This window comes from Raphanus sativus, chromosome 6, assembly GCF_000801105.2.
Source record: "Raphanus sativus cultivar WK10039 chromosome 6, ASM80110v3, whole genome shotgun sequence".
In the NCBI taxonomy this organism is placed as follows: Eukaryota; Viridiplantae; Streptophyta; class Magnoliopsida; order Brassicales; family Brassicaceae; genus Raphanus; species Raphanus sativus.
The window spans coordinates 38,289,652-38,431,547 of record NC_079516.1 but is presented as its reverse complement, the minus strand read 5'-3'; the positions used below and the strand labels follow the sequence as shown (position 1 = coordinate 38,431,547).

The window sequence follows — 141,896 nt, the reverse complement described above, 5'->3', positions numbered from 1 at the left end:
AGTGTTTCTCTTATGTTGTGTGGTTTCCGTTCAATCCGCAAAACATTATTTTCGGTTTAAAACCCTAAAGTTTGACTTCATAATCTGCCTAAGACACTTAATGAAGGTTATATACGTGTTATTCAATCCGCAAAACGTTGTTTTCGGTTTAAAACCCCTTATTCCTCGAAATTCCCTCGGAATATTGTGAGGGAATTTCGAGGAAATACCGAAAATCATTTGTTTCGTCGAAATTTCCTCGAAATATTTCGAGGGTATTTCGACGAACAAGGGGTTTTAAATCAAACCCCTCAACCGTGAAGGGACATTCCGAGGAAATTTCGAGGAAACCCTATTGTCCCTCGGTATTCCCTCGAAAAATATAGAGGAAATGTGTCTTCCTCGCAATTTCCTCGAAATTTTTCGAGGAAATGTGTCTTCCTCGCAATTTCCTCGAAATTTTTCGAGGAAATACCGAGGAAACCACATTTCTTGGTTTCCTCGGTGTTTCCTCGATTTTTCGTCAGAAAATTCCGAGGAACTCATTTTCCCTCGGTATGTCCCTCAGAATACTGATGTTTTCTTGTAGTGATCATGCTACTGATCAGTCAATGCCTGATAAAGTTAGCAAGCTTGGTTGGTCCCTAAAATATCATGCTACTAGATCAGTTTAAAAAAAGAAACAATTACATCGAGAGGCAGTGTCAAAATTTAAGGGTGAATTGGGTCAAAATCCTCTAAGAAATAATAGATTAGGCAAATACTTATGACATAAAAATTATGGGACTTTAAAATGATACAAGATAGAGGAAATGTCTTAACTGTCTTTATACTGTGAAGAAAGAGAAACCTGAAAAAACAGGTGATAACAGGTTAGAAGGTAGATGAAATAAAATATTAAGTTTCTTCCAAACAAAAAAAAATTAGGTAAACTAGGAAGAAAAGTCGTAGTGAATGTTGGCCGCTTCAATACTTCGTGGCGTCGATCTGAACCGTGGCTTCTCAAGCCGTGCTCTTCTCGCGTCGCCTTCAACCTCACCATCTCGGAGCTTCACGGACCAAGCTTCATCGTCGCGTACAGACAAGCTCTAGTCGTCGTCTTCAGCTCACCTCCGCCGGTGTGCTCCACCACGAAGCTTCTCTGCCACTCGCGTCGTCGATTCATCCACCGCGGCTCCAAGTCGACATCTACGTCACCGGAATCGAACCTCACCGGAGCAGGCCTCGCAGTCGTGCTTCAAATCCGGTGAGAGAGCTCGTGTTCTCCATCAATGGAGATCTCTTTGTTTATTGCAGAACAGGTCCCTGAGCTTCTGATACGTCACAAAACCGCCCCAGAGAATGTCATAATTTGTAGCGTTGGTCCCTGCGGTTCTGTATTATTTCGTTGAGGCCCCATATGTTTCTGATTTGCAGAATTAACCTTGCAAATTGACCCAAAACTTCCAATTGTACACTCTAGCCCCTATGATATGTGAATGAGTATGCAAATACAACATAAAGACCTAAATGCAACCTAATTTGATCATAATAAGCTAAAATATGAATCTAAAACTCATCAAAATCAAGAGATATCACATTCATTAAAGAAAAATAAAATAAAATCAGTCTAAAGTGTAACTCGACCCCGGAAAACAAACTCGAGAGTATCAACTTAAACCACCAGACCATTTTAACATATTTGAATATAGCTCGCAAACTTTATAATATGACCCTTTATAGCCGTAAATGGTATTCTAGGAAATTTAGCTTATTTGTTAGATTAACCTTAGAAATAGTTTGTTGGTTTGTATTTAGCTAGGGAACAGAAACATCGGGTTAAAATAAATTTTATGTTGCTAAAAATAGTTATGGAACTTAATTTAGGATTTTAGCATGTTTTATGATGTAAATATATATGCTAAACATATTATTAACCGGGTAACTCTTTGTGTGTAGATTATTAACCGGAGATGACTGCGTGTATAAGGTTTGGTTAAAATAAAATTTATGTTGCTAAAGATAGTTGTAGAAATTAATTTAGGAATTTAGCATATTTTATGATGTAAATATATGCTAAATAGATAATTAACCGAGTAACTTTTTGTGTGTGTAGGGTTAAAACCGGCTGCTAACAGTGTGCATTGGCATATCACACAAGAAGAAGTTCAAAAAGGTTATTAACCGGATAACTATTTTGTCTTGTCACATTTATGATAGAAATGTGAACAGCTAAGATATTTTATATAACCAAATATAATGTTTATAACGCTAAATCAGTTATTTAAAAGCCAAAAGATATATTTGCCTAATCCAAAACATATGTATGTTAAACAGTAAATAGGATAGCAGAAAATGCTGATTATATATATATATATATATGTCTTTCCTCCGGCTGGATCGGATGTTAGAGTCAATTCCATTGTTTATGTTAGCATGTTAAATAATTCAATAAAAAGCTAAACATTTTAGTGACCGTTTAACATTTTTTACTGAGCCGACTAAGACATTTTATACAACAATACACGCAAAACTTTGTAGTTAAAAAAGTTTAGGCCCTTGATAAATATAGTAACATATTATTAACCGCGAAACAAAAGATTTCAAGAATGCAGGGACTAGTGCTGCAAATTCAGAACTTTTGCCTGGGCTAAATTGTCACAATCAGAAGTTAAAGGGATGAATTGAGGACGTGTCTGCAATTTAAAAAGTCGTGGACCAATATAAAAATTACCAAAAGCCCAGGGACCTGTTTTGCAATAATCTGTGAAATCACCATTGGAAGAGATTCGAGCTTGGCTTCAACGCGAACAACGTCGAGTCCGTTACAGTGCGACAGAAATTGGAGCTCGGGACTGGTCTTGCCATAACTGATTCGCGAAGGGAGGATAGCTCGAGAATTGGAGTTCGACGGTGAAGAGGGCCAGTCGCGGCGGAGGTCGTTGTAGTGTCTCGGAGGAGACGACTTGGACCAGAGATCTCCTGGTGGACGCGTCAGAGAAGAGCTTGAGCTCGACAGTTGAAGACACGGCCTGGCTTGAGAATCCATGGTGGAGGACGACGGCTTGAGAGGAGTGCCACCGGTATTTGGGTTGTTCTATCGACATGATTAGCAGGCTGAGGAACGGAGGGTGGAGAATCATTCGAAACGGAAAGGAAAATGATGTGGATGAAAGCTGAATATAAGATGGGGGATTCAGAAGAATTTTGAGATTCACAAATTCTTGAGTTAATGGCGAAGTTTCTAAAATTTAAATCTATCCACTTGAGTTGAGCAAAAAAAGATTATCTACTTGCCTACAAAATTTCCGTGTAAGCTTGGTTTGTCAGAAAAAGAAAATATTAAAGAAATATATGTGCGTAAAGATTCAATCAGGTAACTGATTGCTCTGTTACAAAAAAAGAAGAAGGGTAAGAGGGTAATCCAATAGACTGACACATGCATTGGAAACGTAAGATGTGTATATACCTAATTACCATATAAATCTTGTGTGTAGAATGCAATTACTCAAAATTTAATAACATAACAAAAAAAAATATTCTGCAGACCTTTTTCTCTAACTTCATCGCATCGTTTAGTTTTTTCAAATTAAAATAGAATTATATTATAAGTAATAGGATCCACTTTCATATTTTTCTGGTATTTCTTATCCACTTTCATCTCTTTCTTTTATTTTCTTTTTATCTCTGAAACTTTTTCATCTTTTTCATTTTAAAATCTTTGACTTCCAATCTTTTTTTCAAAAGATTAAAAAAAGATTATCTTTGCAATATTTAGATTGAACCATGAATTCAACTCATAATAATTGATTTAGCGTCACAGACCATAGACATCATGTTTGTTCATAATTGATTAGATATGATATGTATTTTTATAGTATATCTATTATAGTAAGTAAGTTAATTGCAGGAGATATAATAGATATAATAGTTCAACCTAAACTATTTGAACCGTGTGTGATTAGTAATGGCTGTAGGTGCTGTCCAGAGCACCATTTATTTCTAAAGCACTAAATTTATTTCAATCAAGCTTTAACGACTTTTTAAAAATCACAGCTCCGGAAATAATCTACAGCTCTGTTAGTGCTTTCTAAAGCCAAATATTCAAATCATTTTTTTGAGCTTTCAACAAAATTGACAGCAACAAAATCTAAAGCCAAATCAAAAAGTCTACAGTTTTTTTTCTATAGCATCTAATTTATTAAAGGAGAAGTACAAATTGTATTTACCCCTTGAAGTTGCACAAATATTACAAGAGAATGCCACTGGAGTTAAAACACTGTGTTTTGTATTTAAATTGAACCGACGTTGATGCTGAGATCAAACCGGAATGTTGTGCTTAAACCGACGTCGATGTATAACCAAGATTTTTTCCAAAATAACTCCCTATATTATAGCACAAATTAATAACAATAAGATATAAATTAATGATATTCCTATATTCTTGGCAATCAAATATCACAATATTCCTATTTCTCTACACATTTAAGTCGCGATATCAATCAACCCGCGGATCTTATTTAAATTAACATATCAATCAGCTACTAGAATATTCCCTTTAAATGTCAATCTTGCAAATCAAGTTTTAAGTTATTATGTACATAATCCCTAATATATCATCTATATTATTAAAACTAAAATACAAATTAGGTTTGTTTGGAAACATAGATAACAATTTTTAAAATATGTTTGTTTGGAAACTTGTATAGCAATTTTTTTTAAAAATAGATTTGTTTGGAAACATGAATATCAGTTTAAAAAAGAACGAATTATGTTATTAAGAAAAATTGGAAATCTATTATATTATGAAAAACTATCTTTTTGGGTCAACTTTAAAATATACGAAAATGAGCTAATCTAATTATCTAAAAATATCATTTGTCTAAAATAATCATTAAACAATTTTTTTTTAAAATATATATATATATATTTCAAATCAAAATAATAATTTAAAGTTGATTTATATCAAAAAATTGATTCAAAATATACATATATTCAAAATTTTAGTTTTACTAAATATTTTCCAATAACCATTATTAAAAAATGTTTTCAATATATATAAGAAAAATACAATACAATGTCAAATTTCATATACCAACTTAAATTATGATTTTTATATTTAACATTAAATTTTTAAAATATAATATATGTGATTATTTATATGATAGTACGTATAAAATACTATTAATTATATGTTTGATGTGTTTTTAAAGGAAAAATAGATTGTGAATTAGGGGTGGGCGTTCGGGTACTCATTCGGATTTTCTTTGAGTCTGTATGGTTTTCAGGTTTCTGGGATCAATGATTTCAATCTCATTCGGATATTTCTAAATTTTGGTTCAGATATGATTCGGATCTTTGCGGGTTTGTTCGGGTTAGGATAACCCAATTAAATTACTTTTAAAATTCATTATATACTTCTAAAAATATATAAAAATAATATATTACATATAAATTTGAATAACATGTATCAGAATACCTTAACTTAACATATAAATTGGATTGATTTAAATATTTGGATAGATAATCAATAATTATTTTAAGTATTTTCTGGTGATTTGAGTATACTTTAACTTTTAGATATTTACAATTGACTATTTATATATATATATATATATATTCAATTATTTAAACCAACTTATAAGTACCATATATATTCTAGATGTTTTTATATACATTAAATCTAAAAATTTAATATATATTTTTAAGTATATAAATCTATTTTGAATAAATTCGGGTATCTGAAATATTTCGATTCGGATCAGATTCGGTTTCAGTTTTCTAACTACTAAAATTTTGATAGTTAATCAATTTCGATTCGAGTTTGGTATTTCTTTTTGGATCCGGATCAGTTCGATTTTTTGGATTCGGGTTTTTTGCTCAACTCTAATATTAACATAAAAATAATATATTTTATAAAAATATACACCCGCACGGATGTGCGGATCAAATCTAGTAAATTTTAAAACTACAGCCATTACCAATCAGAGCCTAAAATATCTGAAAGTTGATAAAAATTGCATCATGTTTAAATAGTACTAGATCATGACCCGCGCGACCGCGCGGATTTTTTTTTTTTATATTTAACATATAACATATATTCTATAATAGTTGATACAATTTGGAATTTGTCCTTTTCACATAATGTGGTTTTATATAATTTTGAGTTTGTCTAAAACATATTGTTTAAGAACAATGTTAAAACTGTTTTTCCTATTAATAATTTTTCATTGGTGTATTAGAGATATAAAGTGAAACCTCTATAAATTAATAATGTTGGGACTATACCAAACTATAATTTTTATTAATTTATAGAGATTATTAATTTATCGAGATACTAATTGAACCAAAAACTCAATTTGAGACTATGAAATTATACTAATTTATAGAGATATTAATTTATAGATTATTAATTTAAAGATGTTATACTGTAACTGTATAGTGAAAACACTAATATAATATCAACCAATACGATTTGGTTTTGACATTGTGCTTTTTGGGATTTTTTTCTAAAAGTTTTGTGAATGTCCAATGATGAATACTAAGACAAGTACTTGTACACACATTTTAGTGGGAAAAATGAATATTTTCTAACCTATTAAGTCAGATATAATAAATACAAAATCTCTTGACATCGAGATTTTATGTATAGTAGAATAAACTTGGAGAAGAGGGTTTTCCATATTCATGATTTTTCAAATCTGACAATTTGATTGTGAATATTTGATTGTAACCGAGATTTTAGGCATAGTAGACTCAACTTGGTGAAGAGGTTTTCCAATAATCGTTTTTTTAAGTATAAATTGATGTTTCTGTTATTTAAGGAAGAATATACGTTAGTATATTATATTTAGTGTATATTCAAAGCAAACCTCGATTATTTGAACATCTAAGAAAATGTGTTCTGATATCTTTATTATTGAGTTTCAAAAGTTTTGTATCAAGCTATTTAAAATTTTAAGATTCATCAGTATTTGATTCCAAATAATTGTTTTTAATTAAAAGGGGTTTTGTGTTTAAGATAATTATAGTTTAATGATGGGAGGAAACATGTTCTTAAGTTATTTGGTTAATTGAATCAATTGTTTAGGAAATAACCAGACCAAAAAAGTCAAAATTATATAATGACTGGCTAAGGATTCGTGTCAACCTACTGAGTTTAAGTTTGTATAAGTTGATGAAAAAAAAAGATTAGCGTAATATTTGTATTTTTTTGTCAACCTACTCGTGTAATATTTATATTTTTAATAACATGTGTAATATTTATTTTTGTTTCTATCTATTTATTTTTTTATTTTTAAGAACTTAGACTCGTGTTATATTTATATTGGAGACATTTATTGTATTCATTTGACTATAATAAAGGAGAGGGATTATTATCTTTTTACTATGATATAATATAAATATGATAATGTGAATATGCTCTAACGAAAAGAATATATATTTTGTTTAATAGATGCATAGACATAGATCTTATAGTGGAGTTAAATGATAGATAGTTGATATTAAACTTTTTAAGGAAACATTTAAATGAAAGGTTAGACTAAGAATAATAATGTGATGTCCAATTTAAAATCTACTTAGAAGAAGTTATAATGTTTCTGTTTTAATAAGATAGATTGATTTAATATCATCGTTTACTCGTATAAGTAATAACTAGCTGATAGCCTGATACAATAAAAATGAACACGGAAATGACGGCCCGGTTCAAAAATATTGGGACCTTGATCTTTACATAGGCCCAAAGTAAATTAAATTATTTCGGGCCGAACCGACAGGCCTCGCTGTTTATCATTATTATCTTTGTTAATAAAGGCAGATTTAAAAATATTTGTCCCTTCTAAATAAAACTGTATGTTTTTTTTAGCAACAAATAAAACTGTATGTTCGATACGAGATTTTGCTCCATAGTCCGTACGGAGGTAAGAGAAAGAGGGACAGGCAGAGAGTTGGTAGGTCACACTCTGTATGTATAAATGACCGTACAACCTAGCCCAACTGCCACTCTTTAATGGCTTTAATGACACGTCATCTGAAATAAGTATTACTATATTATTTTTTCTTTATTTATTTATATTAATCGCACCTTCGATTGAAACCATCCACTTGAGAAACCGATTTTTTTCTTTTTTTTTTTTTTTTTTTTTGCTAATTTTTTTTTTTCTTTTTGTAACACGAGAAACCGATTATTTTGTACGTGTACATATAAACGATATAGAAATAGTTGAAAATTCGTAAATGACAAATATATATAGCTAATAGAATCAATTAAACATGTCCTTTTAGTTTGTTTTGTTTTTTTCTGTAAACATGATGCCGTTTAGTTAATGTAACATTTAATTAAAGAACAAAACAGGACGCAAAGGGCCAAGAGTGTCGTGGACAACTTGTCTAGTGACTCCGAATTTGGATGTTCTTTTTCATATATAAATGTTTGGTTTACGCCTCGATGTTTTTATTGATTGTAACTATTTGAGTTTTTTTCTTAAGAAGAATGTATGTATACATGCGAATAACGTTTACCAGACAAGAATTGGTATTTTATATCTAGACGAACAATATGCGTATGAAATGTTGAGAACAATGAATTTTGTCGGCCAAGCAAAGTATTAAATAAAAATTCTAAATAAAAGAAAATGTTTTTTTTCTAAAATAAAATAAAAGAAAGTGTTTAACAGGAAAAATTCCTAAAAGTTTAAATAATCCACAAAAACGAAGAGCTACATTTTCTGGATCCAAATTTCAATTATGTACTATTATTCTCTTTGACGTTTTGGTCTATCTGTAATAGTAGTAAATGGAAATTTAAGTGGAATGTTTTTTAGATTTTCGAAGTTAATATTATATATTTCTGATATTTTGTTCAAAATATTAAGAGACTTTTACCTTTCTTTCACTAAGATATTTTTTTTCAAAATATTAGGCATATTAAACAATAACTAAAATATATAAAAACATAAATATATAGTATATTATATTAATTTTGAAAAAAATACTATTAAAGGTTTAAAAATTAAAATAAGTTATATAAAAAATTATAAATAGTTTCAAAGTTTTAAGTATAACTAATTTTATATAAGTATAAGTATTTTATTATTTATATTTTTATAATATAAGTTTATTAAATATATGATAATTAAAAACATGTTAGTATATTTATATAAATCAGAAATAATCATCACCAGAGTTTTAATAGGATACAATGAAGAAGTATAGTAGTATATATAATTTTAAATTTGTAAAACATATTTCAGAAAATTACTTTAATCTAGTGGTTAGTGTGCTTTTTTTAAAGCTATCAAAGCACATGTTTGAGTTTCAGAATGAATATATTTTTATAAAAGAAAATTAAATCAAAACAATATTAATGTTATTACGGTCAATGTAAATTTAGGCATATTTAAAGAAGTTCGGATAGTTTTTCTAAATTATAATTGAATTGAGATCATATCATTGGTATTTGTTTGGAACATATTTAGCACGACTAAAATTGTTGCGGTCAAAATTAGCTATTTTCTAAGAAATAACCATGAAACTACAGCTTCTTTATAAGAAATTGCCACTAAAATATTTAATGTATATTTTATTAAAAAAGTAAAAAATGTTATAAAGATACATAATATGTAAACACAGTATTGTAAATAATATATTGAATTATTTGGTCGTACAAATCAAATATAACCATAGATAACAATCTTGTTTTGTATTAATTGATCAATAAAAAATACATTTGCACGAACACTTGAATCATATTTTAAAAATGTAAGTGATACAATTCACATATCAAAAAAATAAAAATAAATAAATTACTCATTATATACTATAAAGTTATTGTGTTTGTAAATATATTAAACAATTATTTTATAAAGACAACATTTTAAAAAATATACTACTATTTTATGCACGATAATTGTTTTTTAAAAGTAAAAACTGGTCAAGCTCTAGCTAGTAGTATTAATATACACATGGGCGTAGTATTATTAATATGTTCAAAAGTGGTAAGAATTCTTGCCATCATAAATATAACTATTATGTTACAAAAATATTTATGAAAGGAAATATAAATATAATTTTAACAAGTAATTTTAACTATTCCACAAAAAAATCATCAAAACGGTAAAGCTTTGTATATTATTAGTTTATTACATAATGATGAACGAATCAATTTATATCACGTTGGATATATTTATGTATTTTATCGAAATTATATTTTGAAACCGTAATTTTTTTGTAATAGCCTACACTAAGTATTTAGTTAAAGGGGAATTTTCAAAAATACCATTTTGAAGGTACCATTATTCATCTTTACCACCACTAAGTACACATTTTCAAAAATACCTTATTTATTAAAATGTTAAAGACTCTTATATCTTTGTTTTTATATGCTTTTCAAAATTTTAATCCAAAATTCTAAATCCTAAACCTCTAATTCTAAACCCTAAACCCTAAATCTTCAACTCTAAACCCTAAGCCCTAAACTATATACCCTAAATTCAATATCCTAAACCCTAAACCCTGAAACCTCAACTATAAACCCTAAATCCTCAACTCTAAACCCTAAACTTTATACCCTAAACCCTAAAACATCAAATTTAAACCCTAAAACATAAAATCTAAACCCTAAATCCTAAACGTTCAAATCTAAACCCTTCATTAAAAGTAGTGGTAAAAGTGGTTAGTGTAAACATGAAAAGTGGTACTATGAAAATGGTATTTTTGGCAATTTAAATAGTAGCTAAAGAAACTTCACAATAAATATATTAGCAGTTTATATTATACTAGCAACAAACACAGTAAAAAAAATAACATGAATTTTAAGTTTCCATAACAAGTAAAAATGGTTACTGGAAATGTATAAACATATTAAAACAATACAAAATCAAGTGCGTAACCAATCTTTATTTATAAGATTTGATTTCTTAAGCAGTGGTTTCTAAAGGCTCAACCATATAACTATTATCCCCCAAAAAAAAATAACTACCCAGCTTCTTTATTTATAAGATTTGATTTCTTAAGCAGTTGTTCTAAAGGTTCAACCATAAGTATATAACCTATTATCCCCCCAAAAAAAACTACCCGGCTTATTTTTGATTAAGATGTTTTAGACCCTCTGCAGCGTTATCATCCACTTGTTCAATTTTGCTAAATGGATATATGTAAGAGTAATATGTGAAGCTTTAGAATGTAAATAAATTAATAGAAGAGTAATATGTGAAGCTTTAGAATGTAAATAAATTAATAGACGTGTTTACCTTATCAGTAAACAAAACATGATATTAATAGTATTATTTTTCTCGAAGTTAAATTTCCTGGGCTGTACCTGGCAAGTACTGCCTATGTACTCTCTCACCATTATGCTTTCGTCATCATCTTTCCATGTCTTTTCTCTCTATATATAATCCCTCTCTCTCTCTCTCTCTCTCTCTCTCTCTCTCTCTCAAACCGCCGGAGAAAACAATAAAAATGAAAACATCTCATCCGCCGCCTCTCTCGCGTCGCAGACCTAGCCTCCGAATTCTCCATCCGCCGATCTACCTCCTCCTCCTTACGCATCCGCCGCGGTCACCATCGTCCCCACATGCAACCGCCGTGGTCTATTTGTCCGGCGAGACGAGTCAACACCGTCCCGCCGGTCACGTACCCGTCTACGTCGGCGAAGAGATGGAGCGGTTCGCGGTGAGCGCTGAGCTCCTGAACCATCCTGTCTTCGTCGGACTGCTCGACAGATCCGCTCAGGAGTACGGCTATGCTCAGAAAGGAGTCCTCCACATCCCCTGCCACGTCATCGTTTTCGAGCGCGTGGTGGAAACTGTCAGGTTGGGGTTCAACGACTCCGGGGAGATACAGGAACTCGTCGCGTTGTTGCTCTCAGGCGATGAGCTGATAGCTGGAACTACAGAGTAGCTCTCGTGATAAGAATCTAAACGGCGATTCTATGTTTTCTCAGATTATGTAAATATTATACAAATTTTTATTTTTCTTTTATTTCTAAGATATTTTGGGATTATTCTAGTGTTGTCAACATCTGTCTTAGCTGTGAACGAGAAACTGAATTTTCGATAAAAACCGAACCGAGACTGAACCTGAAGAAATAAAAGTAAAACATGAGGAGAAAACCACAGAAACGTGCGTCCCATACGTTTCATGTACCGTTTGGTTTAACAAACTCAATTACCAAAATTGCACGTTTGGGGTTATATATAACTCGTAAGTGTATAACCTTTTACCAAAAAACGTTTAAGAGTTCATACATTTATGAAATTCGACTATAAACTTGGAATCCGAAATCTTTAATTCAACTTTGCATCAAACAAATTAAGTAGGAACATTCAACTTTTTAAAAGGTTTTTGTCTAGTGAGTAAGCTGGCAAATTTCTTTTTGTATTTTCGAAAATCTGTTAATAAAGTATACTAGACGAAAATAATAATGCATGTTGTACCTTCGAGGACACCCGACAAGGAGAAAGAGTAGAAACAACAGGTGTTTCTTTTGTAACTGAAAGTATATAAATGCTTTTTGGATGTTTCATGTAATTCGTAAAATGTTAAACATTGTCGCTGTTGCAAACCAGTTCTCAAAAAAAAAAACATTGTTGCTGTCGGAATTATATTCATGCATGGAAAAATAAATAGAAAAGTCGTTGATATAATATAATTTCAAAAATAAAAAGTCAAACCAAACCTCCACTGAACTAAAAACCCATTTCTAATGGTTACCGTTATTTTTTTATTCTAAAAATGCTATTTAAAAAATAAATAAGAATTTTGCTTTAATAGTTACTTCTATTTTGTAATCTAAAAAGAAAATATTGTAAATATATTATTTTCTATTTATATATTAAATTATTATACAATAATTTTAAATATTAAAATATCACCCATTCCATTTATTTATAACAATATACTACTCCAATTAGACTTTTGTACAATAAATGATTATTTGAAAATTAAAAATTTATTGCAGCACCTAATTATAAACAAATGATGTATTAAACATATTATTTAAATTTGTAAAATTATACTATATAATTTATTTTGTTAAGAAGTGAAAACATTTTCTAATCTAAAGTAAAAATATATACTACTTTATATTTAGTGTATCCATTCTTAAAAAAGGAACATGTCTTCTTGATATATGCTTAGCCCAACTATTTTAATATAATTATTAAAATTTCTTATTAATCATTAACAATTATTAACAATTATTTTACACAAATACAATTACAAAAAATATAAATATAATTAAAAATACAAATATAAAATTAAATATTTTAATAAAATATAAACAGAAAATATATCCGCCTTTCAAATGACCGATCAGAATCTAGTTACCGTTTATTCTTCATTATTTACTGCAATATAAGATATAGCGTATCATTAGAATGATTCATATCTTATATTTAACATTTGGTTAGAATGTTTTTTGGCAATTTTATCGCACCACGTGTTACTCTATTTCGTATGATCATGGAAAAACTTAAGTAAGATCATCTCCAACTCATCTCTATTTTCATCTCTATATTTTTTTAAAAATATAAAAACTCTATTATATAAGTAGATTTGCTCCAATGTATGCCTTTATAATAGAGTTCCTCTATGTATATGAGAAAATATAGAAATATGCTATTTTCTTCTTTAAATATATTGGAGCAAATCCACATTTATAATAGAGTTCTCTATTTTAGAGAAAAATATAAAAGTGTACATTGGAGATGCTCTAAGAGTTAACGAGTTTGCATAAAGTAAAATATATAAACTACAGTTGGCATTCTTATAACTAGTATATCAACTATTCTCTCCGTTTTTAAAAGATGTATGTTTTAAGTTTTCCACACTTATTAAGAAAAACATAAAATTGTAGTTACCAATGCATTGTTTTTCTCATTGAACTATTCTCCATAATTTTTAACCAATAAATTTTTAATAAATATAATTATATTTTTTGAAATATACTATTTGTCATTAATCTATGTATTGAAAACATAAAAATGTATCTTTTAGAAACGGAGGGAGTACTGTATATATACTCACGAAAATACTCAAAAATAATAATTTATATATACGAGCTTATATGTCATTTTTATTACGGGTGCAAGCAGTGGCAGAAATAGTGAAGCTTTAAGAGTATCTCTGACATCCTCTGTATCTCTTTATTTTGAAGGTTTTGCAGTTCGACTGTCTATCATCCCTTTAAATTAAATAGTATAAATTTGAGGATGTATTATTCACCTCATAAAATACTTTTTATTTCACTTTATATTTTCTATTTGTATATGGTTAATGATTGTATACTTTTTATGCTGTATTTTAGTATTATAATTATATTGGCATTTAATTTAAAACAATTATTTTAGTAATATAATTATGATTATATACTTTGTATATGGTTAACGATAATTGTCTTATACAATTATCGTTAAATAATAATTTATTAATCAATATTGTATACCAATATATAATAATATTAATAAAATATAATACAAACATATTATTTCACACAATAGATTTCAAAAGTTTTACGCAAATACAAAATAATAATACAATCATAATATTTTACATCAAAATAAAAGTTGCATAAACTGAAATATTATAATACTAATATTTAGGTAAATTTGGTCTTGAACTCCAAAATCACCAAAATATTCTCGATATAAATTTGGAGGTCTCTTCGGAATTGTTGTTGCTGAATTCTTTTCTATGATTATTACTTGTTCAGATCGGATAAACTGGTGAGTGTTAATATCATTGATGAAGTTTAAATATTGTCAGCAAGATTTTATTTTGTTCCTCTATTTCTTTTAGAGCTATCTTTTTGCTTGATTTTTCATGTATAACTGAACCATCTTATAATTTCTTTTCTCTAGATGATGCAGCTTCTTTCAAGAAAATTGTGATTTGTTCATTTGCTGAAACCAAATTATCCATAGATGAAGTATTACCTTCACCATGTTTTCTTTTGAGTATTGTTTTCTTCGATCCAATAGAACGTTGTGACGAATTTTAACCACCATCATCACTGCTTAAATTGATTGAGAATCTAAGAGATTGTGATGCTGGAGAACTGACGATATCGCTCTCAATATCGGAACACCGATATTGACATTTTTGGAAAACTTTAGAATGTCTTTCATTCAAAAACTTTAGAATATCTTTCATTAGAAATCACACATAATCAAATTTAAAACCCTTTTTTTAGTTTTGGATCTTGCATCAATAATTTTTGCCTTCTTCATCTACAAATATTTTGGAATTCAAGAACTTGATCAGATACATAAACATAATTAAAATAAATAACAAATACAAATAGAATTTTATGATTACAGTGTCTTGATTGGATGAGCCATTTGGATGCATATTACTCAAAAATGCATTGATTGAGCATATATAGGAGCATTTCAGAAATAATGGTATTGATTAGTTTTGTATATATGTATTATAATTTGATTTTTTGTGATTTATTATTATATATAATTTAATGTTTTAAAATTTGTTATAAGTAATTTGGTCATTATTAAATATGTTTACTAATTATGTAAATACTATATATTTATATATGCTTATTGTTTATTTATTAAAGTTTAATGATCACAATTCATTACTAATAAAATTTTGACAACTAAAGTGTAAAATATAAAATTTTAAGTGAAAAGATCTGAAAGCTTTCATTGGAGAACCACCTCTTCTTTTTTTTTTTTAAAGGTGAACTTCATTAGAAATGAGAGGGACTTGTTGGAGATACCGTGAAGAGATCATATGACCCCTATGAAATTATTATTTTTTGTTTTATTGTTAGTGTAATTTTAAATGAATTTAATAAAGTATTCAGTTAAAATTAGTGTCTGACCCTAGTAGATAAATGTTCAATCTTCCAATTGCACCATACTATTTATTTTATCAATGATTATAAATTATATATACTGTAAATATATATCAAAAAATTATTGTGACCTTCATAGAAATTAGGGTTAATTTGCTGAGTGACCAAATTGTAAATGAAAATCAATAAAATATCATTGATTTTGATATTATTAACAAACTAACATTTATGCCACTGTTATATCCTCTTCGCTTGCATGTACCCGGTGTACGAGAAAGAAAATAGTAACATCAGTGAGGAGAGAAATATACAGGAATTCACGAACACGATTATTAATAAAAGCACATGAAGTTATTACGTCACATGCTTAACTACAACATATGTTTTCATTGAGTTATAAAACAAATGGATAAATAATAATATTTAATAAATGATGTATTCTATTTACAACACACTGTAAATTTATAATTTAGCAAAAAAAAAACACACTGTAAATTCATTTATAAAACAACCACATAATGAAGAAGGTGAATGAAAAAATAAGTAAATGTTTTAAAATAAATGGAATGAAATAGATTTTCAATTAAAATAATGTAATCCATATAGGAGAAATATTATAGGATACTAAACCTATCTACTACTCCTAAATATGAAACCCTACATCAACCTGAAATTACTAACCCTAAATTTTAATCATTGAATCCAATCCAAATATAAACTGTAATATATATTTATAATATTTTAAATAAAATTAAAGTCTCAAAATAATATACAATATTTTTAATATTAAATTATAAAATATGAAGACTGTTTAGACTATTATATTTATAATAGTACCAATGACAAATGAGTGCAGTTTCTGTAACGATAGTATACCACACCAACCTCATTCCAACCCCCAAAACTAAACTCTATCCAACTCTACCTCCGACCCCACCCTCAAACCCAACATACTAAATCCTAAACTATAACTATTAAACACTAAACCCAAATATAAATCATAAATCTAGATAGAATGGAATAAAATAAATAACATAGTACATATGAGTGAAATTATGAAATATCTATATTTGCATGGAAGAAATTAATGATGACCCCAAGCTCACCCCCTCCACCTTCTAAATACTAACCCTAAACTCAAATATAAAAATCTGAAAATATAGTATGTAATATTAAACTATACAATATAAATAATTCAATGTAATAATCTATTTTTAACTGTAAAATATGATCATTATCAATAGAACAATAGAAACTTGTGTGAAGTTTACATTTGTATGGGTGTGGTTAGCTAAATGCTAAAATCGATTTTCTAAATGTTTAGCTTCGATCGATATATATAAACCAAGATTCATATGAGTGATACAACAACAAAACATAACTTCTGTTTATTTACTGTAAAATAACATTTATATTCTATGTTTGAAAACTATTCCATAGCTGATAAAAAAATAGAAAGAAAACTATTCCATATGAAAGGAGGAGACACCCACATTACACGTTTAGTGACTGCATTATTCTATTCCATATTGCGAAAGTAGTATAGAACTCAAACTACATTCACAATCTCTAAATATTAAACATTACCAAAATATTTTCTAAAAACTAAACTCAAAATCCTAATCACTAAATCTTAAACCCAAATATAAACTATAATTACGTTACTGAAAGAAACCACATCAACATACTATATAGAATAGTAAACATTTAAATAGTATGGTATACTTCAGTGTACGTTAATAATCCCCTAGACATTATTTGCGAAGTGATTTGGCACATGTCTTCTCCACAATCGTTTTCACAAAAAAAATTGTGACGTGTCTATTAAGATTGATGACATGTCATATGGTTAAATATGACATGGACAATTACATTTAATGCTGATATATATTTTTGGAAATCTTTGTAAAATATAGCAATAACTCATATATTACATTTAATATTGATTTATATTTTTGTCAATTTTGTAGAATATGGTAATAACTCATAAATCATCACTAAAATAAATATATTAAAATATGACATTTAGAATTTCGAAATATTATATAAGTTTACTTTTATAATTATAAAATTTTTATTATCTAAAAGTTTCTAAATTTTCTAAATTAAAAATAAAATAAATCGTAATATCATTAGTTTCTTTTAGATATCTACAAATTATCGTAACTATACAATTTTATATGATTTTTATTAATTTAGTACAAGTTGATTTAATACATTTAACCAAATGAAATAAATAATTTTTTTATCTAAGATTTTAAGTTTATATATATACATATATATTCTTAAATATAATTTAAAAAAAAAAAAATTTCTCTTAATTTTATGCTTAACTAATGAAATTTATATTAATTATTGGTAAAAATAATAAAATATATAATATTAATAAATTACATTTGAAAATATAAAATTTAACTTTCAAAAAATTCACCACTACACATGGTGCAGGAAAACACCTAAATTAATAATTGTGAAATGGCTACTAAAATTGATGACATGTTTTAAAGATTAATATGACATGGAAAATTATATTTAATGTTAATTTATATTTTGGTAAAAATTTTAAAATATGGTAATAACTCATATATTACATTTATTGTCTATTTATATTTTTGGACTTTTTTAAAATATGGTAATAACTCATAAATCATCATTAAATAAATATATTCAATTATGGCATTCGGATTATCATTTAAATTAAAAATATTTCAAAAATATATACATATTTTTAGAAAATTATAAAAAAAAAATCATAAAATCAAATTAAATCGTAAAATCATTAGTTTCTTATATATATCTACAGATTTTATAAATATTTTTTAATTTTAATTTTTGACAATAAAGTAATTTTACATATTGATTTAATATATTTAATTAAAATAAATAGATAGAAAAATCTACCAAAGATTATAATTTTAAATATATACATGCACATTCGTAAATATAATTCAAAATAAACAAAATTGTTTTTATCTTAATTTTAATGTTCAGTTAAATCAAATTTGTACTCCCTCCGTTTCTTAAAGAGTGTCGTTATGACATTTTTCACACAAATTAAGAAAGTTGTTGAAATATATGTAAGTTGTAATTAATTATACCTTTTTAACCAATAGTATTTTAGATAAATAAAATTATTTATAAAATCAATGCAGTTTGCAATTAATTTTCAGCTGAAAGTTAGTATAATTTACATTGGAATTGTAAAGTGACACTCTTTGTGTAACAAGAAAATGAGCTCAGAGTGACACTTATTATAAAACAGAGGGAGTATTAAACTATTTATAAGAAAAAGAAAATTTATAATATATAATAAAATAATTTAGACATTTTTCTATAAGATAATAATATTTCTAGAATATAAAAGATTGATTATACATAAACATATATAAATTATCTATCAAATTTTAAAAATATAGACTTATATATTTTATCAAAACATATATAAATTATACATAATATATTTATGAACCTAAGGTAAACTAAAAATAATGTAATTAGCAAAATCGTTTTATTTTAATCTAAATAATAACCAAAACTTTATGATTAAAAAATGATATAGCCCAAATGCAAGTAATGATATCATTATCAATCAAAATATGAACAACTAAATCAACCAATTATTATGACGTATCTATTTTGCATATATTCATATACGTGAATAAATTTTCAATATTTTACAAGTTATGTTTAATAATGAATATCTGATTTACTTTTTTCTATTTTTCTAAAATAAGATATATCAAATTATACAAAATTTTATGAAATATATTTACAAATATAAGAGGATAAACTGAATTACCTACTATACGATAATTTTAACCTAATGAGAAAAATCATCATTAATTTAACCGTCTATATACAACTCAAAAAAAAGTTGAAATAATACAAAATATCATACTTAAAACATAAAGATATTTAATACAATTTTTTATACATACAAATAAAAGATTACTTAAAACATATAAACAAATAAAGTAAAGTACTTATTTGTAAATATTTATTCCCGTGCATGAACACGGGAAAATCACCTAGTAAACATATTATGTAATCTATAACCCATATGCACACAAATTATATGTTGATGGTACGAAAACCCCAATAAACTTATATTTTGGATGAATGAAAGGGTGCCAATTTCCATTTCTTTCTGATTCATTTACCATGTATATTTTAAATTTGTTATATAGAATAGAACAAGATTTTTTCATCTACTCTGATACAATAACAATATATATCACATGTTAATTTACAGTAAAAAAATATATTTATATTCTACAGTAAAGAATATATTTTCACATAAGCCTTTTTCAAAAAAAAAGAAAAAAAAACGTTCACATGCATATGGTGCGAAAGAAACCTGTTGTAATAATTAAAAAAAAAACTAAGACGAGTGTCCCTGATCTATATAGCAGTGTTTGCGGTTTAAAAGCTGACCCACCAATGACATAGCTGGCTGCCTATGTTTGCTATTGCTAAGTTATTTGAACTTAGACAACGGCCAACGGGCCAATCCGAGTTTGACAAAGGCAGCAGATGAATTATATAGCATCCTTAATCTTTGAATAATTTATTTGACAATCATCCCCTTAAACAAGCATTCCCTTTTTGGAAGTTTGGAACGGTACTAGGTCAAACTAACACATTAGAAGTTTCTGTATGTAATTAAGAATCAGAAACTAACTGATAACTTTATAAAGCGGATATGGTATTAAGATTATGCCTTCAAGTTCAAGTTGAGGGAATTGAGATAGTTAACCAAGTAAAATCATATTCTCTTCAATTCTCCTAAGAGGGAGGCTGCATTTTACTTTTCAGTCGTAATGCAATTGTTTTGTAGAAAATATACTTGGATAAATAACAATGTTGTGGCACTCAAACCAAAAGTTTAATGCCAAGAGTGACCATAAGCTCATCAATATTGAATGTCCATGCACACTTGTTGTGATGAGTGTCGGTTTTTCTCACTTTATGCTGAACTCTTCATTTTTCTTTTAGTTTGGTGTGCGCGGCTTCGAGAATATCCCATGGCGCGAGGTATTGGGATTTGGTGGGATGTGTTTCACGATGAACGGATTTCAAGCGACCTAAAGGACAAGTGGAAGTGGTTACAGGTATGGACACGGATCGGATATCCATGCTTTTGAAGGTATTTATGAATTTTTCGAATATTATGGATATCTTTTTCGATTTGCTTTATTTTGGAAAATTGCGGATATTTGGGAAAAAGATATCCGGAAAATAAATAGATATTTGCGGATATTTACGGATATCTCATTTATTTTGATTTATATAAATAATCTTAAAAGTTCGATACAAATTTTTTTTGTAAATTTTTTTTTGCATGATATAAAAGATAAAAATTAAAAGAAATAGTGAATCTATATTTTTTGTAAATTTTTAAACTTAATTAACAATTATTATAATACAAAACTTAAAAAAAAATCTATAATTGTCATAAATGTTTTCTTTTCCTTTTATATAATACTTTATATAAATAATAATGTGAATTATAATCTGCCAAATCATATGTTAGAGTAATAATTATATAGTTTTATACATTTAAAACTTTAAATATATTAAAAATACTTGTATTTATATATTGACGGATCGGATCTGATATTTGCTTCCCAAATTTTTAATATTTGTGATTTGCTTCGATTTTAATGAATATTGAATTTTAATATTTATTTTGCTTCGAAAGCTTACGGATATCCTGAATTTTCGGATCGAATAGCAACAAATAATGAATCGAATTTAACGGATAAAATGTCCAGTCCTAAGTTACATTTAATCACTATGGCGTCTTAACGAGAAATTCCAGTAGCTTTTAGACCTCAAACGATCAGTAGATAGGAAACAAGTATTTTCGTAAGGATACAACAATAAAATAACTCAAAAAGAAACAATGTTTAAATACGCTAGTTGATAACTTGGTATTTAATTTATGAGAAGTCAGTATCCAACTAAAAGAGAACTGCTTCTTTGGTTTAGATATTGCTGTAATCTTCAAAAAAAATTGCTGGCTCAATAAATACATTGGAGTTTTTAATAATTTGATAAAGACAAATACCAACGTATAAACAAACCAAGTAGTAGTAGTTTAGTGGTCTTTTTTTTTAGGTTTGGTGTGTACCTATATTAGTTTCGGTTTCGATTTTCTCCAAAAACTAAATTATTAATATTTGGTCAGTATGGGCTTGAGTTTCGGTCAAAGTGGTTAATATTGTGGACTGTATAACAAATGATCAGTCTATTTTCTGATATTAGTCTGAAGATATTTTAAATTTACTTCTGACAGTATGGTAACAAGTCCAATCTGTAGTATTAAGCATGTTTTCCGAAAGTGACAAATCAGCTAAAAAGTATATCAGGAAAAAAAGTCTTATGAACACTGTATTCCGTCCGGAATGTATTAAAATAAATTGTTATTATACGAGATATTCAATTACTTTACGTCCCTGCTCAAAGTAATAAAGTAGTCGCTCTATATAATTTCTTACGATCTACTTTATGGATACAGTTATTTTCAGAATATTACTTGATTTCTCATAGACTTCTGCAGTGTGATGAAGATTAGGGGTGAGCGTTCGGGTACTCATTCGGGTTCGATTCGGATCTATTCGGGTTTAGGATTTTCGGGGTCAAAGATTTCAGCTCCATTCGGATATTTCTAAATTTCGGTTCGGATCTTTGTGGGTTCGGTTCGGGTTCGGATAATCTATTTAAGTTATTTTTAAAATTTTAAAATTCATTATATACTTTAAAGTTTTTTAAATCTATAACAAAATTATATATATTACATATAAATTTGAAAAACATATGTCAAAATACCTAAACTTAACATATAAATTGATTTTCTTTTAATATTTAGATAGAAAATCAATAGATATTTAAGTATTTTGGTTTTTTAAAGTATACTTTTGCTATTTTAAACATATTTTTCAAGTATTTTGGAAAACTTAAAAGTATCTTATATATTTTGGATGTTTTTACTATACATTATTTCTAAAAATAATTAATATATTTAGTTATATAAATCTATTTCGGATACATTCGGGTACCTGAAATACTTCGGTTCGGATCGTGTTCGGTTTCGATTTTTTAAATACCAAAATTTTGAACCTGTTCGGATATTTAATTAATTTCGGTTTGAGTTTGGTGCTATTTATTTAGATCGGGTTCAGTTCGGTTCTTTGGATTCAAATTTTTTGGCCAGCTCTAATGAAGATAACTTACATTTTTGAAAACGACTCTCCTCACAAATAAAGACAGAATGAAATAAATGTATTTATATGTAAATGTATGTGTGTGACTGTGCGTGCATGCATGGACATGCTTCGTTTGCCTATGGAATGAAGCAAAATAAGGTCAGCGAAACTTTAATGACTCGTCGTTCCACTTAAATTCGCATTTATTTGTCAGTTACGCCTACAGTAAACGCGTCATACTCCACTTAACTTCTTCACTGGAAACAAAATACACTGATTAAAAAGTGGTTGTAGTACGGAGTATTAATTAATTTCGTATATCATATGGTTTCCTTAATTATTACTCCATCACCAAAAAGTGGACTTAATATTTCAATAGTCGGTTGCGATGAACTAAAAGAAGTAAACGTATACATCTTCAACTAACTTCGAACTAACACATGACTTTGGGCCATTCCTTTGACAAAAATAAACACATTAAGTTAATAACTTTTATGTTTATTAAAGATGCGGAATAAACAGGAGTACAGTTATCCAACAAAAATAACATAATATTGACTGCAGCTAGATTATATATAATAAAACATATTGACCAAACAGATTTAAAATTTTCGTACCTCTTTAGAGCATCTAAGAGTTTGAAAAACTCTATACTTGAAGTTCCAATGTGTTTTTCTACAAAAATAAAGCTTCAAAATTAATTTCAGAATTATTTGTAATTCATTCTATGCTTCTTACTGTATTCTTCATAATTAATGTAGATCCATATTTTTTTTATAAATTACTAGAACATATATAAAACATATTACATCAATATTAATTAATAAAATCTTTCATTACACTACACTATAAATTATAAATATAAATACATAATTAAATATTAAATACAAGAAAAGTACCACATTATTTCCTAAAATTATTTCTGTAATGCTCCATTTTTCGGATACAAAAAATTTGTTTGAATAATATTTTAGAGATTTTGGAGGTTCAAGAGCATATTTAATATTAATGTTGTAATATTTAAATGTGTGTAATAATTTTTGTCTTCATATACCTTTTAAAAAGTTTTTTATTAAGTTCATTTTGTAATATTCTTGTTTTCTAATTCTAGTTTTAAATGATATAAATTTTATTTTATTTTTAATTTAATTTTATCTGGAAAACTTGAATTTAAAAAATCTGAAATAATTATGATATATGAAAAATTTAAAAATTAAAATGACAAACAAAAAATATTTAATAATCATAAATGTGATTTATAATTAATTGTAAGGACGAGAATACAAATAAAAGATGAAACTTCAAATTTGAAGTTTTGATTCGTGAAGTTGCATTTTTCGAAATTCTAAATTTGAATTTTTTAAAAAAAAAATTAGAGCAAAAAACTATGTACTCCCTCTGTTTTTTAAAGATCTATTTTTTAGAAAAAAATTTTGTTTCAAAAAAATGTATTTTTTATATTTTCAAAGCATATTTTGTCAACTAATAATGAAAAATTGTGTGTTTCAAAAACATTAATTGTATTTTTTAAAATTCTATTGGTTTAAAAATATAGGAAATATAAAATTACAAAAAACTATGCATTAATAACTAAGTTTTAATATGTTTTCTTAATAAGTGTGAAAATCCTAAAACATGTATCTTTAAAAAACAGAGGGAGTATTTTAAGTTACAGAGTTTCTTTTAGATATACTCTTAGAGTGACTTTAAACAAGATCAACAGAGCCTTTTTATTAACATCCTTTTTATTATCAATTAAGCCCTTAATTTACCTATGATTTACAGAACTTGAACCTACAATTAAAAATATCAAATAGATATGTTGAGATCAATTTTAGGTTTTTTCATGGCAGGCAAAGGAACAAACGAGTGACACCTCGGGCACTTCGGATTGTTCTTCATCACCAATACATACGATAAACACCCTGGACATCCAACCGCCACCGGACACGACACTGCTGCCGTTAAATCGCAAACGCCGTCTTCTGGCAATTTACGTTTCTTTATCACCCCGGTTGAATCTTTCCCCGCTCTCTCCAGAGCTGACTTCACCTTGTCGAGTGTCCAAACACTCTGGAAACTCGAACTTGACGATGGTAAAGAGAGAGAAGAAGAAAAAGGTGATGATGATGAAGGGACTAGCTTGAGTTCAAGACTTGTGTCGTCGAAGAGGCTTAACAATGGTCTCGCCGGAGATTTATTTGAGACCGGCGGAAAATTTAAATCCTGAAACCTTGGAACTGTTTGGTTGGATTTGTAACATCCCGAGTTGTGATATGTGAAAAGGCTTAAGAGAATTGATTTGGCTACCTATGTCACCAAAGTTGACTTACCTTTTCCGGAACACATTCTGAAAGAACTCCAGAGTTAAGCGTGCTTGAGCTGGAGTAGTGGAAGGATGGGTGACCTATCGGGAAGTGATTCGCGATAGCGTGCGAGTGAGGCCAAAGCACGGGGAAAGGTCGGGTGGTGATTGCAGGGTTAGTAGACAATGATTTCGAGCCTTTGGAAAAATTAACGACCGACCGTCGGATGGGACGGGGCCCACGGGCCGAGAGAGCGGGCGTGGGTGGCCCATTAGCCGTGGGCGGTCGGGGCGTTTACAAGTGGTATCAGAGCTGGTTAGCTGTCTCAGTTCTGACCAGAGAGGCGTCTTGAGACCTGTCGTGGGGCGCAACGAGGACGTTGCGTTCTTTGAGAGGGGGTGAATTGTAACATCCCGAGTTGTGATATGTGAAAAGGCTAAGAGAATTGATTTGGCTACCTATATCACCAAAGTTGACTTACCTTTTCCGGAACACATCCTGAAAGAACTCCAGAGTTAAGCGTGCTTGAGCTGGAGTAGTGGAAGGATGGGTGACCTATCGGGAAGTGATTCGCGATAGCGTGTGAGTGAGGCCAAAGCACGGGGAAAGGTCGGGTGGTGATTGCAGGGTCAGTAAATAATGATTTCGAGCATTGAAAAATTAACGACCGACCGTCGGATGGGATGGGGCCCACGGGCCGAGAGAGCGGGCGTGGGTGGCCCATTAGCCGTGGGCGGGTCGGGGCTTATTGTGACACCCGTCCCGTGGAACCACCTGCCCATAGACCCAAGCTCACAGCGCTGCAGCGCACCGACCCCAACCCCTCCATTATGAGATCTCACTATCTCCATAATTAGGTTGTTGGTGAGGTTCGAACCCCCGACCTCACCCTTTAACAGCATTCCACAAGACAAGCTGTCACCAATTGACCTGCAGATCAATTGGTGACAGCTTGTCTTGTGGAATGCTGTTAAAGGGTTGAGGTCGGGGGTTCGAACCTCACCAACAACCTAATTATGGAGATAGTGAGATCTCATAATGGAGGGGTTGGGGTCGGTGCGCTGCAGCGCTGTGAGCTTGGGTCTATGGGCAGGTGGTTCCACGGGACGGGTTGTCACAATAAAAGTCGACTTTTATTGTGACAACCCGTCCCGTGGAACCACCTGCCCATAGACCCAAGCTCACAGCGCTGCAGCGCACCGACCCCAACCCCTCCATTATGAGTTCTCACTAACTCCATAATTAGGTTGTTGGTGAGGTTCGAACCCCCGACCTCACCCTTTAACAGCATTCCCACAGGACAAGCTGTCACCAATTGACCTGCAGATCAATTGGTGACAGCTTGTCCTGTGGGAATGCTGTTAAAGGGTGAGGTCGGGGGTTCGAACCTCACCAACAACCTAATTATGGAGTTAGTGAGAACTCATAATGGAGGGGTTGGGGTCGGTGCGCTGCAGCGCTGTGAGCTTGGGTCTATGGGCAGGTGGTTCCACGGGACGGGTTGTCACAATAAAAAGTCGACTTTTATTGTGACAACCCGTCCCGTGGAACCACCTGCCCATAGACCCAAGCTCACAGCGCTGCAGCGCACCGACCCAACCCCTCCATTATGAGATCTCACTATCTCCATAATTAGGTTGTTGGTGAGGTTCGAACCCCCGACCTCACCCTTTAACAGCATTCCACAAGACAAGCTGTCACCAATTGATCTGCAGGTCAATTGGTGACAGCTTGTCTTGTGGAATGCTGTTAAAGGGTGAGGTCGGGGGTTCGAACCTCACCAACAACCTAATTATGGAGATAGTGAGATCTCATAATGGAGGGGTTTGGGGTCGGTGCGCTGCAGCGCTGTGAGCTTGGGTCTATGGGCAGGTGGTTCCACGGGACGGGTTGTCACAATAAAGACAAGCTGTCACCAATTGATCCTTTCCGTACATCAATTCTCTTAAGCCTTCACCAATCACAACTCCAGAGTTAAGCGTGCTTGAGCTGGAGTAGTGGAAGGATGGGTGACCTATCGGGAAGTGATTCGCGATAGCGTGTGAGTGAGGCCAAAGCACGGGGAAAGGTCGGGTGGTGATTGCAGGGTCAGTAAATAATGATTTCGAGCATTGAAAAATTAACGACCGACCGTCGGATGGGATGGGGCCCACGGGCCGAGAGAGCGGGCGTGGGTGGCCCATTAGCCGTGGGCGGGTCGGGGCGTTATAAGTGGTATCAGAGCTGGTTAGCCGTCTCAGTTCTGACCTGAGAGGCGTCTTGAGACCTGTCGTGGGGCGCAACGAGGGCGTTGCGTTCTTTGAGAGAGGGTGAATTGTAACATCCCGAGTTGTGATATACGGAAAGGCTTAAGAGAATTGATTTGGCTACCTATGTCACCAAAGTTGACTTACCTTTTCTGGAACACATCCTGAAAGAACTCCAGAGTTAAGCGTGCTTGAGCTGGAGTAGTGGAAGGATGGGTGACCTATCGGGAAGTGATTCGCGATAGCGTGTGAGTGAGGCCAAAGCACGGGGAAAGGTCGGGTGGTGATTGCAGGGTCAGTAAATAATGATTTCGAGCCTTGGAAAATTAACGACCGACCGTCGGATGGGATGGGGCCCACGGGCCGAGAGAGCGGGCGTGGGTGACCCATTAGCCGTGGGCGGGTCGGGGCGTTATAAGTGGTATCAGAGCCTGGTTTAGGGAAAGGATATACGGAAAGGCTTAAGAGAATTGATTTGGCTACCTATGTCACCAAAGTTGACTTACCTTTTCTGGAACACATCCTGAAAGAACTCCAGAGTTAAGCGTGCTTGAGCTGGAGTAGTGGAAGGATGGGTGACCTATCGGGAAGTGATTCGCGATAGCGTGTGAGTGAGGCCAAAGCACGGGGAAAGGTCGGGTGGTGATTGCAGGGTCAGTAAATAATGATTTCGAGCCTTGGAAAATTAACGACCGACCGTCGGATGGGATGGGGCCCACGGGCCGAGAGAGCGGGCGTGGGTGACCCCATTAGCCGTGGGCGGGTCGGGGCGTTATAAGTGGTATCAGAGCTGGTTAGCTGTCTCAGTTCTGACCTGAGAGGCGTCTTGAGACCTGTCGTGGGGCGCAACGAGGGCGTTGCGTTCTTTGAGAGGGGGTGAATTGTAACATCCCGAGTTGTGATATGTGAAAAGGCTTAAGAGAATTGATTTGGCTACCTATGTCACCAAAGTTGACTTACCTTTTCCGGAACACATTCTGAAAGAACTCCAGAGTTAAGCGTGCTTGAGCTGGAGTAGTGGAAGGATGGGTGACCTATCGGGAAGTGATTCGCGATAGCGTGCGAGTGAGGCCAAAGCACGGGGAAAGGTCGGGTGGTGATTGCAGGGTTAGTAGACAATGATTTCGAGCCTTTGGAAAAATTAACGACCGACCGTCGGATGGGACGGGGCCCACGGGCCGAGAGAGCGGGCGTGGGTGGCCCATTAGCCGTGGGCGGTCGGGGCGTTACAGGATTGGTCTGAACAACGGAGATGAGTAGAGGAGCTCGTTGAGTTGCATTGTTGAAGATACACTTTCCCTGACTGACGTCATACAAAAACCAATAGATGTCAGATTGATTATTACAATAACTACAACACAAACATTCAATGTTTTTTTTCCTCTCATCCGTTGCAACTGAAACGTTCAGAGAGCGTTTTACTTTTTCTCAAAATTTTCTCAAAGAAAAAAAATTATAGAGAAAGCGAAGCAACGAACCTTCAGGTCGAGACGCTTTTCCCAGCCGTTGGGGACTTGCAGGTCAAGGTCAAGCTCCAGAGAATGATCATCTCCTCCTCCACAACCGGCGGTTCCGAGGAGAACACGAGTCATGAGCGCCACTGACGATCTCGGTCCGGAGGAATCCTTTACCGTCATCCGATCGTCGTTGTACCTACTTAGTGTCCGTGTGTGAGATAGCTTACGTCAGCAGTCATAGCAGAAAGCAGAGAGAGAGAGTTATGAGGAGTGTTAGGCAGAGAGAGTTATATAGATGGAGACAACATCATCTAAGACCGAGGAAAAAAGAGTCTCAAGTTAACGTGGCCGGTTATAGCAAATTTAAAGCCAATGAATTTGTTTCATTTATCATTATTAAATACTCCATCTGATGTTTCAGAATGATTCATATTTTAGAAAAAAAAAATATTTCTAAAAAATCTATATTTTACATTTTCTATATATGTAATAATAGCAAATTATAAATTTTTTAAAATATTAATTGTGTTTATTGAAATTTGATTGGTTAAAAATCATACTACATCTGTTTCAAAAAGATATATATTCTAGATGTTTCACATATATTAAGAAAATATATTAAATTTTGATAGTAAATGTATTAATGTTTTTGTGAATAACAATTTTCCATAACTTTTGATCAATAAAAATCCAATAAACACCATTAATTATTTTGAAGTTAACAATTTTTCATTAAATAATACACTGAAAAGGTTAAAAATGTATATTTTTGAAACACATTATTTTCTAGAATATTAATCTTTCTAAAACGGAAGAAGTATGAAATAGTTAAACACATAAAACAATGTATTTATTATCAAGATTTTCCGTATTTTCTTAAGAAGTGTGAAAACTCTATAATATATTTATTTTGAAACGGAAATAGTAATACTTTCCATTTACGAATGATTAATTCTTTAATTTTTTAAATCATATACAAAATATTGATATTTTAATTTTAATTAATGGATTTTACTTAATTGAAAACTAAGATATAAACTAAAAACTAAAATATAAGTGGTAGAACTTCATTGGGAATCAAATAAAACTAACAAAAACAAAATAAACAAAATATATTAATTTTCTATTAATATTTGTGTAAATCCTGAAACTTAGATCTTTTAAATCTAGAAGAAGTACTGCTAGTAGTCTAGTACGATAGTATAAGTTATTACTCCCTCCGTTTCTTAAAGAATGTTGTTGTGATATTTTTCATACATATTAAGAAAGTTGTTGAAATATATGTAAGTTGTAACTAATTATACCTCTTTGACCAATAGTATTTTAGATAAATAAAATTATTTATAAAATCAATGCAGTTTGCAATTAATTTTCAGCTGAAAGTTAGTATAATTTATATTGGAATTGTAAAGTGACACTCTTTGTGTAACAAGAAAATGAGTTCAGAGTTACACTTATTATGAAACAGAGGGAGTATAATTTTTATTTGCATGACAATTAATTTAAGTTGTACAAACATTTATTGTTTGTTTTCACCGCGAGAGGTTCAACTTTCTTTATAATTGACAAACTGGAGATGGAACCAATTCATGCATGAGCATGCAAGGCTAGGTATCAACTAACGTTACCAACCCATAATGCTTTTGGACATTTCACGATTTTAATATTTTATGATAGTATACGTTATATTTTATAGGCCTAATATTTTACCTCTTTACAACTAAATCTATACTAGTAAAGTTGAGTTTTTTTATCTCCTTGGAGGGAAAAATGCCATGTGGCATTCTCCTTTTAATAATTAAAATCTTTTCTCAACTTTATTTAATGTGTTTTGGTCTTAATTGTAATCATGTGTTAGTTTATTTTTGTTAATGACAATTTATTACAATGATATTTCAATTTTGGATTGGAAGTTTAGTTTATTATGAATTTTATGTCTTGATTTTCTTTAATTTCATAAACTCTTATGTTACATATTTTTTAAATACTTTAAACTATTTCTTAATATTTTGTATGTCAAATAAAAAATACAAAAATGGAAACTAAAATTGAGTATTTTCAAAAACATTTAAACATAAAATAGATACATATCCAAACTATTATTTTATGTTTGAAAACATTTAAAATATTAACTTTAGTTTTTATATATTTATTTTCATAGCTAATATATTATTATATAATAAAAGTAATTCATTTACTAAACCGCGGTTCACCCACGATTGACCCAATGATCCAGAGACCCGGTAAATCGTCCGCTTCAATGTCCGAATTGGGAGTCAAAACACTGGTTTATAGGGTTTCTTTGTATTTGATGTTAACGATGGAGAATAGAGCCTCTACAATTCTCTTTCTTTAATACAATCGACGTAACCGTCATATAATCAATCTAGAGATTTCACTCATCCCACTCTAATAATGTTTAGTAATTGATGGCGATTCAAGTCCAAAAGACTAACATTTGGTCTATTGGTATTGAAACATAAACTCTATGGTATCTTTCCATGTTACACTGTGCAAGGAAACCAATAACTTCCGTGATGCATGCTATCCATGTTTACATTTTAAAACCCGTGAACATGATTAATATATTCTTAAAATTTAACTAAAAAAAATCATTACTTCCAATCTGAGAAAATTTTAAAAACGTTGTCTGGTTGCTAAAGTTATTTAAAATTGATGTAAACCACACACCACCCTCACCATTAATCCTTTGCACCACACTAACCATTTATTGTCAAAACCAATATTAAATGCAACACGTCAGCAAGCCCGAATATCACAGATAGTTAGAAATTGTCTTTCTCAAAATCATTATAGATGCTAACATCTCATTTACTAATTAATAAATTGACTTTTTACTAGGAAGATTTGGTGAAATTGTTCCATTCCAGTTAAAATAAAAGTTGTCCATTAAATAGAGGAGTTTAGGAAAAATTTATAGTTTTTAGATAAAAAAACATATTTATATTCATATTAAGATTTGTTGATATTTCTAAATAAGGCTGGACAACAAGAATTTTGTTATGAACACACACAAAATCTTACATTATAACAAAACAAATATAGAAGATAATTTTATGTTTATTATTTTAAGATACATCTTTTTGAGAGATCTTGAAACTAAAGTAACACACAAAACTCGCACCTCTATATTTTAAAAGTCAACATGGTAATTTTAAAAATATATATTAGATACTCACCAATTATTTTACCAAAAATTGACACTTCACCCTTATTTTTTATAAAATTTATAAAATTTGAAATGTATTCCATCTTTCTATTATTTGAACTAAATATATTAGTAAAAATTTTATAGTTCATATATAGTTGTTTTAATAATTAATAATATACGTATGTTCTCTATATAAAACATCAACTTTGTTTTATGTTTAAATTCCAACTAAATTAATTTTGTTATGACTATCAGTTTTTTATTCTATTTATTAAATCGATTAGTAACAACCACTTATGCTATTACATTTTGAACTAAACAGCTTCAAACAAAGTAATGCACTACGGTTACTAACCACTATCAAAAAAGATCAGAAAACATTAATTTAATATATTTCTATTTTCATATTTAACATATTTTATTTTTAAAACCATATAATAATTTATAAATTTATGTAAAAATATAACATACGAACCCGGTGCGTAGCGCATAGTGGATAAATAAGGATAGATTATGGAGAGATCGAGGAATTCAAGGAGGATACAAACACAAAGTCTAATAAATGCGATGAAGAACGCATTAAGTGCATGGAAATTCCACGTAGTTTCAGCTTCTCCAATTTACATACTCACCCTTCTTGTTCCTCGTCATTTATCATATTTCCAAGTTCTAAATTTGAAGTTTCACACTTGTAATTAATTAACTATGCATTGATAGAATAGCAGCACAAAATAATATTCCCTCTGTTTTGATATGTAAATAGTTTTAGCAAAAAATGTTTGTTTTACAATGTAAGATGTTTACATAATCCAAAGCACTTTTTACATTTATTACATGCTGTGACCAATCAAATAATTCATACTTATTTATTATTGGCTGAATTTATGTGTTAAATGCTATTTTTTAAAAGTAAAAGTTTTCTTAAAATTCACACTTTTAACTAAAACTACTTACAAATTAAAATAGAAATAGTAGTTCCTAATTTAGTTTAATTTTGTGAGTTTTGTGTCAACATTAATCTGATTTCATAAACTTGAAGAGAGAATTCATAAGATATAATCGTTGGAACAGAAGCTACGTACGACGTGAGTTTTCGTCGGAAGGTGTCGCAACAAACTTTTCCGTTCATCCAACTAATTAAATCATCGACTTAGTTTTCAATTAATTTTAATTCGAACTCAGTATTCTTTATAACCATATATAACCAGTAGTTTCACTTTACAATGGGTGTGATTGATGATTCTAGCTCATCTTAGAATAATTAAAAGGTTAAAACTAGAAGAAGTGAAAGTAAAAGTTGCAAAGTAAAAAACAATAAAAGTTAAAATATAAAGTAGAAACGAGCGCAATATTTTTCCTCCGCCAAAACTAAATAATTTTATCTTTAAATATACAGTACCTAGAGTAAAATAAGTAAAATGTTCTTTCACCTGACTAGTCTTGTTTTAGTTGAAGTGAGAGTAATTACGTTTTCATCTAAATTGTTCTCCTTAAAAGTACCAGACAATCACATTCGATGACATATTCTCCTCGTTTCTATATAAATGTTATTTTGATATTTTCACATAGATTGAGAAAATGATGAAAATATATATAAGTTGTTATTAATTACATCTTTCTGATTAATAGTATTTGAGAGAAATCAAATTATTTATAAAATCAATGTAATTTGCAATTAATTTTCAGCTGAAAATAAATATAATTTGCATTGAAATTGTAAAGTGATATTTTTATGTAATAAAAAAACATAATTAGATACAGTGGCGGAACTATACTGACATCTGATAAAGCTTCCGTGTAATCTTCTTAAAAACTTTTGGGTAAACTTTTGAGGGGTATTACTCCTAACTAGACGGCTAGGGCCTTGAATGCATATAGGGTGAGTGGGTGACCCATATACTATACTGGTATGAACTGGCAGATATTTATTAGTGGTAGCAAAACTAGTCTTGGGATTTGAATGCCTTTAAATACGAGATCGGTAAGGTTTATTAACACGGCTATTTATGGCATTATTTTTTCCGTAATTTTTTGTTTTTGAGAAGAAGTGAACTTTAATTGTTAAAAATGCATCTGGAAACCTTAAACTCCGAGGCCACAAAGAAATTGTAGCAGACTGAGATCAGATTCTCCACCACCAACTAACTTTTTCAATTTTGTTTTGTTCAAACCGTTGCTTCGATTATTTTTCTTCCAAAAACAAACACCTTTTTCATTATGTACTAAACATGGTTAATTTAATTATTTATTTTTGTTTTATTTTCTTTCAATGCACACAATGTTGAATGTATCTTCACCAAATTATTTTGATGAACTTTTAATGTATAGAGTTGAAGTATATTTTAGGTTTGGTTGACTGTATATCGCAGTCACCGTCACCACCACCGGCCCTGCGGCCCACCGCTGGTATCAATTGACATCGACTGAACAAGACACTCACAGGCTCGTAGTTATGGAGGGCTGGGCTTAGGCGAAAAAGGAACATACAGCGCATTACAAGCCCATGAAATGTAAAACCCAGACTAGTCATATGGTCCACATATAGAAGCCACAAATATGTAACGACTGAAAACCAAAATTTCGCAAATGCCAATTTTTCTAACCTCATCGAATGCATTTTGTTCTTTTCCTGTTGCTGAAAAATTATAGAATATAAATTTTACCTCAAATTGTGATACAAAAAAAAAATTACCTCAAATAAAATTTGTTGGATTCAACTTTTTAGTATGACATATTAATAGATATATTGTATACACGTATAAGTTTAGGCAAGATTAAAATAAATAAACAGTAATTATTCTTTGTAAACAAACGCTGCGTCATGCACATGTAATGTGATCGTCTAATCCTTTCTAATCCACCACTTACCTATTTTCTTTACTAATTTGCGCATTTATTTTGGATTATAAATTTATGGATCCTGTGTTTGGATCTTATGAGTGATCAGTTAGGTAGTCATGACTCTCTGAAAAAGCCATCACTATAAAGCAAATCTTCAACCAACCAACTCACATAGTATAATTAAAAAAATTAGTTGTATATTTAATATTTCCAAGAGTAGGTACCCTATAATGGTGGTTACTTTGTAAATTCCATCATTGTTTTTCAATTTATCAAACACATCGTCATGTAACGATTTGGTAACGTTAATCACCAATAATTTTGTTCAATCACATATACATACTAATAAACTAATTAAGATCTGAGTCAGCATATCCAATTCTAAACTAATCACTTGTCATTAGAGTTGGACATTTTATCCGTTAAATTTGATTCAATTTGTTATTCGTTACTATTCGATCCGAAAATTCCGGATATCCGTAAGCTTTCGAAGTAAAGGAAATACTAAAATTCAATATCCACTAAAATTGATGCAAATCACAAATATTAAAACTATGGGAAGCGAATATCCAATCTGATCCGTCAATATATAAATACATGTATATCTTGATTATATTTAAAGTTTTAAATGTATAAAATTATATAGTTATTATTTTAACATATGATTTAACAAATTCTATTCACATTATTACTTATATAAAAGTATTACATAAAAGGAAAAGAAAATAGTGATGACAATCATAATTTTTTTCTTAAGTTTTGTGTTATTATAATTGTTTACTTAGTTTAAAAAATTTACAAAATATGTAAATTCACTACTTCTTTTAATTTTTATTCTTTATATAATGCGAAAATATTTTACAAAACAAATTTGTATCGAATTTTTAAGACTATTTGTATTAATCAAAACAAATGAGATATCCGTTAGTATTCACAAATATCTACACATATCTATTTATTTTTCGGATATCCCTTTTCCTGAATATCCGTATTTTTTCGAAGCAAAGTAGATCGAAAAATTAGATATCTTAACGTTCGAAACAAAACACAAATACCTTAAACACCCGGATATTCGATCCGTGTCCATGCCTACCTGTCATCTTTATTTTTTTTGTAACAATCACCTGTCATCTTTTTTGTTCAATCACCTGTCATCTAAATGATGCATTATCATTACATACTTTTGGTCACGACATAGCGTAGCTCGTCATTTTATATAAACTCAGAAAAAGAAAAAAAAACATGAGCATGCACATCCAAATTAACCAACTATATATTTTTATGAATATATATAATACTCAACATGTGAGTTTTTAAGATTATTTTAAAGTTATAGATATTGAACATGACGTACCAAAGTATAAACAATGCGTGCATGCTTTCTTTGCTTACTGTTTTTTTTTTTTTTTTTGCTAAAATTTGGTGCGTTCTTTGCTTACTGTTACAGTACAAATAGAGACGTCCATATTTTTTGCATCGATTATTTGTGTTAAAGATCTCCTATTAATACACATTCAAATAGTTAATACAAAGTTGGTTTCTGATGTGAACATACACATAACTTGTTCAACTAAACAATTGTTCAAAACAAAAGTTAGTAAGTATGATTTTGACGTTAAATGCTTAGTATCAATTGTATTAGACTAAAAGTGATGCATTTCTGTTTTTTTCTTTGACTGGACACAAGGCAAACCAACTAATATATACATTTCAATTGTATTAGCCTTCCCCTCCTCTCTGCAGTATTAGTTCAGGTATGGGGGTTTAGGAAGTGCTTGTATAAGGAACTCTTGTTGATGCTTGTTGCAATACTAATTAGTTCTAAGTTTTATTTTCCTCTTGGTGATTCGTTGATGCTATGGTTTTTTTTTGCAGTTTTTAGGATCAGACAGCTTTTAAGCAGTTTGGATTTCTTTCTTTATTTTTTATTTTTTGAAAACAAAATGGATAAATCCGGATCAATGATGACACATACCTAATTCCCGGGTGGAGGTACAACCCACAGATAAACTCTCTCCTGGACATTCAAATGAGCAGAAAGTAATGGATTTATATCCGTGTGGCCAGTCGAAATTAAACCCAGAACTGTATCGAAGCCGAAGCTCTCTCAAGTACCATTAGGCAAACCCCGCTGGTTTGAATTTCTTTATTAGTTAATGACATTTACATCTTCAGAAAAACTATATACTATATATTATATCTCTTTTCTGTTTTTTCCCAAACTATTTTGTTTGGCAACCAAAGTCTCGTTTAAACTGCTACTTAAGTGTGAACATTAGTGTCTCACGTTGCCCTTTTTCGGAAAAAAAAAACATTAGTGTCTCACCAAACCTATACATACTATATATAACGTTTCTGTAAAATATAGGGAAAAGGTAAGGTCAGTTCTCATAGATCAAATTATGGACAAGTGGTCTCATTTTTAAAGCAGACTCCATTTCAGATTTTAGTTCTGAGAGTAATTAAATATATTCGCAGGAAAAAAGATGTTGCGTTCAATTTAGAAACATGGCTTGTGCTTTCAATATATTGAAAGCATTCTAGTTACTAAGCCATTGTATAATGGATTGAATTGTTAAATAATTAGCAAATTGATCTAATTTTATACATTTTGACTTCTAAATAGTTTGGCTTGCCACATTTCTGCATTGCTTAATATTTCGGATATAGCTTTAAAACCAAATGCTTGTATTGTACATATACGTTCAAAGTTCCTTGTCAATAGCTTGCCTAGTAGTACACATTCAAAAATCGAAGGTGGATTAGTCAATCGCACCTTAACTTAAAAATGTACTACAATTTCATTGTACCTGTGGTATTCTATTTCTTAAAGAAATGGGCAGCCGAACCAAACTGTAGACTAACAAAAAGGCATGCCAATAGCAACACGTGTGCTTTCGTCATGCAAATTCCAATTTTATTTCTTTTTTTTTTGACAAAAAAAAATGCAACCTATAATTCCAATTTTATTTCAGTTACTTAAGATTTTATTTTCTTCTGTTCGTCATCGATTGTTACGTTTCAACCTTTTTCCATTTTATTCAACTTAGTTTACTAAAACTTCTTTTTCATTGGAACCTAACTGATTCAAATTTAAATAACATTTTCGTAAGTTGTTCACCAAACAAATGCAACCTATAATAACTCTAACTTTATTAGCGATGCATTCTAATGCTATAGCGAGACAACTTAAATATTGTTACATTCACTCCATTAATTTGAATCGCGTTCGGTTAATTTTAAATTTAAATAAATACAGGATCTGTAGACATGACAGATTCAATTTCTTAAGTATATAACCAAGTATATTGTTAACGTAAGCACGCGTTTGGTCATGTCTTGTTTGGTATTGCCTCAAAACCTCAATGTTGATTTGGAATCATAAACTCAAGTCCCTTGCTAGCTTTGGGAGATGAAGACAAACCGTCAGTTAAGTAAGCTATAAGTTTCAGAAAGAAAAAAAGAAAAGGTTAAGTAAGCTATTTTTTTTTCCTGTTTACAAGGAGAAAGTCGATCTCCTATGCCCCCAGAGCCAATCTTTATTGATACCACTTACTAGTTTATAGCATAAAACATTTTTTTCCACCGGATTTCTGAATATTTATTGATACCATTTATAAGTTTATAACATAAAACATTTTTTCCACTAGATTTATGAACAAGAAGCGTAAAAGCACTGTGTTTAAACCAACTGGTCTACTATACTATGTCTGATGGTTAAGTCAGCTATTATTTCAAATATGTCTATATTGATTTTACAGGCTAACCAATATTTATGGTGATTTAGTGTTGAAATTTGAAAGGTTCATTTTAGAATTGAAAAGTAATGCCTAACTTTTTTTACTGTGCAGGTTTCTGTCGTATGGTTGGTGAGTAAAAAAATTTAGACAACAATATCTAACTATATACATGCTTCCTAAATTTTAGTTTGAGATTTGATCTACGACACCTCTACCACATACGATATAAATAAATAATTAAAGTATCGAAGTGAATGTATTGATTGTAATTTAATTTGTTTTTAGGTTAACATAATCTTAGTTAGTTATAGCTGAAATTTTGAGTATATATATTAACGTTTTTTACCAAAAAATATATATTAAAGTTAACTAAAGTGGTAGAACTGTAGAAGTATTATACCATTTTTATACAAAAATTATTATACCATTTTATGTTTGTTATACTCCCTCCATTGCAAAAAATCTATGTTTAAAATTGAAAATTGTTTCAAAATGATACATTTACTTTCAATGCATTAAATTAATGGTAAATTGTAAACATTAGAAAATATAATTGTGTTTTTTTGAAAATTTATTAGTTAAGAATTATAGAAAATAGTTAAAAGAAATAATGTATTGCTAATCAAAATTTCATATGTTTTTAATAGGTTTAAAATTTTTAAAATATACATTTTTGAAACAGAAAGAGTATAAATTTTTAAAGAGGAGTTTAGTTTTTAAGTAAACAGATTATTTTCAGTTAAAATAATATACTTATTATTATAAAACTTTAAAAAATAAAATAATTGCATAAATAATTATTATATACAAAAAATAAGTTGATACGATAAAAACAATTTTAACGGTCACTACAAGAAAACATATGTTTAACGAGGGCCATTTTCCTCGTTAATTTCTCGTAAAAGGATGTTTACGAGGAATTAATGAAAAAAGTGTTTCGTCGTTTATCGTCCGTCGTAACAAAACTTTCGTCGCCATTTCTTCGTACACTAGCGAGTCTTCTATTTCCTCGTAAAGACGAAGTTAATATTTCGTCGTAAGTTCCTCGCCGCTTTTCCTCGTAAATCACTCGCGGGCTTTCCTCGTAGAAACCACGCGGAACACGCGTCGTTACTTACACGTAAGATCTTTGAAAATAAATCCTCGTAAATTCGATGTAACTTCTTTGAAAAGGTTTCCTCGTGAAGTCCACTTAGAGTCCTTGAAATATTTTCCTCGTAAAAACCTCGTAAGGCTTTCCTCGTAAATTCCTCGGAAATCTTTTCGTCGTAAATAACTCATATAGTGCCAATTTTCGAATTAATAAAATATTATTTGATAAATATAATAATTATTAATTTAATAAAATAAAAATATTTAAATATTGGGTTTATAAATAAATTTTAAATAAAATTCAGAAGCAACAAAATATTTTATATATAATTAAGTTTTGGATTTTATAATACATAAACCGAAAAAAACTAAAAAAACTAAGGCTCGTTCATCGCCTCGTAGAATTCCTCGCTCCTCCTCGTAACATCCTCCTCGTTATGTGTACCCGATGACTCGCCTGGAATGGGATTTTGTTGTTTCATGTTCCTCAACAAAGCTTTCCATTCTGGATTTGTGGACGCTATAACGTCGATGAAGGCCTCGAGTCCACTCACACGGCTTTTAGTCGCGCCCAGCTCGGAACGCAACTGAGTGACTTCTTCGGTCCGTCTCTGAGCATAAGACGATGTCGCTCTCAGGACATCATTGACGGAACCGATCCCCAACGTACGTTCCTTTTTCTTAGGGACAACCTTAAAAACAAAAAATTATATTTGGTAGTTAAATTTAAAAGGTAAATTTAATGAATTAATAATTAAAAAGATATAATGTTAAAAAATTTACCTCCTCGTAAATCTTATCCACTTCAGTTGTGGATAAGGTAACGGGTAATCCGTCGGCGGACTGCTGGGTCAGCTGAGTCTGGCGCTCCTCAACCCGAGCAATTACGTCGTTGTAGATTTGCTCGAACTTGCCATCTAAAAACTGGCCCGCCTTGTTCTTGTGGGCCCGCTCGTAAAGTTTCGGAAGAGTCGGGATACGTCCCAACTCTTTGGCCTAAAAACATTTAAGAAAATTGTTAGAAATATATTTAATTATATTAAAAATAATAATTAAAAATTTATTATTTAATTACGTACCATTTGCAAACGGACACCGGCATGGAGTTTTTGGCCCGTAGAGTGTTGCATCGGGTCGTTACCGTGCTCGTCTACCGTGTTACGGGCGGCAGAACAAATGTTTGCGATCCTAATGGAGTTGGGATCTTTCCAGTAACGGATGAGGCCGTCCTAAACATCCGTAGTAAGCTCAGCGGGTTTGCCACGAGTGTACCCCTTGACGATCCAGGCACCCTTCCAGTTGCAAACCGTGTCCGACAAGCGAACTTGCGCCTTCTCGTAAAACGCCTTCCTCACTCTCTCACTGACTCCGATGGACCAATGATACTTTTGCTGCAAAAAAAAAATTAATAACCGGTTATTTAAAAAAAAATATATAAAATAATTAATTAATAGAATTATTTACAGCGTAAATCTTGAACCACGTTTTTCGGATGTAGATCGGCGTCAATTTCCAGTTTGGATGCGCCATGGAGAAGTAACCTTTAATCGTCTCGGTTACATCTGTCGCAAGGCAATTGTCAACCCCAAACCTGGAAAAAAATGAAAATTTAAATTATTTAATGAAGTTATAAATTAAAATAATTATTTTAAAAATGCACTTACCACATAGTCCCGTCGGGTCTGTCGGGGTCTATGATTGGTAAACCAACTCTGCCTGGCATACCGAGAATATCCTCGACAGTGTACTGCGAGAAGGGAACAGTAGGTGGCACCATGAGATCGGAATGAACAGCGGCGGGGATCTCAGGAGGAGCCATCGGAGGAGGCACCGGAGGAGCCACCGGAGGAGCCATCGGATGAGCCATCGGAAGAGGCATCGGATGAGCCATCGGAGGAGGCATCGGAGGGAAGAAATGCTGAGTCTCGGGAACAGACTCTTGATCCAAAGAACCGGAACCGCCGGCACCTAAAGAAGAACCTGGCGGGTCTAATTGACTACCAGGCTCACCGAACATCTCCCTGTAGGGAGCAGTAAGCAAGTGCTTGCGAACCTGCAAAAATATATTTTTTTGAGATTATGATCATCAATAATTAAAAATCTATCATCAATAATTAAAAAATCTATCTAACGAACATAAATCCGTAAACCTATCTAAATTCCCTAAACTAACCACCTAAACTAACCACCTATCTAAATTGTCTAAACTAATTATAGGGGCGAGGAAATTACCATTTTCGAAGGAAAGAGGAATGGGAGAGGAGTTGAAGACGAAATGGGGAGGAAATGGAGAGGAAGTTGGGAGGAATGGAGAGTGTGAGGTTTGTGCAGTTGTATATATAACTTACGAAGGTCTCGCAATTTCCTCGTAACGTTGCGAGGAATTAAAGAGGCATGTCTTTCTGTTCCTCGTAAAAACCATGTAACCTTACGAAGAAATTGCAAGGACCGTCCCAAATCAAACGATGAAATAGCGAGGCCCGTCTTTCTGTTCCTCGTAAAAGCCTCGTAAGTTACGAGTTATTAACGAGGTTATTTTCTAAACCTCTAAAATCGAAACCCCAAACCCTAAACCCCATCTTTCTTATATTCTACTTCATATATTCATAACATATCTTCCTTTTAACCTCAATATTCTTAACATTTCAAACCTCAAAATTTATAACCACAATTCTTTAACTTCTAATATCAATCTCTTCTTTCTAATATAAACTTATACAAAATCAAATTATTTATTTAAATTTTTTATCTTGCAACAAAAATATAATCTTTTGAAGATTTTTGAAAATATAATCTTTTGAAGATTTGAAAATATAATCTTTTGAAGATTTGAAAATATAATCTTTTGAAGATTTGAAAATATAATCTTTTGAAAATTATAAAATTATTAATGGGGTTTGGAGTTTGGGATTTAAACAAAATAGATAAGAAAGATGGGGTTTGGGGTTTAGGGTTTAGGGGTTTAGACAACATATCTCGTTAAAACCTCATAAACCCACGAGGAAATAACGAGGAAATAAAAAAAAAACAGAAAGCCTCGGTAATTCCACGTAAGCTTACGAGGTCTTTACGACGATTATGTCTTACGTGAAATTAACGAGGCCCGCGTTTTTTTTTTCTTTCTATTTTCCTCGTTATTTCGTCGTAAACTACGAGGAATTAACGAGGTTTGCTTTCTAAACGCCTAAAATCAAAAATCCCAAACCACAAACACCATCTTTCCTATCTTCTACTATTCATATTCCAATCCCCAAACCTCAATCTTTTATTTTTCATTCAAAACCTCAAACCTCAATATTTTTTTTTCTTTATAAAAATTCCCAAATTCTTTATAAACATTCCCAAATTCTTATAATCTCAATACATTAAATAGTTTTTCATGATTAAAATAATCGAATCACATGCATTAAGTCTGAAAATTAATCATATTAAAACACAAATACATCAATCGGATACATTTTCGTCAGCACTAGAAACATCATCATTTTCATTAAACTCGTCTTCAACAGCTTTGTCTGTGCCATCGTCGGTAAGATCTTCATACTTATGATTATGCGGATCAATGAGAAGAATGTCATCAATTTGTTGTTCAGGTTCCTCGACTTCATTTATCTGTTCTTCTTGCAATGGTGGTTCTTCTCCACTAATAATTCGTCCTCGAGGTGTAACTTTGATCACAGATAACCAATTTATTCCCGATTCTCTCATCCGAGGGTATGGAAGGTAGCTAACTTGATCTGCTTGTGAAGCTAAGATGAAAGGCTCGAATTTGTTGTACCTGAAAAATAAAGAAAACATAGAAGTAAGCTTATTCTGCTCATGTATGCTAACTAAAGAATTTGTTGTACCTTCGTCCACCATTGACATCAACTACACCGAATTTGTTAAACCGAACACCTCTGTTGACGACGGGGTCGAACCACTCACATTTGAAGAGGACGCATTTCAGCTTCAATATACTTGGAAATTCCACTTCAATAATCTCTGTCAAGATACCGTAGAAATCGGTTTCCCCTTTCACACATATTCCATAGTTACTGGTTGCCCGCTGTCTACCATACTCATATGTGTGAAAAGTATAGCCTCGTGTGAAATACATCTGTGAGGTGGTGACCTTTACATGTGGAGATTGAATTACTTCGTGTAACCACTTAGGATAATCTGCATCGTCGTCAAAATCAACCTGCAAAAACAAAGTGAACGTTAAAATACAGATCATTTATGAATAAAGAGTTTGAGTTAATACATGATTCTTCAACCACTTTATAAAGTGTTGATCTTTCCTTTTATCTACGTCAGTTGTGGATATACCAGGGAATGTTTCTTTGACTTGTGAAACAAATAGGCTGTAAAATCACATTTTATATTAATTAATATTTGGCAATTATATATATGTGTTAATTTATATGTGTCCATTTATGTTACCTTTCAAAATAACGAATCAATGGATCCTCACAATTGAGTAGAATATAGGTGTGTGCACTATGAGCGTCTTCTTCACTCGACCACCAAACCTCTTTTGATTTCCCACCCAGTCACCCAATCTGGCTAAAGATGTCTGGAACACCAGCAACTGCGTATGTTGGCGCGACACCACCATCATCATATCTCCTTGGAGCTATTTTCCGGTTACGTACTTTTGACGCAAAGTAGTACGATGTGAAGTGAGAAGTTTCTTCCGACAAACTTCCAGCAATTATAGAACCTTCAACCTTTGCAAGGTTCTTTGCTTTTCCCTTCAAATATTTCATGGCTCACTCATACTGATACATCCATCCGTAATGTACAGGTCCACGAAGTAATGCCTCATATGGGAGGTGGACAGCTAGATGCTCCATTACGTCAAAAAACCCAGGAGGAAATATCTTCTCCAAGTTGCACAATAAGATGGGAATGTTCTCTTGAAGTTGTTCCAAGACTTCTACTTTAAGGGTGCGGGTGCTCAGATCCCTGAAAAATGCTCCAATGCCTTGTATATTCCAAAAACAATTATACACATATTAGTCATATATATTTCAAACTAAATCATTATATATAAAATAACTGCAATATATAATATAGTACATGCAAGTGCTTCATGTACGTTTGTAGGAAGTATCTCAGCAAAAGCAAAGGGAAGTAGTCGTTGCATAAAGACATGACAGTCATGATTCTTCATTCTAGAGAAATTTTGACCCTTTTCAACGCATCTAGACAGATTTGAAACATACCCATCGGGGAATTTCACTTCTGATGCTACCCAGTTAAACAACACCGACTTTTTTCTGAAGACAATCTGAATATCGGAACAGAAACTTGCCCATTGCTGTTTATATGTAACTCGTTTCTTGAGCAAATATCCGGCAAGTCTAACCTCGATTTTATGTTGTCTTTTGTCTTCCTCGGGACATTCAATATAGTTTACATGATGTTCTCAAAGAAATTCTTCTCTATATGCATCACATCGAGGTTATGGCGCAGAAGAAGATCCTTCCAATATGGCAACTCCCAAAATATACTCTTCTTGTGCCAGTTGTGATGAACACCGTAAGAATCAGACATATTAGGGGAAACATGCCACTTACCACCACGAGGAACTGTTTCCAAAGCTCCATAGTAATCGAGTTGCTTTTCAGTTTCTTCTCCAGTTAAATATGGAGGAGGAATGTATCTTACAAACCTTTTGTGCCTAAACAATGTCTTGTTTCTTCGGTACGGATGGCCAATGGGAAGAAATCTACGATGACAATCGAACCAACTTGTCTTCCTCCCATTCTTCAGTTGAAACGCATCTGTCGCTCCATTACAATATGTACAAGCTAATCTCCCATGTGTAGTCCATCCCGACAACATCCCATAGGTAGGAAAGTCACTTATGGTCCACAAAAGCATCGCTCGCATCGTGAAATTCGTCTTCGTTGAGCAGTCATACGTCCTCTCCCCTGTTGACCATAAATCCTTCAACTCTTTTATCAGTGGTTGCAGGAAAACATCCAGCGACCTTTTAGGATGTTTCGGTCAAGGTATTAATATGGTCAAGAATAGCAACTCCCGTTGCATGCACATCTCCGGTGGCAGGTTGTATGGCGTAAGAAAGACTGGCCACAATGAATATTGTCTCCCTGACATTCCGAATGGACTAAATCCATCTGTGCATAATCCGAGATACACATTCCGGATATTGCTAGCGAATTCCGGATATACTTTGTTAAAATGTTTCCAGGCTCTTGCATCTGATGGATGTGTCATCTCACCATCCGTCTGAGTATGCTCGGCATGCCATCTCATCTTTCCAGCAATCTGCTCTGATTGGTACAATCTTTTCAATCTGTCTGTAATTGGTAGGTACCACATCCTTTGGTACGGTACTCTATTACGTCCCCGTCCTTACGGCTTGAATCGTGCCTTCTTGCAGAATCGACATTCTTCTAACTTCTCATCATTTCCCCAGTAGATCATGCAGTTGTCGATGCAAACATCTATCATCTCCGAAGGCAACCCAAGACTATAAACCAGTTTCTGAATCTCATAATAAGAATTAGCAGACACATTGTCTTCCGGCAAATACTCTTTAAACAAGTCTGCCCATTCATTCATGCAACTTTCAGGTAGATTGTGATCAGTTTTAATATTCATCATTCTAGCAGCCAACGACAATTTAGAGAGACCTTCTCTACAACCACTGTAAAGTGGTTGATTCGCCGCATTTAACATTTCATAAAACTTTTTTGCATTTATGTTAGGTTCTTCATCTTCATCATGAGCTACGAATGCATCAGTTACCATATCATGAACCCTATCAAAATCTACCATCTGCTCCTCCTGATGGTAACTATGTTCATTATGCAAATGATGAGCAACCGGTTCTTCCTGAAAATTGCTATTACTACTACTAGCTTCATTCTGATCATAATTATTATAACCTTCTCCATGTTGAAACCAGATATAGTAATTTGGCGTGAAACCTCTATTTATTAAATGCTTCCAAACATTTTCACGATTTGCCAATTTCGAATTGTTGCATTTCCGACATGGACAGAACATCTTACCGCTTTCTAGGGCGAGCGGTGTGGAATCTGCTTGATGCATAAATGTCTCCAGTCCCGCAATGTATTCTTTCGTCACTCTCCTGTTAGCATCTCTATGCATATACATCCACCTCCGCAACTCGTAGACATTCCCGGAGCCTGACATTTTTTTCCTTTCACGTTTTTCTTTTTTTTCTTGTTGGTGTGTTTAAAATGATGTTGAAACTTCCATATTTATAGAAAATTTTCGAATCTGGTAGTTGAAGTTTTGCGAGGAATATGTAGGTAGCAACAAAAAAACGTGCTTCAAAATTCCTCGTTAAGTTCACGTATATCATTTCCTCGTAAAGGTGACGTAATCTTACGTTGATTTAACGAGGAATGTATATTTCCTCTTTTCCTCGTAAAGATAATGCAAGCTTTACGTGGTCTTTACGAGGAAAGAGTATTTCCTCGTTAAGACCACGTAAAGTTACGTTGGTTTTACGACGAAATATTGTCTTCGTTACTTTACGAGGAAATAACGAGGTTTACTTCTTTCTTTGTAATTTTCTCGTAAAATCGTCGTATACGAGGATTATATTTCCTCGTTAATTTTCCTCGCCAAAGTGCTGTTTTCTTGTAGTGGGTGTTTATAATAAAATATTATTTGCCTATGAATTAAGTAACCGTTTCCAATACACAAAGTTTTTTTTACTAGATAAATCGATAAAAAAAGAGGCAGACTAATATGAATGGTAAAGGAACAAAGAACAGAGAAAAGAAAACTAAACCTACAAGATACACAATATATATAAATAGCATCTTTGTGAACGAACTTATAATTTTATTAATTTACTATTTTCTTATTTAAGAATATTAGAGCATTTCCATTGAAGGATTGTGGGCGGGAGGGGGGAGGCTCACATGTTTCCCAAAAAGAATAATATAATATGCATTTGATCTTAACTGTTCCGCGGGTTCCACGACAGGTGTCGGTCTGCTATAGGTTCGGGTATTATTTATTATTATTTTTTTTAGAAAAAAAAAAAGTCAAACGAAAAAAAAAAATTAAAATAATGTAAAACTACCTAAGGAATCGAGATTGGAAAGATTTGCTGATGGAGGTGCTCTTAGAGCTCCATTAACTCTAGTGTTTTAATGGATGCTTATCAAATTTTTGATTAAAAAAGAAGAAAAGAGAAGAAGAAAAAGAAGAATAGCTCTTAATTAGGTGATTAGTATTGTTTTTGTTGACACGTGGAGCCTGCGATTGATTTTTTTTTAATTTTGTTTTTAGACAAAAAATTAAAAAAAATATATAAGCACCTCCAAATGATCTATTAGGCTTATTTCTTTCTTTTTTTCTTGCAAAATAAAACATAGATACGAGGTCACAGAAATTTATTTACTCATTCACAGTTTCGGAAAACCATAGCCAGTCGAACTCAATTTTATACAGTACTGTACTTCTATTTTAATTGAAGCAATGATTTATTCAAACTTTATACAATAGTGCCTTCCCTAATATGAGACGGTACACTAAAGGTGAGAGCATCCTTACGTCTTGTTTGGCAGATTAATAACTTAAAGTATAGCGAAAAAATAATTATAAGTCAAGTTTCATTTTGTGAATTGTCAGTTTACCAATATTTTTTTCTTTTCCGTTAGAACCATTTTTTCAAAAGGTGGTTTAGCCAAAGATAGAAAAAATTGTAATGCCCTTTCTGATCTGACTTAGAGAGACTTCATGATCCATATATAGTTAGTCAAATATCAAAGATAATGTTAAGCTATTATTAGCTAATGTGTTGCCGTAGTCAATTTTTGTTCGCAATAAAAATAATCACAAGGACAATCTAAATATTTCTTCCGTTTCAAAATGATCGATGTTTTAGAAAAAAAATTGTTTTTGAAAAATTCATATTTTGCATTTTCAATGTTTGTAATAATGGTAAATTGTAAACTTTAAAAACATTAATTGTATTTACTGAATTTTGATTGGTTAAAAATCATAAGAAATAGCTAAACACGAAAATAATGCATTTATTGTTAAAATTTTACGTATTTTTTTATTAAGTGTGAAAACTCTATAATATATATTATTTTCAAATGGAGGGAGTAGTTTTTTTTATGGTAAAGATGTTTCAGATTTGATTAGAGAATGTGAGACTCAATATTGAAGTTTCAATATATGTTTCAATGTGAGATTATCTTTCCAAAATAAAAATATTTATTTTGAGATAAATGGAAGTATATATTAGAAAAAAGGAATCATGCCAGAGACTCACCTACACTATAGACAAGTTTTAAACTTAATCAAATCTGATTTGACAATTGTCATTGTCTTTCCTTTATAACATATTTTCTCATTGTCAGGTCACACACCACTTCCTTGTATAAATACACAACGTACCAATTAGATTTGGTAGAAAGGAATCTCAAGGGTGTTAAAAAAAAGAATCTCAAAAGTGTGCGAGAGAAAAAAAAACTGAGAGACAGAGAGAGAATGGGCAAAGGGAGAGCTCCATGTTGTGACAAAACCAAAGTGAAGAGGGGACCATGGAGCCAAGATGAAGACTTGAAACTCATCTCTTTCATTCACAAGTATGGTCATGAGAACTGGAGATCTCTCCCCAATCAAGCTGGTAATGTATCTGATCTTACTTCCTATTCCTTCAGCTTTTTTTGATCTAATGATTCTGATTCTTTGTGTCTGTCTATCTATGCATGCAATGAAGGATTGTTAAGGTGTGGCAAGAGTTGTCGTCTTCGATGGATCAATTACCTCAGACCTGATCTCAAACGTGGCAATTTCACCTTAGAGGAAGAAGAAACCATCATTAAACTCCACCAGAGCTTCGGAAACAAGTCTGTGTTATATCTTGTTAGATACCATTGTGTGCCTCTATGTTTTGATTTTGACAATACCTTTTCTGCATTTTTTGGATTCAGGTGGTCCAAGATTGCTTCTAAACTGCCAGGAAGAACAGACAATGAGATCAAGAATGTGTGGCATACACATCTCAAGAAAAGATTGAGCTCCTACATCAACCATAATGCCAGTGATGAAGCAGCAACAAAAGGTTCTTTGAATAGAGAAGAGACGTCTCAAGAATCATCTCCTAATGCTTCTAGGTCTTTTGGTGGTTCCAACATTGTTAGCAAAGAGGATGATGATGTGCAGATAGGTGAAACGTTTGAGTGTTTTCAAGATTATAGCGAATTGGCAGGGATGTTACAAGAGGTAGACAAACCAGAGCTGCTGGAGATACCTTTTGATATAGATCCTGACGTGTGGAATTTCATAAATGGTTTCCAACAACCTGAAAACAGTTTGACTCCAAGAGCTCATCAAGAATCTGAAGAAGCTGAAGTTGATAAATGGTTCAAGAACCTGGAAAGCGAACTCGGGTTAGAAGAAGACAATAGCCAACAACAAGAACAACCTAATGAAGCTAAAGAAGAATCACCCTCTCCATCACTCTTGGAAAGTTATGAGCTCCTGATAAATCATTAATGAAGACATAAATGAACTCATATTACTGATTATTCTCAATCAAGATGTACAATAGAGATAAAATTCAGGATCAGGTAGGTGCATGTAATAGCAATAGCAAAGAAACGTAGAAGTTACAGAGCCAAAAGATTGCTTTGTATTGAAACCAAAGAAACATGGTTTGAGATGGAATAATAATACCTATTAGATAGCAACCATCAGATTGGTTAAGATTAATTGTTATTGTCTTGAAACTAATTAAGCAGCTAAGATTCTAAATACAAACAAACAAAGAACTGAAAGAAGGCCTGAGTCCTTTTCGCAGATAGATGAAGTTTTGCTCTCAATAGTCTACCAAACAAATCATAACTCCAGCCAGCCAAGAAATGAAAACTTGAAGAAAAGGAAAGAAATGTTTTCTTGTATAACAGAGGATCTTACCCTAAAACGTTGTCTTTGCTTTTTCATAACCGTTTTATGCACATATCCACAGAAACGAAGTCCATGACATTATGTCAGGATCGATAACCTGATATAAGTAATCATCTCTAGGCAACCCGCAAGAAATGATGATCAAAGACGTGGCATGGCAACTCAATCTGATTCTATAGAAAAGAACATAAAGGCTTGTTTTGGGATTATAAGCCAAATAATAAGGAACGACAATTGTGTAAATGATTCAGTTGGATGTGTTCATCAGAATCCGACATGACATTATGTAAGGTTTTATGTTCTAAGTTTTTGTTTGACCATCTCTTCTAGTACCAGTAACAAGTATCCAAAAAGTTTCTTGACACCACCATTGAGACTAATTTCACCTTTAAGTCGTTTTAACAACCGTTATCCAACTTGAAAGAGAAGTCTTTTGTAGCAGGAAAGTACACTGTCTCATTATCAATGTTCTGAAAACCAGATGGTACAATTCTGGTAAGCTGTTCTGACCGGTTAAACCGGATTTTTTTTATTATATAATATATATAATACTATAATTTCTCTAACTAGCTATCATAAAAATAGAAAAAAATATAGATCTTGAATACATATTAAATTAAATGAAAACATTGCAAATAAAAAACAAAATTCGTTTGACAATGATACAATATAAAAAAAGACAGCATTGTTATTACCATCTAAAATGTAAAACAATGTATAAGTTAAATAATATGCATCATGACAAAAGAAACAAATAGTTTCAAAGATGTTGTATGCCCTGAGGACGAAGATCCTCCTTCTCCGGTGGTGGCAAGCCCAACACCACAGGAAGAGGCTACATATCAAAAATGTTATGCCCCCATTCAAGTTTAAGGTTTCAAAAGTTAAATCTTCTTCATTTTTGGGTATATTTTCAAGAACTACTTTCTCAAGTTCATCATAATTTAGTCCAACTTCTCTATTTTCTTCCATAACACAAAATCATGTTTTCAAAGGATTCATAATTGTCACAATTGTCACAATTGTCAATACTTACTTCTTTTTCTTATAAGTGAAAACTCTAATTCTATATCATTTTTTTTTGTAACATCTCAAATTCTATATCATGAACCAAAGAAAACTTTTGGATTTTAGTTTTTAGTGAGGAATTGAAACAAACAATGGATACTAAATATTAAGGTAAACTCATCAGCTATGTGATTATTTTTGTAAAACCGGATTTTTGTGTTAACATGTTACCGTTTTTTCAGGTTTTATCAAATCCAGGTTTTGGATCAAACCAGATTCGACGTTCTATGTCGAACCCCTGAGACAAATTCAATGCAAGGCCATAAATACGTTCCCATCTCGATTTTCAGAAAAATGTTTCACACTTATAGTATGTTGGAATCTAGAATTTACCATTTTTAGTAATTACTCTTTTTAGTCGTTCGATTTTCTTCCATTTCATCATTTTGTTGGAAACTTAAAAAAGAAGGGAAAAGGAGCTTCAGCAAAAAGCCCATTTTTACCATTTCTGATTTCTTTATGTTTAATATACAAATCAAATTAAATTCAAAAGACCGCGTGGCCTAATGGATAAGGCGCTCGCCTCCGGAGCGGGAGACTGTGGGTTCGAGTCCCACCGTGGTCGTCTTTTTATGTTATTATTGGTTATAATGTTTTTCCTCATAGTTATTATTTCCCCTAATCTTGTGTAGGGCTGGACGTTCGGGTACCCATTCGGGTTTCGGTTCAGTCCATTCAGGTTTCGGGTGTTCGGGTCAAAGATTTCAGTTCCATTCGGATATTTCTAAATTTTGGTTCGGGTTCAGTTATTATTTCAGTCCCACCGTGGTCGTCTTTTTATGTTATTATTGGTTATAATGTTTTTCCTCATAGTTATTATTTCCCCTAATCTTGTGTAGGGCTGGGCGTTCGGGTACCCATTTAAAATGTTTTTAAATTTTCAAAATTCATTATATACTTTAAATTTTCAAAATCTATAAGAAAGATAATATATTACATATAAATTTTCATAACATATATGTCAAAATACCTTAATTTAACATATAAATTGGTTTTCTTTGAATATTTGGATAAATAATCAATAGATAATTAACTATTTTTGGTATTTTCAGTATACTTTAGCTATTTTAAACATTTACTTTTGACTATTTGCATATATTTTCGAATATTTTAGAAAACTTAAAGGTATCTTATATATTTTTAATATTTTAATATACATTATATATAAAAATAATGTATATATTTAAGTATATAAATTTATTTCAGATACATTCGGGTACCCAAAATACTTCGGTTCGGATCGGGTTCGGTTCTTTAAATACCGAAATTTTGAACCCGTTCGGATATTTAATCAATTTGATCCGGTACTACTTTTCCGGATCGGGTTCGGTTCGGTTTTTCGGGTTCGAATTATTTGCCCAGCCCTAATCTTGTGCCAGAATCTCCAAAAAGGTGAAGCAGCTACGTATACTAAACAAAAAACAATCTGAGGTTACAAGTTACAACACTAATAAGAACATACCATGCAAGTGAATAAGGTGATGTTGTATATCTGAAAAAATATCACTTTTCTCTCTTGAACATGAAAACAAGAAGAGGTGCTAACGGCCGGTTCAACATTTGAAATTTGCAGCAGACCCAATCACTGACCGGTAAACCCGACCCAAAAGCTTCAACCACTCCTAACTCTTCCCTGAACAACAAACCAATTCACAACAACAAGAAAACTTCAGGCTTTCATCTTTATTAGATAGATCATGAGAGAAAATCTTTAGCCAGCATTTATTCTATTACCTTCCACCAGGATGACCAATGTATACCACCAAGCTTATGAGACCACCAGGCATCAAGACCCTTTCAGCGGCCTTCAGTGCCAATAATGTTGTATTCGAGACGGTGATTACCGACTTGTTTCCACCTGGAAGATACCCCAGATTGAATGCAACCATCCTATTTTCGTCCAAAAAGATAAAGCATACATCAAAAAAATGTTGCATCAAGTGTCATCAAATTTTGAACTATACCTCACACAGGAGTTTTCAGGAACAATCTCTTCCATCTTACTGTGACACAAGTTAAAGAGCTTGACACTTTCCTTCTGCATTTCTTCAGCATAAATGGAACAAGACTCAAACATTAATAGTAATAAGAACAACATCTCTATATATAGAAGCTGAGATTTAGTAATCAACTAATCTAACAACCTCTTTTGAACCAAGGGACTGATCTAGCAAATAAGAAGTGCTCTCAATGGCATCTTTCTGAATGTCCATTGCGTAGACACAGCCGCCACAACCATCAGAATCATCCGTAACCATCTTCAACATTGCTAAAGTATCGTTGCCATTCCCACATGTAGCGTCGACGACCGTGTCTCCCTTTCGGATCACCTGCTCCCACACACTGAAAAGGTAATAAACAGTAGTGACATTATAAAGCAACTAAGACTGATGTTAAGCTAATTTAAGTAATGGGTTTAAAAGTACTAACACATGAGCTACTTCTGTTGCCTTCTTCCTCCCAAATAGGTAACCAACAAAGACATCTTCTAGCCCTGAAAACACATAAAAACACACATAAAAAGACAACTTTTTTAAAGCACATGAACGGTAATCAATTTCATTCGAAGTTCAGATTTTTATAGTAACCCAATATCAGAAATTTGACCTGGAACTGGAAAATTTTGTGGATGGGAAGGAGACGATGAGCTGAAAGCAGAAACACGAGAACGTCGAGTTCTGGGCAAAGGGTTTCTTTGCATTGCGATTCGAGGATCGAAGGCCTTTAGCGTTTTGCGGAAGGGAAAGGAGTGTGTTCGCGCCAACGTGGAGGATAACAACATTGACATCTCTGCACGAAAGAGCCCAGCCGCCATCGCAGAGCGTTTAAAACGAACGAAAGCTTTCAAATCGATGACTGCTCTCGAGTATTGACTTTTTTCTTGCAAATAATCCAATATTCGGCCCAATAAGCTATATGTGGGCTCAGAAGAATGAAAGTACATCGTTCTCGGTCTATACATAAGTTGTTTCACTTTCTTGCACATCATTTGTCGTGAACACATGCAACCAAGAGAAAAAGGAACTTTAGGGTTATGAAATTTTACAGCTTTCCGTAAAGCAGTCAATGTAACAAAAAAGAAAAAAAAGAACATTAGGGTTGTGAATTTTACAGCTTTCTGTAAAGTAGTAACCCTATTTGGCAAAACTATTTTTCGCAATATATCTAGTCTTTATATAAAGACAAAAGGTAAGATAATATGTTATCTAATAATACAAATAGGATATGTGTATATCCCTAACCGTATACTTATCTTTTTTTTTTGAAAAAGGGCTTACTATTAAATACTAGAAAGATACAAGAGAATGGCTCAGCCATAGTGTTCAGAATAGAAGTAAAACAAATTGCAAGCAAAGTTCAACATAGTTATAAAAGAGGGCCAACGAGAAGATGAAGAACTAGTTGGAAGAACGATGATGAGCAGTACCACCTCTTCCACGCCTTCCTTTCTTACCGACTGTAAACCACTCCATATCCTTTAGTTTCTGAGAAGGCTTTAAGCAACGACCTCCACGAGATCTATGAGCCATATCCGAACAAGATCTTGAATTCACTGCCAAAGTGAAACCAAATTCATCTGGCACTTGCGAATTAAGAATAAGAGGATCTGATCTGACACTGAAGCTGGAGATGACGGCAATGAGGAGTTGAAGACAAAAGGTGAGTTAGTGTTGACTGTCTGGGCCAGAGGATGAGTGGGGGAGGAAACAAATTCAGTTTCTATTTCCTCTCCCAACATGGCTAGGTTTGCAAATCTATTTGAGCTTGATGCTTCACCTAACTGCTTGATCTTATCTCCATGGTCACCTAATGTAGTCTCACATTTCAAATCCATTGCTGGAGAGGGTGAAAGTGAACCTGCATTAGTGAAGTCTAGAGGAGCAGAGACAGTATGTGAAACAGATGTTGTTGAAGTGGAGGTCTCGTTGTAACCAGAATTGGGGTTCAATTGTGCCTTCTCTGACATGCAATCTGCTTCAGATGAAGGAGCTATTGGAGTTTTAACTTTTGGAGAACTTACAGCAGGGGTAGTCTCAGTCTCTATTGAGGCAGATTGTCTGGGAGGTGTAAGGACATTTACCTCAGTGTTGTTTACAGTAGCTCCAGTTGACTTGTTGGATGGGATCAAGTCATTGCTTTCTTGATCTAGTAAAATACAGCCTTGAGAATAACATTTAAAAGCTTTTGTGCTTCAGTTATTGGATCTGGTACATCTTGAACATGTGGTGACATGAGGACTTTGAGGAGGACGAGTTTTTGAAAACTCAGCTGTGTGGAGAACCTTAGATACTGGAACTGGAGGGAGTCCAAGACATCTTGTAGCCTTGTGCCCAAGCTGTCCACACTTTGGACACTTGGATGGGAGCCAAGAGTATATAACAGTGACCATCGACATAGACCCATCCTCATCTTTAAGAGCAACTCGTTGTGGAAATGGTCGATCCAACTTTACCTCAACAAGTATCTTTGCCTCTCCCATAAGGATAGGATCCAACCATGCATGGCTTACTAGTGAGCATTGGAGCACCTATACCTGAAGCTATCCAGCTTATTCCCTTTTTGGAATAAAGTTGATGCGGAATATTCTTCAAGGTGAGCCAAACCGGAATAGTTGTTATTTCAGGCAGAGCTAGAGTTCCAGCAGGATTCCAAGCAGACACAAACAAAATACAGTCATCAACATGCCAAATTCCTCTCTGTGTTACCCATTTGCGAGTAACCTCATCTGGAATGTGGAAGAGAAATGAGGAATCTCCTAACTGACGGGTGTAAATACGACATCTTGTACCCCAAATTCTATTCACCACAGACTGAACCAATCCATTAGGAGGGGCTGAGCATCTATAGAATTGTCCTAAAACAAATTCCTTTTGATTTTCCAGACCTTCAAGGAGTACATCGCGAGGAATTATCTGATGCCTTCTTAATTCTAATGATGATATAATTATCTGTTGTTTGATTAAGAGACTACCTCCGGGAGGCGAGAAAATATTTGTTTCCGTGTCTTGAAAGCATATCAATTTGGGTAACTTTGCTTTATCATTTAGATTCTGACACTACTTGTTGTCACGGATATAGCAAAACTTCATTGTCAACGAAGATTGGTGAGCACGTCGTGATCTTAAAAAGATCTAGTATTTAACTTGGATAGTTTGACTACAGTTTCCATTGAATAGTTTGAACAAATGTCGCATACTTCCTGCTTTGGCATAGAGATGAACAGTGTTTGAATAAAATAGTTTAGAAGTTACAGCCCATTTGTACATCCGGATTTTAAAAAAAAAACACACTTAAATCTTTGAGCAGGAAGATTAATAGTGAGACTCAAGCTCTTTAAGACTAGCGGATTCATCATCACCTATCCTAACCAACAAACGATATTATAAGCAGCACCACACTGACGATTTGAGTACGTTGCTGCTTATAGATATGTCTTCTCCGCCTCCTGGTCAAACTCCGGAGTTCTTTGTTCGACATGATCCAGAGAATATCGCGGTTTTGCGCTTCAGTTCCGAGACGAGTTTCAAAAGAGATAAAATGACAAACTCAATAAAGGTTTATTTGCTAGCAAAACAAATCCAGTCCTAAACAAAAGTTAAATTAGATTTCAAACCACATATGCTACCTTAAACCTTGAAACAATGTATTTCTATGTAATTTTTATAATCCATATGCCGAAAATGAACCGTTCAGTGAACACGATAAGGATAGATTCAAAAGCAAGAAATTAGTTAAATGATAAACTGATACCAAAACCAAAAGCGAAACCAAAACCTAAAGAGCTTAAATTAGTCTCATAACTCATAAGAAGCGAATTAATAAACTGACCTGAGGTAGATAACTTGCAAGGGGGAATACTTAGAAAGATAGTGTCGTGTCGGCTCTTTGATAAGTAAATACTATAATTTTTAAAGCATGTATTCAAGTTGTTCAAAAGAAAAAAACATGTATTCAAAAAATAGTAATAAACCGGCCGCTCGTATACTAATCCAAAAGAGATCAGCATAATACCTCTCATGTTGACCAACCAGAATGTATTTAGTTTAGTAGATAAAACTCTATGATCACACATATTCAATTTTGTTGAGAACAAATTTTAATTAAAAAAAATAATATAACATTTCTTCCGTTTTAAATTAAGTGTCGATGTAGAGGAAAATTTTTGTTACAAAATAAATAATGTTTTGTGTTTCAATCCAATTTTCAATAGTATTAATTTATATCATTTGCTTCTAATTAAATTGAGAAAACAATAAAGGGAAATTAGGATCCCTACAAAAGGATTATAGCGTATTTAGTAAAATACCAATCTTATGCATTCACATACTGTGCTTTTTTTGATAATACGTAAAAGTCCCTATCCTTACTTCTCTCCATCTGACAATTTTAATAGGTCAAATCTTAGACAAAGATTTTACGTGGATTTTGCAAGCTGTCACAAAATCTTCTCAAATATATTGTTGTCAGAAAGCAAACACCGTCTCTTCTAAGTCATGTAGATAGAGTTTCAATTTCGAAACTTCATTTCTTATTTCTCATTTCAACATCTTTCTTTCGTAACTCTCTCCCAAATTTCATATTTAATTTATAGATCAGTTGTTCAGTCACCACTGTTAGATTTACCGGAAACGATGAAATCAGAGGCTATTCAACCACCTCCATTGGATCTGGAGAGAATTTTCGCTGTCGGTGAAGAAACTTATGGGTTCGCGTAACACTGTACCACAAAGCATGCAGTATCAGACAAATACTCAACTCTTGAGCTCTCTGCTGATGTGTCTCCAATGAAGCTCTCCGCCACTATGTCTCCGATGAAGCTCTCCGTCTCTTCGTCACTGGTCACTTTCTTCTGCCCTTGCGTCTTCGGTAATTGTCTAATAACTTGACAATACAAACAAATCAATATTTATCCCGAATAACTCAGCTTGTAACCGTGTATATATTATGTTAGATGTCCAAGTGATTTAGACGTCTAACATTTCTTAGTGCGAAGTAAATTTATTTTTAGCTGAGCTATGTCTATATTATCCGGTTACAACATATAAAATCTTCTTGCTCGTTAACCGTGTAAATATTATATTGACTATATAACAATTTGACATTATAAGAATCGGATTTTAATCTCATGTAACTGATTTTTTAAAAGTGGATATATAAAATTAGCTGTCTAACAATTTGTCGTGATCAACAAATTTATGTATCCGCAATATGGAGTCAAACTCTTTGACCGGTTAATATTTACTACCGACGGATAATTCTAACAATATCCGGCTAAGATGAAATTTAATACATTATCGTTTATGGTGAAATGACAAGTTATCTGGATAATAAGATGCATAACTGTATAAGAAATCAGTTTTCTAAAATATTTGTTTACACTTTCGTGGAGGTGTAGGGATAGGGTTTGGAATACGTGTGTTGGTATAAGTTATCCGCTTTACTTTTTTTGCTTAGACATTAGGGTTTGGTTTCAAAGATTAGACATTAGGGTTTGAGTTCAGGGGTTTCTATTGGATTTAGGGTTTAGTATTTTGAGTTTATGGTTTAAGGTTTAGCGACTAGGGTTTGAGTTCCGGGTTACTATTGGGTCTAGGTTTTAGTTACTAGGGTTTGGGTTCCGGGTTTCTTATTGGATTTAGGGTTTAGTATTTTTGATTAGGGATTAGTATTCAGGTTATTGTATTTTTTTGTTTATATTAAACATTTATTAAACTATGTACCCGTAATATAGAAACAATCAAATTGACCGATCAACAGTTATAACACTCGGTTCATTCAAAAAGTATCCAGCTAAGTAGAAACTTTAAATGTTATCGTTTTAGGTGAACGAAGATGTTAGCCGGTTAAATCGATGGTAAACTGAGTAAGAGATATCAAAAGGTTTCACCGATTCTTTACATGATTTCTCTTTTCTCTCTCTCCAAAAAGATCTAACCAAATCTTAACTAAATCTATAAAATATCTTTCAAATCTTATTACTGCACACCTAGAAATCTAAGATTAAAATAAAAATAGCTTAAAAAGGATATGAAAGTCATTTAGCATCACTCAAAAACACTATGCAACCTAAAGTTTTACTTTTTGATATATACTTAATTTCATAAGTTTTTTTGGTTTTTAAGCAAATTATCCCAACAATAAAATGCTATTTTTCTTTTGAAACAATTTTCTTTTGAAACACAATAAATGCTATAATTTTAAGGGAAAATTGTTTTTTTGGGCCAAAAAAACAGCAACTATGTCCCATTAGTCTAATTTCTTTTTTGTACCATTTTTTCCTCTAATACCCTTTAATATTTTCTAAAATAAATCAAATAAATAGTTTAGCAAACAAAAAAAAATTCAGAAAATAGTAAATACTGATGAAATACTTATATCAACTTATAGATATATTTTTTAAGTTCAAAAAATGTTTAAATCATAAATTCATATTTTGTTCTAAAAAAGGTAGAATTGACATTCTACATAGTAGAAAACGTATTCTACTTTTTTCATTGAATCTACTTTGTTTAGAATACGTGTTCTACTTAAATAATAGTAATCTAAAAATCTTTAGAAAACACATTCTACGCTTAACATATAGTTCTAAAATCCGTAGAAATCAAAATCTACACTTTACTAAAATTCTAAAACCTGTAGAAATTAGAATCTACATATTGCTATAAATCTAAAACTAGTAGAAATCGATTTCTAACATATTTACTCTATTCTACCTATTTTAGAATACAGGTTCTACGGATAAGGATAATATTAGAAGAGAATATTTGGGAATATTATGTTTCCTTATTTATTTATTAAAATCGATTTACAAAAAAAAAAAAATATTTTTTTTTAAACAAAGTCGTAAAAAAAAAATAAAAAAAAAAAGTAAAATCGTTTTAGTAAAAAAAAAATGTGATTACCCAAATAAAAACATCTCACGTCATCTTCTATATTCCATTGATTGATCACCAAATTTTCACAAAAATTTCACATTCATTCTCCCATGATTCATGTCTATGGTTCATGTGGTGTTTGGGAATTGGTTGTACCTTCAGGTTGGAGTTTTTCTGTTGATGCAAAGATAGGAGGAAGGTTACATGGTTTCCAATTGAGCTCCTCTATTGAAGAGTTTCAGAAAATTGTAATTGAGGATTTTTGTTTAAAGGTAACGGATGCAGATTTGGAATTGAGTTATCTACCTATTGGATTGATCAATTCATCAGAATGTCCACCAGTGATCATTGCAAACTCAAGCCAAGTTCAAAACTTTCTAGGGTTTTGTAAGAAGCATCCGTCAACTCAATTGTGTGTTACGTATAAAGCCAAGCAAGATAATGAGAAGAAGAAAGGGAAGATGAAGCAAGGTCAGGTTGATGGAGATGATTATGATGCTGACAAGCATAACAAGAAGAAGAAAGGAAAGATGAAGCAAGAGGAGGTTGATGGAGATGATGATGATGATGCTGACAAAATCATTTCTGAAAAAGAAAACAGAGAAACTTTAGCAAAGAGTTCTTTGCTCGATTTGGTTAAGAAAGGAGATGTGGAAAACTCAGAAGTGCTACCGCCTGAAACAAGAATGGCTCTTGGAAGAAAAAGAAAAAGCAGATATGAAACCGTTGAAGACAAAATTCGATCATCACAAGGATCACAGGGAAGTAAGACTCGCAAGTGCAGTAGATGCTCTGGTAGTGGCCACAACAGAGCAACTTGCAAGATGCCAATATAGCCGACTTGTCTGCTGTTATTATGGGCAACTTTTTTTCGTTTTTCAGAAGATATTTGTTTGATTTCTACTTACTTTGTTTCAGTTTCATGTAACTTTGTTTTATTTTATTTGTTTTAGTTTTTTAGACACCAAGAATAATTTCTAATTACATTGTTTCATGTTTTATGCAACTTTGTTTAAATTTCATGTTGATAGCAATATAGTACTGGACTTCCCAGACTGCAAAAACCGACCAAAATACAAGGATCGATCGATCGTTTTATGTCATGGTCGATCTATCTAATCGATCTCAATATATTTAGAATTGCCAGACGAAGCGGTGCAGTTTTGATCGACCGGTGCCAAAACATCGATCCAGAACGACCGATCAGCTTAGATCGACCGGTCCATTTTATACAGAACGATCGTTCCGTGAAGAACGACCGAAACAAAACGATCGATCGTTTCACACCCATAACAACGCAAAGATAGACCAGCCTCACCCTATCAACCCAAGTCCAGGTACTGCTTTCTTCCAAATACTGGGTTTTTATGATCTGCAAGTTGATTTTCCCTCTTGTCTTTATCTGGTTGCTCCAAAAACCATCATCATCTTTCCATTTAACCAACCTACTTTTCTTTTCTTCCATTACTTTGAGACCAGTTACAGCATGATACTCTTGCAATCCGAAACGCATAGGTCTCTTAGCAAAGGTGAACCACTTCTCATGTCTCTTGCTTGTTATCAACTCCTTACACAAGAAAGAGTGTACTAGCCTCGCCGAAAACTTCAGATTATTTTTCTCGATATTCTTAATATGCGAGAAAAGGGGATCTTTCATCACTTCATCATATTCTGGTTCCATTTTTTTTCTCAGCAACTCGAACAGTTTCAAACGGCAGCTGTTATTAATCTTTTTAACCTGAGGTTCCAAGCCTTCACCGTATTGACGACTCGGCAATTCCAACTCCATACCTGAAAATTAAACATAACTAAAATATAATAGCTATCAATAACTAATATGAATCACTAAAATAATAGATTGTGTGTGAAATCTTCGTTAATCATCATCCTAACAGACAATTTAACAAATTCAAAAATTGCCTCTTTTATAGATATATTTTCGAATTCTAATACTGGTGATAGAATTTCATACCTTTGTAAATCGACTGAAATAGTGATAAATTCAGAAAGAGATCACAAAATCTTCTCGGCTAGGTTCAAGAATCGTCGAAATCAGAGTGAAATTGAATGAGTTAGGGTTTATAAACTTGGGAATATGATATTCTACCCCTTGTTCTCCAAGGAGCAGAGAAAAATAGGTTTGATAGATTAGAAATCGAGTTTTAATAGTGTAGATTCGTGCTTGTTCGGTTTAAATCAAGTGGGAATCCAACCGGACTTAACCGACTAAAACCAAAAAATCATTTTTCGACTAACATGGACACGGGATCGATCGGTCTCCAATATATGACCGATCGATCTACTGTCGATCGAGCTATAGCAGATCGGCTAACCTGGGCTTCGCTCGATCAGAATATGGTCCGCAATTTTTTTTTGTTCTGGACATTTATCGGGATCGACTGATTCAGATCGATCGGGTGATTACGGGATCGATCGGTCCCGATGCAAAAATGTCTTCGTCGTTTTTGTTTTTTTCTTGGATTTAATATATTCTTTTAATCATTTTCGTTTGAAAATATAATTTAATACTTAATATTTTTTTTTCATTATTATTTCGTATTTTTAATTGAAATTAGGGGCAGTATTGCCATTTAGAAAAAAATTAGTCTAATAGGACATAACCAATATAAGATTAGACTAATGGGACATAGTTACTGTTTTTTTGGCCCAAAAAAACAATTTTCCCTAATTTTAATATCTATATATAATAGCAAACCATTGATGTCATCAATTTTTATAGGAAAAAAATTAAATCCAACAGTCAAAATTGTTCCTTTATTTTTGATCTAACGGATATAAAAATTCCCTAGCTCTGAGTGTCTTACGTCATCAAAAACGGTTGTATTTAGCCGTCTTTCCTTGGATCGTTTCATCCTCAAACATCACAACCCTTAAATCAGGCCTCTCTTATCAAGTACATGTATATATACGCTCAATGTGTTCACATGATGCATGGTAGTAGTCACTAAGAAGACGTCTCTTCTATGGCCTATGGGACACCTCGCAAACGCCATCTTCGTTTCGTGCAGTGGGGTACGATAGGAATTTATATATGGGCACGTTTCAAGACGACTGAGTTTACAATTGACGCCAGAGAACCTAGAACTTTTATGCATCTATATACAAATTCGCTGAAGAAGACAACATCAATTAAGGTCTAAGGAAGCGACCTAGGTTTCCTTTATGGGGTGTCTTCTTTTAGTTTTTGTTTAGATTTTTGATTCGGGCAGAAATCGTTTAATCTTCTTCCCCAGGTATTTTTAAAAATTTAAACTGATGACGTTCATCCTTTTTTATAGGAAAAAAAAACAAAATCTATCGGTGAGATTTGTGCCTATGATATAATATAATGTTAAGATTTTGTTTGGGAAGAAAGGTATAACGTCTTAGATTCACCATAAGCAAGCGAAGTGTTCAACCCACCAAATCAAGGCGATTTCTAATAAAGCTATTGGTGTGTGCTTGTGTATTTTATCTCTCTGATTTACCTTCTGCATTACTATTGTTTGTGTCATCTTTGCACTTACAGTGGCTGCAGTCAATGGTGTGGCTCTCTGTGGAACTCTTGCTGGTCAGCTTTTCTTTGGATGGCTCGGTGACAAGATCGGAAGGAAAAAAGTGTATGGTATCACTTTGATCATGATGATCGTGTGTTCTATTGCTTCTGGTCTCTCCTTTGGTGACAAAGCCAAGGGTGTCATGACCACTCTCTGCTTTTTCAGGTATAGCGGATATGGAGGTTTTAAAGATTATTGTTGTGTAAGTTTGATATCTATATTTAAAAAAAAAACATGTGTTAACAATTTGTATTTAGGTATTGGCTGGGATTTGGTATCCACAAATCCACTGTTATTCAAACGTGAATTTTAAAAAACATTTTAAAATCCAGTGTTATTGAACTTGACATTTTATAAAACACTTTGAAATCCACTGTTATTGAATAAAATTTAAGTTGGAGATTTTAGAGTATTTTAACAAAAGTCACATCAAATTCTCTAATTCTCCAGCAATCATCTAAAAACTCATTAAAAATTAAATCACTTCAAATTTCAGATTCAATACACCCCCTAAGTGTGGCGTCTTTTCAGAATGTTTTATATTGAAGAGATTCTATACTTGCCAGATTAATTTGAGGTTTTCTTCCATTTTCTCCCTGGATTTTTAATCGCTCTTCTTCATTGCCATCTGTCGCGAAAGAAGTTCATCCTCTAACCCTCTCTACTTTTCAGATATTTTAATTTCGTATTCTGTCTATGTTTAGTTTCTGATGAGTTTATTGAATGTGGTGTCTTTTCAGAATGTTTTATATTGAAGAGATTGTAAACTTGTCAGATTAATTTGAGGTTTTCTTCCATTTTCTCCCTGGATTTTTAATTGCTCTTCTTCATTGCCATCTGTCGCCAAGGAAGTTCATCCTCTAACCCACTCTACTTTCAGATATTTTACTTTCGTATTCTGACTCTGTTTAGTTTCTGATGAGTTTATTGTCCCTATTAAATTTCTACAATTTCTGATCTATTTTCCTGCACATATGTCCTGATTAGTTTCTGGTGAGTTTAAAAAATGCATATATTGAAAGAGTAGTTTACACAACACAAGACAGAGGAAGGAATCTTTTGCAAGAGAGGCTGCTGCAGAATTATGATCTAAGCAAGGAATGGGGTCATTGATGAGATGATGTAGAATGAGGAGTTTAATTTAACTGGGCACCCTGCCATTCTCAATTTCTCATACGACCATTTGAGGCTTATAGCCTTTGGAAGAACCTCAGATGTCTCAAAATGCCTATATCAAATATCTTCTGATTTCTTGCAAACCATATATTCCAACAAATCCAAAGGAAGAGGGAGTCCAGAAAAAAAAAACTAAGAATCACAGGTGTGTCATAAAACCATCTTCAAGGGTTCACTCTATTTTCTACTCTAAAATAGAGTGACTCTATAACAGAGATGAAGTTTACTCTAATGGTATTCTATTTTAGAGTAGAAAATAGAGTGATGAACAAAAAAAAAGAACTTACTCTATATTTGGAGTAAACCTATTTTTCACTCTATTATAGAATACCATTGAAGCATTTTTTACTCTAAACTCTATATTAGAGTGAGAAATATAGTACCATAAGTAGGGGGAACAGCAATTATGTAAAAATTCAGATACCATGTATTATGTAGATGGTGAACATGAAAAATTATTATATCCAAAATTTTATAATGAGTAGATTGAACAATGTTTCTCACAAATTTTATTTATATTAGTTAAATATTTAATTAAATTCAATTCTACCAATTGGAGAAAAAAAAATTATCAGTCGACGCGTCTTCTAAAATGGAACTTTCTCCAAGTACATATACTCCCTCCGACAATTACAATATATGTCTCCTCAGTTGTCATTTTTCATATACATTTTCTGTAACTCTTAATTCTATAGTTTGTAGTTTTGGAGAAAAAATATGATTTTAAATTTTTGCCGGAAAAATACGATTTTACAAATTTAGTAGAAAACATGGTTTAAAATCTTTTTTTAATTTTTATTTTCCTCTAAATTATAAAATATATGTTTTGTTTCGAACAAAAAGATGATATGTTTTGTTATGAGATAATATGCGCACTAGATCAAAAATTGACAACTAATTTTGAATTGATCATATTATACGAATGATATATTTTTTCTCTTTTAAAAATAAATACAATTGAAAATTGGCTTATGAATTATGCTGAAGATTTGATTAATAATCTAGCAATAATCTAAAACATTTATAACACTGAAAAGAAAAGTTGGCGACGATAAAAATTGAGCAAAACAACGTGAATATGATAATTAATGCTTTACTAGAAAATTACATATCTGAGATTTTCTAGTTACATTGAAAATTATTGTAGAATTTAAAACAATTTAGAATTACTGAAAAGCTATTAATCTCACTTTAAACCGATTGTTACTGAAAAGCTATATTAGCAACAGCGAACAATCGGTTTTTTTTTTTTTTTAAAACGATTGTTGGCTGTTGCTAATATATAGTTTCAATTAAACATATTTATTGGAAGACTAAACATAAATAAATAAATAGTATTAAGATGCATAAAATTTGATTTGCATTCAATTTTCAGAAAAACATGTTTGGAACAAAATTAACATATTGAGACAAGTAGAAAATTAACAATTCAATTTGGAGAGTATGTAGTGTTTTATTGAAAATTGTTGAACCGTTTCAATAAGTTAAGAAGCTATTGTAATTTTAGGTAGAACATTTGTGATGATTTAAGTGTATCATTGCAATCGATGTTCTAAAACCTAAATTGGTAACTGAACCGGAAAAGTTTTAGATCATGGGTCAACTACGGTTAGACAGGATGCAACCGGGTTCAATCAAAAATTGAGTTCAATAAAAGAATAAAATTAAAATTAAACCTAGATATTTTGCTACTTATCTTCGGCTCAATTTTATACACATAATAATTAAGTTAAATTATTATAAAATTAATAGAATAATTATAAAATAAAATTTAAGTATAAATCAAATTATTATTAACCATAAAATTAATATTTGATTTCAAATATAAATCAATATTTTGAATTTTAGTATTTATCCCTGTGAGTTATGGAAATTTCAAAAAGGTTGAATCTAATAAAAAATATAATAGTTTAAGAAAATGAAAAATAATTTCTGATAGTAAATTTAAAATAAACTCGGTTTTATCTATATGACCAGGATATGTTTCCAGTTTACGATTTACCTACTCTGATTGCCGTTTTGATCCAAATTTCTAAAAAACTGATAATAATTATTTAAATAAACATTTTCAACTGTTTAAATGATACATTATACTGAGATGGCTAATCACTGGACGTTTGATGATCAACCATTGTAACCCACTTAACCAGTACAAACTTTAAAATTTAACTATTTTAGTCTTTGTCTCTATATAAAAAGTTTTTACAAATCGAAAATCTTTATTTGATTATCCTTTTTCATTCTAAATATTTTGTATAATTATCATATTGAACTATATAAAAATTATTATTTTTCTCCGGCGGTACGCGGAGGTCTGAATCCTAGTAATAAATAAAAGTAAAATTGGACATTTGACTGTTTTCTAATGTGCATGGAAAATTTTTAAGTGGTATCTAATTTGAAATGGAGTGAGTATAGTCTAGATTTTGCCATAAAATATGTATGAATATTCGGACAGCCTCTTAGCCATTAAAGAGCCCCAATGTCTGTAATATTTCGTAATACAAAAGTTAGATCTATCAATCACACATATATAATATATGTATATTTAACATGTGGAAGCTCCCTTGGTCCAGTGGTCTGACCAAGAGTTCACTAATGTCTTTACACCAAGAAGTCTGAGTTTCAAATCCCGGAAAATGCAGAATTATGCAAATTAAAGAAGAAAAAATTTACAAAAGATCTACAGCATAGTGCAAGAAATAAAAAAAAATTATCCATAATTATAATACCATAATTATACAGAATTAAAAAAAATTATATTTGACATTAAAGAAAGACCAAAGAATTATAAAGGGAAACCGAAAGGCCACTAACCGCAACCAACGAAGTTCCCGTCAGAGGAAAGGACAAGATAACAGCCAAGAATACTAGTCTTTATTGGACCATTGGTCATTAGTTAATTGCTAAATCATTCGTTTCTTAATAAACTGAATAAGTTCAATTCTTAGAGAGAAAGAAAGAAATAAACAAAAGAAGTGTAGACTCTTCTCCCCATAAGACCAAAACAAAGGTAGTTTGTTTATTCACTCGTCAATGGCAAAGAAAGCGCTTTTGATCGGAATAAACTACCCTGGAACCGCCGTGGAGCTACGTGGCTGTGTCAACGACGTCCGCCGCATGCAGAGATGCCTCATCGACCGTTACGGATTCCCTAACAAGGACATTAGGGTGCTGATCGACACAGACAAATCCAGCCTCCAACCCACCGGCAAGAACATCCGCGACGCTCTCAAGAAACTCATCGATGAAGGGGAGTCCGGTGATGTTCTGGTGTTTCATTACAGTGGACATGGCACGAGACTCCCAACAGAGCAAGGCATATTCGACGCAACAGATTATGACGAGTGTATCACTCCTTGCGATATGAATCTGATCACGGGTATGTGCCCTTTATGAGTTAGATTAGATGCTCCGTTTTTGAAAAGCAGAGTACTCTGCTATTTGAAACTTGATCAGTACGTTAGGGTTCTATTCCAAATCTTGATGCACATTGAATCTTCTTACTTATTGGTGTTTTGAATTTTATTTAAAACACAAATGTTTTACCACAAATTTTATTCCAAGTCTTAATGCACTTTGAATTTCTAATAACCATATTTTTACCCACAAATGTTTGTTGTAGACAATGAGTTTAGAGACATGGTGGCAGAGGTCAAAAAAGGATGTCTTCTGACAATAATCTCGGACTCTTGTCATAGTGGTGGTCTCATAGAGGAAGCAAAAGAACAGATCGGGGAGAGCTACGTGAATAAGCGAAAATCTAGGATTGCTACTTTCTTCATTAGCATTGTAAGGAGTTTGCTAAAGCCTTGTGGAGTATCCTCGAATGATTCTCAGAGAGGAAGTGAAGGAGGCCACGATAGTTTCACTAGAGAGAGCGAGTTAGAGGACGGTGAGACGGTCAATATGAAAACAAGATATCTACCTCTAGATAGCTACATAAGTCTTCTCGAGGAACAAACCGGACAAACGGATATCAAACCTGAGAAAGTCAGACAAGCACTTGTCAAAGTGTTTGGCCAAGACTCGAGTCCGAATTTTATGCTCTCTAATTCGATGAAAAGAAATGCTAACAGAGGATTGCTAAGTATGTTGATAGGCAAGCATGAGGTTAATACAGATGGTGCAGGATCTGAAGTTAAAAGTAAGCATCCCAACAACGGTATTTTGTTAAGTGGGTGTCAAACAGATCAAAGATCAGAGGATGTATACGTGACAAGAACCGGAAAAGCATATGGAGCATTCAGTGACGCGATTCAGACTATATTGTTGGGGACGAGAAAAGAGATAACGAACAAAGAGATGGTTTTGAGAGCTAGAGAGATTCTCAAGAAACAAAGGTTTAATCAACGGCCAGGTTTGTATTGTCATGACCGTTATCTTAATAAACCATTTATTTGCTAATACACATGGAACTCATTGGAGATTTTTATGGACTTTTGGCGTGCTTTAAAAATTTAATTGAAATGTTATATATATATTTTTGTTTGGGGATGACAAAGGTTTGGTCAATGTTATGTTTTTCTCTACACAATTATTTCAATTATTTACGTATAAAATGTTGACTTACTAACAATCACACTACCCAATGAGAACTAAAACATGGATCACACTGCAATTTAGCGAGAAATAAAACAATAGAACGTTCGTGAATGTAACAGACAAACGATAATGCGTCTTCTCTTTAACGCTGTTTTCAAAATCATCTCTATGTTAGTTATCTGCTTATTAAAGAGTCTGTTAATTCTCAAAATTAATCGAGTATGATGACAAAACATTTGTGCCCAAGTTTGAAGTGCTAATTACTGGAAAAGAAAGAAAACAATAACCAGATAAAACCAAAATAACTTTGGAAGATCAAAAATCCAACCCTAAATGATATCAAGAGAAGATGTTCTTCTAATAAAAAGTATTTGAACTTGTATTAGTAAAAAAGGTAAAAATCTGAGACACAAATTATTATTTTTGAACACTTCAAACTCTTTGAACCACTGAATTATTTAAGAACTAAAAATGATGTAATTGTTGTACAAAGACAGCACAATCATAATTGTTTTATCATCAGATTCTTACAATGTAGTTATGAAAACGATCTCGTATAACTATCTATTATTGTGTAATACTCATTGTTTTTCTTTAAAAAGAGTTACGACTATTGTTTACAAATACAATTAAATGTTCATTGGTCGACATTCAACGATCATAGACAATGTTGGTCGACATCAACGATCATGAACAAAGAAATCATAAAAGAGTTTGGCAACAATAAGAGTTAAGACCATATTGACAATAAAGACCACTAAAGAAAATTCAACAAGAACATCTAGAATGAGAGTAAGTTAAGGCTATTATTTTGTTAATATGCTGAAACTATTGTTAAAATTGTCAGTTTAATCATCTCCAACTTCTAAACAAATGAAAATATTAAAATATTGAAGATGAGATAAATATTGGTGTCACTGATTCTTGATCTATGGCTACATTTTGAAAAGCATGTTTGAAAAAGAAGCATAACATGTTTGAAAAAGAAGCATAATGGTGGATTAGTATCTGTTTCTTTTTTTTTTCTATCAACATTTACATGGATAATATCTATGTATTTTGTAACCGGTCTCTGCTGCAGATAACAAATTATTTCGGTGAACCATGAAGAAGCTTTGCAGGAGACAAAAAAAAGTAATCCAAAACAAGTTTGATGTTAGTATTGAAGATTTCTAGAAGGTTTGTACATGTTTTCTCTTATGTGTATATTTTTCTCAAACTTATACAACTAATGTATACTAAATAAAGCGTAACATCTATGAGTTATTTTGAAAATTGGACCTGAGTCTACTAGGATAAACCATCTTAATAGGATATCATTTTACATAAAATCTCTTTTCACACAAAAAACATAAAAATGCCTTTAATATTCAAGAACATATTTTATATATAGTTTTATAGAGAACAATGTTTTAACATGATGTATATTGAAATACAGAAAATTTGATATATATATATATATATATATTAACTAAAATTAGATTATTTTTTGTCTTGTCTTTTTAGTTTTAATTAAAATAGTTTTATTTTGTATAGTTTTTGATATTAATAAAATTCATTATTAACAAAATGGAATGGTGCATCTATAAAATCAAGTCTGGCTCTGGGAAAAATAACAAAACTCAAAAAATTGAACCGATCCAACCCAAAACATTTATACCGAAATCGAACTGAAGCTGATAAGATATCCGAATGGATCCAAAAATTTGGTAGCAGAAAAACGAAACCTGAAACAAAATATTTAAGGCACCTGAAAAATATCTGAAACATAATATTTATTAATTATTTTTAGATTTAATATCTAAAACATATCCAAATATTCAAAAATACTCAGAATTATCTAAAATACTTGAACATAGCTAAAAGTAAATATCCAAAAAATTCAAACATATGCAAAATACCAAAAATATCTTAAATAGCTACTGATTTCCATCCAAATATATAAAATGAATTAGTTCATGTTAAATTTAGCTATTTAGCTTACATTGTTCAAATTTATATGTTGTATTTTTTTTGAATTTTAAGGAGATTGTTTAATTTATTTACATAATTTAAATGGATATCCCGACTAAACTAAACCCACAAAAATCTGAACCGAACCTTAATCAAAATTTATAAATACTAAATGAGACTTAAAATCTTTAGCTCCGAAAACCTGAACCAATGGATACTCGGATGCCCATCCATATTTCGACACAAGAATAATCATGTAGCACCGAATACTACCAATAAGCTAGCAGAGATAGTACAAACAATCACCTCTAGCCACTGCCACCGAAGAGGGACAATCGCGAGATAGGGAGACTACACGTCGACACAGAAACCACCTTGAAACCATGAATCAGATCTGATATATTTGGGTTTAGAATTTTGAAGTTTAGAATTTTTAGATTAATTTGAATATTATAAATTTCGGTTCGGATTTGATTCAGATCTTTTTGGGTTTGATTCGGGTTTGAATACCCATTTAAATTACTTTTTAAAAGTTTTAAGATCCATATATACTTTAAAATTCTAAAAATCCATAAATAAAAATAACAACATATAAGTTTGAATACTGTAGCCTAAATATCTAATAATAACATAAAATTGGTTTGGTTTGAATCTTTGGACAATAAAATCATTAAGTATTTCAAATTTGTTTTGTATTTTGAGTATTTTTAGCCATTTTGAGTATTTATTTCTAGCTATTTGTATATAATTAGGTGTTTTGGAATTCTTTTTAATGTACATTTTAATATTATTGGGATATTAGATTTGGTTTTTAGATATCTGAAATATTTCGGTTGAGGTCTAGTTCGGTTCCGAATCTTCAGGTACCAAAATTTTGAATCTATTAAAATATTTAATTAGATCGTCGGTTTGATTCTTAGGATTCGAGTATATTGCCCAGCCTAGGTAGAGAGTGTCACCAAAAATAATTCCGGTTCAATAATTAACTTGGTCTTATGACTGAAAAAATCTCAATTTGAAAACTTAAAATTCGGTTAGACTATTTTTGCGGATATCCGAGAACTCAAATCGAAACCTGCAAACGTTAAAAAAAAAAGAAATTATATTCCTTTAGAAAGTTCATCGAGATAGTTATTTCTTCTAGCCAAGTAGTTTCTTCGTAATGAGCTTCTCTGCAACGTCCTCAATTGCCTTAGGCGGTGGATCCCCTGAGGCTTCTGCTGCCAAAATCACCTCAAAGCGTCCAAAATGTGATTTATGATTTTCTATCCCCAAATATTGATACATTTTTTTCATATTTATCGGCTGATAAATGTGTGCTTTGCGATCATACCTTGTTTTCTGGACTTTTTTTTTTCATTTTCCACCATTATTTCTTGTAATTTGATCAAAATCCTTCTATGTGTTTCTCTCGAAAGGAACTTAAGCGCGCATAGAAATGAATGTCAGGAAGACAGAAACTCAGATTCTTTGTGTAAGATGTTTTTAGGCTATTAACGAAAATTTCACATTGTGTAGAGATATATCATATAGGGAAAAATTCAGATTAGTGATATCTTAATTCAAGTATATATCATAGACAATGGCTGCTGTTTTGTTTCTTATTATTACATTGGTGTCTTTAGAAATCCATCGCATATGAAACTTTGACAAATAGTTTAGACCCATTTCTTGTTTATTAGATTAACTCTCAGCAAATCAAACTGTACGTTTGATACCATATTGTTTCTCTTCTTATAACAATAAAATTCTTAGATTTGTAAACTAGAAAACCTTGTGTTCAAAAAAAAAAAAGTAAGCTAGACACCTAATCTGTTGGCCATCATTTTCTTCATCAGATTCAAGATTTACACAACAGGAGCTTCCAGCATGCAAACCTATTCTTACTCCAAAATGGGTAAGGCTTCAACAACTCATTGAAAGTCAACATTATTTGGGGTACATTTTGCAATGTTTACTATTGCTAGTTCTTGTTTATCCTCTTGTGCAGGTGATTCTAACCTTTCTTGTCTCGGGGGTTGTCTTTATCCCTCTCGGAGCGATTTGCCTATTTGCTTCTCAGGGTGTATGTTTTTAATTTTGTGTCTTCTCTCACTTTCCAGCTAAATTTATTTCTGATTTAAATGTAAATTTCTTTACAAGGTTATCGAAATTATTGATCAATATGACACAGACTGCATTCCATTAACCTTTAGAGACAACAAAGTCAGGTACATACAGGGCTTAGAAGATAAAAGGTGTAACAGAACAATAACGGTATATATTTATCATCTTTATATCTTTATATAGTTTTTCTTCATTAGCTGTCTTTCACAATATTCTTTTGTTTCATTATGAAAGGTAACAAAAACTATGAAGAATCCTGTCTATGTATATTACCAGCTTGAGAACTATTACCAAAATCATCGACGGTAACAACTCACTCTCGTGTTTGTGATTTTTCATTAAAACTAGCAGTACCATCTTTTGAGCATGTCAATAAAAAGAAAATTATCATAAGAAGTTTAAAATGGTAATGTTTTAAACATTTTTTGATGTAAATCGCAGGTATGTGAAAAGTCGACAAGATGGACAATTAAGAAGTCCAAAAGATGAACATGATGTGAAATCATGTGCGCCAGAGGATACAGTAGGTGGTGAACCTATTGTTCCTTGTGGTCTTGTTGCTTGGAGTTTGTTCAATGATACTTATGACTTCACAAGAAACAACCAAAAACTATCTGTAAATAAGAAAGACATCTCATGGAAAAGCGATAGAGATTCAAAGTTTGGCAAAAACGTCTTCCCCAAAAATTTCCAAAAAGGATCTCCCATCGGCGGTAAAAGTCTTGATCCAAAGATTCCAGTAAGTCTTTTATTTTTTCAAGTGTCAAGAATCTCACATCTGAAGCAAGATAAGGCCTATTTGATCAAAGAAACAAATGATATTATTATAGACACTCTTAATATTTTTTAAAATGTTTGTGGCAGTTGAGTGAGCAAGAAGACTTAATAGTGTGGATGAGAACTGCAGCTCTACCAATATTTAGAAAGCTGTATGGCAAAATAGACACTGATCTTGAAGCTGGAGATACCATAAACGTGCTGTTGCAGAACAATTACAACACTTATAGCTTCAATGGAAAGAAGAAGCTTGTGCTATCTACCACAAGCTGGCTTGGTGGAAGGAATGACTTCCTTGGGATCGCGTACTTAACTGTTGGTAGTATATGCTTGTCCCTGGCTGTTTTCTTCTCGGTCTTGTATCTAGCAAAGCCAAGGTATACCTATAACATTCTCTTCAATACAATGCATAGAGAATCTTTAAGAGTCTACATATATCACCAAAACTAGACATGTTGTAAATGAATATAATGTTAAGGGTTATTAATATTTGGGTTTCAGGCAACTGGGAGATCCATCGTACTTGTCATGGAACAGGAGTGCAGGAGGTGGACGATGATAGAGCTGTTTCCTGTGCTTGGTATCTCTGTCACATTCTTCTATTGGTAATACAAATTTTATTTTATTATCCAGCAAGATGGGACATTTGCTTGTTTGTGTTTAAATACAAAAGTGAAACCAACATTCAGCTATTCAAAGTTACACAAAATATTAAGCGAGAGACAAGTATTTCCTTGTTGTAACCAGACACTACTACTATTGCATGGTTGATTACATAAGGAGAGTAAACTCAGGAAAAGCTAAAATGATTTATTTTCGTAAGAAACCAGTTCATGGATTCCACCTTTCACTATGTGATGCACCGTTACGAGCCTATTCAAAACCATAAAACGTAAACGCTAACATTAAAATGGTGAAACTCGCGCTTTAAGATAGTTCTCCAAGGAGTATAAATATTGGTGTACCTCGAGTCTAAGGAAGTTTTCTCTCAAAGAGCTCGTGAGCAGATTGCAAAGAGGAAGAAACACTAAGATCTTGGAAACCTTGCTTCACGGCATGCATTGCGTAGGTACAAACTTCAATACAGAACCTTTATCCACGACTGGTCCAACCAATCCTTGTGCAATCTACCAATCCTGGTGCAATCTTGAGTTTAGCGGTATCTCCCAAGTATCTCTGGTCCCTCCGTATTTCTTCACTCTCTTACCATTCTTGAAATAACACAAAACAGACCAAAATCATTTGAGGCAAATATCATTGGAAGTTGGATCAAATATACAACGAGGAAGTTGTGTGCAAATAGAGTAAAAATTACATCCCTCTATATTGTGAGACTTAACAAGAAACTTTACTGATTTTATTAACAACCTAATGAATAACCGATTACAAGCTTTGATATATATACAGACTTAATAGAAACGTCTAGATCTTCTTGACTAGCTTGCTGTAAAGTAGATTAGGGAGCTAACATGGATAAGAGAGGATCAAATCTATTTTGAGTAAATCCAAAACTCTTCGTCGTACACTCCTCTACTTTTCTTTCTTTTCTGCAAGTCGACAATATTGGAGATGACCGTTGTGGCTGTTGGGCTTGGGCCTGTAATGTCGCTTGTGTGCTAACATCCCCCCTCAAACTTGTGGTGGGTGAAAGGCCAACACCAAGTTTGTGTCTCAAGTCAACGAAGCTTCTTCTTGGGAGGGATTTTGTGAAAATGTCAGCCAGTTGGAGCGTAGCAGGAATGTGTTTTGTCTCGATCAGGCCAAGCGCAACTTGCTCACAGATGAAGTGGTAGTCAGTATTAAAGTGTTTTGATCTCTTGTGAAGTGCCGGATTGGTGCTTAAGTACACTGCTGAGAGGTTGTCGCAAAGAAGCAGAGTAGCATGCGGTTGAGGAACCTTGAGGTCTCGTAGCAGCAGAGAAATCCAACTGATCTCTTGTGCAGTAGCAGCCAGAGCACGATATTCAGCCTCTGTTGAAGATTTTGAAACCGTGTCCTGACGCTTTGCGGACCATGAGATGAGATTAGTTCCCAACAGAGTGCAGAAGCCAGTTGTTGATCTTCTGGTTTCTAGACAACCTCCCCAATCGCTATCACAATATGCAGAGAGAGATAGGTTAGTGTTTCTTTTGATGTGAAACCCAAGATGCGATGTACCCTTCAGGTAGCGTAGTATCCGTTTGAGAAGGCCAAAATCAGACATAGTAGGTTGATGCATTCTCTGGCACACAAAGTTGACCGCAAACTGGATGTCTGGTCTGGTGATTGTGAGATACTGAAGCTTCCCAGCCAAGCTTCGAAAGTAGGTGGGCTCCGGGAAGAGAGTTGTGTCAGTATCTTCAGGGCGTTGAGGCAGAGGAGTAGGCATTGGGTTGCAGTCCAGCATCTGGGCTTGATATAAAATGTCCATTGTGTACGCTTGTTGATGTAGAAACAACCCATCTGCGTGTGTTTCAATCTGAATGCCCAGAAAATATGAGGGAACTCCGAGATCTTTCATTGCAAAGCGGTGGGAGAGTACCTCAAGAAACTGTTGTAGAGCTTGATCATTGCTTCCAGTTAGGAGAATGTCGTCTACGTAGAGCAGCAGAACCATCGAGACAGAACCATTATGCAGAGTGAACAGGGAGGGATCAGACTTGCAGCAGACAAAACCGTAGTCTATAAGGAAGTTGCTGAAGGTATCAAACCATGCCCGTGGAGCCTGCTTCAGCCCGTATAAGGCTTTAGTCAAGCGGCAGACATGATCTGGTCTTTGTGCATCTACAAAGCCCTCAGGTTGATACATGAAGACAGGTTCCTGTAGTTCGCCATGTAGAAATGCACTGGTGATGTCTAGTTGTTTGATAGACCACCTTCGAGCAACAGCTACATCCAACACTAGTCTGATTGTAGCGGTTCTAACCACTGGGCTGAACGTTTCCAAGTAGTCAAGGCCCTCCTCTTGTTCATATCCCTTCACTACCAAACGTGACTTTAATTTATACGGAGTTCCATCAGGGTTAAGCTTCACAGTGTGAATCCAACGGTTACTGAGGATGTTCATATCCTCTGTAGGAGGAACCAGAGTCCAAGTGTGTAGCATGTGGATGTTTCCAATCTCCTCACTGACTGCTTTGTTCCAACCAGGATGCTTCATGGCTTCAGCAATAGTCTTTGGGATCTTGGTAGAGTATTTAGGAACCAGCAAAGCATATTTAGTATTAGGCTTCATGATTCCTGCTTTAGCTCGGGTCTGCATTCAGTGATGGTTGATCACTTGAACCGGCTGAGGGATGTCAGGAGCTGCATTCTCCTCGACAATAACTGGAGAGGCAGGAGCAGGTTGTTATGGCTGTTCACCTGGTGCCGGTTGTACTGCAACATGATCAAGGAGAGGACTAGGTAGGAGTTGAAGACCTGCACTAGTAGGGACTGCAGAAACCTGTTCTGTAGGACTTTTTGCAGATTGCCACGCCTTGAGGAGAGTTGTGTCATACCGAGGAACCAGAGCTTTGTATTGTTCCTTATAAGGGAAACAATCTTCATTTGAACACCACATGTCTAGATATGTAGACTTTGCCAGTTGGTGGGTAAAGACACCTATAGCCTTTATATTGGTTGCTGTAGCCAAGCAGTACACATTGTAGCGATTTCGGCTCAAACTTGTGAGCTCCGACAGGACGTAGGCACGGGTAACACGCCGAGCCGAAGACACGCAGGATGTTGTAGTCAGGTTTCTTCTTGTGAAGCACTTCAAACGAACTCTTGTTGTTTAAGACTGACGAGGGAAGCAGATTGATGATATGACTAGCCGTGGAGAATGCTTCTACCCAGTGTTGCAGAGGAAGGTGACCTTGGAACATCATTGAGAGCCCTAGTTCCAAGAAGTGTCTGTGCTTCCTTTCTGCAACGTCATTTTGCTCTGGAGTATAAGGGCAAGAGATGCGGTGATGGATACCATTTTCAGACAGGTAATGCTTCATGTTCTGTCCTATAAATTCACCGCCACCATCACTTTTATACTCTTTTATCTTCGCATTAAACTGATTCTCCACAAGGGTTTTGAAGCTTTTGAACACTGAGTAAAAATCTCCTTTATTATGAAGTGGATACAACCAAGAGAATCTACTGAATTCATCCACAAAAACAACATAATACCGAAAACCTTGATAGGAAACAATAGGTGAAGGACCCCACAAATCACAATGGATCCTACCCAACGGTTGAGAAACACTACTACTAGACTGAAAGAACTTGAGTCTACTGCTCTTCCCCATCTGGCACGACTCACACAGAGGGCTGGTTTGACCTTTATTGACTACGATAGCGTTGCTAGACTTGAGATGCTGAAGAACGCCAGAGCTTGAATGTCCAAGTCTGAGATGCCATGTATCTTCAGATGCTGATACATTTATGTCAGAGAAGAATGCTTCAAACTCCTGATTCTTCAGCATGTATAACCCCTTACTGCGAGGTCCTTTTAGTACCACTTTCTCCTTTTGTAGATCAATAAGATATTCACTATTAGCATCAAAGAACACTCCACACGGGTAATCATCACATAATTTTGAAACCGACAGAAGGGATTTTTGTATAGTGGGGCAAACCAAGACTTCATTCAAGACAACATTACCTGAAGCAGAGGAAATGGTTGCAGAACCCACATGCGTGATGGGCAAATAAGCTCCATCACCCACCATTATGGTGTCATTTCCTTCGTAGGGGTGGGAGTTCTGGAGGTTCGAGGGCGAAGCAGTAACATGTGCAGACGCTCCTGAGTCTGGGACCCATTCGTTGTTGTCTGCAACACGTAAGGAAGAGAAGGCTTGTTGAGGTTGGTAGTTGTTGTCAAATCTGTTGTAGCACTTGAGGGCAGTGTGTCCTGGTCAACCACAGATTTGACAAACCGGTCTATCTCCTTGACTCTGTGGGTTCGTTTGGTGTTGAGTGAACCCTCTACCTCTACTTGAATAGCCTCCTCTGCCTCTGTAGGAACCTCGACCTCTACCTCTGTAGTTCGGATTGTAGGGTGGGGGAGACGACTGTGGAGTATTATGTTGAGTTGCAAACGCCATGTGTGGAGACACGGTTGTAGCATCTTCATAGGACTTGAGCTTTATGTCGAACTGATATATGGTGTTTTATACATCATTGTATATATGTTTTCTAATTGGTTTTCAAGTCTTTATCGAGTCTTTTTAGTCCTTTTCGAGTCATTACAGGTCTGGAGTTGCACTGGATGGGAAATGGACCTGCTGGAACAAAAGAAGCAGAAAACAGTGCAGTTTGGTGATTTTCACGCAGAACAGTCTGATGACTGTTCCCGATCAAGCGGAACAAGCAGACGGAGTGATCCCGCGGTTGTTCCCGACGAATAAGGAAAATACAACATCTCGGGATTTGCCCTAATTATCCTCTTTTTCTCTCTGGCCGCCTGTGGCTTTTGATATAACTTCTTTTTCTATTTTTCTACATCATTCTACGCTACTTTTCATAGAGAAACAGACTCTAGAGCTTTTTACTTTGAGATTTGCTACTTTGTAAAGGGAGAAGGATCTCTCTCTCTCTCGTTTTAGAGAAGATCATCCTGAACCCTCTCTTGTTTCTGTTATATTTATGCAGTATTATTCATCTATGAACTCTGTGTTTTCTCTGTTCATGGCTGAGTAGTCGGCTAGCTTGTCTAGGGTTCTAGGGTGTTGATTTTGTGAGCTAAACATAGATAAGTGAATCACTCGATTGTCTTCATTCATAACCATTCTTACTGCTTGCATTAAACTGGCCGCTTAATGTTAGATCATAGGTTTAACCTGTTCATTAACCGTGTAATAGGTTGCTAGATCTTTTTTGAATGAGCATTGCATCCCTAATCAGCGAAAGTAGATTTAGGGTGTTTTGTGAACCTATCGGACTTGAGCTCTATTGCTTGCGATCGCTTCTCACCTCAACGACAGTTAGACGGTGAGATCGATCAGCGTAGGGAGCAGTACCACGACAGTGGACTGTTCTACTTGAGTGATCCGAGTTCTAGACTGTTCTTATTAGCACTTGAATAATTGTTTAGCTCACAAGTATTAACACCCGATGAAGTAACCCTAGGCTGGCTTCTCTTTAAATTGAATTCTCATTTATATTATTTTACTTGCTTTGCACGTTACCCTCAAAACAAAACCCCATATTTGTTTTAGCTAAGTATTGATCCAATAGAAATAAAGTGTAAGAGTTGGTCTCTGTGGATTCGATCCTAAAGTGCTACATCGACATACCATTCGATTGTGGTAGTGTGCACATTAGGTTAATTGGTGTGCGTATACACGAATATCACGAACGCTTGCACCTCTGAGACAACGTCGTTAAACGTAGGCGCCGGGAACTTAGACAACGAACTTTGTATCACCGTTGTGATGGGATCGTACTTTCGGCTAAGTCCATTGAGGAATCCAAAGATCTTCATGGACTCGTCCACTGGCTTCCCAATCGCACTGAGAGAATCACACAGAGACTTGAACTCACGACAATACACAGACAACGTTTTGTCTTTCTTGATCAACAGTTGGAGACTTCGGCGAAGAGAGAACTCCCTAGCAAGCAAGCTCTTGTTGAAGTTGTCTGCTAGAGAGATCCAGATGTCTCTTGAGGTGGTGAGAGAATGAACCGACCCCAAGACTTCTTCTGAAAGAGTGCCAAAGATCCATGAACGGACAAGTTGATATGTGCAGAACCAGGACTCGAACAAGGGGTTTGGTTCCACAGCTTCGACTTCATTGGTGGTGACTACACGCGTTGCTGGAGGCGCCGCTACAACACCATTGACAAACCCTAGCAACTTTTGACTGGACAGGAGTGACTCGAACTGGGTCTTCCATAGGAGGTAGTTGGAGTCAGTGAGCTTGAGAGTTACGGAGCTCACGACATGAACTTTGCTTGGAAAAGGATAAGGATTAACCAGATCCGCCATTAGAGCACCTGTTAAGGTTATAGCGGCTCTGATACCATGTGAGACTTAACAAGAAACTTTACTGATTTTATTAACTCAACCTAATGAATAACGATTACAAGCTTTGATATATATACAGACTTAATAGAAACGTCTAGATCTTCTTGACTAGCTAGATGTAAAGTAGATTAGGCAGCTAATATGGATAAGAGATGATCAAATCTGTTTTGAGTAAACCCAAAACTCTTCGTCGTACACTCCTCTGCTTTTCTTTCTCTTCTGCAAGTCGACAATATTGGAGATGACCGTTGTGGCTGTTGGGCTTGGGCCTGTAATGTCGCTTGTGGGCTAACATATATTTCACTCTAACTCTATAATAGAATTGCTCTATTTTGAGTGAAATATAGAAAAACATAGTGTTATATTAGAGATGACATTAAGCATGTTTGGATCAGAACTGAATCCAAATATTTTTGGATTTTCGTATATAATTAAACCTACCCGTATCCAAAAAGTACTGAACCAAATCCAATCCAAATCAATTTCTCTAGATCCAAAATACTCTGTATCTGAAATATCTGCCTCGAGACCGATCCGATACCCGAATGGCCAGCCCCTGTATGTAAAAACCTATATAGTCCTGAGCAGTGCGTATCCACAAACATTACATCAAATGGCAAGCAATGTGCATCCCATAAACGTTCAACAATAACCAAACCACACATCTTCACTCGCATATTTGGAGAAACAATAGACTTGAAAAGAAACAACATTCATTTGATTTCCATACAGACCACAAGATAACATTTACTAAAGAACTAACACTAGAACCGTAGAACGTTACCTAACGGTATCATTCACGTCCTGAATATTTTCTGGTCAAAATCTAATTACACTTGTGTTCAGGACGATGAGTGAACTCAAAGTCTATGTGAACAAAAGCTCGTTCCACCTCAGCAAGTTGCTCGAGCTTCTCCTGAAGAGTCTCTCCGATGTTGTGAGCCTCTTGCAGTCTCATGTCCTCTGGCAAAACAATGTCAACCTCAACAAAGTAGTGTGATCCAAAAGTGTAGGCCCTAACTGTGTCAATATGCTTGATTTGTTCGTGATGGTTCCATATCAAGAATGTCAGTTTATTCAAGAACTCTGACGGTGCAGAGCGTCCTATGAGCGAATGGACGTTCTCCAGTACGGTTCTTGCCCATGTTCCTATGGTGTACAAAGCAATCTGCAACCATAATAAGAAAGAAAGATTATCGTAACGAGAAATACTCTTAAATAACATAAGTTTTTGTTCACAAAATAGGAAAATCCTTAAAATAAAATTTATTAAATGATCAAAAATATGTGTATATTTGAATTTATGGCTTAGTGATTAGAGTTTGTAGTTAAATATTCAAGAGATGACATTGAAGTTAGAGTTTAGGACATAAGATTATTTATAGTTTTTATTTATTAATAAATGCTATTTTGGATTTTTTTTAAAATCTGAATGCTATTTTTGTGACAAAAATAAAAGGTGCTATTTATGAGATATTCCACATTCTAATCCCACAAGACAATTCTTGATTATTCCAAAGTTATGAGTTTTTTAATGAGTAAAGTTGAAAAGATTTGAGTGAAAACTTACAACTATAGCACCAGAGGGATCAATCCACCAGTAGAATTTAACAGCCAAGACGGCTGTTGCTAAGCCTATTGAATTGGTTACAACGTCAAAGAAGTGATCCTGTGCGTAGGCCCTAACTATTTCATTCTGAAATCCCCTGCAATAAAGCATGAGCAAGAACTTAACGATGGTGACAGAGACCATGATCCCGATCATCCATTTCTCCTCTGTGCTATTCATGTGAATACCATTCTGTAACAAAGAGAGATAATTAGTTATATACAACAAATAAAAAAATCAGAGAATTGGAAAACACTCTGATATACCTTGGAGACTAGTTGCCTTCCTGATTCTAGCAAAACTTGCAGTCCAAGAGTTGCCATCACGGAAGCAAACACAATGATCCCCTGTTAACATGAAGCGTTATAAGTTCAGTTTCACAAGGCTTGGGCAGCTGGTTTGGCTTACGTAGGTATGGTTTCTTGTGAGACAAGTAAAACCGGCTACTGGTGAATCAACACACACATAAAGAAAACAAAGAGTCAGTAGACAGAAGATAGACCATACCACAGGCTGCATCCGTCGTTTGCCTATAGGATAATGAAAGTGGTTTGGTTTGCTCATGGCATTAGCAGTAAACCAAAGGATAAAACCAGACAAAAGATCCAAGAGAGAGTCCAAAGTTGAAGCAATCACAGCCATGGATCTACTCTCCATAGATGCATAAACCTTTGCCACAAAAAGCACTAAATTTGTAGCGTTGGAAATGTGTACAGCCAATCTCTCACTCTTTGCAAGCTTCTTCATTTCTTCCTGTTGACACACCAAAAATAAAGAAGAAGACAGACTAAAGAGATGCAAACCCTATAAGAGATAGACTAAAGAAAGTGGTAGAGCCGGACCTCAGTTGGAGCTCCAGATGCAAAACCGGTTTCATGGATAGTCTCCATCTCGTTGAAGCCCTCGAGGAGCCTCTCTTGCTTTTTGTAGTATTCAGAGACTTTACGTTCCTTTCCTGCATTGGCACAGCAGAGGATGGTTAAACTTTTAAACCCCTTTGAAAGTCGACGTTAATGGTTTTAGTTAGAAGTTTCCAAATCATTAATGCTACAACGCGTTAGCTTAAACCTCTGTAGAGAATCTGATTCATCAGCATCCACATAATTTAAAAACAAAGAATCTGGCATATACACAATCCAAAAAAGCTTGATAACTTTGAATCAACAAAAGAAAAAAGCTTAATATTCCCTTGAATCAATCAATAAAAAGGTTTTTAATCAGAGTATAATTATAGTTTTATATACTTCAAACAAATTTGGTAAATTATGAATCTATTTTTCTGGACAATTTAATCACAAGAGAGTGTGACAGATATATAATCCAAAAAGTACACATTTGCTTAATCACGTTTGTGTTTCGTGCACGTGATTAAGTTCATACAACAACAACAACTCATGTAACATCTTCGATGATCCACACAAAACATGTTGAGCGAAAACTGAAACACGAAGAACATATAACTCACTGGGAGTACGGAAGTAGCGAGAGAAGCGAGTACGGCCGTCGTGACGGACAGTGGACGACAGGGAAGAAGGAAGTCGAAAAGTCTCGAGGCTGAGACGCCACGACGATGAAAGCGGCGGCGGCGCGTCGTCGTCGCTAGGTAAAAGCTCGACACTGTATTCGTCTGCCTTACGGGTTATATGCTCCGTCGCCATTCTCCGATCAGTTTCTCTCTGCATTCGAATTTCAAAAACCAAAAAAAATAGAAGAAAGGTGGTTCTTGGGAAGTTGTGAGAGACAAAGAGACAAAGATTTGTTGCTTTGAATTATATGAAGAGGGAATATAGGAAGTTGAGTATACAAGTCGCACACAAATCTCTCTATATTATGACGGACGACAGAGAAAAAAAAGAGTTAACATCAAACAAAATGAATTACACATATATTAAACAGTATATTTTTCAAGAATAAAAAAAATATTTTCTTCTTATTATACACACTAACACACTTTTTTTTTTTTTTGGTCGACCCACACTAACACACTTATTAGTCAAGAAAAGTCGTTCGTAATAAAAACCTACTCTAATTAGAGAAATTTTAGTTGAATTCTTAAGAAGTTACGGTTTTTGCCATAGTGAGGAATTGGTATACAAAATTTAGCATGTATGATATTTTATTTTCTTAAGAAATGCATAGCCCTATGTGTTGCCCGGCTGGGCTACACCTTTTTCCATTTTTATTTTTTAATAGAATGCCAATTTCAAAAAGAAATGCATTTTGTCTTCTGTTTTGAAGATGTGTGCACATAATGGGATATTGAAATAAATATATGAGAGATATTCATATGTCGTTGAGTTGACATAGTAGTTGTGGACCTGTGGTCACTGGTGATGCAAAAGGCGTGGTCCAAATAAGCACCAAAACAACAAGGAATACCAATTCTTTTACATTGCAATTTCGTAAGTTTTTTTCATTTAAAAGTAACAGAATATTTAGCAAAAGTTTTTCGAAAATATCCATGTAAAATAAAGATGGGACACGTGGAAGCACCGTAGCCTAGTGGTTAAGGTTTAAAGGCTTCTACACCCAGGTCTAGGGTTCGAACCCCAGACTATGCAATTTCTTGCAGATTTCAGGAAATCCAGGTTTCAAGTCCCGGAAAGAGCGGTTTATTAATGCAGACAACAGAAGAAAGGTGTGCAAGAGATCTTCAACATGGTGCAAGTAAATCGGGTCAGGAGTGGATCTTCATAGGACGGCTCAGATGATACAGTTAGGTGTAGATTTCATAAGGCAGATAGTTTGTCGGTTATCGAATCGTCTTTGTAATCTTTCTCATAATTGCAATGTCATAATAAAGATGGGACATTTGCTATGATAACCCTTAAAATATAAAAATAAATAAGATAACCTACTAGACTGTGTAATATATCTAGAAGACGTTCCAATAATACTCTTAAGCAAAAGAATATTGGGCAGATATAAAAATTTGAACGATGAACTTGTATGTTTATCTGCTAACATTTGATGAACTAGCACCAAATCTGAACATATGTGTTAGACTTCAAATGCCAGTTTAACAGATTTGCATAAAGTTTCAATGTTTTTAGCATATATAAAAGTTCAATTGGTAGATTTATATGTTATCTACAAAAATCGGTGGACTAGTGTCAAGTTTACATATTTGCTATAGATTATATATACCAATTCAAATTCAATAGACTTCAAATACCATTTTGACAGATTTCGATAAAAGTTTATATTTTTTGTCTGCAAAAATCGGTAACGTCAATTCGTCAAGTCTACACATCTACGATAGACTTCAAATACCAATTCAATAGACTTGCGTAATGTTTACATGTTTTGGCAGATATGATTAGGATAGATAATCCTAATCCTAAGAGACATGAAGTTGAAGATAGACTTGAAAATAACTTGGAAGTCAAGTTACGCTAATCCTAAGAGAGTTAGGATTAGGATAGATAATACCTAAGAGTTTAGGAATATTATAATCTATATAAGAGATGCAAGAGTATTGCATACCTTTGTGAGTTTTATAGATTGTGAATTGAGAGCTTAAGGTTTTTGAGTGTTTCCTTAAGAAAAGTTTAATAAAAGAAGAGTTTCTTTCTTGAGTTTATACTTGATTTTTGAAACTATATTTGGTATCAGAGCTACAATTATAAAAAAGAAAGAGAGCAAAGATGGGAGATCTTTCGACGGTGGTAATCAAACCGAAGGAAGTAGGTTCATCCACGATAAGTTGTCCAATGTTAAACGCTACAAACTACACTGTTTGGTCAATACGTATGAAGATCTTACTAAAGATTCATAAGGTATGGGAGGTTGTGGAGAGTGAATCTAATGAAACTGATAAGAATAACATAGCGATGGGTTTATTATTCCAATCAATACCGGAATCTTTGGTTCTTCAAATCGGTGAGTCAGGGACAGCTTATACGGTCTGGGAGGCAATTAAAGGGCGTCATATTGGCGCAGAACGAGTAAGAGAAGCGAGACTGCAAACTCTTGAGGCTGAGTTCGATCGCCTTAAGATGAAAGAAGGAGATAATATAGATGATCTAGTTGGCAAGATGCAAGAGATTGCGTCAAAATCAGCTGCTCTAGGAGTAACTATGGAGGAAACTAAGTTGGTGAAGAAATTTCTCAAGAGCCTACCAAGAAAGAAGTTTATTCATATGGTTGCTTCTATTGAACAACTTCTTGACCTGAAAACGACTAGTTTCGAGGATATAATTGGTCGTTTGAAAGCTTATGAGGAACGTGTGAGCGAGGAAGAGGACACAGAGGGTCAACAAAGCAAGTTAATGTACGCCAACACTGACTCAAACACGAGCCGAGATCATCAAGGAGAATACAGAGGAAGAGGCAGAGGAGGAAGATATAATAACCGTGGGAGAGGTCGCGGCAGATCTTGGAAAAGCAGAGATGTAAGACCGTATTGGGAAAACAGAAAACAAGCAAAGTCATATTGGGAAACTCGTGATGCAACTAGAGTAACGTGTTTCAGATGCGACAAACAGGGTCACTTTGCTGCAACCTGTCCCGATAGAATTCTCAAGTTGGGAGAGACACAAGAGACTAAAGAAGAGACACTGAGGCGGCAGATGCGTTGATGATGCATGAGATAGTATATTTGAATGAGAGAAACGTGCGACCCAAGGAATTTGAGTCAAGTACTGATGGAGACAGAGTATGGTACCTAGATAATGGGGCTAGCAATCATATGACGGGTAACAAAGGATACTTCAAGTACCTAGACGAGACTGTTTCTGGAAAGGTCAGGTTCGGGGATGATTCGAGAATAAACATCAGAGGAAAAGGATCTATATTGTTTATTAGTCAAGATGGTGAAAAGAAGCTTCTCGCTGATGTGTATTACATACCTAACCTAAGGAGCAATATTATCAGTCTTGGACAAGCTACTGAAGCAGGTTGCGACATAAGAATGGTAGGAGATAAGCTGACACTGCATGATAAGGATGGGAAGCTTATTGTACGAGCTACAAGGGCACGAAATCGGCTCTACAAAGTGATCATGGAGGCTAGTGTACCTAAGTGCCTACAGGTATCTACTCAGAACAACTGTGCACGCTGGCACGCGAGACTAGGACACATCGGGGTTGATTCGATGAAGCTTATGATACAGAAGGAGTTGGTTTTAGGGATACCGATGATAAACATTGAGAGAGAAACATGTCAGTCATGTCTATTACGAAAACAGACAAGACAAGTATTTCCACAATCAACATCTTTCAGAGCAACAGAGTTACTAGAGCTAGTGCATGGAGACTTGTGTGGACCAATTTCTCCATCAACCGCGGCAAAGAACAGATATATATTTGTTCTCATAGACGACTGTTCACGCTACATGTGGACTATACTTCTAAAGGAGAAAGGAGAAGCTTATGAGAAATTCAAAGTCTTCAAAACAATGGTTGAAAGTGAAACAAAACAGAGCATTAAGATGTTTCGAACGGACAGAGGAGGTGAATTTACATCATCTGAGTTCAACAGGTTTTGTGAAGAAGCTGGAATACAAAGACAACTGACGGCTCCGTATACGCCACAACAAAACGGTGTTGTGGAAAGGCGAAACAGAACATTGATGGAGATGACTTGGAGTCTCTTAAAACACATGAGTATACCAAACTATATGTGGGGAGAGGCGATACGACATGCTACGTATCTAATAAATAGAGTTGCAACACGAAGTCTAAATGAGCAGACTCCATATGAGGTTTACAAAGGAAGAAAACTGAGCCTTAAGCATCTCAGAGTCTTTGGTTGCATTGGATATGCAAAGATTGAATCACCACACCTACGTAAGTTCGACGATCGATCAAGAGAGCTGGTTCATCTTGGCACGGAACCAGGCTCAAAAGCCTACCGATTGGTGGATCCTGCAACCAAAAGAATAATAGTGAGTAGGGATGTCATATTCGATGAAACAAAAGCTTGGAAGTGGATTAGTTCAACTAAAGAAGACAAAGAACCTAGTATGTTCAAGCTTCCACTCAACGATCACACATCTGATGGAGAGATAAATAAGCCAGAAGAGAAAGCTAAGGAACATATAAAAGAAGAAGGAGATACGAGTGGAAGTGCATCTATGTCGAGTGAACAAACTTGTGAGGCCTCTTCACAAGAGATGCCCCGAAGATCAACAAGAGAAACAAAGGCGCCAAGCTAGCTACTTAAGCGATTATGTCATGTGTTCTGAGTGCGAAGGAGAAAGACTCTTACTACTTATAAACGAGGAATCATGGGAGTTTGAAGATGCAGTACAAGAGAAAGTTTGGAGGGATGCGTGTGATGAAGAGATTGCTTCGATAATTAAAAATAAAACGTGGGATCTGGTTGAGTTACCAGAAGGAGCCAAAGCTATAGGACTTAAGTGGATCTTTAAGATCAAACGGAACTCGGATGGAAGCATCAACAAGTACAAATCCATGCTTGTGGCAAAGGGTTATATACAGAGACATGAGATCGACTTTGATGAAGTTTTCGCTCCTGTGGCTAGAATTGAGACTGTCAGGTTTATTATTGCGCTTGCAGCTTCTAATGGATGGGAAGTGCACCACCTAGACGTTAAAACAGCGTTTCTTCACGGAGATTTGAAGGAAGATGTATACGTTACACAGCCGGAAGGGTTCGTTGTGAAAGGCAGTGAAGGCAAAGTATATAAGTTGAAGAAAGCTCTTTACGGTTTAAAGCAAGCACCGAGAGTCTGGAATGAGAAATTAAACCGAGAACTTGCGAAGCTGAAGTTTGTTAAGTGTTCAAAGGAGCCATCATTATACTACATGCGTCTTAAGGGGACTCTGTTACTAGTAGCTGTATATGTCGATGATTTACTCATTACCGGATCCGACATCGACATGATTCACGAGTTTAAACGAGAGATGTCCACCATATTTGATATGAGCGATCTAGGTTTGCTAACCTACTACTTAGGCATCGAAGTACAATAGCATAGAGATGGAATAACATTGCGACAAGAGAGATATGCAAAGAAGATACTACAAGAAACAGGGATGCATGACTGCAATGCTGTCCAAACACCGATGGAAGCTGGTCTGGTTCTTTCGAAGTCTCGAGAGGAACAGAGCATTGACGAGAAGGATTTTAGACGTCAGATAGGTTGTTTTCGCTACCTGTTACACACGCGTCCGGACCTTGCATATAGCATGGGACTACTAAGTCGGTACATGCATGATCCTAAGGTTTCACATGGTAATGCACTAAAGGTAATACTTAGGTACCTAAAGGGAACTACGGCTCATGGCTTAACATTTACGAGAGGAAACAAGATGGAACTAGTTGGCTACAGTGATAGTAGTCACAACATAGATGAGGACGACAGAAGGAGTACAACGGGGCACATATTTTACTTGAATGATTGTCCTATCACTTGGTGTTCTCAGAAGCAAGAGACTGTTGCTTCGTCATCATGTGAAGCAGAGTTCATAGCAGCCACCGAAGCAGCTAAACAAGCCATATGGCTTCAAGAACTACTTGGAGAAGTCACCGAGAAGACATACAAGACTGTAACCGTGTACATTGATAATACCTAAGAGTTTAAGAATATTAGAATCTATATAAGAGATGCAAGAGTGTTGCATACCTTTGTGAGTTTTATAGATTGTGAGTTGAGAACTTAGGGTTTTTGAGTGTTTCCTTAAGAAGAGTTTAATAAAAGAAGAGTTTCTTTCTTGAGTTTATACTTGATTTTTGAGACTAGATGTTAGTATGCTAACACTTGAAGGACTAGTGAAGTTTTCATATTATAACATGCTAGAAAATACAATTTTGTAATTTTCAAAATGTCAAAATATAAGTTTGTTATATGATTTCAAAACAAAAAAAAAGTTTGAGAGATGATATTGTTTTATTCTTGTCATATATGATTTATAATTTATAAACTCTACTAACATGACATCCAATACTAACCACTTTTTTTGTCAAAGAAAGCCATTAGAACCAAATGAATCTCAAAGAAATATTTAGTCAATATGAAAAGCATCACAAATTATATTTGTTGGAATTAAGCATGAGGTATGTGACCGAAATGAATAGAAAAAATAGTTTTGAAAGGAGAAACTAAAAAAAAATATTTATTAATGATAAATTAATTTTGGGTTTTACTTATGTAATAATTAAATTATCAATTTTAATTAAAATTATCATAATAAAGGTATTTTTGGTATTACTGAAAAAATGAGTTACAAATAGATTATTTTAGCAATAAAAATAATAGATAGAGTTTTTTTTTCTTTTTGTGGATTATGATGAAGACTGAATGATTTTGTTTTTCTTGAACACCGACTGAATGATTAATTAATTTGAGATCAAAGTGGTTTCCCACGATTGCAAAAAGCTTTTGTCCCCGTATGCCTTTTCTTAACTCAAACTTTTCTACTTTATGCCAGCATTTTCTGCGAGTGGTTTTCTTTATGTAACATCATGTTATCAACAAAAATACTACTCTCTCCGTTCCTGAAAGTAAGATTTTCTAGAGTTTTCACGTTTATGAAGACTACAATAAATATTTGCCAACTTTAGTTTACTATTTATGTTTTATACAATTTCCAATAACTATCAACCAATAAAATTTAATCAATTCAAATATTCATAATTAATGATCCTCAAAAGTATACAAAAGTACCTCAAAAATATACAAAAGTACTTTAAAAATATACAAAATCTTTCTTTGTGGAACAAAAATAAAATCCAGAAAATCCTATTTTTAGGAACGGAGGGAGTATAACTCTTCTCCCTGCATATATCAATGTGTCTTCTATTTTTCCCTGAAAGTGGATGTGTTGTCACTTGTCACTCCATTATTTATTAGGTTCAGAGTTAATCAATAAATTCGCTTAGTTATCGTTTTTTTCCTGGGCAACAAAAAAGATACTATGCTAATTCTTGTCATAATCTCAGAGCCACTTTAACCGAAAAAGATAATCTCAGAACCGAAGCTAGTAACGTTCATAACTCAAACTAGTGCTGGGCATTCGGTAGGAACCGAAGCAAACCGAACTGAAATTTTGGTTTTTGGTTTGACATCCAGTTGAAGCTATTAACCGATCAGCAAACTTTAAAAATTCAAATTGTTTTTCGGTTCATTTCGGTTAGATTCCTCAAGCAAGAACTGATCGGTATAGGACATGGCAACAAAAAAACGAATAACCGAGAAGGTAGTGTCTTTTAATGGAGCAGTTATCACATAGTTGTAGAACTGCTAATCAGACCCTTTCCACCATATTGCAGGCTGTTGCAGAAATCACTGTTTCAAAGTATTTCAGCTCAAAAGGAATTAGAGTTGTAAGTTTTTTTTTTTTCGTAAAAAGGCTTCAGAGTTGTAAGTTGTAAGTTGTAAGTTTGCATACCTATTAACCTCCATCACCTTGGGGTTATTCATATGCTAATTCTAAAAGATGATTTACATTTTCACTGATGCAGCCACTTGTTTGTGCTGTTGGTTTGATACTGTAAGTATGCGGCTTGTGAACGGTACTGGGAAACATGTTAGAATACTAGGAGTGGACTACTCAACTGCTGCCTGGTTAAACATCATTTCTCTGTAAGTGACATTATAATGTCTGATAAAACATCAAATCCAAGTGTGGCTGTTTTCTGAATGAATGGAGCTAGAATATCGAGTGTATAAAGTCGATATCAGCAGATGATCTAACCAAACCATTTGTTTCTATATATGTACTCCGGTGCAAGTGCAACCTATTTTGTGAAGGACGGTAAGCCTCATACTGCAACCACTCCTGATTTTGCAAACTCATGCATTTGTATAATTGTATTTGTTCAAAATATGTGGGATGAAGGGAGAGAGAAGTAATCAGTTCACTGTCCAAGCTTATATAAAGGTCCTAGGCATGTCGATCTTGAAGCATCATCATGTCCACTCTGGCTCAAGTTTGTGCAAGCTCTGAGTTACTTACTATATATGAAGAGTCCAAGAGGTATCAATTTTCATAACTGCAACAATTTTGTTCTTTTCTTTCTGATAGTTCTTTGTTTCATCAGTAATCCAGGAAGTTGCATTGTTCTATGAGACCACTGTCTATAGAACTTCTAAAACTATCTCCAATATTCTATCACTCTGAGAGAAAATATTAAAAAATAAAAGAAACCATTTTCAGTAGTATATTATTTTAAAAGAGAAAATGAGTTTATGAATAATATCACTTCAAATTTGAAAGAACACAATTTACAACCTCATTTTGATGCTAGACTTTTTATTTACAATTTGATCCTTAAATTTTTCTATAGTTTTGTATATAAAAAGATTCAGTATTTGTATTTTTACACTTTGACAAAATTATTGATACTTTTATAATATAACTATAAGTTTATATAAATCATTTTATATTCTTTTAGAAACTAAATATACGTATATAATAAATATTTAGTTAAAATAAAATTATTTTTTGGTAAAATTTGTAAGTTATTAAAAAATAAACATTATTAAAATAGTTAATTAATAATATAATATTATTTTCGAGGTAACAAAATAAGGAAAACCATTAGAATAAAACACAAATTAATTTTAAATTTACTTCATTTTCATTTTGATGGAAAAATAATGATAACCATTGGAAATACCAAGATAAAAAAAAACTCAACAAACTTTGCCATATGAGATGTGGAGTCAGCTTAATTAACGGCTTATTAACTTTGATAATGATTAATGTAGAATTTTATACATTTTAAAATTTTTAAGAATTTATTTAATTTTATTTGCAATATTCATATCTATATTATTATAAATAAAGTACCTTTTGATATTGTTTGGAAACTTGGATATTTATATTATTATAACTGAAGTAGTTTTTGGTATTATTTGAAAATTTGGATAGCACATTAAATGAAATCTGTTTGAAAATATGGATAGTAGATTAAATATTTTTTTTTACACATTAAGCCATTGAATTCCTTTCTTATTTACATATCATGTCGTTTGGAAACTTGAATAGCAGACTAAATGAGATTTGTTTGGAAACACGGATAGCAGATCAAATACTTTTTTATTTACATATCTAGCCATTGCATTTTTTTATTATTTACAGATTCTTCCACTTCATTTAAAATCAAAAATTTAAATTAATTAATTACACTAGATTGTTATTTTTTATGCTGAAATAAAAACACAATCTTGAAATATAGTATTCCCGAAAATAATAATATAAAAAACTAATTTACTGTGATTTTCTACAAATATAACATTCCAATTTAGATTTTTATTAGTTAATATATAGATTTTGTTCCAATTAAGGTTGTTGTTTTATATGAATAAAGTGAACTACAATATTATTTTGTGTAATTTATGGTTGTTGTTTCTTAGTGGTGAAGATAAAAACACAAAATGTAATACTCCCTCTGTACCATTTTAAGTGATGTTTAAGATTTTTACACAATTATTAAGAAAATACAAATTTTTATGTACTTTATCTTGGTTATATAAAAATCACATTAAATAAAACAAGTTTAACCAATAATAAAATAGTACATGATTTTGTAATTGGTCACAAAATTTGAATGACATTTAATTTTACCTAGAATAGTGAGAACATCACATATTATGAACCAAAATAAAAATCTTAAAACTTCACTTAAAGTGGAACAGAGGGAGTATATAATATATATTAATCTGCTACAATACAATTTTCAAGAAAATAAAATATCATAAAACTAATAATAATTTATAGAAAACTAAAGTAAAAAAATAAACCATTTTAAATAAATAAATTAAAAAACAAGAAGTTAATATGTGTATATTATAATTATATGAAATTTCATTAAATTATAAATACAATATTATATACAGATTAAAAAATCATGATCAAACATATATATATATATATATATATATTATAAAATAGTATATTTTACTCCAAACTGAATTTACAAAAAATAAAAATATAAATGGATATTTTAATGGCTTATGAATTTAAGTTTAACACAAGTACTTTATTGTTTTCGAAGTGACATACCAAAAGTTCGGTTTAAAATAGATCATGAATACTATTAAAACAGAAGATTTTTTTTTGAGGTGTCCTACTATTTTGAATATATTTACAGATTCATGCCACTGTTTATTTATAATATATGATTTCTATTTAAATCCTAACAAAATCTATTTAATTCAACAATATTTAGTTTTAAAATTTCTTAAATAACCGAACAACAACAAAATCACATATTTTAACTTGTCTTTAATTTTAGGATTGATTTGTTTGTTGCATAATTGTTTTGATTTATTTTGGAAACTGAAAAAAAATTTTAGCATCTGAGATTAATTTACAACTAAAAAAATACGTGAAGAGAATTTTAAATATTTTAAAATATTTATATTTGTTGCAATTATCATTTAAATGACCGAAAAATATTAATATTTAATTTTAAATAAAAAATTACAAAGAACACGTTTAATAAATCAATTTGTTAACTTCAAACAAACTATTTTAAAAATGTTACAGCTACTCATAATATTGACACATATTATAAAATTGTAGAAATAATTATTTTCTAAATCAATATGACTTAAATTTACTAAATATATGCGCTTAAAATTATAATCTAACATACATTTAACTATTTTAAAATCAATATTTAAAAATTTAAAATAAAGTTGACTTTCCGATGTCAAAAAGTTGACTTTCCAAAATAAATCTAAAATTAATGTGTAGAAATTTTTAAAATTATTATTTACAGATTTTTTCATCAAATATATAAAACATGTAACAAGTACAATCGTATTAATAATTTTATCAACAACAAAAAATCTTGCGCTTTCAAAATATAGATGGAGATATTAATATATATATATATAATATTAAGAAGTCCTTAAATAAATAAAATTTTGTATAAGTGACACACACACACACACACACACATATATATATATATATATGTTATATGATCAATTATCTTATATATTAAAAGTATTTGATATAAAAACATCTACATTAAACAATAAGTTTGCAGCATTTAATTCATAACCATAAATAATATTGTTACCATAATTATAGATCTCTATAATTTTTTTAATATCCTAATTTATTCTACAAATTTTTTTTTATAATATAAATTCATAGATTACATATTTTCTATAATTATGGGAATGCACTTTGTGATAGAGTTGTGTTCATTTTATTGTATATTAATGGAGTTGTGTTCATGTAGCAAGTTTTTTGATAGTATTATTTAATTTGGACACTACACTAATAAGAAAGTTAATGAGCCGGCGAAAACTACTCTGGGGTTTAGGAAACTTCTCGCTCTATTGGTGTTAAATATCAAGACCTCCATTCAATAAATTTTCTGTTTGTTATAAAATACGAAAATTATTTTTTGAAAATAGTCGGCTTTGGACTCTCAATGTATTTTCATTCAGGTTTTCTTTTTGTACTTACTTTTCGCTATAAATGTTCGATTTATATAACATTAATGATTGAGTAAGAAATTCAAAATTTTCAAACTTTTGCGTATGAGATTTTTATACATGTTATCAGTAGAATCTATATTATGTAGTTCCAATCATATGTAAATACTTTTTTCTGCGGCTGGTAGCGAAGATTTATTGTTCTATTTATGTATCAATTAGGTAGTCATTGGTGCTAATTTAAATTTGGCCTATCATTTTTATATAATTGGTTTCATTCTATTTTTTATTTGAAAAGTATCCCAATACAAATTTTATCACACATAACATGCTTTTATAAATATCATATACATATACAAATTATAAATAAAATTATTAATTTATTATATAAAATATCTTTCAACCGAAAATAATCTCGCATTTTTAAAACGTAGATCAAAATCTAGTCTTCCGTTAAAAATACAAGCAATGGCTAAACTGGATTGGAAACTGGATTCGTAGATCAAATTTTAAGACCAATTTATAATCCGGTTCAATACTCAGGTTCGGCTAAACCGGATTTGAACACCCCTAGTTTACGCGTCTACAAATAGTCAAATACCATCCAACAACAATCTAAACGGCGGCTAAACGTCTTTCTCCGACTCTTGTTTCATCTCCGGCGATAAACTCTCGTCAAAGCTCTTCACTTTTCTCATCTGATCCAACGAGAATGGAGGAACCCACGTCCGAGAACGAAGAACGCGGAATCACCATCATAGCCAAACCCCGCAAAACCCCTAAAACCCTAAACCCCCAAACCCAACCCCAGAAGCTCGATCCCACTCCCCAATTCGAGAAATTCAAAAGCTCCTCCTCATCCGAAGCCGCCGCCGCACAATCCACCACAACCTTCGGATCCCTCGGACTATCCGAGTGGGCAGCCGAGACGTGCAAGGAGCTCGGGATGCGGCAACCCACCCCCGTCCAGACCCACTGCATCCCCAAGATACTATCCGGACGTGACGTCCTGGGGCTAGCTCAGACCGGTAGCGGCAAAACGGCGGCGTTCGCTCTTCCGATACTCAACCGCCTCGCCGAGGATCCTTACGGGGTGTTCGCGCTCGTTGTAACGCCCACGAGGGAGCTGGCTTTCCAGCTCGCTGAGCAGTTCAAGGCATTGGGGTCGTGTTTGAATCTGCGGTGCTCGGTGGTGGTGGGAGGGATGGATATGCTGACGCAGACGAGGAGCTTGGTTTCGAGGCCTCATGTTGTGATCACTACTCCTGGGAGGATCAAGGTTTTGCTTGAGAACAATCCTGATCTTCCTCCTGTCTTCTCTAGAACCAAGGTTTGTTTATATATAAAGTTTCCTCCTTTTCTTACTCCTATCAAAAAAGTTGCTGCCTTTTTGATTAGTCTTTAGTGTTTTTTTTTCTTTTGTGGTTTTGTTTGATTAGTTCTACAAATTGCTTTCAATTTTTTGAATAATCGTTTTGTTTAGGTTTGATTCGTGTGGCTAGACCAATTTTTAGAACACTGGTTGCAACCTTTTGATTAGTCTTATTGTTTTTTTTTGTGGTTTTGTTTGATTAGTTCTAGAAATTGTTAGGCGGTGATTAGGCTTTTTAAAGGGGATTATTGATTAGACGGACGAATAAACCAACTATTTGAACCGTAGACCAAGTTTTTGAAAAATGGTTTAAGAAAAATAGTTTAGTTTAGGTCTGATTTGCTGCGTGGTTGCAACTTTTTAATTAGTCTTATTGTTTTTGTGTGTGTGTGTTTGTTTGATTAGTTCTTAGTGCTGGATGAGGCGGATAGAGTACTTGATGTTGGTTTCCAAGACGAGTTGCGCACCATCTTTAACTGTCTCCCCAAAACTAGGCAAACGTTGCTGTTCTCCGCTACGATGACAAGTAACTTGCAGACTCTGCTTGAGCATTCTTCAAACAAAGCTTATTTCTATGAAGCCTATGAAGGGTTAAAGACTGTTGATACGCTTAAGCAGCAGTATATTTTCATAGACAAAGATGCGAAAGAGCTTTATCTTGCCCACATCTTGTCGCAAATGGAAGACAAGGAGATTCGATCAGCCATGATTTTTGTCTCCACCTGCAGGTTTCCATATTCATAGCTTTTTTTTTACTGAGTTCATTCTATTAGTTTGTGATTCCATTTTGTAGGTTATGATTAGACATGGTTTGTGTGCTTAGGACATGTCAAAGGTTGAGTTTTATGCTTGAAGAGCTCGAGGTGGAGAATGCAGCTTTGCATTCACTTAACTCTCAGTCTTTGCGACTCTCTGCACTCAGTAAATTCAAGTCCGGAAAAGTACCGATATTGCTTGCTACTGATGTTGCCAGTCGTGGTTTGGACATTCCTACTGTTGACCTTGTAATCAATTATGACATTCCAAGGTACCATCAGATATCCGTCTATTCACTTTTTGTCTATTCACTTTTTGAAGCTTACTGATATTACGCTTGGCTCGCATCATCAGATATCCGAGGGATTATGTTCATCGTGTTGGACGTACAGCTAGAGCTGGTAGAGGAGGACTGGCTGTAAGCATTATCACTGAGGTATAGCTGGAGATTATATGGAATTAAACGAGCATCGTCTCTTAAGTTTTCTAGTTCATTACCCTAATCCTAAATTTTCTTTTGCAGACTGATGTGAACCTTATCCATGAGATAGAAGCTGAAGTTGGAAAACAGATGGAACTGTACAACTACAGAGAGATCACTGACAGTTTAGAAGTCACAAAGGTAAGATTCGCTATGTGATACATTAGAAGGTCTTATGCATATAGCTTAGTTTTGTACAATACCTTTGATCAAAAAAAAAAAAAAAGTTTTGTACAATACCAATTATACCAGCTGCTTCACCGTGGTGTTAGGTTTTAGTCCATCTTGGTATATAAGGTATCTTAACTTCGAGAAAAGGCCTGAGGCTTACGCAAGTTTATAAATCTGGATCTGCAGGTATCAAAAGCTAAAAGGGTGGCAATGATGAAGATGCTAGACGATGGATTCGAAGACAAGGTCAAAGACCGGAGGAAACTGAAGCGTAAGACACTTGCTGATAAAGGGATGCTTAAGAAACGGAGCAAATCGAGAAAAGCCGCAGAAGAGAAAACTGATGACTAAAGTCATCTTCAAATTTTGTTCTCTTAGTGCACTTTTGATCAGCAAAACTCTGACAATCCATGTTTATTAATCTTCTTACTTTTATTAGTCTTTGAATTGATTGTTTACATCCTCCAATCTTATAGTAAGAAACAATGTATTAGTCGTCACATGTTCTTTTTGAGACAGTTCGATGGAATTGCAGGTTTCATGTAAGTTACATATAACTATAAGATATGGGTGAACATGCAAGAGTGGAAAAGGTTGTATAAAGTATAACCAAACATTGAACAAAAAGAAAGTGCAACCAAACATTGAACAAAGAAAATAAGTGCAACCAAACAAAAGAGTTCAAATCTGTTTCGGATAATACACATTTGAGCGCATCAGGCTCCTAAACTGTACAGAAAGAAACATTATCTGCAGGTATCTTTTATATTTGGCCTAGTCTTGATGTTCTAGTATTGTGTTTTAGTTTATCTTGAAAGAAAGGAAAGTAAGATCAGTTATTAGCCACAAGATATGAATATATATCAAGGTATTTAAAATATATATATATATAATATATATATATATATATATATATATATATATATATATATATATATATATATATATATATCAAGGTTTTTTTTTTTTTTTGAGAATTGGCATATATCAAGGTATTTTAACTTCAAGCAAAGGCCTGAGGTTTACCCAAGCTGATATCTGCAGATATCAAAAGCTAAAAGGGTATGATGAAGATGCTAGACAATGGATTCGAAGACAAGGTTAAAGAAACTGAAACGTAAAACACTTGCGGATAAAGGGATGCTTAAGAAACGGAGCAAAACGAGAAAATCCGTAGAAGAAAACTGATAGACTAAAGTCATCTTCAAATTTTGCTCTCTCAAGTGCATTTTGATCAGCAAATCTCTGAGAATCAATGTATACAAATGTTCTTACTTATAGTCTCTGAATAAAATCTTCTGGTAAGAAACATTTTTATGTATCTGTTAAAAGTTGTTTTCCACATTAGTAAAAACAATACTATGAGATTAAAGTAAACTACTTCCCCTGTTGATACAACGCCTCAAACCAATTTTATTACGTAACTTGTTTTTATTTTTGGTTTTGGTAAAAGAAAAGGGGAAAGGAGAAAAGGGTCAACAAATATCTTCCTCCTGACCCAAACACGAGTATAGAAAGTCTACAAAGAAGAAAGACTCTTTTACTTTGAAGCCTTATTGTGAGCTGGTGGTTTGGATTGGTTGGAAGTTGCAGCAGTTGACATCACACGTAAACGATCAGCTATCTCAGTGAAGGATGGCCTTGCCGTTGGAATAGGCGCCCAACATTCCTCCATTAGTACTCTCCAGTCTGAATCACAGTAACTTGGTATGGTCGGCCTCAGTGTGTTGTTCACTATCCCACCTGCACTTGACCGTAAATTTCATGAGTTGTTAAGACACAGTCGTGTCCAAGACATATAAGCCGACAAGACAAAATATACAGATGTTTCCTTTATTCCATATCAGAGACACAACTGAACCAAAACATTAGTCAGTTTCTATATCAAACCAAGGGTCGTAAGTCTATACTATAAACACGCACCTATTATAGCACCATAGTGCATATTGGCATATGGTTCCTCTCCGGTTAGAATCTCCCACAAGACTATACCAAAAGAGAAGACATCGACCTGCAGGTATAAAAGTAATAACTCAGAAAGGTTTCTTTTTATTCACTAGTGGTACATTTTATATTGTTTACCTTCTCTGAAACTTTGCTGCTGCTGCCGTTTAGAAGCTCTGGTGCCATCCATGGAAGGGTTCCACGTACACCGCCAGATACCAACGTATTTCTTTTAATTTTCGACAAGCCAAAGTCACCAACCTTGAGGAAGAAGAAACAAAACGAGTGAAAAGTATTAAACACGCAAAGTCTGCTTTTGTTCAAAGACATCATATGATATGAATGAAGTTTTTTTTACCTTGCAGATTGGGCGAGAAGGATCTTTGAGGTTCACAAGTAAGTTGTCACATTTCAAATCGAAGTGAACAATGTTCTTGGCGTGCAAATATTCCATTCCAAATGCAGCGTCCATGGCAATGATTAGTCTCTTACGACGATCCAGGTGTCTGGGAACATAAGAATGAAAAGCAAAGAATGTTTTAACCGTTCATCAGATAAGATAACACTGAGACGTAAAAAGAAAGAGAGATTCGTACCTATCTTTTCTGAGTAGAACATGTCTTAGAGAACCATCAACCATGTACTCTGTTACAGTAGCCAATGTTCCACCAGGTCCATCTTTTACAACACCGTAAAATGCAACCACATTTGGATGATGAAGCTTTGAAAGTATTCCAGCTTCTCCCCAGAATTCACCAGTCTAGGAAACAATAAAAAAAAGGGATTGCATTAGATCTCACGACAACCAAAGTTACAAGTCTTAGCAATGCAGAAACACTCACTAATCTTTCTTGTTCAGATGATCGACCAGCAAAGCAACTCTTCTTTATCCTCTTGATGGCAACATCTGATCCTCTCCATTTCCCATGATACACTGTACCAAACGTGCCAGAACCAAGTTCCTTTAGCTCCTCGAGATCATCATTCATAATGATCTACAAACAATTAAGAACAAAAAAGACAGACAAAGGTTAGAACCAAGTGGAAGACTAATCCTTTCTTCAAATGCAAAATAAAGTAAAAGTTCTACCAGGTGTAAGATTCTAAAGTCCATCATAATACCTGTAAGTCATAATCTGCCGGAGACGAACCAAGTGGAGGAACAGCATTCCTTGTTTCTGTCTTTTCATCCTACAAGTATTCATCCCCATTAGTGCATTCTCGTTTTGGAATATCATGATATAAGAAACTTATACCTCATGTCCACTATCTGGCGTCCTTAGATTCTCAACCATAGCACCAAACTCCTCACTCTCTGTGACCTTCATCTGTGCATCCTCATTTGCGCCACCAACATAAGCTTGACCTAAATTCTGCTGAGGATCAGCGCGGTTCTCTGTTGAAATGCCATCTCTGGCCACTGGAGCGACGTGGTGCAACTTGGTAATCCCTCTGCTATCTTCCATGTCAGATGGAAAGCCAGGTGGGAGATCTCTTTCACTGAACTGTTCATCGGCCAGTTTCCGAAAATAAGACCAGTTCTTAGGATCATGATTCTCTACATTCAAACTAACACCGGCACCATCATGCTGATATGCACTGACGTCCCCTGGTGGCCCGTCTTCAGAGAGTGCCTTTGCAAATATTTCAGAAAGGAAGTCCTGAGGAAACCGATCATTGATGTCAATAACAACACCTGGGGAAGCTTGGTCTTCAGGGATAACATGATTGGTGGCTGTGTCTTTATGGCTAAGATTAGGAGCTTCAGCCTCCGTACCTCCACCATTAACCATGTTGTTATTGTTGGTAGTGTCAGGGTTTAAAATCTTTTGCTCATTCAATGCCCCAATTTCATGTGATTTACCCTCTCCTTGTTTTGCAGGATCTTGCTGCTGCTGCCCAGTGTTGGCTTGTGAATGAGACATTAAGAACTGAGAGCCTAACGAGTCATCAGACTTTGACAAGCGGTTTAGCATTTCCAACTGTTCACGAGGTATCCTCTCAGAACGGTACACTCTCCGTGTGGGTGGTGAAGGCTCCGAGTAATCAAGATCGATTAAATTTGACTCAGAGTCAGTTTGAGCAAGACCACTTGATGTCGAAAGCTGATCATCCTCACCACCAGATACAGGAACCTGCTCACGAACAACAGCATCACGGTATGTAGCAGGAGGCTTTATAGGAGTGTTCTGTCGTGGGTCTCTTCTTGGGGGCAACATATGTGTCGTAGCATCCTGGCTAGGTACAGTTGCGGAAACTGATGGCTCCGGAAGAGCTTCGCAGTGATTCTTAACCTCGAGATTGTCCACTTGAGGAGGATTCTGGCGAGATTCCGGCTCTATATTATTCTCACGAACTCTCATCTCAGGTTTAACGTTTACCTCTCTTCCCTGCACTGCTGCGTTTTGCTGTATGGCACCACCAGGGTGAGGGTATGGCTGCCCTTGGAAAGGTATGGAAATAGAGTAATTGGAAGAACTGTGTTCATGATGCATTGGGAACTGCTGCCGTTCTTCATAATATTGTGGGTACATTCCATAAGAGCTTGGTGGATACTGAAGAGTGGAACCTGGGAGAACAGACTGAGGATACTGAAGAGAAGGACTTGGCGGAATGGACTGAGCATACTGAAGAGTAGAACTGGGAGGAACAGCTTGCTGAAACTGAAACGCAGCATGGGGTGGTATAGATTGAGGATACTGCAGCAACGAGCTTTGTGGTGCAGAGTCAGAGTACTGTAAAGAGGATTGTAACTGCGAAGGGGCAACACCGTTGTTGATGTTGATGGCTTCGGTGTTGTTCCTAACATCCATCTCAGCTAAATTGTTAGCAGATCCATTAAGAGTTGAGTTGCTTCTTGATCCAATGTCCATATCATTTACAGCTACAACATACTGAAACTCAGAGTCAACATCATTTGGCTTAACCCTCAAGAGAGAACCATCCAAATCAGCGACAGAGAACAGAAACATTCTAAGCTTCTGCGAACCCCCACGGTTCTCCATCTCATTATACTCCTCCATCATGTTCCCGAGATCTTCATCGCACGTTACAGACACCAAGGCGTCGAGATCTTCGCCGGGAAGCTGATACTTGACAACATGAGTCTGGTAGTAGATTTCAAGAACTTTTGCCCTGAGCTCCTGCCAAGATATGTCCCTTCTTATGGATATAATGTGAGTTTCGCCTCCAACGTATCTAAGCTTTGAATCTCCCGGACGTGGGAGTATCTTCCCACCAAAGCTGCAAAGGACTTTAACCTTTGCTGTTACACTACCTGAGGCTGAAGAAGATGAATATCCATGAAAGTTGCCTAAACTTGTATCATGACATAACGAAGCTTCTGGTGCTGACTGGATATGCCCGAGTTTATTACCAAACTCATGAAGCGGGTAGTTTGTTCTCTCGTACTCCCTCATCCCATTTCCCACCATGTCACCAGCTGCATTAGGGTTTGCAGACCTTTGAGAAATCACCCGATCTCGCAGAAACTCGAGAGAGAACTCCTCTCCTGTTTGTATGGAGTAATGAAGCCCCGGCCTAACTTCTGAAGTATTGGGAGGCCGAGCATTAGCACTCGTGTTGACTGTTTGATCAGGAGTAAATGCTTGAGGTTGAGGGACATAGTCATTCACATACCCACCAGGTTCCATAGGGTGTTGTTGGAACGGATGCTGTTGTCTGTTTCTATCCATCATATATAACAACGACAAACAGTCCTTTCAAATTATTATTCTACTTGCAAGAAGAATCTTAGCATTACTGGACTATATTGAAGTGAACACACTGAGATGATGGCTAATTAGCTTCGGAGAGACTGCAGAACCTTGAAATGACAAAAGCTGCAACGAAGACAATTAATAAACGTTTAGAAGCCTTGAAATCTTCTCATATAGTCAAGAAAATGAACAACAGGGCCCTTCAGATATATTAAACTGTGGATGAGTAGATAAAGCTTCTAACTTAAGTTTAGAAGCTTTGAATCCTCTTTTTTCAAAAAAAAATCAAGAAATTCGCAGGTCCTTCAAGACAGACAGATTCAACTGTGGATGACTAACTGGACAAGAAATCTCCAAAAAGCATGTTTTTAATTCTAAAAATGGAAACTTTTCCATGGAAACCTTTCATCTATTAATTCAAAACCTCAAATAAAAGAACCCACCAAAGGATAAGAATAAGAGAACCAAGAAAAGAAATGTAGAGCCTTTGACCTGTGCGGTGAGGAAGCTTAAGAAAGATTGTGGGAGCAAGCTACAGTCCAAAACTATCGTCTCTGTGCTGAAATCTGAGGATAATACAAGAAGAACCCCTAACGTCTCTCTTCTTCTTTTGTTTTCTCTCTCAAAGAACGGAGATTAGAGAAAAAGATATGTTATAAAATTACCAAATGGTCAGACATTTGTAATGTGAATACAAAATATTTAGAGTTAAGATTTAACTTTAACTCCGTCTGACTCGGTTTCTAAAAACCAGAAGAAACGTGAACCGTACATCTTTCGAAGAGGGAACAATAGACGGCCACGATGATAGAATAAGATCGGTGGAGTATGGAATCAAGTTTGAGTCAGGTCCCGTTGCTTATGTTATACGGTTTGCATTAAATGGCCACTCTCTATTTCATCAGATCCTAAACTTAATAATAACCAACGTGGGCAGACCTTTTTTTTTTTTTTTCAGTCTCATTTTCGTTATATACACAGTATACTCTTTTGATTGTCAACTCTCAACACTCAAGTAATGTTATTTCTTTCTTTTGATTAATATTGGTTTCATATGAATAATATGCAGTTCCTTGTTTTAGAAATGTGATGTTTTTGAAATCGGTAATGAAACCAATTATTTTTAGATCATGTGTAGCTCGATTTGGATTCAATCGAGCTCAACTGAATTCAATTAAATTCAATCATAGAATGAAAATAAAACTATATTTATATATTTTGTTAGTTATCTTAAATTAAAAATATAATTAAGTTTAATTATTATAAAATAAAATTTAAGAATACTTAGATAAAATCAAATATAAAATCAATATTTTAACTTTAGACATAAAAGAAATATTTTGACTTTAAATATTTCTATAACAATTTTTGCAATAGTTATAACAATTAAAAATTGACAAAGTTGATTTTTTATAGTAAATTACATACAAATCAAGTTTTTATCTGAATATGTTTTTTTGCTTCACGGTCTAACCCGATCTGACCATTAGTGCGATCTGAATTTAAAATATTAGTGTATCTATAACTCTAAATCCGGTTTTGGAAATTGTTATCGTAATAAACTCATCTTATGATTTAAAACTTCAATGCCGTTAAAAGATGATCATTCCCAAATTATATCTTTGATGAAATACTCAATTTTATCTAAAATGTCTTTAATTTTATAAAAGATTATTAATTTTCATTATAACAATTTTGTCTTTTAGTTTTGGGCTACATATACCTAAATGAACCAATAAATATTAAAGGATATGCTAATCTTAAATTTAATATAAATATTCTAGGTTAAATATATATATATATATATATATATATATATATATAAATTAACAAACATAATAACATTAATATATAACAAGACAAGCACTTGCATACTGAAAAACCCTTTGCGTCTGGACCGAATTTTCTTAAATCTATGTATCCATATTCAAAATAAATCATTTGGATATTATGCATAACTAAACCTCTATATCCTGCACCATACATAATATGCATATTTAAACATTTTTCATGTATAATATTGTTTAAAGATAAAAAAATTATGAAGAGTTCATCAACGAGATCATCCTTATATCTCAGATTAACCACAGAAACGTTGTCAGGATCTTAGGATGTTGTCTTGAGACAGAGGTGCCTATGTTGGTCTACGAGTTCATTCCCAGCAGAAGCCTTTTCGATCATCTACAAAACCCATCAGAAGATTTCCCAATGACTTGGAGAAGACGTCTCTGCATCGTCTGCGAAATGGCTGATGCACTGTCCTACCTGCATTCAGCCGCATCTGTTCCGATCTATACTGCTCCAACTGGGAAGCATGTTTCGCCACCTTTAGACTGCACTGGTTTGCGCAAGTGGTCACTTGAAAGAACTCAGCTGCCTTTTGATTGTAGGCAATAGCCTCCTGATCTGTCTTCTTCTAGTCAGCTTCAGCAATTTCCTATTAAAAAAAATTCAAAACCATAAGATTACTTACTAGTACAAACCAAGTACATAAACAAATCCTAGCTACTTTAGTGTAAAAAAATACATCAGGAGCCATGAACCTAATAAGCGATTTATCAATCTTTAATATACCTTGTAGTATATGTCAGCCATCTGATCTGCACCTTGCTTTAGGAATCAAAGATGCTGCTTCAAGCAGGAGCCTTGAATGATTATCAGTATTAAACGGCCTCACAAAAACGATTTTCAATATATCATCTCTGTTAACTCCAGCACGCCTGCTTGATCGAACCTCCCCGATCGACATCTCCTCACGTTCACTGTTATGAGCAGATCGGCTCTGCTTCACCCCTGTAAGACGTTAAACAGAGCCATGTGTTTACCACGAAATATTTGTGCATATTATAAAAAAGAAAAACAAAGAAAATATTTCGATATAAAACCATTATATACTTTTCATGGTGACAACTCTAAACAAGTATTGGGAAGTAGCAAATCAAATAATTATATTATTACTATTTAATACTTGACTTGACTTGATAATGACGAATATCTGAAAATTTAAGAAGAACACAAAACAAATAACAAGTATAAAAAGTAACAAGTATTTGTGTCTAACCATAAATGTAAGCAAAAGAAAAGACAAGTATTATTAGTAAACAACAAGAATTGATCTATGTAACAAATAGTAAACAATGAGACAAGTACTAAAAATATAATGATACTTAGTCTGGTTTTGTATGTAATGAAATCGGTCGACTTGTTATTTACCTAGTATTTAAATTTTGAAGGCAGATATAAGTCAAGTTGCGATTTTAAGTTGAGCAAAGGTTTGACTGGTTTCATGTTACCACCCGCAAACAAAGCTTTTGCAGTTGATAGTGGTTGACAGCGTTTCAAAAAAATCATACAAACTGCTATAAATCGATTCAAACCGTTCCGAACCTCTTAAAATCAAAAACTGGTTCCAGTTAGCGTTTGTGGTTGCGGACGGTTGCGGATGGATAAAAAAAGTTATTTTTTCTAAATATTTTAAAATTTAAAATAGAAATATTATAAATAAAAATATATATTGTATATATTAATTTAAATCCACAAATATATATTGTATATATTAATTTAAATTCACAAACAATATCATAATTTGTTTTATAAGAACTTCAAATTAGCTATTGATTAGAATTTTTAAAAAAGTAATATACATACATATATAAAAATATAAAAATATATAAAACACAATAAAATATTCTTTTAAAAGTTTAAATATAAATCTTCAAAAATAATTATTAAAATTATAACTTTCAACTAATTAAAAAAATAAATAACTAAACATAATATTATTATTAATCATATTATATTAATATTTATTATATTTTATCACAATAGTATGTTTTTTATATTCTTATAATGTTATAATATATTTATATTGATATTTTATTATTAAACCGTTGAAATATCTCATAATCAACGTGTCATAAATATTTCGCAAACGCAACAATTCAAATGCAACAATTTTCAAACGTTATGACAGTCATACAAAATGCTAGATAACGCTTGAAACCGCAAACTCCCGCAACCGCAAATTTTCTCATCCGCAACCATAACCATTTCGTTTAAACCGGTCAGACCCTAACAAAAATGGTGATACCGCAACCATAACCACTGCGTTTAAACCGGTCAGACCTTAACAAAAATGGTGATGCCCAGCCCTACTGTTTGATGGTGATGGAACCAACATTGTAAAACTCTGCGTTTCACTAGAAGAGGCTCGGCATGAATGTTAAGTATGTGACAACGAAGAGACATCTATTATATTAAAATAGAAGTACACTTTAAAAATACCCCTTAGTTTTTAGTATTATTTATAATGATATGCCACTGAGCATTTAATTAATCTTCATATATTAATACTTGTCTTTTTCAGTTATTTAATGTGTTTCCTAAAAATTCTTTGTCTTTTTTTGGTTTAATTAATGTATTTCCAAAACCAAATTCTATTTAATGTGGATTACTTTTTATGATTTTTTATTTTTCTGTTTAATTAATACATTTCTAAAATCGAATTCGAAATAAAAAAAATTGGCAACAATAATAAATAAACCGAACTTATATTATTCATTGTTTTTTTCCTATTTTCTTATATATGTGTGTGTTTGGAAATAATTAATAAACATAGCTTTAAATATTTAACAAACATTATTATTTTTAAACATGTAATTATATTTTTATTATTTATTAGTAATAACTAAAAATAAAAGTCACATTAAAATAATCATTTATATAATATATAAAAATATTATGTCACATATATTTTTCATATAAATAATACCACAATGTAAGTTCAGTATGATAAATGTTGAAAATATAAAATATATAACACCATATATTTTAAATAATATATACAACAATTTTATTATACATTATCATAAATTTTGATCCATAAAAAATACATTTGTACGTATATATTGGGTCATATTCTAAAAGTATGAATTATACAATTGATGGGTTATAAAACAAAATAAAATTACTCAATATAAATTATAAATTATTATGCTTAAAAATGTCATATAAACAATTATTTAATCGGGTAAATTTTTAAAATATATATAATCACTTATACAGATAAATACTTATTATAAATTTAGATTACATTCCTAACTATTTTAACTAATTAAAATTTTCAAAAAAAATCTATACTTTTTGGAAATTTTGCTAACGTGATTTAAAATATTTTCACAGTACATACACCTTCTCTATTTTTAAAATTATTGATACAACTATACAAATTGAATATTCTATGGAATAAATTGTCTATATTTTTATTTTTTTACAAATGTTATAACTAATATATCAATTTTTAATACCATACTAACTCATATTTATATATGTTTTTTACTTTTAATTTAGAAATTTATTTTCTAGATATTTTATACATAAATCTAATTATACAAATGTTTAATTTGTTTATATGATGTCCAATAAATATTGGTCATATAATTTACTTTAGAATATATACAAAAAAATATTCGATGTAACTAAGCACATTGTTATTTTTAAATATATAATATTAGTACACACATTACAAACCATGTATAATATTTAATATAAACAAAGACAAAAATGAAAATTGATACCCGCTCGGTCGAGCGGGTCAAAATCTAGTTATCCTGTTATTAGAGCTGAACGCACTGCTTGAATATTATAGGTAAATTCATATAAGTCAAAGTCTTTTTTTTTTCCTTTTTTAGGTAAAGGTCATTAAAGCCTCATTTACACATAGTATCTGCTTTGCAAGCATATCTGCAACTGTGTTTCCTTGTATAGATATAAGTCAAAAGTCTTTCATTATATACTTTTTGTTTGCCTTCTTCTTCTATGGAGTCCACTGCGATACAAATGTGTCAAGGTCTTCGTTGATGTAACTATGACTTTCATTATTGATTACTTAAGCAGTTGAAAGAAAGCACCAGAAGAAAGCACTACCTTCTTGTGTGTGAGTGTGAGTGTGAGTGAGAGTGAGAATGGATTGTGATCTGAAACGTTTATTTTTGGCATTTTTTCTTATTCAAATCCATGGATATGTAGTTGCTTCTACTTTCCCTGAACTACCTGTTGCATTATCTCGTTGCTCTGACCTGTGCGATGGTAAATGTGATCTTCCTCGTGTTCCTTACCCTTTTTGGGATAGGCGAAGGTTGTTACGAGCACAAATGGTTCGAGGTTGTCTGCAACTGCTCATCACACCGCTCTTTTCTTGTCCTGCCAAGCATCGGACTGGAGGTTATTTCGTTTTCCCTTACAGATGACTTACACCACCACGAGGACCGTTCTTACAAGAGCAACAGGTTTCAAATTCAGAGTCCAACAAAGACTTCAGGCTGTTCCAATGGAAGAAAAGATATCAGATCTCTGAATCTGTCCGGGAGTCCATTCTTCATATCAGATAATAACAAGTTCACAGTTGTTGGATGTAACATCAAAGCCATGATGGTAGGAACAGGGCCACAAATTGTTGGATGTGAAGCTAGATGTGGGAAAGAGAATCAGTATTACAAAGATGCTGACAAGAGCTGTGTCGGATACAAATGCTGCCAGACCAAAATACTGCCTGGTCTCCAAGTGTATGATTCAACTGTGGAGAAACTGCAACCTGGTGAAAAACTCATGTCAGATGGCCTACTTGTCACGAGAGGGGGAGGGTTACCTAATTCAACAGATCACTATATCCGGACTATGGATCTGGAATGGCGTCTTGATGTTCCCCCCCATGATCTTTCCAGAGAATATGCAATGCGAGATAAGTACAAGCGTAATGCGTACAGATGATCAGTATAAGTATCAATGCAGCTGCAAATCTGGTTATGAAGGAAATCCTTATATACCTGATGGATGTCAAGGTATGTATAAGTTTCCTTCTCACTTTGGATAGATAGCTTGTGTGTGTATACTTCTAACTTTGTATTGTGTTTTCGTCCATAAGACATTGATGAATGCAAAACTATACATGGGGTGTGTGGAAAGAGCAAGTGTGTGAATGTGCCTGGATCATTCACATGTGAAAAAATATGGCCAGCCATTCTAGGAAAGTTATTCTAACTAATTTTTTTTTCTGTATATCTAGATTGAAACTAAATAGATTTATAACTTACAATGCAGTTGAAACTCTAAGCTGGGGGTTGTTGATTTTAGTCGTGGGAACGTGGTGGCTATGCGTGGCTAATAAAAAGCAGAAAGCAGCCAAGCAGAAGAGGAAGTTCTTCAAACGAAATGGAGGTTTCACTACAAGAAAACAGCTCGTTTGCAAGGGAAGAAATCCTTGCAGTTCCGTTGCAAATCGCGATTTGCAACGGAATTGCGAGGAAAACCATTTGCTCGCAAATCCTTACTCGCAAATAAAAAACGCTCGCAATTCTCTTGCAAATTTGCAACGGAAATAAGTTACTTGCAAATTTGCGAGGAAATTTTTTTCATTGCAAATTTGCGAGTAATTTATTTTCGTTGCAAATTTGCGAGTAATATATTTTCGTTGCAAATTTGCGAGTAATTTATTTTCGTTGCAAATTTGCGAGTAGCTTACTTTTGTTGCAAATTTGCAAGTAACTTATTTCCCTTGCAATTTTGCAAAATAATGGTTCTCTTGCATTTTTCTAAAAAAGTATTAAAAACACACACAAAATTGATAAATGCAAATATATACATATTGAAACCGATTCACATAAATTAAAACTGTTTTAGAATTTTATTTATAAATTAAACTGGTTTACAATTAGACTGGTTTACAATTAAAATCAGTTTACAGATTTAAAAAAAAACCTCATTTACAACAAAAACTAATTAAAAAACTAATCAATCCTAAACGTAATTAACCTACGCCCTCTCGTTGTCTTCCACCTACGCCCTCGTTGACCACCAATCTTCTCCGCCGCACCACCACCTAGCATCGTCTTCTTCTGCCTCATCAATTTTCTTTTCCAGAAAACAAAGACAAAATCAGAACAAGAGAGAGAGGTGATGAGGAAGATGACTTGATGATGGAGACAAGGTGGAGACGAGGTGACAAGAAGACTGAAGTGGAGAAACGTAACGAGGAGATGAGGTAGAGCCACACCAAAACTCCTTTCTTCTCCCAAACCCGGGAGTTCCCTCTCCTCCTCCTACGCCGCGAGTTGATGAGCCACACCGAAGCTCCCTCTCCATCTCTACTTCTTCATGACATCTTCTTCCTCTTCTTGTGCGAGAGATATAGAGAGAGATAGTGAGATTGCTTCTTCTTTTAGTCTTTGTTGATTTGTTGTTCATTGTGTACAGAGAGATAAGAGGATGAGATTGTGAGAGAGAGATAGTGCGATAGAGAGAGATAGGAGGATAAGATTGTTGATGGTGAGGTGGAAAGAAGAAAGGTTGATTTGCATCCGTTGGATCAAGTTAATCCAACGGTAGATAACATTGATCCATGTGCTCTTCAAGGTGACCAATGATAAGAATTTTCTAATATTTATTTATATTTAAATTTATATGTTTTTGTGACGTGAGGGAGGAAGAAAGAAACACAAATAGATATGGGTCATTGGATGAGATGATATCGATGGTTGTGAATGTTATCCTTGTGCTTGGATATAAGCCAATTGCAATTTTTCATTATTTCTTTTTTTATCTCCCAGTATATGTTTAGGGATTAGAAACTTAGGATTATGATAAGGTTTGTGGTAGGGTTTGGACTAGGGTTACACTAAAAATTTGAAGTATAGATATGATTTGTAAAACTAAAACTTTTATAAATGGTAGATTTAGTTTTTGATATACTATAATAATTAGATGTGTGGATGCAATATAATTTACAATTATTAATGAAGAGTATGAAAAATGAAAACAATTTTAAGTTTAGTATTTTTTTGAAAATTTAGGATTGAAAAGTTTTTATTTAGGCTTGAAATGTTTTTATTTAGAGTTTAGAGTTAAAGTTATGAGAAGTTGAGTATAGGGTTAAAGGTTTAGGGTATTGAGATTTGAGATTGATTTTTGAAAAAGAAATTATTTTTGAGTTTATATTTAATATTTTAGGTTAAATTTAAAATTTGATGTTAAAATATTAAAGTTTGAAGTTTGTGTTTGGAGTTTAGGGTTTAAAAACTCAATTAGGATTTAAGGATTTAAAAATGCAAACTAAAGTTTGGAAACATGGATTTGCAAGGAAATTGCAACGAGACTCTCGCAAAACCCTTGCAAATTTACAAGGGAAATTAGATTCTCTCGCAAATTTGCAAGGAAATTGCGAGGGATTCCTTGCAAATTACTTGCAAATTCATAAATCAATAACTTTAGAGTTTTATTTGGGGGTTTGGTATATTCTTGGTGGACTACTATGTATTTTGTATTTGTTGTTTGAAAAATAATTAACCTGAAATTTTGTTTTTTTTTTTTGAAAATTTAGTTGACATGTATTTATTGTATAAATTATAAAGTTTTGATATTTAGTGCTTAGTAATATTAGTTCGAATTTCGGGAAATATTTATCCCGTAAATATTTAGTTGATTGATATTGACTAAGTTTCCAAAATAGTCATCAATGTACTTGTTAAACATTAAATATTTTAATTAATAATTTTTCATTAACTTTTTTGATTTTGGGAGAGAAATATGATAAAATGTATATATCATGGAATTTTTTTTTCTTGCAAATCCGTTACAAATTTGCAAGGGAATTGTGAGTAAACAAGACATGCATATAAAGTTCTTGCAAATCCCTTGCAAATTTGCGACATAAATTTTTTCTTGCAAATTTGCGAGGGATTTACGAGGGATTTGCGAGGACACTGTAATTTCCCTCGCAAATCTCTTGTAAATTTGCAAGAGAAACATTTCCGTTGCAAATCTCTTGCAAATTTGCGAGAGAAACGTTTCCCTTGCGAATTCGCAAGAGATTTGCGAGGATTATAATTTTTCTTGCAATTTCGTTGCAAATATGTTGCAAATTTGCGAGGAAATTGTTTCGTTGCAAATTTTCCTTGCAATAGACATGTTTTCTTGTAGTGTTTGTTACTAGAGCAACAAATGTACTCCCTTCAAGGCAGTGTCAACAAGTTCAACTGGAGGAAAGCCTGTCTCTGTTCTGAGGCCACAAGAAGTAAGGATGTTGGGAGCTAGCTTACTTCCTCGAAGCAATGAGAAATGAAAGACTTCATGAGATTCTCGATGCTCGCATCAAAGAGGAATGTGATCAAGAGGAGGTCCTTGCAGTAGCCAAACTTGCAAGAAGGTGTCTGAACTTTAACTCAGAGCATCGCCCTACCATGAGAGAAGCCTTTACCGAACTCGATAGGATGCAATCGAAGACAAAAGGCGGCGATCAAATACAAGCACAACAAAATGGGGAAGAGCACACATACATCCAGATCGCAATACCGGAGTCTATGTCTCTCAGTTACTCTTCTCCGTATACACTCGTGGAAAACAGCTCATTCTCACCGGACTCAAAACCACTCATGACGCACAAGACACAGTGACTGGAAATGCAAAACTCTTTATCTTCACAAAGAATCTTCACGGTCTTAATACTTGTGCGTAGGGATGTTATATAGGGTTGTGAAATTTAGGGCTGACCCAGCCCATTCAATAATTTAAGAACCCTAACCCAGATGTATTATTCATAAAATGTTTAGGGCCACTTTAGGGCTGGGCTAAAGAAATAAAGGGTTTTCACAGGGTTAACCTTATTAGATATTTTTTGTTATAGAACAATGTTTTAGTGTAAGGTCAAACCCTCAATTTTTTTTTTAGATTTTTCGTTAAAATTGCTAAAAAAGTTTCTATAAAATTTCAGAAATGATTTTTTCCGTCAAAATCACAAAAAAAAAATATTTTGCCAAATCGATTTTTTTCGCCAAAATCGGAAAAATCAAGTTTTTCCGAAAAAACCCACAAAATCGAGTTTTCCCACAAAAAACCACAAAATAGAGTTTTTCCGCATAAACCGTAAAACTGGTTTTCCCGCCAAAATCGATAAATTAAGTTTTCCCACCAAAACCGAGAAACCCGAAAAATCGAGTTTTCAAGCCAAAATTGGGAAATCGAATTTTCCCGTCAAAACCGAAAAATCGAGAAATTGAGTTTTCCCGCCAAAAACGAGAAATCGGGGTTTCCCGCCAAAACCGAGAAATTAGGGTTTCCCGCCAAAACCAAGAAAACGAGTTATCCCGCCAAAACCGAGAAATCGAGTTTTCCCGAGAAATCAGGGTTTTTCAAGAAAACCGAGAAATCTTGTTTTTCGAGAAAACCGAAAAATCGGTTTTCCCGAGAAAAATGAGAAATCAGGGTTTCCCGCCAAAACCGAAAAATCGGTTTTTTCGAGAAAACCGAGAAATCGGGTTTTTCCAAGAAAACCGAGAAATCTAGTTTTCCCGAAAAAACCAAGAAATTGGGGTTTCCCGCTAAAACCGAGAAGTCGGGGTTTTCTGCCAAAACCGAAAAATCAAGTTTTCCCTAGAAAACTGAGAAATCGAGTATTCCCGAGAAAACCAAGAAATCGAGTTTTCCCGAGAAAACCGAGAAATCGAGTTTTCTGAGAAAAACGAGAAATCGGTTTTTTTCCTAGAAAACCGAGAAATCGAGTTTTCCCGAGAAAACCGAGAAATCGAGTTTTCCGAGAAAAACGAGAAATCGGTTTTTTCCTAGAAAACCGAGAAATCGAGTTTTCCCGAGAAAACCGAGAAATCGAGTTTTCCGAGAAAAACGAGAAATCGGTTTTTTCCTAGAAAACCGAGAAATCGAGTTTTCCCGAGAAAACCGAGAAATTGAGGTTTTCCGCCAAAACCGGAAAATCGAGTTTTCCAACCAAAACCGGGAAATCGAGTTTTCCGCTAAAACTGGGGAATCGAATTTTTCCGTCAAAATTTAGAAATTTTTGTTTTCTGCCAAAACCGAGAAATTGAGTTTTCTCGCCAATACCACAAAAATGAGTTTTTCTGCCAAAACCAGAAAAATAAGTTTTTCCACCAAAACCTGGAAATTGAATTTTTCTGTCCAAATCAAAAAATTAAGGTTTTCTACCAAAAACACAAAATTTTGTTTTTTTTGTTGAATTTGCAAAATCTCATTTTCCGTCAAAATTCTCAAAATAGCTAAACAGTGTTAATCATGTTAATATTATTTGCTTTTGTTTTAAAAAGATTTTATGAAATGGGTAACCCTAACCCAACCCCTTCATGCATAGACTATTAGGGTTAATATTGGGTTGGGTTAGAATAGGGTTGGGTTTATATTTTATAGGGTTGGGTTGGGCTGGGTAACCCAATACAACATCCCTACTTGTGCGAATGTACTTCATAAATTTATAAGACTTCATGTCGTAGAACAAGCGAAGCAAACCATTTGTATAACTCATTTTTATCTTTCACGTGTTTGGTCTATACACATGATTCACCTCTGTTTAAGAGAAAAAGATACAAAACAAAATATAGCTAGCTTGTTTATTTCTACGTTACTGGGTGAAAAAAACAAAACTCAATACACACTGAAAAAAGCATTAATTTCTACGTTATTTAGGATAGTTCTAAGTTAATAATTTCCAAAACTGAGTAACGCACTAATGGCCTGACTGACTATCCACTGGTAACCTTTTCTTGCAGCAGAATCTCATAGCTAAACTCACTTCACATAATAAAACTGTAGAAGACATTTACCCGGAACATAAATGCATTATAGGTTGAAATCTCTGGTAACTTCTTTCCTTACAAACAACTGTCACTGTTAGCAGTTGCTCTTTAGTGCCTTACGCTTCCACTTTGATATGGGATCAAGGTCTTGCTCACTGTTGGACCACACTCAGACGTTCCATGATATTAGTCGGCTATAGCACACAAAATAATTATCAAAGAGCGTTAATATATGCAACCATAGTGAAATATGCTAATTCCCACTCTTATAATTTTATGTACACAAGCCAGGCAAGACTGTAGGAGAATTCATCAAAATGAAGAGGCGAAGTTACTTGTATGTGAAATTAGTAAAGCAGATATTGATGATAACCCAAGTGCATCCCATGGCTTTTTTTTTGCTATTTACTTCTCACCATGCAACAATCAAACAATTGACTATAATAATTTTGTGCATACAGAAAGATTCTATCAACTCTTAAATATTTCTAGAAAAATATTATTTGTGAATTGCTTTCCTAATACCTGATGATCTGTTTTTGGTTTGCCCGACCAAAAGCCACATTCTTCTAAGCTAATGACTGATATAGGAATTGGCTGATCTATTTTTTTATTTATTTATTACAGAGAGTGCAAAAGAACCTTGCTGTTATGAACAAGAATGTGAGTGGTGGTTGTTCTTCCATGTCAATGCTCTTGTTAGTGCTTGGGATCGCTGGTCTTGCTGTTGCTGGTTAAGTATTTGTAATCCCAAAATTAGAGAGACTCTGCGTGAATGGTCTCAGTATATCTCCTGATCCCACATTTTGCGCTTGTGCTTTTCTTTTCTCCTGTTGTGATAACCCTCAATAAATATTATATCATGTGTGCAGTGTTTTCACAATTTTTGTCTTCATTAAGATTAAAGAAAATGTTTGTAAGATATAAACGAAGAAACTCGTCTGAAAAATACTTCTGAGAATAGTAAGAATGAAGGGTTCAGATGAAAGAGGCTAACACAAAACTTTTCATTATGGTCTCATTTGGTTAAAAGGCTGTTTCTTTTTTTGGGGTGAGAACTCAGTCTTCAAAATCTGCCGAGTTCTCTAGCAGATAGTTTGCAGCCAATTCCTCGTTACGGTCACACGCAAGGAAGGCTTCTATGACCAATGCTCTATCAAATCCCATTGCCTCCAGCTGTGATAAAAAAAAAACAAGTTTTAGGCAAGAGTTAGAACAGATGAACATCATGATATTCAGACTGTTATAATGGTGATGATGATGATGAATGGTTATGTGTGCGTACACGTTGAATCGCTTCTTGCTCTGCAGGGGTAACATTAACTGCATGAGGCATTTCTTGCTCCGGTTGGTCCAAAATATCCATATCCCTGAGAGTTTTGCATAACCAATAAGAGGCATAGGATCACATATAGATCCGACTCAGCCAGTGGCCAAACTGAAGAAAACTACTCACCCGTCAGATCCTTCATAAGGCTCGTTGATTAGCTGAAGAAATTCGGCTTGGTTCTCTTGAATAAGCCTCAGAAGTTGGGGGTTCTGCTTTCCAAGCTCTTGAAGCATAGGCTGTAACAGAAACAGAGATGAGATTTCTCACAAGGAATAAAAAGATCAAGCTACTAGTTTCTGGACCCAAAAGCAAGCACTATAGAGAAAGGTAAAAGGCTATCTTACCTGCAGAATCTGGGGGTTGGAATTGACCATTGTTCGTAATTGTTGGAACTAAAACAAATACAAATGCAACAAGATTACTTAATGAGGAAGCTGCGTAAATGATATTAAAGCAAATATCATATCGGAGTAGGTTAGAATCTACGTCCCTAAAGGTGACAAAACAGACTTCTAACAAATCTAGCTACCAAGTTTCTAATCCTAATCTCACAAATGAAAAGGAGGGACAAGGATAGAATGAAAACCTGATCATTGTTTCTGAGGAATTCAAGCGTTCCAAGATCTCCAGCACCAGCTTCTGCTTCCTGGAATAATTAAAAAAAAAAAAATTCACGGGAACTCAACTCCAATAAGCTCTTTTCGATGCACAAAAATATCAAGCTCTTACTTGAGGAAACAAATCCAAAGGAGATGAATTAGGTCCTCCAGAGGTAGGAGGAGGCGCAAGGTCTGCACCAGATCCTACTCCCGATATGTTAGTTAACGGAACAGCTTCTCTTTCAGGAATCCCCTGAAAAAAAACAAAACAAATTTTAGCAGTTTCATTCCCTTACAACATTCATAAGACACTGTTAGAGAGGAGGGGCATACAGAGTATAGATAATCAACTGCTCTCTCAGGGTTGTTATAAGCTGCACGAAGTGCACGAGTAACCGTTTCTTTGTCCCAGCTGCCTCCACCCATTTCCATTATTTGTTGAACCATTTGCTCAGTATTACCGCCACTAGCTAAAGTTGAAGCAGCCTGAGCATTGGTGTCACTTTGTGCCCTAAATATACAATTAAACCGTTTAAAGGCCATAGAGTTATCTTAAAATCCTCAAAAATACAAATTCAAGTCACGAATAAAACTTACGCTGGTTGTTCTTGAGCAAGAGGGGAATTTGAAGCTGGAACAGGTATAGACTGGGTTGTTAACGGAGCTGCAGGCTGGTTGATAGGTACAAGTGTGTATTAAAGCGAAGGAATCCAAATGATGATTGCATAACAGCCAGAGAAGAAGGGATGTGTAAGAAAATTACCATAGCTGAAGCTGTGGTGGATGTAGCCGTGGAAGTAGGCTGTAAGATAAGAAAAAAAAGTATTTCCACTGAGAACACTGGACCAATCAAGTGATGTGCAACAACAACATGAGAAAATAAGAAGCATGTTTACCAGAGCTGAAGACGAACCACCTGAACTTGCAGTTTTGCTCTATCAATTTCAAAAGACAAGGTACGGAGATTGTCACATCGACACAAAAGAATCTAACTTGATAACAAACAAGAAAAAAGTAAGTACCTTGCTAAGCATAACAACAAGAAAACCTTCTTCGGTAACCTGATTCTCCACCAAAGTAGTCTCATCTTTCAAAACCTTCCCATTGTGAATCAACAGCTGCTGCCCACATGGATAGTTGTCTTTGCTCTGCGAATCTTCAATATTCTTTTTCACCGCCATTATCTTTCAAAAACCAAACACACAAACATAAACAACCAATACACAAACAACATCATATACACCTCCACTCAACAAGACCAATCGAGAAACCTGAAATTCTGAATCTAGCATTTCAAAAGCTGTTCATCAAGTCGTGTATTACAATAAATTGGTATTGCAGAACCTATCTAAAGTTACTGACTTTACATACAAAATTACATGTAGTAGATCTGAACGAATGGAGACAAGGACTGACCGTGTCGGTGGGCAGAACCCTGATTTCAAAATGGCTACCCTTGAGAGTCTTGACGGTGAGCTTCATTTCGACGAATTAAACCAGGCGGCGTCGGGGGAGTCCGGCGAGGGAGCGAGAGATTACAGAAAGTGACCTAAAAGAGGGTTCTTTCTTCCAACAACTCTGCCAGAAAAACAGTCGCAATCAACCGAGCGTTTCGGATTTTAAAACGCGACAAGGGCGACCCCACGTGAATCCAAGTCCCATCGCACGTGACACACGCCCCTGAGGCCCTGACATACATGTAAAAATATCTCCCTTAATTTTCCATTTTTCATTTCAAACATTTTTTCAGTAAAACCCCTGTTAAAAATAAAATAAAAAACAATTTAACTTTTGTTGTAAACCATCCGGTTTAAGAATGTTTATAACCGACTTTGTATTAAACCGGTCATCCTTATGTGGATTGTGCCTTGTCTTATTTTAGTTTAATGATGACGACTTCTCTTAATGTTTAAGAGAGTCCCACATTGCTTATGAGACTTGTAATAGACGGTCTAAACTCCATATATAAGGAGCCTCTTGTCTTTGATATTAAATAACACAACAACACTTTTACATCTTATTTACAACACGTTATCAGCACGAGACTCTAAACCCTAGCTAAAATCCAACAACCACAAAAACCCTAATTTCAGCCGCAACTTCAAACCACCATATCTCCCTAACCGTAAGGATCCAGACGACGAGTAATATATCAAATTGAAGCTCTTGACGAGATGAATCCAGCGCCGCAGACCACGCATCAATCCGACTCCAGACGCGCCGTCACCTCCCAGTGCAAGCCGCGCCGTCAAAGATCATCCAAAACCCTAATAGCCGCCAACTCCTTATATCTCTTAATTTCGATATCTATTGTTCTTAGATCTCATACTAATCCAACTTTGAAACTTTCATTGTTGATTATTCAAGGTTTCTAAAAGAGGAACCAAGGAGAAAAGATCGGCAAAGATTAAGGTAAGATCTCAAAAACCCTAATCTTTACTTGTGGTTCAAGCAATTCGGATTTCAAACTTCTCTTCATCTTAAATCCGATTTTAAAAAAAAAATTGCGATTTGATTTGGTTGATTTTAGTTATTGTTTATTTTAAAATCGAAACCCTAAACCCTAAAATATAAAGCATGTGATTACATGACTTTTGTTTTGAATGGACAACAAGTGATACCCCTTTAAGGATGACACGCTATATGTCCAAACAAAACATAAGGTTAATGTTTTCCACATCTTTTGGTCGATGATGCACACCATAGTGTGGCTAGACCATGATTTTCTTTTAGGTCAATGATGCATACCAATAGGTATGACTAGACCATATGAAGTAAAGGTCGATGATACGTACTCTTAAGTACGATTAGACCATAAAACAAAATCAATGGTCGATGATGTTCACCCTCAGGTGCAACTAGATTTTTCACCTATGATTCACGGTGATCATCCACGATGATCCGCGTTGATCTATGATCCATGATGATCTTCGATGATCCGCGATGATCTACGATGATCAGTGATCCAAGGTGATCCACGGTGATCCTCGATGATCCACAGTGATCCACAATCACCGGTGATGGATGATGCGCACCACAGTGCAGCTAAATCACGACCCGTTTTATTTGGTCGAGGAAGTGTACCGAATGGTACTACTAGACCATTAAACCGCATGGGGCGATGTAGCATACCATATGGTATGGCTAGACCATGCACTCGTCCATCCTACTATTTTCAAGGGATTTATAAATCAAACAAGTTGATTAAGAGATGGATGAGTTATGAGAAAAATAAATTTCTAAAAGAATGCAAACTGGCTGTGTGGCCCTCTTATTTGTTTGATGGCCGTGTGATCCTGATTGAATAATAGCCGTAAGGCATTGATCACACACACAAGCCATATGGCTTATTGTTTACATACTGGCCGAGTGCCTTTTATTTCTTGGATAGCCAATGGCATCAGAAATTGTATGTACGAACACAAATCATTTTGATATGATTCAGATGTCGAGACTCCATCACTCGGATTACCCAGCCCTTGATCTCAATGGAGACAATTACCTTGATTGGGCGATGAACACTTCAGCCGATTTAAAGTCTAAAGGACTTGGGAAGTGTATCAAATACGGCAATGATACCCTTGCATATGAAAAGCGTAGAGCTGTTTTGATAATGAGAAAGCATCTCGTGAAGGATCTGTATGATGAGTGCAGTTACATCAACGATCCTTACGATCTCTGGTCGAGATTGAACATCATGTTCTTGGAGCCATTACTAGATGAGTCCATGAAAGAATGGAAGACTCTGAGGTTCCAGGATTATGAATCCGTGGATGACTATCACTTTGATCTTATGAGAATCACCTATAGTCTTAAACTATGTGGTGAAGTGATAACAAACTATGACTTGTTAAGCAAGACTCGTGACACGATACATTCAAAGGAAGTGTTGTTATCACAGAAGGCTAAAGGTTTCACAACCTATTACGACCTTCTCTCATACCTTTCAGCTCTTGAGGAAAAGAAGCAGAAAAGGAAAGTCAACCTCGACAAACTCGACTATGTTATGGAGATAAGTGCCGAGTATCAATGTGAGATGATATACGGTGATGCTGAGGAAGCTAAGAAAAGAAAATTCGGGTGGACTCATATAGATGATGAGATTGGTTTATTCATTGAATAGAAAACCAAATGTGAGCCACGTCCAAGATGTTATTATGGACTAGCCGGCTATTGTTTAAGCCTTTTGACATTCTGATTTCATACTTATGATTTGGTGTTTTCTTTTAAATATAATTTGTCATTGAAATTTCATAGCATTAATAAAAGTTTTTCTTTTATCTTGATTGATTTGCTTGAAAAATATTTTTGATTGACAAATGAGAATGAAAACTCGAGAAGGGTATGTCTAGACCACCACGCCTAAGGCATGGCCTTAAGAGGCACGAAATTTATCACCTAAGACCCATTGAGAGAGACCCAAAATCCCCACTGGCCGTGGACAAGGATACCACAATAACCGTGGTTGTAGATCCAATCATGGCCGAAGAGGGAGTAAAGGTCGAAATGGCATTACAAGCCACATCAAAATGGTTTCTATAATAAACCAATGGGCAAAGCAAAAGGAAATGTCCCTTTAGCTTATGAAAATCGCCAAAGGCATATATATAAGAGAGGTCGAGACTACATTCTCCCTACTGATCTAATACTATGCTAAGGATCAGTGTGATAAGGCATAAAAGCCTAGGTAACCAGTAAGGTTCACCAACGAATTTATACACTTTATGGTATGACCGGATTAGCCATCCTGGTCCGAAATTGATGCAAAGTTTAAAATTACTAAGGCACAAAGAGTTATCCCATAAGATCTCATGTTGTGAAACATGTACACAAGGGAAACTCAGTAGGCTTCATTGTTCCAAGCAACACGAAAGTATAATCTGATCATGAGGGTAGTGAGGACAAAACCTGTGATCATGACCATACCACAAATTCGTGTAACATGGTCTAAAACCATGCTGGCCATCCAAGCATTACGTTTAAGTGAGGACAAACAAAACTTATTTTATAGCATGTTCATGAGGGGGAGAATAAACACTCCGTGTGGTCCATGACCATACTATAAAACCCGAACATGATAAGCCTGGCCAAAGGCCATAAGGCATTATAGCTTGGCCGTATAAGGCATAACCTATAAGGTTGAGACTTCAAAAGTCTATAAGCTTGGGTAAACCACAAGAATACATGTATGAAAGATAAGATACATCAGGCCATATAAAGTGAGCATAGATATTCTCGTCTAAAGATGAAAAAGGGTCATAATCCAGATATAGACCATCCTAAGAGTTTATGAATAAACCACCACATACCTATGTGCCATCTAGGATGGAATACCTCATCTAAGAATGAGATGAAAATCGGGAATATATGTTGGATAAGAGAACATGATCTTTCTCCCACGAATTCAATGAGACCATGAGCCAAACAAAGGTGATCATATTGTGGCCAAGGTACACGGATTACATACAAGATGAATCCGACTATCCAACATCATGGAGAAAGCTATAAGCTGGTAAATAGAAAGTGAAAGTGGAATGGTTTTAACCATCCAAGTCTTGGCAAAGATCCACGGACCAGATATATATGTACTGGACGTCCATAGACAAAGAAAGAATGATAGCCAGACAGACTCGAAAGAATGACTAAGTCATACCATCTTAGCACCACTATATAAATGTCCTAGAAGAGACATAATCAAGTTGCTGTAAAAGTCTATACAAGATAGACCAGAATGTTCCATATATAATGAACCACGGATAGAAAAGTTAAGGTGCTCATAATGATAGATCCGGGTTCATGAAAGAGAAACCATACTAGACAATGAGATAAGACCGGCCGGTCCTAAGGTACGGTATCATACAATGTAGCCTTGCAAACTACAAAGTATTCAATGATCCTGATAATAATAAAATCTCAATCGATTGTATCATGTCTAGAACGCGATAGAACGCGATGGAACATTATATAAGGTGTCGACACATACACACACTCATAAGTGATAAAGAGAAATCACTTGAGCATAAGAGATATGCGAGGATCACTAACCCACGTAAGAGTACTCATCATAGAGAAATGAATGGGACGTGGAGTTATAGTAAAGAATGTATATGATGGGCGTATTGGCCAAATACATAAGATAGACGCCATCTAACCAGTGAACAGATGAGTCTTGTGAGGAAAAGAAAATCGTGAGCTGTAGAACATGAAAGTACAGACAAGTGGTCGTACATGTTCCTACATAAAGCATTCAAAAGGAATAGCTTGATCACACAAGGATACCCACAGGGACTAAGGAACAAGGAAATGAATTCCTAGGTGGTGAATGCTACTACCCAATATCGAAATTAATAAAGATTTGGACATCTAAGGAAGATGTAGTAGACATTGGATATATCACTGGATATAAAGGTAACATAAGATATCTTGAGAAATGAGAAAGAAATTCTCATAGAACAACATCGTTCCTGCGTTGTTCATGGACTGAAATGCAGCTGCATACGTGTATGTACACACGATATGATAAGACTAAGTGATGCTTAGTAGAAAGTTCTATAAGAACGTTTCAGATCAGTCCATATAGTAGTCAATATATTCCTTGTGTTTATACTTAAAGAAAGGATGATTAAGATGATTGATTCTTGGAAAGGCTATGAAGAGACTACGATGATCTATAGTAGAGATCATTAGCCGTATATGAAGGTTGGAATCTATGATCCAACGTACCAAGAATAGATTGATCAAATGGTCTGAGAATCCATCAGATTCACGACCAAAGGGAACCATACCGACTAGGATCATGTCCGACCTAGTTCGACCTTAATCATCATTGGTCCCGACCAATCCATCCCGTCCAGCTTGTTCCGACCAGTTCCTCTAGGTCTTAAATCCGACCTAAACCATCCAAGTGAGAGGAACGTCCTATTGACCAAAAAGTGGCTTAGTTTTGATTAAACTTCAAACTATAACACAATAGCCACTTCATGAACAGACCGTGGACATATACTAAAAGTTCATAAAGAGTTTTGGTCAAAGGATATGAATAAGATATATAGTGGACAAGAACATAATCCGGATGGATTATGGATGATGTCATGATCCGGACAGATCATGGACATACAAAGACATTCATGGTCGAATTTATCTAAGAGAGATAAACCACATGATCCAAATGGACCATGAATATCATGAAAGCATTTTGCTGATGCAGGTTACTAATCCGACCCACACAGTGCTAAGTCCCAAACTGGTTATGTTTTCACATATGGAGGCACGACCATTTCATGGAGATCAGCCAAGCAGATGATATCAGCCACATCATCTAATTACTCAGACATATTGGCGATCCATGAAGCAAGTAGGGAGTGTGTCTGATTAAGACTCATGACACACCATATTCAGACAGCATGTGGGATCACAGATGGTAAGAATGGGCCGACCATTCTTTATGAAGACAATGCGGCCTGCATAGCTCAGCTCAAAGATGGATACATCAAGGGTGACAAGACCAAAAACGTCTCCCAAGTTTTCTTCACCCATGATCTACAGAAAGAAGGAGAGGTCAAGGTACTCCAAGTCAGATCCAGCGAGAACTCAGCTGACCTCTTCACTAAGGCATTACCAACTTACACGTTCAGGAAGCTTATGCAGCAGACTGGTATGCGTTCACTGGGAGACCTTCAGTAATGTTCACTTCAGAGGGAGTAATGCGGCTGTACTCTTTTTCCTATCCATGACTTCCCGTTTTTACCACATTGGGTTTTTGGGTTTACCATGGAAAGGTTTTAACGAGGCAGTATACCAAACGCATTACAAGCCCTAAATGGTTATGGCATTCAGGGGGAGTGTTATAAACCATCCGGTTTAAGAATGCTTATAACCGACTTTGTATTAAACCGGCCATCCTTATCTGGATTGGACCTTATCTTATTTTAGTTTAATGATGGCGACTTCTCATGTTTAAGAGAGTCTTACATTGATTATGAGACTTGTAATAGACGGTCTAAACTCCATATATAAGGAACCTCTTGTTTTTGATATTAAATAACACAACAACACCTTTACATCTTATTTCCAACAACTCTTCATATTTAATTAATCGACAATTATATAAATATCCAAATCTGTGAAAAGCAATGAAATTTAAGATATGTATTTTTATTTTATTTCAATATATTTCAACCTGATTTATTTAACAAAAATATTTTTTTTTCACAAGACAGTTGGAATTTAGGAGAACTGAAATATTTATTTTACAAATGGACCAATAAAGGCCAAGCGCGAGATAACAGCAACACACGAGATTCTATTTATAGTCGAATGATAATAGATCTTTTTTTTTTTTTTTACATATTCAAGATTCATGAAAAGCTTTTCAGAATCATTAGTAGATTTTATTAAGCTCAGAACTCACGGTCAGGGAAGAGAATCGGAGCAACGAGTGACCAGATGAAGAGACCAGCAGTGGCCCAGCTGGTCACAACACGAACCCATACAGACGGCCACCCAACATCGACCAGTTTACCACTTTCACCAACTGAAGTTGACCAGCCAGTTAAGAGCATTGCAGAGTACATGCTCGCGAGGGAGAAGATAATGTGGAAGAATGCGTATGAGTATGTCACTGGCTTCTTCTGCTCCTTCTCTTCCTTTTCTTCTGCTTTCCCGTCTAGTGGAAGCAGAGGTTTCTCTGAACATTTTCAACAAAAAGGAAAACCCGTTAAACAAGGTTTCGTTACTCGGGTGTTCAAACCGGTCTGTGGACACATACCTGCACGGGGAGAATCAGGAGAGGAGAGAAGCGTAGTGGACGAACCAGCACGAACCGCGGAATAAACGACAGAGAGAACAGTTGTGAGTAACCCAAAGGTCATGGTCCCCGTTGAAACAGCTTTGGAGTGTTTGTGGAGACCGTTGCATTCGTAATCTCGGGGCTCACTTGCAAGTCCACTGTAGCAGAGGTACATGCAGTAGAAAGATATAACTGACGCTGGCAAAATGCTTCCACCGACCTGCAAAACAAAAGGTTAATTCTGACTCCAAAGGAGCCTGAAGATGATGAGATCAACAAGAAACTAAAGGTTTTAGAAAGTCAAAAACTTACAGCGGGGTGCAAAACCACAACAGCAAAGACAAATACAAATATCAGAGTCATGACAATGAAGAAAGTGTTGAGCCCGCAATCGTGTCCAGATGGAGTAAACCAGTGGAAGAGAAGTCCAGAGAAGACGAACGTTGCCAAGTAACATACAAGAGAAACAACGAGCAACGCAGCATACCTAAATATTAAAACCTAGATTAGCAGCAGTGGCATAAACTAAGTCAAGTCACATATGATGGCAGAGATATATATATAATACTAACCAGAACTGCTCGTCGTAGCCAACCCATGTGTCATTCCAACCATGAACGAAATCCAAAAGAAGCACAACTTGAACAAGAAGAAAAAATCCAGCACCAAACTTTGACATGGACTCTGACAAAAAGATGTTAAAATTGATTCTCATTAGTTCCAAGTTAATCACCTCACCAGGAACAAAATAAAGAAGATATGATTTACCATAAAAGCTGATGATTTCATTGGGAAGGAAGAACATTAAGATAACCAAAATGAACCAGGAGATAACTTTCATCATCCAACCACCGTGGTGAATACCATCACGAGGGTCTTTCTGAGTCTTGACACCAATCATCATAACCGATAGAATTGAGAAAAAGACGAAATTGCCTAAGCTGACACGCAAGACAGCATCAGTCTCAAACCATTCCCGATCGGGTGTCTTGTGAAAATGGTTAATCCCTGCACAAAAAAAAAATGTCAATTTATCAGCCATAAGCTAAAAAGGTTATTACAATGACAGAAGAAAAAAAGAAACTTACAAGGGAGCTTCTCCATGAGAGGAGCAGCAACTTCACGGAGAATCCATGAAACGATTAAAGAAAGTGCAAAGAGACCACAGTAAGCAATCCTAGCGGAACGTCTGCTGATACTAGAGACAACAGTACGGCAAGCATCGCATGCACAAGCAGCACAGCACGATGCGAGACAAGAAGCTGCCCACATCTCTTTTTTATTTATTCCTCTTCCTCTAAGATGATCAAAGGGTTGGTTTTTTTTTTTCAATACTGAGAAGAAACACACACAAAAGATACATATCAGCAAACAACGTTCAGTCTCATCTTAATTAATCATTACCAATACAATCCCTAATTTCTAAATTAAAATTGAAATTCGATGAAATAAGGTGACTTTTCCCCCAAATTGGAGACGGAATCAAAAATTGAAATTCTAAACTTTACCCAAAGAAGCTGCTTTTTAGTGATCGGATGTGAGCTGTGCAAGAAAAGAAACAAACCCCAAAATCGAATCAAAATACCTTTGGCTATCAATCGATCAAACTTTGAGCAGCTTTTCCTCTCCTTGAAAAGTTTTGTTCTTATTATTATACTCGCTGCTAACAAGGACTTGGTATTAAATTATTAATCAACGTTTCCAATTTGACGACGATGACCTCTCAGAATAAGCCCACTAATTGCCCAAGGCCCAATATTTTTAAAAAGAAATTTCTTTTTTTTTCTTATAAAAGGAGTGGAAGCCAAACACGCATAATCATTTTTTTTCCTCTCCTTTTTTTTTTCTTTCTTTTTTTGTATATAAAAAATCCCTAAATTTCCGTCGTATGTAACGGAATAAATAAAACAGCGTACGGCGTCATCCGGCAAATCTCCCCCCGCTCGAGCCATCCATCAAGCCACGGAGGAGAGACAGACTCATCGCTTCCCCTCCATTATAGAAAACCTTTCCGGAGATTCATCGTCTAGCTACGCACTCATTTCCTGGTGGTCGGATTCGCGTGTCAACGGAGCTGGAAGCAGCAATAGCTTTTTTTTTTCTTCTTCTCCACCTCTCTTCCTCTTTTCACAGGTTCGTTTATATTTTGAATCCTTATATTTGATCGCCTCGTCTCCTCGAATCTCTCTTTATCCAATGTTCATTGACTACCCGCTCGTTGTTTTGATCGATGCAAAGAATTGATTGAATCAAGCTTGGTTTGTACCTGTGTTGCTAATTCAAAAGACTAATCTCTTTTCCAAATTGATTAATCTCCTGGGGATAGATAGATAGATCATAGATTTGATATGTTCGTTAGCTTGCTGTTTCTCATTGACATTAAAATGATCTAGAAATTCGAAATTATTGGTAGCTCTATAAAATGGCTTTATGATTGACAATTTACATGGATCTTTCTCCTCGTATCAATTTTGTAGGTGTTTGATTATCTATCAAAAAGCCATGGTTCTTGACGGGATGGTGTCTTCACCATCAAGGAGAACACAGTCTCTAAAGAAGCAGTGGGAAGATTTGGGTAGCTGCTCCACCGTTGTCAACAGGCATCGATATCTCTTGACTGCTTTGCTTCTTTTGGCCTTTCTCTGCACTGTTTATCTTTACTTTGCTGTCACTTTAGGCGCTAGCCACTCCTCCTGCTATGGCTTGACCGGTAAAGCCAAGGCAATGTGTCAATTGCAAGCTATCTCCAAAGGGAAGCTGAAATTTTTCTAGAGTGTGAGAGAGAGAGAACCGAACCTCCGTGATGGCTCTTTGCCCTACTACTACATTCTTTTTTTTTGTTTTTATTGATTCTATTTGTGACATTTGTGTGTATTATAATATTATTACATGGTGAAAAATACCAGAGATTTATAATCGGAAACATAATTCATTTTGTTCATGAATGAAAAGAAAAATGAAGTTTCTTACAGGTTTTTATCATTGAGGAACCACCGGTTTGGAGATACATTTAGCATTGAGGATGGAACAGTCCTCGTACACTCTCCTATATGATTATGTTTTCTTGATTTGCATGGCTTGAGCAGCCTTTATCATCTTCTTCATTGTTAAGGAAATGTAGTTTTAGATCTTCAGGTGATGAACTAATCCTCTCCAGCTCAATAGAAATCTCTCTCATGTTTGGCCGCTTCCTTCCTTTCTGGCTTAGACACCTTCTAGCGAGTTCTGCGACTGCCATCACTTGGTCCATCTTGCCTTCCTCTTTGATCCGATCATCAATGATGTCCACCACTCTGTTTTCTTTCATGGCCTCAATGAAATCAGTTGCCAATCCTCTTCCTTCTTCAGACCGGACACGAGATAGTGGTTTTTCACCCGTCATGAGCTCCACCAGGACAACCCCAAAACTATAAACATCGCTCTTGTCAGTGTATTGGCTCGACAAGAAGTATTCCGGATCCATGTACCCAAAAGACCCTGCAACTAGTGTTGTCAAGTGAGTTTGATCTACTGCTACAGATCTTGAAGTTCCGAAATCAGACACCTTGGCTCTGTATTTCTCATCCAACAGTATATTGGTAGTCTTGATATCTCTGTGGTATATCGGAAACGATGCAGCTGAGTGCATGTATGAAAGTGCTCCCGCAATCTCTACAGCTATTCGAAGACGCACTTCCCAAGTCATCTTGTAATCATCAGATTCATCATGAAGACGCTTGAACAGATCTCCATTGGGAATATACTCGTAAACTAGGATCGGAACTTCAGTCTCCAAGCAACATCCCAACAGTTTCACAATGTTCCTATGGTTAATCTGCGAGAGAAGTGCTACTTCATTGATAAACTCTTGCATCTTATCTTCATCCACAAGTTTGGATCTCTTAACCGCGACGATCCTGCCATCCACCAGCATACCTTTGTACACAGTTCCTTGACCTCCTTGCCCAAGCACCCTCTTCACGCTGAAGTTATCAGTGGCTTTCTCCAACTCTTTTGAGGTAAATATCCTCGACATATCTACACTTCCATCGTTTGTAGTAGTTAGTTGTTGTTTCAACAACAAGCCTCCATTACGTCTGAAGAACTTCCTGCCACGAATGATCCTCCTTCGCTTCCTTATAACTACGAACAACCAGAAGATCCCACCAACTAAAAACAAGAGTCCCAACACACCTATCAGAACCCCTGCACAACAACAAAGAAAAACATAAGTAACACTAATTTCTCTTCTGTCTTGTAGTCACAAGATGCATTGGAACTCACCTTCCAGCACGAAGGACTTCCCCGGCTTGGTTATCATGGGCTTGGGCTTGCACGTGTACATTGATCCACGCATGTTCTCACAAATGCCTTCTTTACAGACATCGGGTTCTTTGCACATATCAGCTTCTACACAACCCCCTCGAAGGTATGGATTCCCTGTGAAGCCAATGGGGCAATAGCAGTTCCTGTAACTCATCTCGTAGAAGTAACCATACTCACAAAGACATCTCGTGTCCGAGTCGTAAGATCCGTAGCGAGTAAGATTCCTGCAACCTAAAGGGTTTCTAAAGCGAGAATCAGAAGTACCAAAGTACCAACCTAGCTCCACCACCGCATAGCCACCAGCATGGAACTGTTCTGGCGCAGTGACATTTGAGGGTGAATATCTTTTGTCAGTCAAGAAGGAAACTCTGCAGCCTTCTCCTCCTGTGACATCTATGACTTGTGGACGCTCCAATGGTATTCTAGTCTGGCAGCATTTGTAGCCGTCACAGATTGAGTCTGATACTTGTTGACCACTCAAGCTTTCTTTGCAGCTAGATCCGCAACCCAAGGTCTCTGATTCGAGATCCGTCATCAAGGCCTTTGTACCGCAGCCAACCGCCACAAGGCGGTTATTGTCTGTGATGAAGTAAGGGCTGCCTTTGCCTGTGACGTTCAAATCTGGTCGTGACTTTTTGAGTCCTTGACTCGTGTTACTACTTGAACAACCAAACGAAGTCACAGGACCTTTGATTAGAACAACACCGTATGGTTTATCTCCATCTGGAAGAGAGATGTTGACCAATTCAGTATTGATCCTTGAGAGAAACGGAACAGGTGTTCCGGAAGAAGTGGTGGTGTTGCAGACAACCTCGTACCAGTTGTTGAGATAGCAATCCTTCCCGCCGATTCCAAAAGGGAACGGGATCGAGATTCCTCCACAGGTTTTGCTACATGAAGTTGTAGAGTTACCGTTTTGAGATGTTGCTGCTGATGAGCCATTGATGAGAAAAGTAAGGACAGACGCTGCAATACATATCAAGTTGTAAGTCTTTGTCTTCATAATTTCTTTTTTTTTTTGTTTCTTTGATTTGATCAATCTCAATATATTCAAGAACCAATAAGTTTAGAAACAAGTGTGAAGCAATTTACAAAGCATAGAAAAACAGGTCAACATGCCATGAGGGCTTTATATATTGAATTTTTTTTCTTTGATCAAAATATATTGAATTAATAACTTAAGGTTGGAATATAAGAATCCAGTCTTTATTTTCCATACCATATGAAAGTAGACCCATGTTATATCATTTGACCATCGTCACCATGTTCTTTCAGGATACAAAACAAAGTTGACCAGTAAAACGTTAACTAAAAAGTCAATGAATCCGTGACCAGTCAAACGTTATGAAGGTAGTGGCCGTCACATGGATAACGAATGGATAACGTGAATATTCAATAATACTTAATGCCAACATGAAAATAAATATGTGTGCGCTATTACATAAATCAAACATTTACTTTTCCATCATGAGGGTAAATATACATTTGCAGTGTTTTTAAGTCGATCAAATCATCACCACGTTCGTAGAGGAACCAGAGGATCAGCATCAGACGTTGGTGATGCACTACTAAACATGGAGGCTGGAGCAGTCACTTCAAACTCCCGAGTCTCATCAACGTTAAGTTGCATGGTTTCATCCTCTTCGTCATCCTCTTCCTCAATATTAACCTCTGAATCATGAGTTGCTGAACGAATCCTCTCAAGCTCAATCCAAGCCTCTCTCATGTTTGGCCTCTTCTTCCCTTTTCGGTTTAAACATCTCCTAGCTAGTTTCGCCACTGCCATCACTTGGTCCAGATTGCTTTCGTCTTTGATCCGAACATCAACTCTGTTCAGAAATGTGTTCTCCTTCACGGCATTAACAAAATGAGCTGCAAACCCTCTGTTGTCTTCGGACCAGACACGTGAGGATGGCTTTTCTCCGGTCAAAAGCTCCACAAGGACGATTCCAAAACTATAAACATCACTTTTCTCTGTAAACTTGCTTGATTGAAAGTACTCTGGATCCACATATCCAAAAGTACCTGCAACCTGAGTCGTCAAGTGAGTTTGATCAATAGTTACCGATCATCAGACTCATCATGATGATGAAGACGCTTGCACAAGTCTCCATTTGGAAGAAACTCATAAACCAAGACCGGAACTTCTGTCTCAAGACAACATCCCAAGAGTTTGACGATGTTTCTGTGGTTGATTTGTGAGAGAACAACGACTTCATTGATGAACTCCTCTACCTTGTCTTCGTCCATGGCTTTGGATCTCTTCACTGCGACGATCTTACCGTCGACGAGCATTCCCTTGTACACAGTCCCCTGACCTCCTTGCCCAAGAATACGATTCTTGTTGAAGTTGTCAGTAGCTTTCTCCAACTCATTCGAGCTAAATATCCTCGACATCTCTACATTACCTTCTTTTCTAGCTAACTGCTGTTTCAGCAGCATACCTCCATTACGTCTGAAGAACTTTCTCTTTCGGATAATCCTCTTCCGCTTCTTAACAAACTTGTACAACCCAAAAACTCCAAAGGCGAAAACCAATAGTGCCGAACCTATAAGAACACCTATACCAACAACAAAATACTAAAATATAAAGAACAAAACTATCATATATATTAGGCCTGCGGTTTTAAACCAAACCGATCAAGCCGAACCGAACCAAAATTTTCGGTTTTCGATTATGGTATTGATTTCAGTTTGGTTCAGAATGGTTTTAAAAATTAGTTCAGTTTTCCGTTCGGTTTGGTTCTTTTTTTTTGAAAAATATGAAAATATCCGAAATAACCGAAATTATACGAAAATCTAAACCGAAACAAAAAAATCAGTTAATTCGGAAGTAAAATTAAAAACTAAAAATAACTTGAAAACCAATTTTTTCGGTTCACTTTGGTAGGATTGTGGCCGACAGAATAAACCGAAAATCCCTGATCGGAATAAACCGAATTATCCGAACTGGCAGGGTTACTATATATCCTTCACAAAACGGTCAAGTTTACCTTGAATCACTGGCTTGAGCTTCTCTGGTTTCTGGGTCTCGCATATGAACCCACCAACTATATTTTTACAAATTCGGTTGCCACACTTTTTGCGTGTTTCTTCTCGTTTGCATCTATCAATGACTACAATTTTGAATCCATCGTTAGAAACATACAAAATATAAGACTAATAAAGCAGAATATCTCTTACCTACACAACCACCTGGAAGGAATGGGTTCCCTGTGTAACCCATAATGTTACAATAGCAATTACTATAGCTGAAACCAGAGAAGTAGCCGTACGAACAAAGGCAACTCGTCTCGCTCGTGTAGACACCATTTCCATCTGACACGTTTTTACAGCCTACTGGGCTTGGAACACGAGAATCCGAAGTATCAAAGAACCATCCTAGCTCTACCACTGCGTACCCATCACTATGAAACTGTTCTGGCTCTGTAACATTCAAACTGGGATACTTCTCGCTTGTCAGAAAAGCAACTTTGCATCCTCCTTCGGTTGCGTTGCTTCCTTCAGGGATCTCCAAACTAACTCCCAGAACTTGTATCGTCCCTTCTGGTATCCTTGTCTGACAGCATCGATCTCCATTGCAAATCTTGTTTCTTACTTTTTGGCTACTATTTCTTTCGTTACAGTTTGACTTGCAACCGATGGTCTGCGATTTGATATCCGTCATAACCGCCTTCGCATTGCAACCAACCGCAACGAGTTGGTTCTTGTCCGAGAAGAAATAGGGACTGCCTTGGCCAGAAACGTTTAAAGGCGGCGGTGTAAGCGGTTGAGATGCCTTTGTAGAACAGCCATAGGAAGTTACGGGACCTTTGATGTGAACAACTCCATAGTATTCATACTCCTCATAATCTGGAAGATAGATTTTCACCAATTCTCTGTTGATCCTTGAGAGAAACGCAACAGAGTTGCTGTTACAGACAACCTCGTACCACGGGTTTAGATAGCAATCTTCCCCGCCTATACCGAATGGGAATGGAATTGATAGTCCTCCGCAGACTCTGGTACAGGGATCTGGAGGGTTTCTTGATGATGTTACGCCAGCGATGAACAGAGAGAAGATCACTAGTATAATTACACAAAGGAGGTTTTGAGTCTCTGTCTTCATACTGGTTCTGCTCTTGTACAATTCTTACTGATCTTTTTAAAATCTTATAGTATTATGAAAATGGAACGGAGAAAAAGAATCAAGATTCAGCATAGTTAGACGAGATAAGAAGATTAGATGAAAGGTGTAGAAAGAGATGCAAAACAGAGTCGACAAGAATAGTGTGAACTTAAAAATCAACGGATTCATTATTCATGACCGACCTGTAAGTGTCAAGAATATGACTAAATGGTAGATCACTTAGAATTTTTTAGTTTTGGACCAATCAGAACAAGCATGAAAGTCAACCATCTAAATCCAAGTAATAAATACTATAGTCCACTTAGACAAAAAAAAACTATGGTCCACCAGGGAAAATAGACTTTTTATCTCCAAACTATTTGGGGTCAGCAACTTATATTCTAACTAACATTTGAGGGCTCAAAATTAAGAATGAAATAGTTTACTGTAATAAATTGATCTTGGAAAATTAATAATTTCGCGTAATTAATAGAGAAATAAATATGCCCACACATTATTTAAGTATTACAATAAAAAATTATTTTTTCTGTAGGTGTGTTTATTTTTTAATATCTATCTTATTAAAACAGAAACATTACAACTTCTTCTAGGTGGATTTTAAAGTTGGACCTTATGTAATTAATGCTATATTAATCTACTTATTATTAGACATGCCTTTTTATAAATAATTAATATCAACTATTACCATAGTTTTTCACTTCTTACCTTATTATTATATCCACTACGCATGTTTCCTTATATTGCATATATTTAACTATAAGCTAGATACAATCATTAGCATATTATACTATAAGATAGATTATTAATAATACATCTACTAACATATAATACTATACGACAGATTACTAATAATACAATATATTATCTGTATTCATTAACTTGCATCTATCAATATTAGCAATACTATGAAGACGACTAACTCTATACTTTGAACCTATAAACAATGATATACTAATTTATAACAAAAATGATATTACTGTTACAAATTAGTTTTTATAAAAATTATTTATAGCAGTAATTTGTTATATAAGATAAATTTAATCAAGACCCAAATATTTTTTTCCTGTTCGGAAAAAAAGAAACCTACGAATATATACCATTAAGTTAGCCAAAAATCTTTCGAATAAATAGTAAATCTCACCAACCCAAAAAATTGAATTAAAAATATAACAAAAGATATTATGTTTGAAATTTAGCTCACTGGATCGGGTATAAATCTGTTCATTTCAGGTATGAGTTCTTCGAGTTCTCAAAATTTGGATCTAAGTAGGTATTTGATTTCTTTTTGTCCGGGTCGATTTTTTTTGGTTCCGGATCATTCTAACTTTTTTATATTATAAATTTTAAATAATATACAACATGTATATAAAATATGTGAATCAAAAGATAAATCCGCGCAGGGGCGCGGGTCATGATCTAGTTGTTTCTTAAAGAGGAAAATTCCTTATATTTATTCCCTTACTTTTTATCTTATTATTAACCTTGGCACATTGTGAAAATTTATTAGATATTTTATGATTTTGACAAAACCGTCTCCATCTAGATAGTCTAATTTGAATCAACCACTTGATCTTCAAAACTAAATTTAATTTTTTTTAACTCATCTTGAATCATCGACATGACTTGTACATTTAATGTTTAAACTAAATTTTAACCCGCGCGGGATTACCTTTTGATTATTTATTTTAATTTAAAATTACTATTTTCTGTTTGAATTTTAATATTTGAAATTTTGACCTCTATAATTAAAAATAATTTATCTTGACGTCTCATATTAGTTTGTTATCTCATATTTAAATATCTATATTATTAGAACATCTTTATTATTAGAGAATTATCATTCTTAATTATTATCTTTAGATTGGAATATTTTTTTAACCAGTAAGTTTTCAAAATATTTCCATCATTTGAAAAATAAGATTTCCATCATTTTTAAATTGACTCAACAAAATCATCTATGTCCGAAATATCAGAATTTACTTTCTATATTCAAAGTATATATGTGATTAGTGGACGTCATATTTTCTCGCAATATACAGTGACAAACATTTTGTGGTATATGTATGCTCTTTCCATATTAATTATTGAAAATAATATTTTTTCATACCCTAAAACGGTAAAATATACTACATGTCATTCTGAAAAACATACTGATTATATAATTGTATATTTTAAATTATTAAAGAATAAAACTAAGTAAAATCTATTTATTTTTAAAAAATTATCTAAAATCTATTTACTTGCAACATTTTGACAAAAATCCACAATTTTGTAACCACACTTTAAATATTTATTTTTAGGCAGGTGAGATTCATATACTCCTAATATGCTATATAGAAAGATGTCAAACTGAAATAAATAAATATATAAACGAATCAACCATATACTGTATGTATTTGTCAAAAAGATTTGTATATTTTGGTAACAATATTTGTGTAAATAGTCGACAATGGTAACTAATATTTTCACGACATATTTATATGGTAACCTAATATTATTTTATTCATATCCATGATTTAACTTATTACAAATATAAATCTAAGAGTATCTTTGTGCAATTCTAAAAAACACGTAACCTAAAGTATTTGCTGACGTTAAAAAAAATATTTGCTTAAAATTATAATTTTATAGATTATTTTTGATAAAATTTAATTTTGTTGATTTTTTAAATAATAAAATGAAAGCCCTAACTAACCCGAGAAGAATCGGGGAAAGCGACCCGCAGAAAACCACCGTTTCCGTACAAAATGTCTGGGCAAGCGACCTACACCAACCGATTCAAGATATTCGTGCCAAACTCACTGTCTCATCGCTTGAGAAGAGTAAAGGATCTCGCCGCTGTGAAAACCCCACCTACCATCTTGATTATCTCTGATCCAGCACACCTCATCATGGGAGAAGTGGGAGAAGGGAGAGACAAAGAAAAGCAACAAATTGTTACGTAGAGAAAATAAAGAGATGAGTTAGTTTTGTTTGTATTGTGATAAGTATACACTGTTAGTTAGGATTATTGATTCTTTTTTGTTTTATCAATGGAAAATAAAACATAGCACATCGTTTAATTTTGGTAAAGAATATTCTCTTGCTAAATTGAAATAAATAATACTGAAACTAAAATTAAAAAGAATGGTATATCATTGTAAATAAGTTAAAAACTAAGGGCAAAATCCTAGGAAGAATTATGCTTTAATAGTATAGACTAGAGTTTGATCCGCCCTTTCAAAGGGCGGGCAAGATTTCTTTTTTCATCATCCTATGTATTGATTTTCCGCTTTTGTTAAATGTCTGAGATTATTATCAATCTTAAAAGTTTGCATTATGATGATTTTGATCCGCCCTTAAAAGGGCGGGATTTTTTTCGAATGATATAATTTTTTTTATATTTTTGATTGCGTACTTACTTTAAAATGTTACAAATGAAGTGTTATATTCAGTGTTCTGTAACCCGGTCTGAACCCGCAGTTAAACTGATAACATCGATGACTCAATATGTAATCTGGTTAAACTCTATTTAAAAGTTCTATTAAACCCGCAATTTTGATTTCGTACATATTTTTAAATGTTACACATGAAGTGTTATATTCAGTGTTCAGTAACCCGGTCCGGACCTGCAGCTAAACCGATAACATCGATGACTCTATATGTAATCTGGTTAAACTCTATTTAAAAGTTCTATTAAGCCCGCAATTTTGTTGTAATCTTATATACTGGATTATAATTTTTGGCTAGCATTATTATACAAATTAACTATTGTCATTCAACCCGCCATATACTTGATAAATAAATTAAATTTAAAAAATATTTAATATAAATATATATGTATATATTAACTTATGATATTATTTATTAGTTTATATATCATACTTTAATATTTGTTTTTAATAAGTTGAAATATGTTGTAAAATTCATGCATTTATTTTATTATGTTATTTTATAATTTAGAAAATAGTTAATAGATATATTAAGTTACTTTATATTTATTACTTGATGTAGCAGTTTAATTATGAATATAAATTACGTATATATAAATACTATAGAATTTTATTTCTTAGTATATAAATAAAAAATGGATTAAAAATCGTTTTTAACTACAGTTAGTTATTAATTATGACTTTTATGGTTTAAAAGTAAATATTCAAAAGAAATGTGTATTTACATTTTAAATAAAAGATATTAAAATATATTATTAAGATGTAATCTTAGTAAAAGATACTTAAGAATATACTTTTAAAGATCTTGTTTTGAAAATATTAAAATAATTGGTTAGGTATAGTATATATTTATAATATATTTTGTTTATATAATTTTTCAAATACAATAATTTATATAATTTGTTTTTTATTCAATTAATTATTTCAAACCCATATGTATTTGTTGCTTCTTACTTTATATATGTTTTGTTGGATTTTTTTTTTTGATTATTTGACAAACTAATTTATGCAAAGTTCAACAAATTTAAAAATTATTATAAATTTTACTTAAATATTATTAAAAATAATATTTATATTGTAAGTAATAATGAAAAACATAACACAAGCACGTTCATTTCAAAAGGTCTATTACATAACACAAACACTTTTACAACATAAAAAACATGGTCGTTCATGGCACATAATTTATACCATCCTTTATGTTTATGTTGTATAGAGTAAACATACAGTAAATGTGAAGGACAAAAAGACACATGAAATGATATAGTAGTATACATGTGTTGGCAATATGTTCACGATCTTTTTTGTCAACTATATGTTCACGATTTATTTACTAATAGAAAGATTTTATTGTAGTGCTTTGTATACATCACATAGTTTTCTGTTAGCTGTGTAATTTAATGAATATATATAACGTAACTGATTAATAAATAGTGGACATGATTATATAAATTAGTGTAATCGTTTTTATAGGGAAGAAATTTGAATATAATTAGACTGCAATAACTTTTT

The 141,896-nt window shown here is 34.0% G+C and overlaps 16 protein-coding genes, 1 non-coding gene and 1 pseudogene across 19 annotated transcripts; 10 read left to right on the top strand and 8 right to left on the bottom strand.

Moving 5' to 3' along the window:
• Positions 1-11,367: 11,367 nt before the first annotated feature.
• LOC108811652 (auxin-responsive protein SAUR41) lies at positions 11,368-11,965 on the top strand. The gene has a single exon (XM_018583735.2). The coding sequence runs from the start codon at positions 11,422-11,424 to the stop codon at positions 11,860-11,862; it is 441 nt and encodes a 146-aa protein (XP_018439237.2). The 5' UTR covers positions 11,368-11,421; the 3' UTR covers positions 11,863-11,965.
• Positions 11,966-24,625: 12,660 nt separating this feature from the next.
• LOC108839268 (uncharacterized) lies at positions 24,626-29,335 on the bottom strand. Its single transcript, XM_056988788.1, has 3 exons — positions 29,014-29,335; positions 28,772-28,838; positions 24,626-25,238 (listed from the first exon to the last, which is right to left on the bottom strand). Exons 1-3 carry the CDS (start codon positions 29,170-29,172, stop codon positions 24,793-24,795), a joined length of 672 nt encoding a protein of 223 aa, XP_056844768.1. The 5' UTR covers positions 29,173-29,335; the 3' UTR covers positions 24,626-24,792.
• A 19,899-nt stretch (positions 29,336-49,234) lies between these two features.
• LOC108809245 (transcription factor MYB58) lies at positions 49,235-50,565 on the top strand. Its single transcript, XM_018581391.2, has 3 exons — positions 49,235-49,471; positions 49,565-49,694; positions 49,779-50,565. The coding sequence occupies exons 1-3, from the start codon at positions 49,333-49,335 to the stop codon at positions 50,341-50,343; spliced, it is 834 nt and encodes a 277-aa protein (XP_018436893.1). The 5' UTR covers positions 49,235-49,332; the 3' UTR covers positions 50,344-50,565.
• A 1,749-nt stretch (positions 50,566-52,314) lies between these two features.
• Positions 52,315-52,387, top strand: TRNAR-CCG (transfer RNA arginine (anticodon CCG)). The gene has a single exon. It is a non-coding gene; the product is annotated as a tRNA-Arg (tRNA).
• Positions 52,388-53,209: 822 nt separating this feature from the next.
• LOC108809512 (uncharacterized) lies at positions 53,210-54,871 on the bottom strand. Its single transcript, XM_018581650.2, has 6 exons — positions 54,430-54,871; positions 54,253-54,316; positions 53,967-54,165; positions 53,787-53,860; positions 53,557-53,712; positions 53,210-53,455 (listed from the first exon to the last, which is right to left on the bottom strand). Exons 1-6 carry the CDS (start codon positions 54,824-54,826, stop codon positions 53,326-53,328), a joined length of 1,020 nt encoding a protein of 339 aa, XP_018437152.2. The 5' UTR covers positions 54,827-54,871; the 3' UTR covers positions 53,210-53,325.
• A 13,596-nt stretch (positions 54,872-68,467) lies between these two features.
• LOC108809952 (metacaspase-8-like) lies at positions 68,468-69,838 on the top strand. The gene is made up of 2 exons (XM_018582083.2): positions 68,468-68,813; positions 69,057-69,838. The coding sequence occupies exons 1-2, from the start codon at positions 68,468-68,470 to the stop codon at positions 69,836-69,838; spliced, it is 1,128 nt and encodes a 375-aa protein (XP_018437585.1).
• A 3,191-nt stretch (positions 69,839-73,029) lies between these two features.
• LOC108809953 (putative ALA-interacting subunit 4) lies at positions 73,030-75,542 on the top strand. The gene is made up of 8 exons (XM_018582084.2): positions 73,030-73,179; positions 73,768-73,826; positions 73,920-73,994; positions 74,072-74,185; positions 74,270-74,340; positions 74,477-74,774; positions 74,900-75,189; positions 75,314-75,542. Exons 1-8 carry the CDS (start codon positions 73,092-73,094, stop codon positions 75,369-75,371), a joined length of 1,053 nt encoding a protein of 350 aa, XP_018437586.1. The 5' UTR covers positions 73,030-73,091; the 3' UTR covers positions 75,372-75,542.
• A 6,940-nt stretch (positions 75,543-82,482) lies between these two features.
• LOC108808982 (metal tolerance protein 10) lies at positions 82,483-85,316 on the bottom strand. The gene is made up of 6 exons (XM_018581091.2): positions 84,866-85,316; positions 84,243-84,355; positions 83,908-84,153; positions 83,667-83,747; positions 83,362-83,592; positions 82,483-82,959 (listed from the first exon to the last, which is right to left on the bottom strand). Exons 1-6 carry the CDS (start codon positions 85,080-85,082, stop codon positions 82,618-82,620), a joined length of 1,230 nt encoding a protein of 409 aa, XP_018436593.1. The 5' UTR covers positions 85,083-85,316; the 3' UTR covers positions 82,483-82,617.
• A 5,085-nt stretch (positions 85,317-90,401) lies between these two features.
• Positions 90,402-90,941, top strand: LOC108808399 (secreted RxLR effector protein 161-like). Its single transcript, XM_018580555.2, has one exon. The coding sequence runs from the start codon at positions 90,402-90,404 to the stop codon at positions 90,939-90,941; it is 540 nt and encodes a 179-aa protein (XP_018436057.2).
• Positions 90,942-97,372: 6,431 nt separating this feature from the next.
• On the top strand, positions 97,373-100,075 carry LOC108805899 (DEAD-box ATP-dependent RNA helicase 36). The gene is made up of 6 exons (XM_018577887.2): positions 97,373-98,096; positions 98,544-98,866; positions 98,962-99,165; positions 99,249-99,330; positions 99,418-99,516; positions 99,733-100,075. The coding sequence occupies exons 1-6, from the start codon at positions 97,479-97,481 to the stop codon at positions 99,895-99,897; spliced, it is 1,491 nt and encodes a 496-aa protein (XP_018433389.1). The 5' UTR covers positions 97,373-97,478; the 3' UTR covers positions 99,898-100,075.
• Positions 100,076-100,867: 792 nt separating this feature from the next.
• Positions 100,868-105,895, bottom strand: LOC108812449 (uncharacterized). Its single transcript, XM_018584709.2, has 9 exons — positions 105,702-105,895; positions 102,747-105,332; positions 102,613-102,681; positions 102,333-102,485; positions 102,087-102,250; positions 101,849-101,996; positions 101,629-101,751; positions 101,470-101,557; positions 100,868-101,289 (listed from the first exon to the last, which is right to left on the bottom strand). Exons 2-9 carry the CDS (start codon positions 105,186-105,188, stop codon positions 101,087-101,089), a joined length of 3,390 nt encoding a protein of 1,129 aa, XP_018440211.1. The 5' UTR covers positions 105,189-105,332; positions 105,702-105,895; the 3' UTR covers positions 100,868-101,086.
• Positions 105,896-111,022: 5,127 nt separating this feature from the next.
• Positions 111,023-112,422, top strand: LOC130496843 (wall-associated receptor kinase-like 8). The gene is made up of 2 exons (XM_056989404.1): positions 111,023-112,048; positions 112,132-112,422. Exon 1 carries the CDS (start codon positions 111,294-111,296, stop codon positions 111,975-111,977), a length of 684 nt encoding a protein of 227 aa, XP_056845384.1. The 5' UTR covers positions 111,023-111,293; the 3' UTR covers positions 111,978-112,048; positions 112,132-112,422.
• A 6,254-nt stretch (positions 112,423-118,676) lies between these two features.
• LOC108812231 (probable ubiquitin receptor RAD23a) lies at positions 118,677-121,338 on the bottom strand. Of its 2 annotated transcripts, none has more exons than XM_056989403.1 (12): positions 121,148-121,338; positions 120,754-120,915; positions 120,628-120,666; positions 120,495-120,533; positions 120,329-120,402; positions 120,065-120,233; positions 119,862-119,984; positions 119,719-119,778; positions 119,477-119,524; positions 119,259-119,368; positions 119,088-119,172; positions 118,677-118,978 (listed from the first exon to the last, which is right to left on the bottom strand). In XM_056989403.1, the coding sequence occupies exons 1-12, from the start codon at positions 121,211-121,213 to the stop codon at positions 118,862-118,864; spliced, it is 1,092 nt and encodes a 363-aa protein (XP_056845383.1). In that variant the 5' UTR covers positions 121,214-121,338; the 3' UTR covers positions 118,677-118,861. The 2 variants fall into 2 exon arrangements, with proteins under 2 accessions (XP_056845383.1, XP_018439930.1); XM_018584428.2 differs by having other exon boundaries at positions 120,065-120,242; positions 121,148-121,337.
• A 415-nt stretch (positions 121,339-121,753) lies between these two features.
• Positions 121,754-123,932, top strand: LOC130496151 (uncharacterized). Its single transcript, XM_056987985.1, has 2 exons — positions 121,754-122,143; positions 123,177-123,932. Exon 2 carries the CDS (start codon positions 123,177-123,179, stop codon positions 123,852-123,854), a length of 678 nt encoding a protein of 225 aa, XP_056843965.1. The 5' UTR covers positions 121,754-122,143; the 3' UTR covers positions 123,855-123,932.
• Positions 123,933-127,901: 3,969 nt separating this feature from the next.
• On the bottom strand, positions 127,902-130,238 carry LOC108812230 (uncharacterized). 2 transcript variants are annotated; one of them, XM_018584426.2, is made up of 7 exons: positions 130,105-130,238; positions 129,608-129,853; positions 129,288-129,527; positions 129,092-129,203; positions 128,832-129,006; positions 128,499-128,739; positions 127,902-128,417 (listed from the first exon to the last, which is right to left on the bottom strand). In XM_018584426.2, exons 2-7 carry the CDS (start codon positions 129,789-129,791, stop codon positions 128,131-128,133), a joined length of 1,239 nt encoding a protein of 412 aa, XP_018439928.1. In that variant the 5' UTR covers positions 129,792-129,853; positions 130,105-130,238; the 3' UTR covers positions 127,902-128,130. The 2 variants fall into 2 exon arrangements, with proteins under 2 accessions (XP_018439928.1, XP_018439929.1); XM_018584427.2 differs by having other exon boundaries at positions 130,028-130,156.
• A 112-nt stretch (positions 130,239-130,350) lies between these two features.
• On the top strand, positions 130,351-131,496 carry LOC108812232 (uncharacterized). Its single transcript, XM_018584430.2, has 2 exons — positions 130,351-130,652; positions 130,997-131,496. Exon 2 carries the CDS (start codon positions 131,022-131,024, stop codon positions 131,289-131,291), a length of 270 nt encoding a protein of 89 aa, XP_018439932.1. The 5' UTR covers positions 130,351-130,652; positions 130,997-131,021; the 3' UTR covers positions 131,292-131,496.
• A 69-nt stretch (positions 131,497-131,565) lies between these two features.
• Positions 131,566-133,951, bottom strand: LOC108812228 (wall-associated receptor kinase-like 5). The gene is made up of 2 exons (XM_018584425.2): positions 132,783-133,951; positions 131,566-132,704 (listed from the first exon to the last, which is right to left on the bottom strand). The coding sequence occupies exons 1-2, from the start codon at positions 133,825-133,827 to the stop codon at positions 131,566-131,568; spliced, it is 2,184 nt and encodes a 727-aa protein (XP_018439927.1). The 5' UTR covers positions 133,828-133,951.
• Positions 133,952-134,182: 231 nt separating this feature from the next.
• On the bottom strand, positions 134,183-137,054 carry LOC108811818 (wall-associated receptor kinase-like 4; annotated as a pseudogene).
• Positions 137,055-141,896: the final 4,842 nt, after the last annotated feature.

Excerpts from the sequence above, each read along its gene's own strand:
- LOC130496151 (XM_056987985.1), top strand. The coding sequence starts at position 123,177 with ATGTCGAGACTCCATCACTCGGATTACCCAGCCCTTGATCTCAATGGA.
- LOC108812232 (XM_018584430.2), top strand. The coding sequence starts at position 131,022 with ATGGTTCTTGACGGGATGGTGTCTTCACCATCAAGGAGAACACAGTCT.
- LOC130496843 (XM_056989404.1), top strand. The coding sequence starts at position 111,294 with ATGGTAAATGTGATCTTCCTCGTGTTCCTTACCCTTTTTGGGATAGGC.
- LOC108812228 (XM_018584425.2), bottom strand. The coding sequence starts at position 133,827 with ATGAAGACAAAGACTTACAACTTGATATGTATTGCAGCGTCTGTCCTT. Across the intron at positions 132,705-132,782 it reads GAAGTCCTTCGTGCTGGAAG|GGGTTCTGATAGGTGTGTTG; the intron begins GTGAGTTCCAAT and ends GTTGTTGTGCAG.
- LOC108809245 (XM_018581391.2), top strand. The coding sequence starts at position 49,333 with ATGGGCAAAGGGAGAGCTCCATGTTGTGACAAAACCAAAGTGAAGAGG. Across the intron at positions 49,472-49,564 it reads ATCTCTCCCCAATCAAGCTG|GATTGTTAAGGTGTGGCAAG; the intron begins GTAATGTATCTG and ends CATGCAATGAAG. Across the intron at positions 49,695-49,778 it reads CACCAGAGCTTCGGAAACAA|GTGGTCCAAGATTGCTTCTA; the intron begins GTCTGTGTTATA and ends TTTTGGATTCAG.
- LOC108812449 (XM_018584709.2), bottom strand. The coding sequence starts at position 105,188 with ATGATGGATAGAAACAGACAACAGCATCCGTTCCAACAACACCCTATG. Across the intron at positions 101,752-101,848 it reads CTTCTCGCCCAATCTGCAAG|GTTGGTGACTTTGGCTTGTC; the intron begins GTAAAAAAAACT and ends TTCTTCCTCAAG. Across the intron at positions 101,290-101,469 it reads GCACTATGGTGCTATAATAG|GTGGGATAGTGAACAACACA; the intron begins GTGCGTGTTTAT and ends GGTCAAGTGCAG.
- LOC108809512 (XM_018581650.2), bottom strand. The coding sequence starts at position 54,826 with ATGTGTTCACGACAAATGATGTGCAAGAAAGTGAAACAACTTATGTAT. Across the intron at positions 54,166-54,252 it reads GCAACAGAAGTAGCTCATGT|TGTGTGGGAGCAGGTGATCC; the intron begins GTTAGTACTTTT and ends TTACCTTTTCAG. Across the intron at positions 53,713-53,786 it reads CCTGAAAACTCCTGTGTGAG|GATGGTTGCATTCAATCTGG; the intron begins GTATAGTTCAAA and ends GGACGAAAATAG.
- LOC108812231 (XM_018584428.2), bottom strand. The coding sequence starts at position 121,213 with ATGAAGCTCACCGTCAAGACTCTCAAGGGTAGCCATTTTGAAATCAGG. Across the intron at positions 120,916-121,147 it reads GGGTTCTGCCCACCGACACG|ATAATGGCGGTGAAAAAGAA; the intron begins GTCAGTCCTTGT and ends GGTTTTTGAAAG. Across the intron at positions 119,173-119,258 it reads CCTTATGAAGGATCTGACGG|GGATATGGATATTTTGGACC; the intron begins GTGAGTAGTTTT and ends CAAAACTCTCAG.
- LOC108811652 (XM_018583735.2), top strand. The coding sequence starts at position 11,422 with ATGAAAACATCTCATCCGCCGCCTCTCTCGCGTCGCAGACCTAGCCTC.
- LOC108812230 (XM_018584426.2), bottom strand. The coding sequence starts at position 129,791 with ATGTGGGCAGCTTCTTGTCTCGCATCGTGCTGTGCTGCTTGTGCATGC. Across the intron at positions 129,007-129,091 it reads GGCTACGACGAGCAGTTCTG|GTATGCTGCGTTGCTCGTTG; the intron begins GTTAGTATTATA and ends TTTAATATTTAG. Across the intron at positions 128,740-128,831 it reads TTGTGGTTTTGCACCCCGCT|GTCGGTGGAAGCATTTTGCC; the intron begins GTAAGTTTTTGA and ends TTTGTTTTGCAG.
- LOC108808982 (XM_018581091.2), bottom strand. The coding sequence starts at position 85,082 with ATGCAGAGAGAAACTGATCGGAGAATGGCGACGGAGCATATAACCCGT. Across the intron at positions 84,356-84,865 it reads TCGCTACTTCCGTACTCCCA|GAAAGGAACGTAAAGTCTCT; the intron begins GTGAGTTATATG and ends GTGCCAATGCAG. Across the intron at positions 82,960-83,361 it reads ATCCCTCTGGTGCTATAGTT|ATTGCTTTGTACACCATAGG; the intron begins GTAAGTTTTCAC and ends TTATGGTTGCAG.
- LOC108808399 (XM_018580555.2), top strand. The coding sequence starts at position 90,402 with ATGCATGACTGCAATGCTGTCCAAACACCGATGGAAGCTGGTCTGGTT.
- LOC108839268 (XM_056988788.1), bottom strand. The coding sequence starts at position 29,172 with ATGACGGTAAAGGATTCCTCCGGACCGAGATCGTCAGTGGCGCTCATG. Across the intron at positions 28,839-29,013 it reads AAAAGCGTCTCGACCTGAAG|TCAGGGAAAGTGTATCTTCA; the intron begins GTTCGTTGCTTC and ends GTATGACGTCAG. Across the intron at positions 25,239-28,771 it reads TCATCTCCGTTGTTCAGACC|AATCCAACCAAACAGTTCCA; the intron begins AATCCTGTAACG and ends CGGGATGTTACA.
- LOC108805899 (XM_018577887.2), top strand. The coding sequence starts at position 97,479 with ATGGAGGAACCCACGTCCGAGAACGAAGAACGCGGAATCACCATCATA. Across the intron at positions 98,867-98,961 it reads ATTTTTGTCTCCACCTGCAG|GACATGTCAAAGGTTGAGTT; the intron begins GTTTCCATATTC and ends TTGTGTGCTTAG. Across the intron at positions 99,166-99,248 it reads ATCAATTATGACATTCCAAG|ATATCCGAGGGATTATGTTC; the intron begins GTACCATCAGAT and ends TCGCATCATCAG.
- LOC108809953 (XM_018582084.2), top strand. The coding sequence starts at position 73,092 with ATGAGCTTCTCTGCAACGTCCTCAATTGCCTTAGGCGGTGGATCCCCT. Across the intron at positions 73,180-73,767 it reads CACCTCAAAGCGTCCAAAAT|ATTCAAGATTTACACAACAG; the intron begins GTGATTTATGAT and ends TTTCTTCATCAG. Across the intron at positions 74,775-74,899 it reads GTCTTGATCCAAAGATTCCA|TTGAGTGAGCAAGAAGACTT; the intron begins GTAAGTCTTTTA and ends TGTTTGTGGCAG.
- LOC108809952 (XM_018582083.2), top strand. The coding sequence starts at position 68,468 with ATGGCAAAGAAAGCGCTTTTGATCGGAATAAACTACCCTGGAACCGCC. Across the intron at positions 68,814-69,056 it reads CGATATGAATCTGATCACGG|ACAATGAGTTTAGAGACATG; the intron begins GTATGTGCCCTT and ends TGTTTGTTGTAG.